We start from the raw sequence: 143,893 nt of genomic DNA, 5'->3' as shown, positions 1-143,893 counted from the left end.
TTCGTCCACTACTACTAGGTCAGCTGCTCCCCATAGTGTTAATCAAGGGAACTGATTTTTGACCCAATCTGCTGTATGATTGTCCGGAATCGACAGCAAGCAAATTTAGGTTTGAACAGTCTCCAGCGGAGACTGCAACAAACCGGAAGTCTTTCCGTTTATAAACAAAGTTCTATCTAGGAAAACTAAAAGTAGAGTTCTCCTCTGGGTGAAGCTAGCATAAAAAATCAAGGAGTAAAAAAGGGATCAATAGGTATAAGAAGCTAGCACTGAAAAGTACTGTTTCATGCTTTAGGTAGTCTCTATGCTTCCGTTAGCAGAAATTATTTGCAACTTACTTGATGGTCTGCACGACGACGATAAGAAACCACCTTCCTCGTGAACCCCATATCTTTTGGGCCGACAACTCGATGAACACTTCGCAGTAATCCAACGTCGTTAGGACGATTTTGATCTGCCGTGCCAATGGACTAGTTTCCGACTGCTGGACAGCAACACCGTTTGACTTCTCGATGATTCGGTCATTGAAGAAAACTAGCAGATTGGACAAAGAGTACACCAGCTCCGAAACTGCCGGTGAATTGTTAATTTTTCCTGAAACAAAAATACACACGTTTTAGACTTTTGAATGAAAGTCGGATGCTATATCCGCTTACCGGCTATGAAGTAGGACAACCATTTGACGGTCATTTCCACATCCCCCAATGCGGAGGGATTGCTTGAAACCCACTTGACATATTTGCCGTACAAGTTGCGTAGTTCGATCCATGGCGTAACAGATTCCATTCTTGATTAGCACCAATCTCTCTAAACTATCTTACTCAATCCTGTGCTCATTGATTTCGGGACACCTTTTTTCAATCGATATCCAGTCACACTTCTTCGTAGAGATCAAAGGTTGAATGGCATTAATTGCTACTATTATGTATGATCGACGACGAATCGAAACATCCGAGCGACAAAAAGGTAAATAATGATGTCTAATGGCTGGCTGGAATTGTCACCGAAAAAGCAAAAGAAAGCAAAACACGAACCAACGTAGTGACAGATGAATGAAATTTTACTACTTTTACGCACTTTACCGTTTTGTCCCTTGGTAGGGTGCGTTAGATGTTGGAGTAAACGAGGGGTGAGTTGATGGCAATGAGCATCACTAATTGAAATAGTACACGGAGAACTTTGGAAATGCTAATTAGAATAACAATTATTACATATCTCACTTTTTTGGATATTAAGCATGTCAAAGCTTATTATTTTATACTTTAGCATGCATTTTCGAAAAATATAAATTTCAATGATTTTTTAGCTACCTTGTGTTATACCTTGGACTTGGTGATATTTTTAAAAGATTCTGTTGCAGGATAACACACGTTTTTAGAAAAAATAAAGTTTTTGCTAGTTTCTTGTGATTTTTCATAATGAAAACTGGTAGAACTTTCAGCTTTCGTGTTACTATGAAAGTTAACTGGGAAAACTTCATCGTCTGTAAGAAGAAGTCAAGGAAGGAGTGAAAAAGAGGACCAATTTCAGCTATTTGAAAGTAAGTTTCCACTCCATCCACCATGATGCCGAACAATTGAAATTATAGCTATCTTTTTCATCAAATTCCTTGATAGACCTTAGATTTCACCTGATGTGGACCGATACCAGTCAGCGATTCCAAAGGAAGGTTCCTCACAAGCGGAAAAATGTGAAATTATGGAGACCTGTTGGTTGTAGCCACTGGGAACGGCACCACAATCGAACAATCTAACAAGGTCATAATCTTCGCGTGTGGAACTTCATATTAGAACGCCGCGTTACAGGGAATGTGTAAAGTTGGATGTTCAGCAGAATATTTATAAAAATAAATGTCTTTTCATCTATTTGTTTCATTAACTTAATTTCGATTCTTCCTTTGTTCTGATTTGAGTCTGATAAGTAAACAAAACCGTAACGGGATCATAATCATTTAAGCGTCATTAAGCATTATGCATCTTAAACGCCGATTATACTTATGAAAGTATAAAGCAATTATATGCATTCCAAGGGGTGAATAGACCGAATATGGTTTTAGTATAACTTTTAAGCATTTTAGTATGAAATTATTTATCCGTGTATGTGTACTATTTAATGTAGTTTACACACTCAGAAACACGGATAGTCACAGAATGACTAAATTTTAGTAATTTATGACTATTTTCTATCTGCCTCTCTTTCATCCTGCCGGGAATTTTATTCCTATTTGTCAATTCGCCTGGGTTGAAGCATCGCTAAGCTTCAACCCAGTTGAAATGACAATTAGTGTAAAAATTCACAGCAGGATGAAAGAGAGGCAGATAGAAATGACTATTTTCATTGCATAAACTTTAGTAATTCTGTGAATATTTTTATTTCTGCACATTAAGCTGCAGAATTATGATGCACATTAAGCTGCAGAATTATGATTCTCACAGCACCATTTGTCCAATTTCAAAATGGAAAACCTGACTTAATCCACCGATGGTGAAACTGAACCCTTTTTACATTTCGTTACAGGTTTGTGGTAATTATTATTCATCATTCATTTGGAACCTTGTATCAGAATAACTAAACTTTAATAGTAGGGTTGTGATTATGTTCTGTCTGCCCTTTTCTAACAGTTTAATGGTTTGCGAGAAACTCCTGGAAACCAAGGGTGGAGGGCGGCTGTCAAATGGGAGTAAAATTGAAAAGCCGCCAACCAAAGTCCAGAACCAGTTTTAAGGCTTAACGCGGAAAAGTAAAAAATATATTTCGCAAAACTACAGGTAATCAATGCGCTTGAAAGATATTTTTGCAAGCAGTTATTTGTTACTTGCTACTGCAGTGCGCTGTTGGCAATTTAATCAGCAAATTTGACTTAATTCCCAAAATGGATGTTTTCTAGAAAATTGATTACGCCTTCACCATTGTTTGGTCGGAATTTTGTATGATTGTTTACTTTTTAGAACTAGCGACACGTTGGGGTAGCAGTAAAGAGCCGTCACTTCCACCCATGCTAGAAAATGTACGTGAAAAGGCGAATATCGAACTTTATCACTTTTCATACGCTTTTTATCATAGTTTGAGGGGGTCTATAAACCCATGTTACCATCCTATCAATAAACTTGTCTTGAATAGTATCGATGTACCAATAACTGCATACTTTATAACAAATATTCGTAAAAAATCGAAAGGTAAAACCAGCGGCATAAATTTTACATTATTTGGAAGCTTCATGTCTTGGTTTTGTAGAAAAAATTAAAAACATCGGAAACTCATGTATTTGTATTTATAAAATGAAGAAATGATGTCCAAAATGATTTTGCTAGTGATTTTTTTTTAAGATTTATGTGCAGATTTAAATTTAAAAAAAGAGGAATTTTGAAGATTCTTGGAAAAAATCGATTTTTATCTTTGTAGCTTATAATTCAATAGGGTCCTAAAGCCCTGTCCCAATTTTAGTATCCAACGCTAAGGTTTAGGACAGAAACATATGTTTACTCAATTTTTAAATGGTTTTCATTGGTTTAAGTACAAAATAACATTTTTTTATGATTTTTGAGATTTTGTCACACCCCTTGGTTTAAACTCAAATTTTGGGTATATTTTGTTTTCCGTGTCCCTTCCGATATGTCAGATAGGAACTACCCCAGTGTTAAAACTATAAGCCCTGTGGAATTTTTGTCGAAAAAGTGAATGTCAAACATGATCACAAGTGTCAAGGTTCATATTTGGAACCATTTTTAAAATTGAAGTTTAAAAATGTTATAGCCGTTATTTGAGCTGGAAAACTTGCTAAAGTAGTTGCAAGAACATGCTCTTTCGTATTATTAAATAAAAACAAGAATTCATTAAACATTTTAGGACCCAATTGCAATATGATTGTGAATGATGTCAGAGCTTCCAATCGATGAAAAAATTTTACGTTCGTTTTGTGAATGAGTTTTAGAGTCTCAAAATGTATGCAAAAGCGCAATTTTGTTAAAATAGACCATTTCCGTCAAACCTTACTCCCACTTTTTATATTTTTCTTCTATAGAAGATTGTTTTTAATGATTATTGACGCTTTTAGATTTTATTTATATGCAGTCCTGGTTTTCTTACATTTTTTTAAAAACATAAAATTCATCACATTTTGAGCTTAAAATCGTCGTGCGGCACAGTTGTTTCAACCCTATGGGCATACAGAGTGGAGATTTTTCCACAATGTTCTATAACACCCTTGCGTTGAATGTTTGTAGACATGATGAAATGTCAAATTCCAGCACACAACAAAACAAACTCGACATTGAAAAAATGAGCAGCAATTTTCGATTTATAACCTCAAACCGTTACCGAAATCATATAAGAACACCCCAAAACGGAATACGGACCGCTACCGGAATCATGAAAACACCCCAGTACGGAATCCTATACATCGCCTTCATTTCCTTGGCTGAAGCTGCTGTGGTGCTCCGCGATATTCCTCGACAAGGATCCTGTTCTCTTTCGGTTTTGCGATCGGCGAAAAATAGCCACGCAGATTTTACTGCGCTGCAGCATATTCTAATAATTCCTCGATAATCGATACCCATGTAAGGTGGACCTAATTCGAATATGGCAAATGAGGAGCTCCTGCAACCTCGGCACAGGAACTCCTCCAGTTTTTCAGTAGAGAGCGAATGATTTGCTTCCACGCAGTGGTATTTTCGTCGTCAGTTTTCATCTGATTACAAAACCGAGAGAACAGGACCCTTTTTGAGAACTATTCAACCGGAGAACCAGTAGCTTCATGCGAAGGATATGGAGGATCGTTATGATGGTTGTGGATGGTTCTCTTCCCCCTTCAAATTAGTTGAACTTCGGTGATGGCAAATGTTTTGGGGGAGTCTTGTAAAAAACAAATACGGGAAAATATGTATTCGCCATTCGCACGCAATTAAACTATGTTTCCTATATGGTGGAACCTGTAAATATAGATATTTTGACGACCAGCACCAAAGTGGTGTCCTGGGATGGATGTGGGAATTCCTGCCACCATACACTGATAAAAATCCACACGCTCGATCTGTGTGTTTAAAATTATGGATCGATTCATGAACGTCCATATCGATTTGCTATGATTTTCTTGCAAACTTCGTGTGTGTTACACATTAAATTCCTGTATTTTGCTTCATGGATTGATTCATCAACCGACAACAGGGATTCCATATTTTTTCCACATAAGTTCCCGAAGCTTTCTCTTCAGATTCGTATGTGTCAACCTATGGACGCATAGATCATCACTCCAACACGGATTCAGTGTGTTTTGTTCATGGTTATCTTGTGTCATAATCATCATGTTCAAGTTGGTCGATTCATTGATTTGCGCAATGAGATTGTTATGATGAAATCCATGAGCTATGCTATCGATTTCCATGTTCAAAGCTTCTAAATTGTTTGTGATCAACCCATGGGATGCATAATTAACTGAATTGCGGTTGGACCTCGTGTCGAACGACAGTCATCATCATGCTTCCAAAGAGAAGAAGCAAATTTTGAAGCTGAAAGTGTTAGATGAAAATTTGTGAATTCGATTTTTCTTTTATTAGTGGAGTTGACCGATGTACGAGAGTTCCACCTTTCTATAAGAAAACATTTATTATAATGCATAGTTTAGTAGAAAAATCGGATTCCACTAACAGATTTTCCTGGCTTTCAGTTTCGAAAAAATGGAATATGCTTATCCCTGGCTTCCCAAATTATGGATTTGCGGCGCTCCGCTTGTTGCTGGCTCACGGGTTTGAAAAAAAAATCTAGAGAGCTGGCGACAAGCCTCGGATCCATATATTGGGGAGCAAAAGTTTTTCTACCAAATTTCTTCTTTCAGTCCCTTGACATTTATGTTCTATCACACATGACTATCTAAAGCTACTACATTTCGAATTCAATAAGCAAATCAGTTGGTTTTCATGATTTAATATTTGGAAATTCATGTTTGTTTCACATGACAACCTAATGTTGATACACATCTTATTATACCGTGAAATCAATGATGAAATCCAAATGGCTACTACACTCAAATCATGTGGTTTTCCTCATTGCGCAAATCTATAAGTAAAACACACGACCTTGACGTGTAGATTTTTCTCAGTGTAGAAGTGGCACCAAAGGAGAAGATAGACCGTTTCACGCTTGACATAACCTCGAAACTTCGAATAAAACTAAAGTCAACGATTCCGGCAGTGAATGTCAACTCCATATAAAAGTGTAAACAATTCCTGCAGGAAATGTTAAAGAGCAGGACAGTCAATTGGCCATGATGAGAGAGCAACAGAGATAGCAAATTTTTCGTCACCATGCACCATGCCAAAACAGAACAAACGCATCCGAATCCGAAGAGCAACAAAGTGGAGACCGCGGAGAAACAGCTGATCAAAATTCACCACAACGTGGAGATAATATCATAGGGGAAAAAGGGGTTCCCAAAAACGTCGGAGAGATATAAATTGTAGGGGACCGTGGGGTAAACTACTGTGCCGCCAGTTTTTCATTGTTTTTCAATAGTTAGAGGCTACAAAACATATGGGTTCCTTGGGAAAGTTTGTCCAGTAAATTAATAGAAAGCTTATGAGCAAATAATATTTTTTTACGGAAATGGTCTATTGTAAATTGTGAGAACCAAAAATAGGGTTTATTCACAAGTTTCATAACGCTGAAAATGGCAATATTCGACACCCACCCACGCTTTTTAAATCACGACATCACGAAAACACCCACCCACCCCCTGCAGCGTTATGAAATTTTGTGAAAGGACCCATATGTTAATTTTGAAAACTGTCGATAATTCAATCTTAATGTTATATTGTGAAGCAAACTTATTATTTTGCTACTACCTTGGCTACAGATGAATGTAAAGTCCCAATTGAGTTGAGGACTCTTGTATGCTAGACGAGCGCTTTACCAACTAAGCTACCGAGCCACTTGGTGACCCAATAACTGAGTTGGTTACAAGTTTAGAATTCAAATCCCTACAGACCACGCGGACCCCTTTCATAACCCATATCCATCCATCTCACGTTAACTACACACGCAAGAAGAGCGAGTACGATTTATTTAGTGTTGAAACTGTTTGCCTATCGTACCTACATCGATAATTTAATCTTAATGTTATATTGTGAAGCAAACTTATTATTTTACTAGTACCTTGGCTACAGATGAATGTTAAGTTCCAATTGAGTGTAAAGCCAGGTGCATAAACACTAAACTTGGGCAATTAATTCACACTTCATTGGTGTTTTCGATGAAAAGCTCCTCCGTTATCAGAAACAAAATGAATTTGTATTTGCCCTAGACATGTGCACCGAAATATTTTTAAGTCGGCAGCGGCGTCACGCCGTTGACAATTTTCGGCGGCGGCAACGTACATCGGCTTGGAGAAAATTGAACATAAAAAGTCAAAATATAAATTATGAAACCGTATGCGTACAAGAACAATAAAAAAAAAAAAGTTTGAAATTCCGTTTCCCATATCTGCCTTACAATCTTATTTTGCTCTGCAAGAAAAATCCACAGGATGCGATTCTCTGAAAATGTCAATATACCATCGCAGTGATAATAAAAATCATAAACTGTTTCAGATTTAGCAAATTTGAATGTTCCTTGAAGAACGAAAAAAATCCAAGCCTACTTGAATTTTGACGTTACCTTTGAATTGCACGCATATTAGGGTAATGGTCGTATTTTTAACCCCCTAAGGAAGTGGTTTGGGTGGTTTGGCCCAATTAATTAATTTCACAGCGTAACCAAGTCAAAGAACATGTCAAAATGTAGATAAAAACTTCCTCTACGAGATAAAAAATGCTCACAGGGTCATGTGTAAACCAAAATACGTCGAAAATGATTGAATTGTGAAGCATTGTTTTTCGTTATTTTGGACACACCAATACCTTTTGGATCCTCAAGGTATATATTTTGGACCTCCGGCATATATTATCAATTGGCGAACAAGTCCACGATACTGGTTGTATAATATGCTTGGCCATAGTCTAATCAATCGATTGACAATAAAATATCGAAGAAGTTCTACGCTTCTAGTCCAGAAATAAGAAAAAAGTTTTTGTTTACATTTGAAAAAAAATCTGATAGCTTCAATTTATGGGTGTAACCTGTTGTAAAGGGTTGCATGAATACCGATTGAATTGAATTAATTTCAGATAAAATAAAGAGTTTTCTATGTACAAACGGTTGATGTAAGTGCGAAATACTCCTGTATTTCCATATGACCTGCGAATTGAGTTGAACTTTCGATTTAAACTGGGAAATTTGTAGAAAAATGGCCCAAGGGGTCCAATATATATTGGATACTCTATCTGCGCGTTACCGCCGCCGCTAGTTGTTGGTTTAAAATGAGCGTCGTAATATGATCAAAATAGAGGTCAGGAAGATTTTCGACCATGTTGGTAAGAATTCAAAGATTGGAAGTTTTTATGAAAAAAAAAGTTTCAACACTATGATGGTTTTACTTCGTATAATAGATAATATCCACGTTGATGTTACTAAGATACATTATCCAACCTGATTATTCAAACTTTTGTTAACAAAGTTGCAGAAAAATAATTTATTTCGGTCAAAATTTTGTTTGTGCTTTTGTAGAAGTTTACCAGACTTTACGCGTTTCTTTTTAAATTACCGTATCTGATATCCATATCTATAGAATCGTTCATAGTAGTCTACAATCAGTAATCACTGCTTCGGGTATTGTCGGTATTTTATTTTCTCGGAACAGAAATAATGTATAAATTTCTTTCATAATTGCTTGCAAAGCTATTTACATTACTCGGGCAAATTTCAACATCATGAAGAAAGCATGTCAAACACATGTAGTGTTTTAGTAGCAAGTTGATATCGTTATTTAATTGATACCGATTCATGATTATATTGTTTGGTATAATATTTTGTTTTTGTTGTTTTGTATTTTTTTCATAATGTAACAATTCTAGGCAGCGTCCATTTACTACGTACCGCAAAAAATGAAAAAAATTACCTCCCCGAAAAAAATCCGTGTAAGAACTCCTAATTTTTGAGGGTTTCTGATATTTTCAGCCGAACAAACTACTGTATCAAATCCTGATAAAATGTTTGGAAAATTGCTAGTAAAATATTTTTCTAGAGAAGTTTTCATGAATATTGTTGGTATGACATATTTTTGAAGAGAGGGCAGCAGCTCACTAACTTATGCATATATTCTTGACAAAAATCAAAGGAACATTGATTGTTTTAGGAGATTCCTGAAGTTTTCCCTGGAATATCTGTAAAATATATTTGAGGTATTCTTCCATGGATCCTTGCAAACATTATTGGAGAAATTTATTGAAATTTTTGTTTGGAAAATTCACTCAACAATCTCTGGCATTAATTCCTAGAAAGATACTTTTAAAGAATTTTAGAACCTGGAGAAATCAGCCAATGATTATGTAGACAAATCTTCGCAGGTATTTAGAGAAATCTCTAAGGAAATGATGAAAGAATTTTTTAAAAGAAATCTTTGAAAAAAATACATGAAGCTTTGTAGGAATTATTGTTAAAATATTCAACAAAATCCCGATTCAATCACTGAAGTAGTTCAAGAAAAATATTGAAAAATTCTGACAGGAAACTTATGCAGAAAATATCCAAAGATTACCTTTTAAGAACTTCTGGAGAAATCATCGCAGAAACCCCTGAAGAAGCTCCAGAACTATAACGAAATATATCGAATAATCCAGCGAATAATAATGCAGAGAGGTTTTGCTGAAGGATTTCTTGGAGTGACTATTGAACGATTTTTTGAGCAACTCCAGAAATAACCTATAGCAGGGTTCCTTAAGAAATAACATGGAGGAATGATTGAAGAACTTTTAGAGAAATATCTAGGGAAATCATTAGGGTCATTTTGAGGCTATATTTTTCTAATATACTTGGAAGGTGAATGAGATCTTTGAAGAAAGCCGCATCATAAGAACGATTTTGAAAAAGCGATAGAAAATGGCTAGAAACGGTAAATCTTGAAAGAATTTCTAAAAAAAATAACCATGAGAATTTCAAGTAGTAGGTGTTCAGTCCGCAGCGCAGCAAACTGAAGAAGAAGCACTTGCAACGGTAGCCCCGCCCAACATGGAAACGATCGTCATCGTACGCATTCGTTGCGTAATACGCAAATATAAATATAGTCTACCTGCTAGGGCGATCATCAATCATCTTCATCATCATCAGTTTACTTTCACCCCTTGAGGGTATCGGACGTTTTTCGAGAGCGCGGTTTAATATCGTAGTTAGTTCGCGGCTTGCAACCCAGTATGGGACGCAAGCGAAAGGTTCGGAACGGAAAGCCGGCCGACATCACGGCCAGCACACCGGAGCAGTCCAACACGAGGAAGAAGCGTCAAGTTGACGAAATCTCTCTTCAGGAGATAATCCTGTCGCGAAATCGGTACAGCACTGGAGGAACGGCTGTCAACGATAGCGACTTAGGCGACTTTGGCGACGTGCCGGATGAGCAGCAGCAACAACAACAGCAGTGCGATCCGCCTGGAAAAATCCCTCCGCTGATGGTAAAGTCCGTCGGCCTCAGCAAACTGCAAGCCACCATGAAGGCGCTCAACATCAGTGCGATGTACAAGCTATGTCGCATTGGAGTCAAAGTGATCCTCAACTGCAAGGAAGACTACCAAAAAGCCAAGGCTTACCTGGTGAGGAGCAAAGCCGAATTCTTCAGCTTCGACATGCCTTCGGAAAAACCATTCAAGGCTGTCATCCGTGGTCTCTGTGACATGGAACCAGAGGCCATCAAGATGGAATTGGAAAACCGCTACAAACTCAAGCCATTAGCGGTATTTCCAATGAATCGCCACGACAGGAAGAGAGTGTATCGAGATGCCCTGTACCTCGTGCACTTCAAGAAAGGAACAGTGACTCTTGGAGCTCTGAAGGCAGCTAGAGCAGTCAACGACGTCATCATCACCTGGGAGGCATACCGTGGAGCGAATCGAGACGTTACTCAGTGTATGCGCTGCCTGCATTTCGGTCACGGAGCAAGAAATTGCAATGTGACGCCGAGGTGTGGTGTCTGCACTCAGCAACACGAGACCAGGGACTGCCCCATCGAAGAGGTGGTTGACTACAAGTGTGCCAATTGTGGCGGTTACCATCGAGCGACCGATCGCACCTGTGAAAAACGAGCGGAATACAAGCGGATCCGAATGCAAGCTTCAAGCCAAAACCAGCCAAGACGCCGGATGAAGGAGGCGCCGAAATTCAGCGAGTAGAACTTTCCCCCAATCCCATCGCAAGCCGGGGGCAGGCCATCCGAACGTCAAGCAGGCACGGATACTCCTCCGCCGGGTTTGTCCTATCGGGATCGACTTTGCCAGCGTGGAACATCTATCTTCCAGCCTCAGCAGAGCAATGCAGTGCCGCACGACAACTCGGCTCCATTGCTCACGCCTGAGCAACTTCTGCCCATCTTCCACGATATGTGGCAGCAAATTCAACAGTTTCGCACCCGTGCGGACCAAATCCTCTGCTTGGGAGAATTCATCATCCACCATGGCTAATGGTCTGAAGGTACTGCTCTGGAACGCCCACTCCGTTAAACCCAAGGATGTGGAATTACTCGACCTCGCGGAGAGAGAAGAAGCGCAAGTAATCACCATCACCGAACCCCATCTGAAGCCCGGCGTCAACTTCTGCCTTCCGGGATACAACACAGTGCGGCTTGACAGAACGGCTACCAATGGAGGTGGAGTGGCCATTGCTGTTAAGCAGCCGATCAAATTCGAGATCCAGCCCGACTACAGGACATCGGTCATCGAGGCAGTTGGGGTAGAAATAGCTACTCCAGATGGACCCCTGCTGGTAATTGCCGCCTACTGCCCGCAGCAGTGCTATGAAGGATCAGGTAAGGCAAGGCAGTTCAAAAATGATCTTGTAAAGCTGACCAGACATCGCAAGAAGTTCATCGTGGCATGCGACCTAAATGCCAAACACGAGGCGTGGGGAAATCATCGCCGCAACAAGAACGGAAACCTTCTATTCGACGAGTCCCAACTGGGGTACTTCGTGGTGAACGCTCCGAAGGACCCGACATTCCTTTCGCCGGCCGGCATCCCAGCCTGCCTGGACTTCTTCCTGACCAACATGGAGGTCCCACTACCGACAACCATCAACGAACTGAGCTCCGACCACTTGCCTGTCCTGCTAAGGGTTGGTGGTGACGCTGAACGTGGGCAACGCCGAACGAGGAAGGACTACCACCGGGTGAACTGGGTGGTGATTCAACGAAAAGTCGATTCCAGAGTCGACGCAGAAGTACAACTGGACACCGTTGAAGACATCGACCTGGCGGTATAAAACCTGCAAGCGGCCATCGTAGCAGCCGAGAGCAAGTGCGTCCCACGAGTGCAAATCGTAAGTAGCCAACTACAGTTCGACCCTGAACTCCGCAGTATAATGCGAGCTAGGAATGTGTTTAGGAGGCAGTTCCAGCGTACTGGAGATTTGTCAAAAAAGTCTCAAGCAAATTACTTGACCAAAATTATTGCTTCGCGAGTTCAGGAAATGAGGAACGACAGGTTTGAGCGAGATATCAGGAGAATGGATCCGTTCTCAAGGCCGTTCTGGAAGGTAGCCAAGATCTTAAAATCAAAACCCCAACGGTTTCCCCCCCTCAAGTGTGATGAAAACTTACTGGTGTCTCCGTTAGAGAAGGCAAATGCCATTGCATCTAGCTTCAGCAAAAATCATCTGATAGGTAGCCATTTGGTTAGTCCAATGGAGCAAGCAGTCTCAGGTGCACTCCTCACTTTGAATAATACCCCCTGTTTCGTCCCTGACAACAAGAAAATCTCGGTCGAAGAAGTCTCTGCAGCCATCAAAGGTGCTAAAAATATGAAAGCCCCTGGCTTTGATACAATCTTTAACCTGGTTCTCAAAAACCTTAGTGTGTCCGCTCTGTCCCACATTACCAACATCTTCAACAGATGCCTAGATTTGAACTACTTCCCGACTTGTTGGAAGTTGGAAAAAGTGGTACCAATACTGAAACCAGGAAAAGATCCCACCAGTCCAAAGAGCTACAGGCCAATTAGTCTGCTGTCGGCTCTCAGTAAGCTGTTTGAAAAAGTGATTCTGAATCGAGTATTAGATCACGTAAACAACAACAACATCCTCCTACAGGAGCAGTTCGGCTTCCGTAAGGGTCACTCGACGTCTCATCAGCTGTATCGCGTAACCAATATCATTAACAAAAACAAATCCGTCGCTAAGTCCACCGTCATGGGTCTTCTCGATGTAGAGAAGGCCTTTGACAATGTGTGGCACGACGGGCTTGTTTACAAGCTCTACCGTTATAATTTCCCGAACTATCTAATCAAGATAATCCAACACTATCTGAAAGATCGACAGTTTCGAGTGGCCCTTAGTGGTGAACTTTCGGACAGCTTACAAATCCCAGCCGGAGTGCCGCAGGGTAGCCTACTCGGTCCAATACTCTATAGTATTTATACATCAGATGTGCCGCAACTTCCCGATGGATGTTACCTGTCTCTCTTTGCCGATGATACTGCCATTATGGTTAAGGGACGTAACACCACAACCACAGTCTGTTTGTCTGTTGATGTCATCCAATAAATAAAATAAATAAATAAATAAATTCTCGTTGTATATAGTCCTACAGGGTTACCCAATAATCGGACGACAATACAAGAATTTGTATATAGATTGAACACATATAACACACTATAAAACCTAATTTTGGATCATTCTTTTGAATTGCGTAAGATTCTCAAAGATGTCCACGTCGTTGTAGCTCTCGTTGTAGGTCCGGCATAAACGAGATAAAGGCGCAGATTTACCCAAGTTTGTTCTTGACCTGGGAACGCAGAAGAGATCCACGTGGCGAAGACCGTTTGTTGGAAAGCGATATTGGAGATCGTTGGTAAGGCTGCAGTGGATAGATCCATGCACTAGTCGGTGAAGCGTAGACAAGTCAAGAACGCGCCGTCGGTCACATAATGATGTCATCTGCAGACGGCTAATCCTAGTCTGATAAGGCTCGTATGGAAAATGAAATTTTCTGTATACAAAACGAGTGAACGTATGCTGCACTGCTTCAATACGTTCTACATACTGCAAATAGTATGGGTTCCATGATGGTGAACAGTATTCTAGAATTGGGCGTACGATACGGTTAAAAAGTGATATCATAGGATCAAGTTGGTTGAAGCTTCTGCATATCCTCATCACGAACCCAGACAACTTTGCCGCTTTTCGTACAACCATGTCAACGTGTGGACTAAAGCTCAAGCGTCTGTCAACTATTACACCCAGGTCACGTATCTCGGATACCTTTTCCAGTGGCACTCCATCAACAAAATACGTTGATTCATAGGGACGTTTCTGGCGCGATATGGTGATGTGTTTGCTCTTTCTCACATTGAGAGCGAGGCCATTAGAAGTACACCAGTGAGTGATGTCATCAATCGTCTGTTGCAGTCGCAACGTGTCGTCAACTGTCCTGATGCGTTTAGCAATTTTTACATCATCAGCAAACGCCCAGCACCAGTCTGCTATCTTAAATAGTAAGTCGTTAAAAAACAGTAAGTATAATAATGGTCCAAGAACCGATCCTTGACCGACGCCAGATGTGGCAAAAATTGGCCTAGATGACACACCATTCAGTTTAACTTGATACGCCCGATTTGAAAGGTATGTGCGCAGTATGTTGATAGTACCATCAGACAGTCCGTAGCCCTTGCACTTGACGAGTAACAGAGCGTGTGGGACTTTGTCAAACGCTTTAGACACGTCAAAGTAAACCGCATCCACCTGACCGCCGTCATCCAGCACATTGTTAAGGTGAAGATAAGTCGAAGCCAAAGTTCAAATTTTCAAGAGCACGGATCAAGAGAACCAAACACCCGTTTGAGCTGAAAATCTAATCGATTGGTCGCCACCAGCTAGTGACCAATCGATTAAGTTTTCAGCTTAAACGGATGTTTGGTTCTCCAGATCCGTGCTCTTGAAAATTTGAACTTTGGCTTCGATTCATCTTCACCTTAAACTTCTGAATCGTTTCCAAAAAAACTACAAGAATGCTTGAACTCTTTTCAACAGTATGCATCCCTGTGGAAAATAAAACTGAATGCAGCCAAAACCCAGGTGATAGTTTTCCCATACAATCGCTCCCCAAAGTTACTCCCTCCCGATGACTGCAAAATTGTTATGGATGGTGTTCCCATCGACTGGTCCACCGATGTCTTGTATCTGGGACTCACTATTGACCAGAAGCTTCTCTTCCGATCCCATGTAGAGAAAACAAAGACCAAATGCAACAAAATTGTAAAAGCACTCTATCCCTTGATAAATCGCAGATCAAAATTATGTCTCAAGAACAAAATAGCAATACTCAAACAGATTATATCACCAGTAATAGATTATGCTATGCCCGTCTGGCAATCAACTGCAACGTCCCATAGAAAAACACTACAAATTGTTCAAAATAAGGCTCTTAAAATGATATTAAATGTTCCATACCATACTAAGAATACTGAAGTGCATGATATTGCAGGTGTTCAAATGCTGGATCAAAAAATAATAGCCAATTTTGATAAATTCAAAGCAAAGTGTCAACAGTCAGAATATGCAATGATAAATACGCTGTTTCAGCAAAATTAAAAAATGCCATGAGCAGCATCACTTGAAATGTAAAATGTACAAAAATGTAAAACGAAATGAAATAAATAAACCTTTAATAATAATAGGGCGATCATCAGTTTTGTGACGCAATTCGGAGAGAGCAGACATCAGCAGCGAGAAGAAAGGCAAACGTGAAAAGAGGAGAAGTCGAGCCGAGACCGGCCGAAGAAAGTGTGTGGAAGAATGTAGTAAAGTGAATAAGTAAAATGAATTAGAAGAAGAAAGCTTGTGTGTGTGTCGTTTAGTTTTCGAGCCTAAATTTCCGTGGTACGCCAGTCGCCTGCGTTTCCACCACTGTCCTTGTCAGGACTAGTTGTTAGGAAAATATTCACTTCGTTTACTTGGAGCTCATCGCTGGTCCGTCGGTCGCTGCATGAAGGCAGTTCGCATTCACCGATTCCAATGGGGAATCGGTGCTGATCGTCGGACACGCTGTATGAAGGCAGCTTGAAAGCAAGCAGGTTACAGTCCACTGCAACACGTCGCAACAGTACACTGAAAGAATTCTCCATATCCTAGTAATGTGTGTCACACATGGATTTTTGCAATGTGTTCTTCCACGTGATGCATATGTGTGACATACATACCTTGTGTTAATTTTGCTTTCGTTGAAATTATGTGTGATTACAAATAAAATGTATGAGCAAAGTACATATAGTTTTAAAATGTCGTAAACATAAACTTCATTAGATTTTTTTTTTGGATTTTATGATGTATAACCTGTGATATTAATTAATTTTGTTGCTGAAATTATTAAAACTTTACTTCATATTCTCCATAAACCATAAAATAACGTTTATTCTCTTGTGTAAAAGTCGGTATAAATGATGAACACACATGGTGATTTATAGACTTAACAAAGTAAAATGTCAGCTCCCTGTTGGTTCCCGATACGATTCATCACAATACGCAACATCCGGATTCGTAATCATGCTCTCAGTGCTTTCAAGAAAACTTCGTTCCGAAACGGCGGGTGTCTGCAACATCCAGGGTTCGATGCAAGTTTTGATGATATATTTGTTCAGCAGGAATCTTGAACAGACCGAAATGCCAATGAATATCGCTGAGCTGTAAATGCAAAAAACTGATCAGTTAGGTAATTGATTTTTTTTCAACAAAGTATCGGCTTACCAGACTTTGAAACTTGTTTTCCGGATCGTTGCAGCTGAATTGACAAAATGGCTTCTTTGTTGCAATCTGCTGTTTCAAAATGGTTGATCTGCGCTCGAATCTGCGTCGGATCTCTTTTGTGGATGTTCATCAGTTGATTTTCCATATACGCGTTATGTGAGAATGTACATAGATTTTTGCTATGTGGTTTCACATATATTTTTGATTCACAATATCAAGGTTCATTCAATCTCATTTAAATGAATTTAATGTGTGAGATAGAAACTAATATTAATGTGTCGATACACATAACGAAAATTATTACAAATTTTGCAGTGTAGGTGTCTCAACGATCATTTTCGAAGAAACTAATAGAGAGAGATCCATTAAAAAATTCTGGAACAATCATTGAACGATTTTAAATGGATAAGGGTGAATTCCTGATAAGAATCGAAGAGAAATCCAAGGTAGAATTCTTGAAGAAAATCTATTGTATACCTGAACAATCTTTTGGATGCATCCCAGAAAAAAATAGTTGTTAGGATCCATGAAGAAACTCCTTGAGGAATCTGATGGTAACTTTCTGATAATTCCTAGAGTTGTATCTGGAGAATTCCCTTCCACATCCTCGAAAAAAATCAAGTATCCTTAATAAATAAAAAGATTCCATAAAATACTCTTGAAAGAATCACTTAAGAGGTCTCTAAAGGCTCATGGTGGATTAATTGAAGTTTATTTTGGATAAGAATCTTTATGGAGTAATTGCTGTAGGAGCTCTAGGATAATTGCATACAAGAAACCAAAGAGAATAATCATTGCATGATCATGAAGCAAAGAATAATTCATGGAGAGAAATCGAAAAAAATGCATGAAGCCTGGAAAACTCTTGAGTAATCACGCGATAAATACCTCAAAGAGTTAATTGTGGAATCCTCTAAAATCCTGAAGAAACTTCTTGAAGTCTTGGAAAAACGCTTTGAGGAATTCTTGAAAATATGTTTGTAGAAGTTCATGAAGAATCACTGGAGGAATCTATAAAATAACATATCAAAGAAATCCTCGAAAAGAACTTCTTGAAAAAAAGTCCTGGATATAAACTATGAGGAATTTTTGGAGAAACAATTTTTAGAAGGAAATGCCGAATGAATTTTCGGCAGTATCACCAGAATAACTTAAATAATATTCCACGTTGGAAGCTAGATGGACTTAATCATTTGAAAATGCAAAATCGGCGGCGTGATGTTGATCGGCGTATGGCGCGCCGCCGATGTATCAATCGGCGTCAGCGTAATGTGAAATAGATAGCGGCAACGCACAGGTCTAATTTGCCCAAGATCATATACGAATATGCCCTGAGTATTCTGATTCAGTTGGACGCATTTTTTTTTTAATAATATTTAATAGGGTGCAGAGCTACTTGGGCACTTCTATGAATCACTTTGGCATGGGGAGTTTTGCTCGACTGAATTGTCTGAAACCTTGCAATAAGAAGCACTTCGATACGTCGCACATTGTGGCCAAATATGAGCTCAATAGCTTTCAAGCACTGTCGAAGTGAATCAAAAGCGCCAATAATAGGATCCGGCTCCCTACCAGATAATGTTTGAATCTCAATCTTTGACCAAAATATTGTGACTCTTTACTTAAACCCGTGGACTGTTCAACAAGTTGCGCACCGGAGGCCCATGCGCCAAGTTGTGCACACTGAAAATCACGGGTAGTCACAGATTGACTAAATTTTAGTAATTTATGACTATTTTCTATCTGCCTCTCTTTCATCCAGCAGGGAAATTTATTCCTATTTGTCCAACCACCTTAGCGAAGCTTCAACCCAGTTGAAACGACAGTTAGTGTAAAAATTCACAGCCGAATGAAAGAAAGGCAGATAGAAAATAGTCATTAATGCATAAACTTTAGAAATTCTGTGGCTATTTTTATTTCTGAGTGCACGCTTTGTACTACTGTAACACATTTCAATTGGTCAGCCCCTCGTTCGCTTGCAAACGTCTCTTGTGTCGGTCGTCTGACAGTGAGAACAAACGGTACTTTTTCCCAGTCAATGAACGTAAACATGCAAGGCGCGACCTGAGAGAGACTCGCGAAGAGGAAAAATATCAACGTCATATGCAGCCCAGATTCCCCTCTCACGAAACGTCAAATGCAGCCCACCGTTTTTATGGCTGAAAAAGTGAAAAGTATTGTGTTTAAAGTAAACTGTTATTAAAAACTTCAGTCGGCGGAGCAGTTTTTTCCAAAGTTGCTGATAAGTCTAAGCAGAAGATTAATTATTTCTAATGTCTGCTACGTTTGCTGGCATGAAATTTCACTCAAACGGCTATTTATGCTTCGATGTGATGCAAACTCAATCATTTTTTGCTGGGAGGTTCATGTGAAGGTTTGAACAGCATGCGCATATTTGGTATAAACACAAAGTGGAATAAGAAAAAAAACTCAGCAATCACAGAAAAAGAAGACCGTCTTCGCGAGTCTCGTCTCAGGGCGCGACAACCGACTCATGAATGCGTGGCTCCCGCAGACGGTGTCGCAGACAGTAAACAAACCCCCTCTACAAGCACAAAGTGTGTTGCAACCAGTGTTGCCACAAGTACAGATTTATCTGGAAAGGTACAGATTTCTTGATAGTTTTTGGTACAGATTCTGTACGGTACAGATTACAGATTTTCACGAAAAAGTACAGAATGGTACAGATTTTTGGAATTGACATTTTTTGTAACAAGATGCGTGAAACTCGAAACTAATTTCCTCAAAACTATTATTGGAGGACACTTTTTTCATAGAATTTTATAATAATTATTTGAAAAGTGCAATTATTTAAATGAAAAATAAGTTAAATTTCCAAATTATGAAGAATTTGAACGAATTCTTTCAAAAATTTATATTGGGTATGGTACAGATTTTGGGTACAGATTTTTAATATCTCTGGTACAGATAGAAAAGATTTTTGAGCCCTCGGTACAGATAGAAATGTGGCAACACTGGTTGCAACGACGTGTCTGGCACTCTCGCACATGATTAGGAGCGCGTGAGCGGAGTGAGCGGTTGAAGAATGTATTGCTATCTCACTTTTTCCAACATGTCTCGACGGCATCCTTCCGCTTACTTCAACACTAACACAAACTAGCCCAGCCAGCTGAGCTGGCTGAGAGTCGAACCGAAAACGAACGGTTTCCCGCGAGTACCGTTGTGTTGGTGCTGCCGCTGCACAGTGGCGGAAAGCTGGACGAAATCTTTAAAATGGATATCAAAATTATCTCTAAAAATATTTTAATAAATCGTGTTCAAATACTTCAACTGATTAGCTTTATAATTTTTCAGCTCAATTTAACGAAAAATCTAATCGTCAAGAATATTTCAAAGTTGGAAGATGTAATGATAGTTCTTCATTTAGTATCGCCATTACTGCCGTTAATCGCAAGTCAGTCCCATCTGTAAAAAGTAAGCATAGGGAAAATTGACTGAGGACTTTTTCTCGGTCTCGCCAGAGGTCGGCCATTGACCTTTAAAAAAAATTCCGAACGCAGACCACAATAGGTATTTTTACGATGAACAACATTGTCGAAGACCGCATAGCAATCCGATGCTTGTGAAAAAAGTTATTAGTAGATGCTTAATAATATTCGGAAATTTTGCTCAAATTTGTTATTATTGTTATTCCTTTACGTGTTAATCAACGTCGCCTTGCCAATAGGTTTTCATTGAATAACTTTCTTCACAAGTGTCGGATTGATTCGCGGTCTTCGGCAATATTATTTATGGTAAAATTACCTATAGAGGTCTGCGTTCGGAATTTTTATAGAGGTCAATGGGCGACCTCTGGCGATTTTTCTTTGCAAAAGTAAGTTTTCCCATAGTAAATCCCTGGGAGGGAGAAACCGATACAAAATTTATGTATGTCATAGTGAGCCGAGATTCTGCTGTCACGAACTGTCACTGTGAGCCCAGATCTTGAAGAATGGACAAAGTTGATAAAAGCGCGTAATTGATCGAAACAAATTTTTGCTTTCCAACAAAGTTGACAACAGTCGGTTGAAAATCAATTCCTGCAACACCCAAAAGCAATGCCACGATAGTACCTTATAATTTGATCGAATATAAAGTAATGAAACACGCATCTTTTTACTGTTTTACAATCATCATTTAAATTAAATGCACATAAAACTATGGCCCTTTTTCCAAGTTTGTCCAGAAAGATCGAAGGTACACAATAAAAGAAAACTAGCGATTTTCCACAAGCCTGCCTTGATTGTCGTTGATGAGCGGGAGTTATCTTGCAATTTGGAAAAGTGTTGTATCGTATTTCATGTGTAGTATCGGTGCCTCCCTCCGAGGTAAATCCCATACAAACTTTGAACGGCTGGCGCTAAAATATAGTTTCACCGATCGAGCTGAAATTTTGCACAGTTGTTATGGGACCCAAATGCAATCCAAAAAGTGGACTGGAGCTAGAATTTAAATTTTGTCCCACGCTAATGGACATGTCCCTCGTGAGAATAAGCATCCACGGTATGCTCATATCTCAGTGGAAGTAATCGAAAAATTTGTGACAAAATCATTATTATTTGGTTGGTTTGCATACAAGAGGCTCAGCTACCGTAGTTCAGTAAAATGTAAAAAATTTGGGGTGGGTAATGTCTATTACATTACCGCGGGGTTGACGTAGAACTACGATGATTAATAATTTGATTTGTCATGTGTATGAATTTGTAAGTGTACTAGTTTTTGTTGTTATTGATCGGATGAAGTTTTCAGAAGTTAACTCTTTTTGGACTCATTTTGGTAGTCCTGAAAAGAACCATTTGTCGTTCTGTGGTTTCGAGAACCAGTGTATGGTGTTCCAGGAATAATGCCAGATGATTGAATTTGTTTGTTTGGTCGTTGCTTCCTTGTGTTGCTTGGTTGGGTGATCGATTTCTGGCTCCAGCTGTAGTTCGCCAAACTCCTCCAGTAGATTAGATGTTTGATAGCTCGGGTGCTTCGATCGTGATAATCGATTGAATCGGTCGAGTGCTTTGGTCTGTAGCAATATCCATTGCATGAGCATTCAGGCTCTGTACATTGATACTCATCAATATGCAGGCTGGGCCACTATGATCCAGTATTTCACGTCTCAAAGCGTCACTAATCGATGATTGCCTAAGCGCTGCAGCTCATTCCTCAAGTCAACCCTTGGAATTGCTGCCTTTGGCGTGATGGAACTGGGAAGAATTGGTAGAGTTTGTCAAAAATAGTCCTTGCAGTGAAGTAACCCGCGATAAACCAACATATACCAATTGCTGATCCTGGCTTTTGTCATAGTCGTACACGACCTCGGGGAAAGTTCCACCTTGCGACTTATGAACAGTTAAAGCACAGGCACTAACCATCGGGAACTGAATGCGTTTGCATTTGATTATGCCGCACAGTTTGAAAGTATAATAAAAATTCTCTATACAGGAGTGAAATTGGAATTTCAAAACCAAGAGCCTTACGTTGGCATGAAATATTTTGAACTCTTATAACTGTTTGCTGGTTTAACGAAATTCCTTGAATGGCACATCAATTGAAAGACAAGACATCAAAGGGTCATGTCGTTTACTTACTGAATCCCACATAACTGTTCAAATAGTTTAATAACTGTTTTAAAAGAGAACGTTGATTTCCAGCAAATTTATAAATAAGGGTGCTAGAGAAAATTTGACGTCATTTGCTTTCAATTCTCCGCTTCGATCGCATCTCAGCAGGCAACTCTTGCTCTGACCGAACCTCGCTGCTAGAAATCTGCTGAGCTGTCATTCTTCAAGCTGCCAATCCAGCATCTGGTCTGTGAAATCGCTCAAGATTTCTAGGTTGACCGATCCGCGCTTCTAGATTTCGCCTCGTGGTAAACTCGTGGTCACAGCATCCAAGCTCAATCGGCCCTTTTCAGGGCCAACATACGTTCATAAAAGGGTTTATTGGATGATATTTACTGATTTATCTATAATGATCTAAATATCGCGGTATACTACAATTTGGTTCACATAATTTACCCCACATAATTACATGAATTTGAGAATTTACCACTGCAGCGCCGTCGGACCGTAATAACATCATGTTACTCAGCATTGTATGGTATTGCTGTGTGCATTTGAAATGCAAATACCAAATGCGGGAACACCAAATGCGGTAAGATTTTCAACAAGGAAGGCGAAGTCAAAATTTGATTTTCTTTGCTAGGTTGGCGGTGATATGCATCATGATTGCTAAGTATCCTTTGGTTACTTGGTGTTACCGCATTTGAAGTTCAGTTAGACTGGATTTGCACGTCAAACGCAAACAGCAATATTTCAAACAGCATCGTTGATTTATCATATAATGGGGGAACACTTCCTAAATTCTCGAGTATTAAATTGGAAAATGTATTAAAATTGCGACAGATTTTAAATACTGTTCAATATACTGTTTCCTGACCAATTGTAATAAGTAACTATTGATCTGAAATTTTTCTACATGTTAGTCTATTGCGTTAATCTGAGAAATAGGCTACCGTCAAACGGGGCTTCTTTTGACATTATTTCCACATTCTTTAACTTTGAGGATTTGTAACTCTTAGAATTATGGATAGATGTTGATGATTTTTGCCTATATTTAAGTTGTATATGTACGTAACAAATGTGCAAAATATGAGGCAAATCCATCAAGAAATAACAAAAATGCTTGAATAGCGAAAAAAGCGTGTCCTTCAAGACAAAAAAGGGGCTACTTTGGACATTTTCACAATTTGCTAATGAAATGATTTTTTTGTATAACTTTCAAACTGATTCAATAAATTGTCGTCCACTGTGATGTTATGGAACGTTTTTCATTGATAAACTTAATGTAGAAAATTGCAAAGCTAGGTTCAATTATACATATATAACAAATTTCAACGAAACATGCCATTCACTATTCTCAGTTTGCAGTATGAAACTTAAATTTTCAACTTCCTCTTAAATGGAACTATCAGTTACGAATGCTCGATTTTCAAGTTGACATAAACGAACGACGTAACTACTAGATACTGCGATGATAAATGAGTTATGTACAAAAACTCTTTTTTTTTTCTATTCTTACTGTTATATGAACGATATGTTGAAGAATCACATTAATACCGGTTACTAATTTAATACCAGTAAGTAATTTACATTAAAAACGCAATCTATGAAATAAAGTTTAGCATGATCGTAAAGAAGTAAGTTTGCTTTTGTAATATGCTTTTAGCTTCTAAGCAGTTTAGAGCTGGCTTAAGAGTAGTTTAATGCCTAATTGAAGGATGCAACTGTTCTGTACTACAAATTCACGTAAATTATGACGAAAAATTGTTTTTTAGAGATTATGTTGTGAATTTGGCATTGGTACGTATTAAAATATATGCGTTTTATGTCTGTTCACTTTTACAAACATTTATTTTATTTTTTTTTTAAAGTTGTAAAATACACAAACCAAAACATTATAATAAAATGAAAGTCGTAAAAATAAGACCTTTGATCAATTATTTTAACAAAACAACAATTTTAAGCAAAACAAATCACAAGATTTTCATGAAACATGACGATTCGATAGTTTTGTGATGCTCCCAATAAGTTTCCAAGACATGGGTAAAATTCAAACAATGTTTGTATAGCCAATGTTTTATACCATGTGAATATTTATTCGGGCTTTTTTGAAATGTTTTCTTGTTTATCCTGTTATTGTTGATGTTGTTCCAAGAAAAAATTATGCCTAGTGGTAGAGCATATATTGGTTAATAAAAGTGCTGAAGACACAAAATAGCTCAGATTAATATTTACGCTGCTAATAAATACAAAAGGTGAGTGTCCAAAGTAGCCCCTGGAATCAAAAGTAGCCCCGTCCGACGGTATATGAAATTGATGTCTTGGCAAGGGATGTACAAGATGAGCATTATGTATTAATTTTCCAATTTCCGTACTCGAGAATTTAAGAAGCGGGGGCCGTGATGCTCGGGATGGATTGTCTTCCATGACGGGTCCTGGCTGGAAATATTCGTGGGGAGAAACTCGACCCTTTGCTGCAGGAATTTCATTAACAACTCTTTGGTAAAGCGGAAATTTCTGATAAAAGTGAACTTTTTCAAAACAATTCTTATTGATTGGAATATTTATCAACAACTCTTTGTTAAGTAAAATCATCCTTAATAACTCTTTGCTCCATCGCCAAACCAAACCATTTCATTGAATTCATCAAGTACAAGAATATGAATGGTAAGGAGAGGCAGATGGTGTATATTTTGCTAACGTTACTTTCCAACAGGTCGCCGGTTGGCGCTGACTACTAATCCGTCCACTGAATGTTTTTCAGTTGTTGCTTTCGCTCTCTGGTTCCGTTCGCTACTCGCACACTGCTGTGGCTTTCACGCGCTCTTCTTTGCTGCTCCGCTGCTTGATCCGTTCGTTATGCCGTTCGATTTGTGAATGAGCTGGGAACAGAACAACCAGTGGTTTTATTTGCTCGAGCTCTGTTCACCGATGGCGAGTGGTGGGGCTCTCGCTTGGTTGTTTCGTCACTTCGTTCGCTACTCGCACGCGATTGGTTATTGCTATCGCGCTATTTTCGTTGATGGTGTGATTCTTCGCTGAGAAATAAAAACTGCAACTCTTTTGATTTTTCATGCAAAATGACCAACTTTGATAAACTATATCTCAGTTATTTATGGACTGATTTGAATGAAATTTTAACAGAATATCAGACATAACTTAAATTTTAACATATGTTTTTGAGTGATTTTTCCAATCACACGTTGAAAAGCATTAACGGTTTGACTAAAGAGATTTTTTTTACGATTTTTTATGATTGACATAACTAAACATATTGAAGGAATAGCTTCATGGAATCTTCAGAAAAGTTGTAGATTTTGACGAGATGAATAAGTTTGTTGAAGACAGTTTTTGTGTAAGGCTATCAGATTTTAAGATAAAAAGTTTTGAATTTTTCGTCGAAAATTACAGTTTAGTCAAACCGTTATTACTTATAAACTTGTGATTGGAAAAATTTTCAAAAATATATGTTAAAATTCAAGTTACATCTGATGTTCTGTGAATGTTTCATTCGAAAATATTTCCATAAATAACTGAGATCTAACTTACCAAAGTTGGTCATTTTGTATGGAAAATCGAAAAAGTTGCAAATGCATGCGAATAAGTTGGGGCCTTCCTTAGCCGAGTGGTTAGAGTCCGCGGCTACAAAGCAAAGCCATGCTGAAGGTGTCTGGGTTCGATTCCGGGTCGGTCCAGGATCATTTCGTAATGGAAATTTTCTTGACTTCCCTGGGCATAGAGTATAATCGTACCTGCCACACGATATACGAATGCAAAAATGGAAACTTTGGCAAAGAAAGCTCTCAGTTAATAACTGTGGAAGTGTCATAAGAACACTAAGCTGAGAAGCAGGCTCTGTCCCAGTGAGGACGTTAATGCCAAGAAGAAGAAAAAGAAGAAGATGTGAATAAGTTCTCTGTTTATTCGACAAACAAGCTTAATATTTCATGGGTACACAACAGCAACAGAGTAGCGTACAAAGGGATTTAGTTGAAATCTGGAAACGTAGCTCAATCTTGAAATCTTGAGCGATTTCACAAACCAGATTCTGGATTAACAGCTCAGCAGGCTTCTAGCAGCGAGGTACTTCTCGCTAAGCAAGTTCGGAGGAGCTCTTACCAGCTCGAAAGCGGAAATGGAATGAAACTGAATCCAACGAAGGCAGCATGTTTTATAACCTTGGAATAGCAGATGATGCTCCTCCCTTTTGTGCTCTTCGCTTTCTGATCGACCAATCTGGGAAATGGGTATGTGCCAATAATGTGTTTTGCTTGGAATTATTTGAAAATTGTGGAGAATACTAATACGTGAGAAATTGGTCGAACATGAATAGACCATTTCCGTGAAAAAAATTTATTGGCTTATATGCTTCCTGTCAATTTACTGAACAAACTTTCCTGAGGAACCGATATGTTTTGGAGCCTTTAACTGTACGAAAACAATGAAAAACTTGCGGCACGTTAGTGCACCCCTCGGTCCCCTACAATTTGTTTCACCTCGAAAAAATGCAGACCCCTTTTTCCCCTATGGTGTTGCCACCACGTTGTGGTGAATTTACGATCAGCTGGCATGACCAGATGATTTTTGTTTATGTTTTCATTCATAATAATGGGCTCCGTTGCGGTTTCGCTCCCTCCTTCCTTCACGGCTCCTGAAGTCTCCGTAATCACCGCGGAAACCACCTTCACCGCTTCGGCCGGTTAGGACCGCACCCGGCGAACACTACACGGCTCTGTAACGCAAGGATTGTAGTCGACAGATGCCTGATCTCTCTGCTTTGTGCCGACGAGGATTGAAGGGATTGAATATGCCGGAAGATTCCCGCCTAGAGGCAGCAACATCCGCTCAAAATTTCCTTGCGCGGCTGTTGCTGCATCAAGGTGGAAATCTTCCGGATCAACAGCCAAGAGATAGATTAAGGTATTTGTCGGCATGAATAGTAAAAAAATAGCATCTAATAGAACTAGCGGTACCGTAACTGCTGGGTGGATGAGAGATTTGTTGTTAGGGGGTGGTTTTGAATTTTGAATCTGTGGAGGAAAATAAATTTTCCTAAAGGAAGACTTGAATCGGGTTGGAGTTGGAACTGTGATTCAGAACGGGTTGCGCCAGTTCCAACCTGGTTTAAAAACGTTTGTATGCGTAGTTTCGGTGGCGCTCCTGTTTGGGGCGCCCTGACCAGGATCACGGTCAGTTTGAGCGCGCACCTGATTTGACGTTTGCAAATGTAAACAAGCATCCCAATGCAGGGGTGGAATCGAAAAACCGTTGAAAAATCACCACGCTGATACCCATAGGGTTGAACAAACTGTGCCGCATCTCGAATTATCTTTCAAAATGTGGTGAGTATTCATGTTTTCAAAAATTTGTAAGAAAATCGGGAGTGCATATAAACAAAATCTGAAAGCGTTAATATTCATTAAAAATGATTGTCTTTCGAAGAAAAATACAAAAACTGGGGGTTAGATCTGACGGAAATGGTCTATTGTTGGAATGATTGGCATTCCCTAAATATTCAATACGAGCTATTGATAATTAATAGTTTTCTTAATTATGACGGTAAATTTCTGATCCATGGGTGCCAAAATTATTACAATTGTTCAATGCGAATGTATTTTCAAAAGCATTCTTAATATATCGCAATTTTGTCACATGGGATAATTTTCCTAATCAAAGTGTTCCCATTAAATATGGAACATAAACGGCGCTGTTGGAAAAGCCACTCTATTTTGCAATCGTTGTGAAATGTTGAGCACTCACCCCGACGGCACTGCAGCAGCGTCCGCGAGTACAATCTCAAATGGTTGAGTCATAAATTATTCACGACAAATGAAATTTTGTATGAGGCCGTGAAATTGATTTAGGAATACTAGAAGTTATAAATAAAGTCGGAAATATTTCTCTTTTAACTCTTTTCCACAAATTTGATGGCTCTGAAAAGAACCGATGGCTTTGTTAGCTTCGATGTTGTTACGGATAAATAACACTGCTCGGACCAGCAAACCTCAGGGGGCTTCTGGTATTTGCTCCTAACGGGATTGCTTCTTGACCACCAAAGATGATTTCATCACGAGTCGAAATTTTGAAGCGCGGGTCAACAGCTCCTCGGCCGATGAAATTTGCGGCGGCGATGACGATGGCTGGGTGAACGCAAACAAGCGGTGAACCACAAAGCGAGAATGACTCGCCCGACCGTGTTCACAGTTCGACCGCAATTTCTCCTGTGGACTGCTTCCTCTTCTTCTTCTAGGCGGCGGCAGCGGTGATGGCTTTATCTTCGGACGGCATCTTCTCTCGCTCGCTCGACAGTTGGATTTGAGCGAAGCAAGACAAACGGGGGCGTCCTTCGCTATCGATGTCTGTGCCTGAGAAGCACGCCCTGTCAGAACAAGCCGATCTGTCGCCTGCTGAGATGCGAGCCAATCGGAGAGTGAAAAGCAAATGACGTCAAATTTTCTCTAGCCACCCCTATTTATAGATTTGCTTGAAATCAACGTTCTCTTTTAAAACAGTTATTAAACTATTTGGACAGGTATGTGGGATTCAGTAAGTAAATGACATGAAGCTTTGATGTTTTGGCTTTCGATTGAGATGCTAATCAAGAAATTTCGTTAAGCCAGCGAAAAGTTATAAACGTTTAAAATATTTCATGCCAACGTAACGCTCTTGGTTTTGAAATTCCAATTTCACTCCTGTATAGAGAAGAGAGACGTACTTCTACGTCAAAATTATTACTGAACCTCAGAAATTTTCAATCAAATACCTGAAAGTTCGGTATTTTTTTAGTGCCAATCGCTAAACTTTAGGCTAAAAAAACATGTTTACTCATTTTTTTTAATGTTTATCGTTTGTTTAAATCCAAAAAACATTGTTTTATGTTTTTTTAGATTTTGTCATAACCCTTGGATTAAACTCAAATTTTGGGTGTATTTTGTTTTCCGTATCCCTTCCGAAATGTCAGATAGAAACATCCCCAGTGTTAAAACTAAAACCCCTGTGGTGTTTTTGTCGACTTAGCGAACGTCATGATCAAAAGTGTCAAGGTTCATTTATGGACCCAATTTTAAAATCAAGGTTTGAATATGATATAGCCGTTATTTGAGCGGGAAAAATGATAAAGTAGTTGCAGTAACATGCGCTTTCGTGTTGCTGAATAAAAACAAGATTTCATTAAATATTTTATGAATTTTAACCCGATTTATTAAGGCGAATTTTCATAAGTCGTTCTTATGTATTTTGATAGTCCATTTGCCTGAGATTTCTCGTCATCAAGCCTCTCTTACGCTAATAACTTCGCCAAATAAAAGAAATTTGTAATATTTCTTGGGTCAAATTTTCAGCCATTTTGGACCATCTTGGAGGTTTTGTCCGGCATTTGTATGGAAGCACGCCACTGTGCGCCGGTCCTCGTGACACCGATCGCGCGAGCAAGTGAGAGAGCGAGAGAAAGAGTGTGTGTGCCTTGTGTAAATACGCGGTCCGCGGGGATGTTTTCGCATAAAAATCGCTCCGACCGTTCCGCTCGCTGACAAGTCCGTTTCCGAGTGGTGATCAATCCAGTTCTGCTTCCCGAGCCGAGCAGAATCAAAGGAGTTTTTTTGGTTTTGGTTTAGTGGTGCCCCACTCCGTCCTCCGTCCGTGTGTTGTATCCAAGAAGGTAGGGTAAAGGGGAAGAGAGTGGTTCAAGATTATATTATTTTAGTTTTTTTTTTGTATAGAAGAAAATTCCGTGAGGTTGTATGCGAGTGATTTTTTTTTATTCCTTTCGTGATTACGCGGATTTGCTTCTAGTTCGTTGCATTTGTCTTCTATTTTGGACGTCGTCGTCGTCGTCGGTGTTCTTTTCCGTTTTTCTGAAATTCTTGACTCCGTTTCTTCATTCGAATTCAGTCAGTAGAGGTTTGATTCGGCAGTGAGACAGAGGCACAAAAGTAGTGTTGAAAAAGTGAGTTATTTTTTTGTTGGTTCATATCATTCTATCAAAAAGTGTGCTCTGTTCTGGAATCTCTTCCTCACAAAGAGGAATCGAAAGAAAAAAGGATTTGTATTTTTTGTGGAATTCATGAGATCTAGATTTATATCTGATTAGGATTATATGGTTAAAAGATTTGATAGTTTTAAATAAGTCAATTAAAATCTACTTTTTGGTGGAGCATATCGTCGTCTGAAGAAGAAAAAGACTTGTAAACCTGTATTCGTTTCGGAAATTCGCACGCGACTGTCATGGAATATATTACTCACCTTTGAATGGGGTTACAAAGTGTTTAGTTGTTTATCCTAATTTTGGTGTTCTTTGGTTTGTTATTCAATCATATTATATTTAACATAATAATTAAATCTTTTGAATCTTTGGTTATTTTGGCTTGTATTTGACCAACATTAACAAAATGAAATAAAGTTCATTCAATGGATCGGTATATCCAATATTGCATATCTGATTTTGTGCATTTTACGTAATGTATGTGGCATAATGTTAGAATATTTTGTATCAGTAGGTAGGAAATTCAGAACATTCGGTCCCTTCTATTACGTAGCGGTGTTAGAATTATCACCAATTCGTGGTTATCAGCTATGTCCCAATTTTAAAAGTAAAGAAAATAAATCAACACGTGATTACTACTGTGTAGCATAGAAAAGATCGTGGGGATCACATAAAAGTTACCTGTGAGGAAGTAATGAAATGTAGTTGAATTACCACACGCAACATCTTTTGACAAGTAGACTTAGAGATATGTCAAAATGGAAACCAAGAAACGAACATTCTATTTGTTTTTGGCCTAATGTTGGCTTGCAAAGACGTTACTCCAATTACTACAATGGCGTAGTTGGAAGAACAAAGGTAATGAAATTGCAAAATATCGAATAACAGAAATCCTATGAAATTGATTTATACAGCAGTCTCCTATGGACATGGGTGGAGATGAATATTGACAGTTTCTGATGGAAACAGGCAAAAACTCGTAAAAAAGGTTCTGATGGGCGAAGGCAGAGAACCAAGAACTGGATTCTGACGGAAATGGGCAGAAATTCAGGAACAAAATGAGCCACTGAAAGCGTATACTTTTAGCAGTGAGAGAACCTTTTAAAAACAATAAAAATAGGTACTAATTAACTTATTCCGTAAAATGCTACTGAAAAGAAAAATTTTAACCAAATTTGCAAAAAAAGGAAGAAATGTAAATTTGGCAAAGAAAGCTCTCAGTTTATAACTAAGCTAGTATAATAACTAGAACACTAAGCTGAGAAACAGGATCTGTCACAGTGGGGACGTAATACCAAAAAATAGAGAGAGCAACATTAATTATTCGAATCAGAATAGGTGTTTTTTTTAGTATCATTAGAAACATTAAATAAATTTCTTATATCTAGGTGTTCTGTATTAGACAACACTATCATCCTAATTTGGTAAAACAAATTTAAAATTTTATTTACATTTTATTAACAACATATTACTTATATTATTTTATTTGCCGTAGCAGTTTAGATTTTTTATAGGTGAGTTGATTTCACCTGCTTAAAAAGAGAAAAAAAAAAAACGCTTTCAATTTACTTAACCTAACTTAACCTAAACATATAACGCGTTAATCGTGGCAAAAGAAGATGGTAGCGATTTTTGCCTGAAATTATTATTTTATTTGACATTTGTTCCAATGTTTCAGCATTGGCTATTCTATGTAACTCATTAGTACTATACCAGGAAGGAAAATTCAGAATCATTTTCAAAATTTTATTTTGAATCCTCTGCAGAGCTTTCTTCCTGCCATTACAACAGCTAGTCCATATTGGTACAGCATACAACATGGCTGGCCTGAAAATTTGTTTGAAGATAAAAAGCTTGTTCTTAAGACAAAGTTTCGATTTTCTGTTAATAAGAGGATACATACATTTTACATATATATTTTATATTTGGCTTGAATGCCCTCAATGTGATTTTTCAAATTTTTATCTAACATGAGCCCTAGATACTTAACTTCATCTAACGAATTTATTGGAACCCCTCTCATCGTGACAACATGTCTACTTGAAGGTTTCAAATAAAGAGCTTTTGGTATATGTGGGAATATTATTAGTTGAGTTTTGGAAGCATTAGGATAAATCTTCCATTTTTGCAAGTATGAAGAAAAAATATCAAAACTTTTTTGCAATCGACTAAAGATGACACGCAGACTTCGTCCTTTGGCGGAGAGGCCTGTGTCATCAGCAAACAAGGATTTTTGACATCCCAGAGGTACTTAGGTAAGTCAGATGTGAAAATATTGTATAAAATTGGTCCCAAAATGATGCCTTGAGGAACACCAGCTCTTACAGGAAGTTTTTCAGACCTGGAGTTCTGATAACTATCCTGAAGTGTACGATTTGGAAGATAACTTTGAATTATTCTAACAATGTATGTTGGAAAATTAAAGTTTTTTAATTTTACGATCAAACCTTCATGCCAAACACAGTCAAATGCTTTTTTTCTATATCTAGAAGAGCCAGTAGGACAGCCTTTAGTTTTGTTGGAATGAGACAAATTTGTTACACGTAAAAGTTGATGACTATTTTTTATGGTGAATTAAGTAAAACGTTATTTAATTTTTTTTTGTAGAACTTGCCATATAATGTTCATAACATGATCGTGAGTACATTGAAATTGCCTTCTCACGTTTTAAATTCGGATCAAGAGTTTAATATCGTCGTTTATAATCGGTTATAACCGGTTTCGAATTTTACTTCACATTCTGGTATTTAATGCTCCTGGTTTCAACAATGGAATTTGTTAAAGTTTCAAGAGCAATTGCCACCGCAATTTGCGCATATGAACTTATCGGTATCTAGACGTCCTTAGCATGAGAAAAACCTCCGCAAATCATGCATTTAGCATCCATGCGGCAAAGTTTTGTAGCATTACCCCAGTTTTGGCACCGACGGCACTGAGTGGGGTTCTGAAAATTGCCTCCAGGTTTCTGGAATTGTCCCAAGTCACACGGACATCGAACATAGGTCGTGCTTTATCTAAAACTTTAATATTATTTAGGTTACTCATGTTATGGTGAACTAAATTCTACTCTTGAGAAAGCCCTTTGTGACGAATGCCAGATTGGGTTCTCCTTTTCATAATAATTACTTGGACTGGGGAAAATCCAAGTAAATCAATTTTTCCAATTTTGATCTCTTGTAGCAGTTTTTGTATAGGAATTAGTGAATACACTCATTCAAGAATTGTCGAAGGATTTTTTAATTGCTGGAATCACATTTGAAGATCCAACTCCAACATGAATGGTATTCTTTTACTTTTTCAACATTAAAAAATTTCTCCGTACAAAAAGTAGAACATAAAGAATTTTAAGATTTTTCCTAACCACGAACATCATTAGATAGAAAACACTTCGTAACCCTATTCGCAACCACCCACACCGCTACAACAAAAGTCCGTTTTCCGATTTATCATTACTGCACATCCCCCACGCAGCTGTGAGTGAAAATGTTCCACCTGAAGACGATCGCCAAGAGCGCCGCCCTCAAGCAGGAAGTGTCCACCCTGGTCAAGGCGGCCACCACTGCCGGAGCCCAGCAGGTGTCGCAGCAACAGCGCCCCTATTCCTCCCAGCACCAGATCCCGGAACGGCTAAAGGATGTCGGCAGCGCCGCCAGCCCCCGCTTCTTCGACATGGTCGAGTACTTCTTCCACCGGGCCTGCCAGATCTGCGAGGAAAAGATGGTCGAGGACATGAAGGGACGCATCTCGCTAGAGGAGAAGCGCAAGCGGGTCAAGGGCATCCTGATGCTGATGCAGCCTTGCGACCACATCATCGAGATCGCTTTCCCGCTGCGCAGAGATTCCGGCGACTACGAGATGATCACCGGTTACCGTGCCCAGCACTGCACCCACCGTACCCCGACCAAGGGAGGTAAGTGACCTATCTGCCCCAGACATACTGAATCCGAAATGATTTGAACTGTTTCCGTGACGCGGGTCGCACTTCACAAATCGACGCCGACCGGGTTGAGTGAGGACGATGGCCCTATTCTTAAAGCGAATGGGAAAATGTGACCAATTATGTAACCACACCGTGATGGGGGAAAATTGCGTTCTTTTTGTCGTACATACGACGGCGAAAGAGTGATTGCATGCATGTCTGCTCTGCTCGGGCAGAAGGTGAGGGAAGTTGTGATGTGACTTTCATTTGTTGCGTCAATCATCGGTTATTGGCGACAAATTGGTGATAAATTGTTTGATACTGATAAAGTTACTGGAAAAGAAATTTGCAGTCGAAATATGCAGTGTTAGAAAATAATACATCCTGTGTATGAGTTTTTGCGATTGTATTGCAGGTGCAATCATTTCTATGCTACGTTTGTGTTGAAAGTTCATTGCAACTAGAGCTTATTTCTAACGATTGCTGGGTATGAGGATAGTGGCAGTGGACAGTGAACACAATATTACTGTAAATGTGCAAACGTGCATACACAACTTTTGGTCTGCAAAACTCTTGTGCAAATATTTCTAGCTTTACCATGTTTCTAACAATGCTGCCACAGTAATCAAGTGTCTTGAACATTCAAAAGCGATTGATAAATCTTCACATTCTACCGTAAATGGCAACGATTTGATGCATTTCAAGTTTTCATTCCTCCTCTCGACACATCATAAACGGATCAATAAGAACCCTTCAACGCCGTTCAGAGATGGTCACGTTGAAAGTCCCAAACTAATTGCAATTGTTCGGTCGATTTCTACTAGTCGAATCACTGCAAATTGATTACTCAGCCATTAGATTCGAATCCACGGGTCAACCGGTTGAATTTCGAACGTTTGTAAGATGCCATACGGTAATATTTCAAGTAGGGGAAAGCACCAATTTTCGACCCATTCATACGATTTTGGACGACTTTGTATGAAAATCCGAAAATTGACACAGAATTCTTGTAGGTCGAAATTTAGTACTTTTCGCCTAGTATATTTGTTGTCTTTTAAGGGAGCACAGCACTAGGCAGCGGGTTATCAGGTAACATCCAGTGCAACCTTCGAACATTCATCCCTTTTATACTCGTTTAGTATTTATGCCCTGAAATCCTTTTCTTTTTTCATACTTCTTTTTCCAAGCATTTAATCAAAAAATAATTCAGGGATTCTGTAAGATTTTTCTCAAGTAGTACTACTCTAGTAATTTCGACAGCATCGCTTTTTAGGATTGTTCTAGAAAGTTGGCAGGAAAATTGAATTTCTTGAGGATTTTTTTTTCCTAATTTTTTTGGCGGATGACCTGATTTCTGCAAAAATTTCTCTAGGGAACTCCATCAAAATTTGTTCCAAAAATTTTAATCTTTGAAATTTTTTAAGAAATCTTTTGAAATATTCTTACAATAATTCTACTAGTGATTTCTGTAAATTTTATAAGATCCATTGTAAAATAGTTGACTTTTTTTCCACAATTTCTTCTGCGGGTTTTTACTAAGTGCAATACTTTGAATTCCCTGAAGGAAAATATTCAAATAACTTGAAATTTTCTGTGACCACTTTGATTGAAAGTCGTTCAAAATCCCATATACATATATCTGGCACCATCCGCTTGGCACAATTATTATCCATACATTTTGTGCCTTCGTTTCCCATATGGCCACGTCAAGTGACGTCATTTCACTGGCCGTGGCGAGAGAACCTGACCCTCCAATTGACAGCCCGCGCCCGTTGACCAGTTCATGCCAAGCCGTTCAAACAGAATTTTCCATCGAGAAAGCACCAATCAGTAGACCACTTCGGGGCATTTTGGAATTACCAGCTTCGTCTCTCTAACTGGTTTCAACCGGCTTTCGCAGCATTGGACCCGAATTGAAAACAAAAACAAATCGAAAACTGAAGCAGTGAAGTTGATCCGATGATGACTGAAATGCAGTTGGGCGTTTCGAGAGATGGCACCAGCGCACTCGGTATAGTGCCTGCTGCCTGGCGATAGAGTTTTGTCGCGAGACTTGATTATCAGAGGGTTGTTAATACGCATGCTCGTTCGACTGGTTTTTTGTGTTCTTCTTTTTCTCGTTGACATTTGGGTTTTTGATTATTTCAGCAATGACATCCCATCCATGCAGTTCTTTCGAAAAGAGACACAGCAACATGATTGCGTTCAAACGAACAAACATTAAGAAACTGAAATATAATGATTACAGACGAGTAATGATCATTGAAGAATATAAGTTGGGTTATGTTTCTGAAAATTTGGACATTGTATGAGCTAATTCTGACTTGCGATTACAATATTTCTTCCAACACAAAATGTTTGTCGAATGAATGTAACGGTTCAAACACCTGTGCGGTACCAATTGAAACGCATTTACTATTGGCCCACGTGACGATAGTAAAGCTCTCCAGTACAATGAACAATCATGTTTCGACCATCTCTTTTCAAATATCTCCCGCCCCTCACCGGCAGACCAGATAAGATAATCTGTATATCAGTGTTGAGTGAGGACCGTGCCATCCAAATCGTCATGATTTTCAGCCTTCAACTCAACGCATTAGCTTATGTACAGTATTGGACAAAACATTTGCAACTTTTTCGATTTTCCATACAAAATGACCAAATTTGGTAAGCTATATCTCAGCTATTTATGGACCGATTTGAATGAAATTTTGGCAGAACATCAGACATAACTTGAATTTTAACATATATTTTTGAGTGATTTTTCCAATCACAAGGTCAAAAGCAGTAACGGTTTGACTAAAGTGAAGTTTTTGACGATTTTTTATAAATGACATAACTAAACATTTTGAAGGAATAGCTTCATGGTATCTTCAGCAAAGTTGTAGCTGTTAACGAGATGAACAAGTTTGCTGAGATAAATTGTTTTGAATTTTTCGTCGAAAATTACACTTTAGTTAAACCGTTATAACTTATTAACTCGTGATTGGAAAAAATATACAAAAATATATGTTAAAATTCAAGTTATATCTGATGTTCTGTGAAAATTTCATTCAAATCGGTCCATAAACAACTGAAATCTAGCTTACCAAAGTTGGTCATTTTGTATGAAAAATCGAAAAAGTTGCAAATGTTTTGTCCAATACTGTATATGTGTCCAACTCATTTTACGCCTCCATTCCCGTGCCACTCGAAATAGCCCAAGAACCACAAGGTACGCCCGTGACTTGGTAACAGAAGCAGAGTTATCAAACAATTCGCACAGGAGGATAACGATGACCGACGACAGAGGGCCTGGCCTGGCCATGAGAGACGGTGTTATCGCGCAATTGTACTCGCAAGCAATAATCACTTATCACCTATCGCTATTACGTTACACAACTTTATGGATCCGCTCGAACAGCATCGTTTCAAATCCGAAACCATTTCAAATTTGCCAAATTAAACATTTGTGCTATCGATTAACACTGGATCGTTAGGGGTAGCAGTAACAAACATTCGATTGACATTTAGCACGGACATATAGATCACCTTTCCAATGACGTCAGTAGCATAGGTGATAGGGAAATTAAATGGATTTTGGTTGCTTTCCTTTCATAAATGTTATTATTCTGATAAGTGATACAGATGGGTCTAATTGGGTTGTTTGTTTATTTCGACAAAACGTTTTGATAGATGACGATTTGTAAGAAGTGAGAAGTTTGGCGCAGGCAAACCTGTTAGCGCAGATCCGGCTTTAGCCACATTATTACAGAGGGGTTCCGTTTTTGGCATGTTTTGCTTTTGTTATGATCTATGTTTGGTATCCCGAATTCTAGCTACAAAGTGGAAAGCATTTTCGGCAATATTTTTCAACACGATTAAAACTTGTGTTTCATTGTGAACATAATGTTTTTTAATTTATTGTTTGAACAGAATTTCACGGCCGATTCACGGCGATCATATCTTATAACCCTACCTTCATCGATAATCTGTCGAATCCCCTGAACTACCAGGGTTTCCATACAAACTAAGCTCATTCTACGGATTCCGGTTAATTTTCCGTAATCTCAACAGCAGAAAAGTTTTTTATATTAAAATATCGTGATTCAAAAAAAAAGTACAACGGTACAACTTTCGATGATTTTTTATTGAAAAATGTGGTAAAATAATCTGTAAGGACGAAATAAGGTGTAATTTAATTTTGGATCGCACAGACGCGTCTCAATTTACTACAATGGCATAGTTGGTAAAACCAAAATAGAAAATTTCTATCAAAAATGGGGTTTCTGGTAGACAACGACAGAAATCCCATAAATAACTAAAAACAGTAGTCTCCGACGGGCATGGGCGGAGATGAAACCTCGCGGAACATTACTAAAGGACCTATGTACAAATGAGAGATTCTCTCCTCTCTCGTTCTCTTTCGATTATAACAGTGGAATACTAAAGATTTTGGGAAGTTTTTCACTATAGATCGAAAGTCAATTTCCTTGACTAGCGTTTCATATAAAAAACGCAACAGAAGAGGTTAATGTGACTCAGTTATTAATGAAAGAGAAAGTAAACAATGAGAGCCTCTCAATGTTAGATAGGTCCTTTAGTAATGTTCCGCGAGAAACCACGATTTCTGATCAAAAAGTCAGAAATTCGTTGAAAGGAAGGGCTCTGATGGACAAAGACAGAGTACTGAAAACTGGATTCTGACGGAAATGGACAGAAATCCACAACAAAACTGGTCTCTTGCAAGACAGATTGTGGTTACAAGTAAAAATCAATATATATTTTTTTTGAGCGATTGAAGAAGATAGAACCAAGAAATGATTGAAATGACTGTAATGCTGAGAGAAAATAGTAGTAGTTTGAGTTTAATGGCCTGCAAGCTAATCGATATAAAATTATGTTGGCATGAAACTACTCAAACCACCTACGCTTCTAGCAGCGAAATAGAAGTTATAGAAGCAATCAGTGTGATTTTAGGCTACAGAAAGACAAACTAGGGCTACGTAGTGTGTGAAATCCAGTCACTTTTGGGTGTCAATACAGGCTATAACCTCGGACCAAATCGCCGAAACGATTTTGTGTGGCCATGTTTTTAAATGTATTGGCATGAAATCTGACATGACCCTCTATTTAGAAACTGTTAGAATAATGCCCAGGGTTTTTTTTTGAAAATCTCTACTCAGAATTACCCTTAGATTCTATCAAAATCTTACTTAGAGTTATATTGTAACCTTGCCCAGGATTTTTTTTCAAATTTACGCATTGAATTCGATGAAAATCCTGACTAGAATCCTATCGAAGGTTCTGTTAGAATTTATGAGAATATTAGCATATGATTCAGTGAAATTATGTTAATAAATTTAGCCTTTTGGCAATTGTTCAGGCAGCATTTATCGAATACTAAAGAAAGTCTACCTAGCCCGCTTTCCTGCCATTTTGAATTTCTCAGCTCAATAATAGCCATAAATAAACTCAAAATGATCTAAATTTTGCTTAAATTTCAAATTTAGATTTTGGAGAATTCAAAAATTAACTGTTTAAGAAGTTCTAAAGAAAATTTAACCAATTATCTAGCTAAAATATGAGCTTGAAATTGAATTAAATAACAATGCCTTAGTTGCTTCTAATTTCAAGTTGATAGAGTAACCAGCGGGCCGAATATGAGAAGAATTTTTAATGCCTACGCGAGCCGCACAAAATGAGGTCACGGGCCGTACGTTGGGCAGCCCTGATATAGCTATTCTGACCGTTGGACTTAATTCAGTTGGTCAACAAAAGATCTCGCATTAGCTATGTTTCCATTGCGTGTTCTTCTATAGACAAACACTGATATTCACATAAAAGTCAATGCTGACCTTTGCAAACAATATCGCTTGATAAAAAGCATAAATTCCAAATATGTAGACATTACGAAAATTTTATGGGAAGAAAATATCATTAATGCAAAACGAAACGAAGTGCTCAGAGGAGTACGAAATGTTTTGATTTCGCAAGACCAACCAAACAGAAGGCTGGTATTCAATGATAGTTTTACACTGCAAAATATTGTAATCAGCTTAAAAAAAAGCCATACGTGAAACATTTATGTAGATCAAATTCTCTGTGAATATTTTTGGTGTCCACAGTTAATGAAAAATTCAGGTGAGTACGTCAGAAACAAGGTGACTAGCGCACCGGCAGGGCTGGTAGCAAGTTACTTTTTAGTGACTTGGTCACTTTTTACGACCTGTAGGCGAATTCCGGCGCGTATTTTCTCCGAAGAAAAAAAAATTTTCTTTTTCCATGCTGGTGGATTATGGAAGAAAATTTCTTCTCTTCGAAGAAAATGTGCGCCGGAATTCACATGCTGGTCACTTAAAAGTCACCATTTCCAACAAAAAGTCACTAAAGTCACTTTTTTCAGATAAATGGTCACTAAAGTCACTATTTTTGTGATCTGATGAAATTTAAATTTATGGCTGGTTGATCTTTTAAAACTTCATCAACAAGAAATAGATATTTGCAATATATAGAGACAAATATATTGTGATTAGGAAATGGAAGTGTCAAGAAAAATAGAGAATTCTGGCTAGCTTTCTCATCAGGCATTTGAAAAATTTAACGATCATTGACACACAAGCCATAATTTCATCCCATTTAATTTTTCAATTTTAGATCGAATTCTGAATGTCCTCTCAAAATTTGAGCTTATTCGAATGAAAGCTGAGACTGCACAAGCCCTTCAAAGTTTGTATAGCGATACGAAACCGGTGCTTTTACCCTACTATGATGCCTGCAGAGCAGCCCAATTATTATGGCCGAGGATTTTCAACTTTCACAAAAATCAATAACTAGGGCAATTCGCCTATTGTTGAACGGCTAAAAAACGGCCTATTGTAAAACAGTCCATGTATTTCTTATGGTGTGTTCAACAATTAGCGAGCATTTTGATCGTTCAATATTTGGCGAATTACTCTTATTACTGAGGCGTCCGATTTGAAAACGGTTTTCGGCAAAGTTGTAGCTAATAAATGTAGCGTAGTTTGAACCTTCGAGTGCACATGGACAAACACTATGACCGATTGAATGAATTGCTTGCTTTTCCCATAATGAATCCCATACAAACTTTAGAGGGCTTGTGCAGTTTCAGTTTTAATCCAAAAGTGCTCAAAATTAGGGACAACACTCAGAATTTGATCTACATTCGAATGATCGGTGTATAGGAAAAACGATATTTTGAACCACTCTAATAAACTAGCTTACCCATCGTGGCTCCTTGACTTTCCTGAGCCAATGCTTTATATCAAAACAACATCTACGATGTCAAATTGCTGATGGAGGATTCTATCAAAAAACCTTTCTTAAACAACATTGAATTGTAACGACTGTTGTAGCGTTTCTTCTGTTCTGAAACAAGTAGGTGCGTTACAGACAGACAAATTGTATTTTTTTTGTGGCTTGTATTTTGTCTCCAAACAATTTGAATGGAATAAAAATGAAAATTTTTTAGACTCGTTCTTTTTAAAGAGCAGATTTTTGTCACTATACCCCTTTGCTTCTAACCCTCTCTTATGATACCATAAGGATGACGTAAGATCATCCTAATGATATTCCCGAAATCAATTATTGCGAAATAAAATCAGAAAAATGGTTCCAATTTTGCCACGGTTGCATTTTTGGCAACTGAAAATTTCGATTGTGCTTTTTAAAACGGAATCCCACTGTACCAGAATAAAGACGTCCATCATTTGTCCCATCTCCTTTTCCTAAAACAACTGGTCATTCTACAATTGAAGGACGTCGCCGACTGTTTAAGCCAAGTGGTAGGCGCGCGATAACAGCAATTGCTGATAGGTGATTGTAGCCTCTGCGTTTGCTGCTCTGGAACGGGACCTACTGGGGTGGTGACCAAACGAGGTCACCGCCAACAGAACCATTTTGGTACTGATGACGCGAAAGAAGAAACAAAACAAGTGAAGACGGTGCTTGAGCTGGAAATTAGAGCACCCTCGAAAATTGGTCACCTGATTAGGGAGGCGCACAGTTTCAAAGCGTGTTCCACACTGCCTACTGTCAAGGCATATTCAAAGCAAACAGATCGCGCACGATCGACCAAACAAACATACAAGATCGATCGATCGCCGTTACAGTGATCGACTTCCACGACTACAGTGCGCTACTCTGTTGCCGTTGACGGGGTGAATCAATGAATTAGCAACTGCGTTCCGAGGCAAGAGGTAGATGGTCTTCGTACAGCTTAAGTTGCCGCCCCGGTTGGTGTTTGTTTTGATCGTCAAGTGATGTGAGGGTATCCCACCCTAACATACGTACATGTATATGCCGAATCAACACACCGACCGGCATCAGGCAGACACTTGAACAGTGGGCCCGTATAAATAACTTGGGCAAACACAGATTGTCTCAGCCGGTGGTGTTTTCGGCAAAGCGAGCTTAGCGACGACCACTCGCTTGACTTGTGCGATACGTCGTACGCAGCGACAGGAGATATTTATAGTCGAGGAAGAAACATTCGATTCTTGGTGCGTTCGGCATGGTGTGATGGATGGATGGATCGCATCTAATGGTTTAAATTATCGAAAACATGTCGATGACTAAGCAAACACCGCCGAGCAAGGGTCTAATTGAATTAACTCATTTAGCGGATTTTTGTTTAAACGATCGACCATCGTTGCAAGAAAATCATCTGCAATCATTCGCCTATCGCCTATTTAAGCAATATTTTTGATACCAGAATAAAACCTGAAGCTACTGAACAATATCTAATCAAGATATTATTCCAAAATATGGTATATACACTCCCGTGCAAAAGTTTGGGTTCACCCCCTCAAAAACATACAAAAGTGTTCTGTCCATATCTCTGTGATTACACGTCCAATTGAAACTCTTTAAGCCGCATTCGAAAGGCAAAGAGTTATTCTTACTTCGTATGTATTTTTCAAAAAAACATTTTTTGAATTTTGTATACTAATTTTTTACTTAAAGTTATGACATTTTTCAAAAAACACACTGAAAAATCATATTTAATTTCCTCAGCATTGGGTCGACCAAAATTTTCAATCAAAGTGTCATTAGAATCGTAATCTTAATTTCTTTGAAGAGATCCCACGAAATGTTGGCGGAAAAATCTGGAAAGTATTCAAAATCAATGAAACAGTCAGTCAAGTCATCGTGCAAAAGTTTGGGTTCACCCCTCAGTATGATGCAAATCGTGCAAAAGTTTGGGTTCACCTGAGCCGCACGCACATCATTTTTGTCAATATCTCTGCCATTTTTCAACCGATTTTAATAGTTTAAAGCTTTATTGAGCGCAAATAATGGCGTGTACATGATTGGTTTGAGATTTCACAGATTTAAGTCAGTTTAGGTGAACCCAAACTTTTGCACGATACACCATACTGAGGGGTGAACCCAAACTTTTGCACGATGACTTGACTGACTGTTTCATTGATTTTGAATACTTTTCAGATTTTTCCGCCAAAATTTTGTGGCGTTTCTTCAAAGAATATAAGTTTACGATTCTAATGACACTTAGATTGAAAATTTTGGTCGACCCAATCCTGAGGAAAATAAATATGATTTTTCAGTGTGTTTTTTGAAAAAAGTCACAACTTTAAGTAAAAATTTAGTATACAAAGTTCAAATAATGTTTTTGGAAAAATACATACGAAGTAAGAATAACTCTTTGCCTTTCGAATGCGACTTAAAGAGTTTCAATTGGACGTGTAATCACAGAGATATGGACAGAACACTTTTGCATGTTTTTTAGGGGGTGAACCCAAACTTATGCACGGGAGTGTATGCTTAGATAGGCACAAGTTATTCGTTTCTTCTCGAGTGACGTTCTGCCCGGGAAAGTTAACGATCACACTTGCTCCGATATCGTTCTCCGTTTAACAACGGTTCTCTTACCAGAATGCAGACGGTTCAGTTTTGTCGATCCCCCAACTATAGATGATACTCGACAACATCCAGCGAGAACAAAAAACTCTCCATTTGAATGCATAAACAACTGGTCGGTGAGTCGCCGGCCACATCAGCTGACGAAACCGGTTTCACTTGGCGAATAATGGGCCGGACGAACCGCAATTCGATCGTTTTTATGACCGTCCGGTGGGTTGTTGTTTTGGCGAAATGTTACCTACTTCTTCGTTTAGAATTGGTGACGTGCCAATGAATTTTATTGATACTGAAGAATCGTTATCCAGCCGGATGTTAGCAAAATCAGCTCACTCGTGAAAATATTAAACATTCTAGAATTAAATTATATTTTTACGTATGGTAGTATCAACGCATGAATTTCCAGTGAGTCTCGTCATGTGCGTACACGATTTTTTTTCTGCCGATGTAAGTTTTACGACAATATAAAGCAAAGCTGTGCTACTTTTTAAAACATTAAAAAGGCCCACGTGAAATTGGAGAAAATATTAAGCTTAGCTTATTTTAAACTGGCTACACATATCTATGGTTGTTATTCCGTGATTGGCCGAAGTCAGTGAATATGCACAAAGAATCAAATAAGTTCGGCTGGGATTGGTTATAATCTTCTTGAATGTGCTTCATTCAGGGCCTCTTTTCATACAGGGTTAATAACGGCGACGGCCATGTTTACCTCTGCATCTCCACAAAGGTTACTGGAAGTGATTTGTTTCAATGGAGAGAGTTACAGAATTCACTTTGATAAATGATACAACAATGATTAATAATCATTTGTGGAATAAAAACATGCTAGTAAATATAGTATTTTTAGTAAATAAGAAACATAAAATCAAATGAAAAAAAGTAAAAGGTTGTTTTCGAGATACAACCGCCAAGTTGACGTTGGATAACGTTAGCTTCTTCCATTTCCTGGCCGTCACGAACTTATAAAAGATTTCTACTGACGAAAATCCAATCAATTTTCGTACTATTTGTTGCTTGTCAATTTTGACCTATTATGGACATTGTGTGTTATTATTTGGTTGGTTCGGTTAACACTTCAACACCGATAGAATCGGTGGATGGAAGAAGACGCATGAGCGGTAACCTGTGCGCGATCCACGCCAAGCGTGTCAGCATCATGCCGAAGGACATCCAGCTGGCTCGTCGTATCTGTAGAGAACGCGTATAAATTGAATTGCAGCACAATTTCAAACAAAACGGCCCTTTTCAGGGTCAATCAAAGCATACGACGTAAAAGAGTTACAACCAGAGACATTTCATCTATTACTATTAATTGATTAATTAATTTATTTATTTATCAATTATAACACTGTTCGACAAAAAAAGTCGATATGAATGCACAGAGACCGGACACCCCGGGCTTGAAAGTATAAAAATAAACAAAAATAATGGCGTTTTCAGAATGTTCGTGTCTGCCCCAGGGCATTTTTAAAATATACTTGAACTTTTTGCATTTTTTATTTAAAAATCTAATCTAATCAATAAACCGACACAGTGTTTTATATTCAGGACAGGGAAATTCATGTGCCATATAATGTTTTCAACTTAAAATACAATATGAAGAGTTGTAATAAGATTTGCAGGGAGCCCTCCCCCCTTTTTTGTACCCTCCCCATTTTTAAAGTATCGCAAATGATGGAATATTTGATATACAGGGGGTTGTCAAAATAACTGGGACAGGCAAAAATTGGGCCAAATTTGGAATGCTGTAACTTTGACAAAAATTGACCGATTTCAATTCTTTAAGAAGTAATGGACGGGTCAACTAATCTAGTTTTGAGGTGCATCCACGGAGATGAACTATGACCACCGGATACCGGTGATAATCCGGATTTCCGGAAGCATGTCTTATGCAGTAAAATTATGACGTGTTTTTAGCAAAGGTCTCGGCTAAAAAATCAAAATTTTACTACACATGAAGATAGAAGATCTAATTCTGAAGCGATTGGTGCGCCAAGTATTAATATTGGTCCAGAAACAACCAATATATGGCCATTTCCCCGGAATCGGTGCCGGTAGTGGATCCGAATTGGGATCAAACAATTTATTCACTCAAAATTTGTCGCGCAATATTGTTTTCTCCCTAGCTTATCATAAAATACCCTATTATAAGTTGAAAATGAGTCTTGTACAGATTTGGCCACTCATGGCGCCGCCCAGTGCCCCGGGGGAACCTTGCATAGGGGACATTTCGATTTTGACACCAAAGCATATCATGCGACGGCTCATTCTTCATGTCTTGTCGTAAATAGGGCAACTGTAGACTCAAAATGGATAGTTGACTACAGTGACTACTTCCGGGACCACCGGATGTCCCCGAGGGAACCTATAATTAGGGACAATTGAAATTGAACTCCAATACATATCGTGCGACAGTTCATTTTTCATGTCTCGTGCTAAATAGGGCTATTGTAGACCTAAAATGGATAATTGACTACAGTGGCCAATTTTGGGACTACAGTCTTCTCTGTGTGCGTATTTCGATTCGATCGACAATTTCTTACCAAATCAAAACATCAACAAAGCTGTTGCTGATTAGTTTTAGCTCTTTGTTTGACAAGTTGATACTCTGATCGCTCTAGCATGCACTTACATGTAAGTAGCGACGACGACAACGGCCTTATACAAAGTAAGTAAAGTTTGTAAGGATGCTTAAAATATATTCCCGAACCCGATTTCATCTTATAAACTCGTACCAATTAGCTCATACGGTTGAAATAATTAAATTTCTGTTAGATATCATGGATTTCCTTAGGAAATTGTCTACATTTAGGCGTTTTCATTGCAATTCTTGAAATTAACTATTTATTATTTCTTTAAATATTGCACTATCAAGTATTTAGCAAGCATATTCGGATTCAGGGAGCTCATATTCATTATGTAGAGTCGTTTCAAAAAATAACAATAATCGCATTGACAAGTGATCAATTTCCCCCGAAATGGAATTCCCGATTTTTTATTTAAGGGATGATTTTTAGCACTAAAAACACATTTGTCAGAAAATTTTAGCACATGAGCCAAAGAGGTTGACCGTCGTACTTGTTTTCCTGCATTCAGTTGTTTGGCACAAACATGAGAAAATTCACTCACTCACCCGAACGCCGCCGATAAAAAATGGCAGCTGAACCGTACTGGGTGGAGTGTAGCATGAAAGCGTCGAAACCGATTGTGTAAAAGTGAGAATCGGCAGGAACACGAAGAGAAGTGAATACCAATACACTTGTATCTGCGAGGCACGAGTGAACGCATTTAACATCCATTCGCCGAATGCATTGAACAGACTGAGTGGATTTCCACTCACTGAATCATTCCGTGGATCGCAGGTCAGTGAACGCTCATCAGCACTCAAACCCGAATGCCACTCGAACGGAATCAAAATGTAAATAATCATTCGGTATTGCATTCGGCTTTCAGAATCGGTAGCGACTCAACCAGCTGCCGCTTTTTGTTTCGCTTAGTGCTCGCCGAAGAAGCAGAATGGGCACTGGAAATTGAAACGTTCGGCTTAATTAAAGAAACGCCTTTCTCGCTCCCGACTGTGCGTGGAAGCGACTGAGGGAAACGCAAAAACTGAGTGAGTGTTTCCAATGTTGGGTTTGGCATTTTCAACATTATTGAAAACAGACAATAAAAACAGTGAAAAATGATCAATTCCACCCGAAATTACGGTACATGTAAACTTCAAACGTCAAAACCTTACAACAGCGAGAAAAATGTGCTCTTTTGTGGAAAATAAGATATGCCTCGATATTTACCCATTTATCAATAGTTTAGTCATGAAAATCAATAGTTTTCGTTATGGACCTACACTGATAGGCAAAATAAAGAGCCCATGGGCACCTTGCCAGTTTTTGAATTTTTCTCATTGATTTCGTTCAAATTAAAGTTAACACACATAAGTCTTTTTTGGTATTTTATTTTTGATATTCTTTTAAAGTTGCACTAACGAAATTTTGATAAAAAAAATAGTTTCACTCAAAGAAAAAGAAAATCAATTTGTATTGAAAAAAAGTAGTGACAAAAAAAGTGCCCACTTACTTCTTGGCTCCAGTAAAGATGAATTAAAGAAAAATAAAAAGCAATTTAATAGTTAATGTGTCCTCCTTTGGCCTTAAGGATTTGCTTAAGGCGCTTCGGCATGCTTTCCACCAGGTTTTGTAGGTGTTGTGGATCTAGTTCTTCCCAGGCGCGCTCCAAGGCTTCAAAGTAATTATTTTTGTTGGTAATATCAGTTTTGTCAACCCTGGCATCGAGAATCGCCCACAAATTCTCGATGCGGTTGAGGTCTGGGCTTTGTGGAGACCATTCCAGCGGTTTAATCCGACAAGACCGGAAGAAAGACTTGGTCTTCTTGGCAGTATGCTTCGGGTCGTTGTCCTGCTGAAATATGAATTTCTCTTCAAGGCACGTCTGGATCAGCGAAACCTCCAGATTTTTTCGCAAGATGTTGATGTAGGAATCTGTCGTCATTATCCCGTCGATTATCACGAGGTTGCCTACTCCACCGCATGAAAAACACCGCTAGATAGACCATCACATTTCCTCCTCCATATGCTTTGCCGTTCCTTGGATGTGGCGCTCCTGAAGCTCCTCACCCGATCTGCACCACACACGAGCCCGCCGCTTTCGGTTGAACAGCTCGAATTTTGACTCGTCCGTCCAGAGCACCGTTCCATCGTTTTCGAACCCCCCCCCCCCCCCTCTTTGTTACACTTTTTTGTATGAGTCCTTCGAAAATTTAGTAAGGCTTGGTTCGCTTGGTTCGGTCATCACTTCTGAAACTGGGTCATAAAATGTATCTCTATAAGACAAACAAGAGTTCATCAGAATTTTGTTGAATCAACCACGTGGATCTGTTATTTCAAGGATGAAAATGCCAGATCTGTACTGTAATCATGATAATGAGAAATATCATGATTACAGTATAGATCGGGCATTTTCATACTTAACAGATCCACGTGATTGATTCAACGAAATTCTGATGAACTCTTGTTTGTTTCACTTTTGGCAGCGTCCATTTATTACGTAACGCTAAAATTGGAAATTTTTGACCCACCTCCCCCCCCCCTCCGTAACGCTTTTTGTATGAAAAATTTAAAATTTTTGTATGAGTCGTAACGCTTGAGCTAACTCCCCCCCTCCCCCTAGAGCGTTACGTAATTTGTGGATACCGCTTTTCCGACATTTGTCAAAACAGAGATAACGTGAAACGCAGCTGAAACTATGTAGGTATTACAACATGTAAACTATGTTTTATATTTTGTAGTCTTATCATGATTGCGAGAAGACTCCTGCATTTCCTCTTTGCTGGGGTGTCAGGCAAGACCAAACGAACAATCAGTAACCGGCTTCGAGTACTTTGACTCCGATCCCCGTTCAGTGCCAACAATGTGCGGCGGAGTCTGATCGACAAGTGGTTATTATTGCCACTATTGATTTGTAATTAGTTAGACACCCGCTGCTGCTTACGGAACACTTTGCTGCCTTCTCCCATGCAGGATTGGAATGGAAACGCTCTAGTCAGCTAGATGTGCTCCACTGCAGTAGAGTAAAGCAGTACAAAGTGCTACTTTAAGGTGAACATAAATCGAAGCCACACCTCAAATCTTCAAATCATCTTCATGAGCACAAATCTAGAGAACTAGGCACTGGTTCAAGCTGAACCAGTCGAGGAACCAGTTTACGCCACTAGTGAATATTGGTCCACATTCCTTTAAATAGCTGCTGGTCGGATGATCTGACGTTGTAATTCCGAGTGGCTCGCCAACAGTGAAGGGGGTGTGTTCCGATTACGTCATCGGTCATCTATTAGCTTGCGTGTTCTTTCGATATTTGTGCCCATGTGCACTCGGACATCCGATTTCTCGGACTCCCAGGCCAATAGATAGTTTCCAATTATCATTTCGCGCATTCGGTCTGCACCTTTCGCCAATTGGTTCCGTTCCTGAACTGAATATGACATGTGGCTGAAGTCTTGTGACGTATGCAAAACTCACTACAAATCGCGTTGACATGGTCTACCGATCGTCATGCTTTTCTCTCCGCCGCCGTGTGGGTTAAAAATAATCATTCATCGGTTGGTGAATTGCACTGTTTCGTCTGCCTTTTTGTGGGTTTTTCTATCCGTATGTGTATCTGGTCGGTTTTGCTAAGAAGTCGTGCCAAATTTAGGTTTTGTTTTTCGGCGTGAGGCCTTGCATTTGCCCATGCCATTTCTGCAATATTCATAGATGACCATATGGGTTGTGCAGTGGAAGAACGTGGCACGAGCAGAATGAAATCGAAAGTTATATAACAGTGTGTTTTGTGCACTGCAAATTATACGTCACTGCTGGCCGCTAGACCAGGGGGGTTTATTGCTGTCGATGTTGTTGTAACTGTTATTAACTGATAACGCTGATAAGCGAAGTTATCTTCAAGTGTTGTGCTCGAGTTCCCAACAACCGTACGACACATGACTATTATTTGCACTGGCTAATTGATATGGAAGCACGCTCATTAATGCAGGGTTACTTTTTTCTTAAGATACCGGCAACATGATGTTTACTTGTTTCATTATGGAATGCCGGATTTGAAGGGAAAATTGTAGCTGAGAATGTTGAAATGAAAGTAATGATTTTCATTGAATGACATTTACCGTTAATATGTGGGCCTCCAGATGAAATATACAATTATTGATTTATTGTGCGGCGTTTCGATAAACTTCAAGGAATATCTCTAGAGCTTACATTGAGAAGCCTCTCTTCATTCTGTTATGAAGCTTCGTGGGATCATGAGTAGATAAACTCTTAGCATTCTGATAAGAATCCTTTCGGGATTCTGATGAGAATACGTCTCGCAATTCTAACGAGAATCTTTCTCTGGGTACTAAGAAAAATCCATCTTAGGTTTCGGAGAATAGATTCTGAGGAGTATCCTCTAGATCCTGATGAGAGTCCTCTTAGGAGTCTGAGACGAATTCTTTTATGACTCTAAAAAAAAATTCTAAGAAGGGCCTTCATAGGATTGTGCGAAGAATCCTCTCAGGATTCTGAGAAGAATCCTGTCAGGATTTTGAGAAGAATCCTGTCAGGATTCTGAGAAAAATCCTGTCAGGATTCTGAGAAAAATCCTCTAAGGACTCTGAGAAGAATCCTCTCAGGATTCTGAGAAGAATACTCTCAGGATTCTGAGAAAAATCCTGTCAGGATTCTGATAAGAATCCTCTCAGGTTTCTGAGAAGAATCTTCTCAGGATTCTGAGAAGAATCCTCTCAGGATTCTGAGAAGAATCCTCTCAGGATTCTGAGAAGAATCCTCTCAGGATTCTAAGAAGAATCCTCTCAGGATTCTGAGAAGAATCCTCTCAGGATTCTGAGAAGAATCCTCTCAGGATTCTGAGAAGAATGCTCTCAGGATTCTGAGAAGAATCCTTTCAGGATTCTGAGAAGAATGCTCTCAGGATTCTGAGAAGAATCCTTTCAGGATTCTGAGAAGAATCCTCTCAGGATTCTGAGAAGAATCCTCTCAGGATTCTGAGCAGAATCCTCTCAGGATTCTGAGAAGAATCCTCTCAGGATTCTGAGAAGAATCCTCTCATGATTCTGAGAAGAATCCTCTTAGGATTCTGAAAAGAATCCTCTCAGGATTCTGAGAAGAATCCTCTCAGGATTTTGAGAAGAATCCTCTCAGGATTCTGAGAAGATTCCTCTCTGGATTCTGAGAAGAATCCTCCCAGGATTCTGAGAAGAATCCTCCCAGGATTCAGAGAAGAATCCTCCCAGGATTCTGAGAAGAATCCTCCCAGGATTCTGAGAAGAATCCTCCCAGGATTCTGAGAAGAATTCTTCCAGGATTCTGAGAAGAATCCTCCCAGGATTCTGAGAAGAATCCTCCCAGGATTCTAAGAAGAGTCCTCTCAGGATTCTAAGAAGAGTCCTCTCAGGATTCTAAGAAGAGTCCATTCAGGGTTGGGAGGAGAGTCCTCCCAGAGTCGCCAGGAGACTCGTCTCGAGATTTTGTAGCGTATCCTTTAAGGATTCTGAGAATTCTCTCAGGATACTGACGACTGCTTACTCAAAAGACTCTTTCAGAAATACATTTGAGAATCCATCTAGAAATATCTCCAGTATGTCTCCCAGTGATTCGTATAGAAAATCTACAAGCGATCTTTCAAGGAATACTTAGTGGAATTCTACAATAATTTATTCAGAATTCTCCAGTCGTCCAACTTTGATACCTCCAATATTGTGCATACGTATTGTTGCTCAAACTCATTGTATTTGCATCGTGTGTTCCTGGTAATTCTTCCAGTAAACTTTCCAGGATATTCTACGATCTATGCAAATGTTCAGTGATTCTTCAAGCTATTTCCACAGCTGTTCATTTCAAAGCCCTTGAAGTGTTTTGGGAATTGCTGCAGAAATTTCTTTATCGACTATTTCGAGAAATCTTTCAAAAACCATTTCAAAAATTTGCCAGCAGCGTGATTATTCCAAGAGTAATTCCATAAGCATGTAAATTCGAGCAGGGTTTCTTAATGAGGTTCCTTCAGCCACTTTGAGTACACACATAACAATCCTATATCGGGGACCAAAGTCCGAAGTCCCTGCTCAGCAATTACCCAAACAATTATTTTACCCCATTCATTTATCAATCGATACATCAGCGAACGTTGGCAGACAATCGGTGCTGCTGCAAACTTGCACTGAATGAGTGTATGATACATTTTGAGCACTGAAGCATTGCCAAAAACGTGACCTAAACCGGTTGGTATCGGTTCTGTTCAAGTCGATTGATTTGCAGACGTCTGAGAACGTGACACGCTGTCTCACAACCCCCAATGCCGGATGCAGTTGCAAGCCTTTCACGAGCGAAACCCCAATAGGGGGTGTGGGGGATTCGTTTTGACGTCATTATCGAAAGTATTTCTAATGGGTACAGACAATTCGAATAGTTGCCATCGTCTCTCACCCACCAGGTCAATTCAATTAGGGGTTGGATTCAAGAAAGGAAACTAGTTCAATGCAATTAGGTTCGAGTATCAGTTGATTAATTCCGCATGTGTTTCCATCCCCCAACCCAGGTATCCGTTTCTCGCTCGATGTGTCGCGTGATGAGGTGAAAGCCTTGTCGGCTCTGATGACCTTCAAGTGTGCCTGCGTGGATGTGCCATTCGGTGGTGCCAAGGCCGGTGTGAAGATCGACCCCAAGCAGTATTCGGAGCATGAGCTGGAGAAAATCACCCGCCGCTTCGCCCTGGAACTGTCCAAAAAGGGCTTCATCGGACCGGGCATTGATGTGCCAGCTCCCGATATGGGAACCGGCGAACGTGAAATGTCCTGGATCGCCGATACCTACGCCAAGACCATCGGCCATTTGGACATCAATGCCCACGCTTGCGTTACCGGTAAGCCAATCAACCAGGGTGGTATTCACGGACGTGTCTCGGCCACCGGTCGCGGTGTCTTCCACGGATTGGACAACTTCATCAAGGAGGCTAACTACATGGCCATGATTGGAACCACCCCCGGCTGGGGCGGCAAAACCTTCATCGTGCAAGGTTTTGGTAATGTCGGTCTGCACTCGTGCCGTTATCTGTGCCGTGCCGGTGCCACCTGTATCGGTATCATTGAGCACGATGGATCTATCTTCAACCCACAGGGCATTGACCCCAAGGTGAGTAGGAGTGGATCGTTAGTTGAGCGTTAGTTCTAAAATTGGTCATTAATTCAATTCAATAGGCTCTGGAAGACTACAGAAATGAACATGGAACCATTGTTGGATTCCCTGGTGCTATGCCGTACGAAGGCGAGAACCTGATGTACGAACCATGCGATATCTTCATTCCAGCCGCCATCGAGCAGGTCATCACTAGTGAAAACGCCAACAAGATCAACGCCAAGGTAGGTCACCGTATTCGCTTCAAACAAACTGTGTTCCATCACTTCTCTCGCTTTTGTAGATCATCGCCGAAGCTGCCAACGGTCCAACCACCCCAGCTGCTGACAAGATCCTCATCGATCGCAACATCCTGGTTATTCCGGATCTGTACATCAACGCCGGTGGTGTGACCGTTTCGTTCTTCGAGTGGCTCAAGAATCTGAACCACGTCTCGTACGGTCGTCTGACGTTCAAGTACGAGCGCGAGTCCAACTACCACCTGCTCGGTAAGTCCCTCCCGCCGTGCTTTCCTAACGGCAGTTAAATAGCACGCTTCATATTATGCTTTTTTCTCTAATTTGGCTCACTTTCAGTTTCATCATCTTGAGTTGATGGGTAATACAGGGTGTTGTACTATATAGTGCTATTTTTAACAACACCACCACCATTGTTTGACTCGTTGGGTTATGGTCGTGGGCGGTGAAAGAACTTGCATTTACTCTCATCAATCATCATTTCTATTTTATCGACGCGTACGCTGTGTAATGGGGCTTTGGGTATTCGGTTTCAATCGCCCTCCTCGATGTAGCTCTCCAAATATGTTATTGTTTAGTCTATAAACCTAGCAGCGATGCTGCGCCAGCAATTATGATAGTGATTCTGGGTTTGAGTGTTAGTTATTAATGGATGATCGTTGCATCAATTGATACAACAATGCGTTTATCAATAAGTAAATTATTCCTTTGTAAAAACGTTGATTGGAGCCTGCATAGTTTTAATCAAATCTTTGGTTCCGGCTCAAATTTCTCTTTCTTGCATCAAGAGATTTGAACCTCGAATGAAGCAGATTATGCTGTTTCGCCTTCCTACGTGACGAAATATATTTTATCTTCTCATGTACAATTTTCTGCTGTCTGGCTGTATATTATTCCTTCGGCTTGGAATAACTGCCTTTCAAGGAATGTCTTTACGAAGCTTTCCAGAAATTGGTCCAGGGCTTTTTTGGAACTGAGATTTCAGTAGAATTTCTAAAAATTCTGCTGATAGGGAATGATCCTTTTTCATAGTTGTACCTACTGCCCATAACTGCATATTTGTAACATTCGATAAGAGTACTGCCGTGAATCGCAAGTCAGTCCCATCTGCATTTTCGTCAAAATTGAGTTGACTTCAGTTTTCAACATATCTTCCAATGCTTTTTCAGCTGCCCTATGTGGATTTGTTCGGAAAAAGTAGGAGAAACAGCAAGTCAAATTGTCTCATAATGAAAAGTAAGCGCGTATCAGTCCCACTACAGATTTCCGCACCGTGTAACAAAACAATGAACCGTGTTTTCATCATCTTTATATTTTTCTCAGAAATATATCGTAGTGCAAAGCAAATTGAGAAAGTTTCATTAAGATTTGAACATGTTCCAATCCACTGGAATTTTTTTGAATATTCGTATGGAAAACTTCCCCACAGCTGACTTGCGATTCACGGCAGAGTAGGCATTGAGTAAATGGAATACCAAGTGTGAATTATATGGCAGTATGGAAGAAAACTGAAATTTATAAAAATCATCATGAACTCAAAAGTGTGTAGGTATTTGAGGCTGAAATTTTGTTCAACCCATATTGCATACTGCTGATAGGAATTTCATTGCGACTACATTACGGGGCTCATGTGACTGTTATGCGGTTACAATTACCAATGTGACGTCCATGTAGAACCACCCAAGCAGCGGCGCTTGAAGCAAGCTATTGTGCACTGTAAAGCTAGGTATGCTGTTCCGCTCAAGAAAAGAAAAAAATTCTGCGCAAGAAATGGTCAAGAAATTTTCTACAGTGAGCTCCATTTGAACTCCATTTGACATTTCTTTTCAAATGCGCACTGAGATCAAAGAAAAATGCTTTTCGTGAGCATTTCTTGCAAGAAATTTCCCAGGCATCGAAATAGGCGATTACTTTTCTGTTGAAGTGCATACTTCCCATAATTGGAGGAAATGCCAATGCAGAACCCGTGGCTTCCGGGAATGAAAGCAAATCCAGCAATAGAGACACTCACGATGAGAAATAGAAGAATGCGATCGTCCGAGGAGGGAGCCCCTACTGGAGCTGGACCAGGACCGGAGGACAGAGCGAGTGGCAAGCGACTGTAAGAGTGGTAAGAGTATAATGTGCAAGAAGGGCCTTTCAGTCAACGGGCACAGCCCGTACCGCGAACGCAAAACGGAAACGGGAGCAGCAGAAATCACCAAGGCAATGCTGCACCTATCGATATTGCTGTGGCTGATAGACGTCAGTCATTCACGTTGGCAGGCGGCCGTCGGCAGCGGATCATGTGGACGAGGGAGATGAATGTACAGGTGATTCGTTGCTACTATGTCTGCATAAGGTGGGAGACGGACATGTCTGACAGGGATCAGGGATGCTGGAGATGTTCAACGAGCGATTCCCTCGCTTTGCGCACCAGCTTGACTTGAACAAGCTTTACACAAGGCAGCGAGCAATTATGTCTCATAATATGCTCTCCGCTGCAAAACTGGAGTACATATCAAGCTGGAAGTGCAGAGGGAAATAGGAGAGAAGAGGAAAAGATTGACTGATGCATCGATCGCGAGTCCTCCAGGACCGACAACGGATATACAGCGACATCAATTACGAGACGAACTAGCGATCCATATGGACACAGCAGTTTCGCAGTTTCGAGGGGCCAGACCTCGTGATTCGGCACTGGATACCAAAGCTGTGGTATTCCTACCGGCTGACGAGTGCAGTAAGCATCCTGCATCAGGATATTCCACCACTTTCCTTGGAAGCCGTAAAGAACCTTGAGGATCTGCAGTTTATCGTGTATTCAGCTGCACTGCCCATAAAAGCATAACTGTCCCATATGGATTTTCGAACCAACACCTTTTTTCGTCGCAACATCCATGTTTTAATATGTATTTTACTATGCACATAAAAATTTTGATTGAAAATGTTGTGGAAAAATATGAGGTTGGTGCAGTCCCATATTGAAAAATAAAGGCATAACAGTCTCTATATGAACTTTCAACCGAAATAGTAACTGCGAAACATGAATTTTGTTCAAGTTTATATTTTGTGATGATCAATAGAAGCAAAATGAGTTACATGTGAGGTTGTGCTGAATGAATATGGAAAGTAGAAATGTACTAGAAAGTCATGAATATTTGTATGAGAAGTCAAACTTCAAACTTTGAGTGGTATTTTCTCAATGCCTACTTTTTCAATATGGGACAGTTATGCCTTTATGGGCAGTGCAGTAGCTGTAGTTTTGACGTTGGGATTCCGCAAGGAGAAAATGGCACACGCCCCAATACACAGAAACTAGCATGGATGTGACGCCTTTAGAGGCGATCCGACACTGCGGTCAAAGGTTAGTCGATTGACACAGTACAAGAAAGGGAATCGATCAACGAGGCTAGTTCATCATGCTGCTGAAATTGCTAGGCCGGCAGAGCTCCGAGATCTCAGAGAAATCAACATGACTGAGATCCTCGAACACCAGTATTAGCGAAACGATTGAGACGTTGAAGAATGTTTGAAGCGAAAGTAACAAAACCGGATATTGAATAATAACAAGGTCGACTTTGGTGAGGGACTTTCGGAGATTGGCGACGTTACACAATTCTGGGTCAATTTATGGGAGAACCCCACCGAACACAACGGCGATGGCATTTTGTTAGCATAAGAGAGACAGTGTAATGGAAATGGAGCCATGACCGCGGAGCACATCGATCCTCCGTTTGTATTGTATGGTATGTGAGACAACTGACCCCTCTTCGACGGCATCAAGCCTCAAACGACCACAATTACGGTAAAATGAACATCGGCGCACACAAGGGACTACGGATAATGGAAATGGATAGGAGCCACATGATAAAACAACAGTATACTACAACGCAACCTGATATTTCTCTTGCTATCTACTTTACATTGGTACCGCATATAGAGAAGTATGCAAACGAATAGGATTATAAATAGATTCTGTATCAGTGTTAGGAGCGTACAGATAAACTATTATAATCGGAGCAATAGCGGTCGTGAACACAGAGTGCCTACCGAAAAAATCAACGGAATAATAAAAAACCGCTCTGGATATACGTGAGGCTACCTGGTATACCAGGAATTGGGCTGCAGCAGGACCTGATTTGGTGCACATTTTTTCTTTTTTTGAATAGAAAGCTCACAACGAAATGGTTCAATACGGTACTAGGAGACTCCACGCAGCTACCGGAATTCATTACCAAGGGTGTCACATCGTCGGTAATAGTGAGGAGGGGTGCAAGACCATTGCGACGCCAACAACTGATGACCGAGGAACAGAAAGCATGTCGCAGAAACACGCATGACTGCAAAGATCAAGTCATCGTAGATGCAGTCATTGTAGGACAAGCTACCCAAAAGCAAGGGAGCCTGAGTATGGCGTACATCGACTACAAAAAGGCATACGACTCAGTACAGCACTCGTACCTTCTCAAGGTCATCAGGCTGATGCAACACGCGATGGAAATGCGGAAACCATTCCTACACATTACCGACGGTACTGGTGTGTTACGGTCAAGGACTCTCAGCATCAGGAGGGGGATTTTTCAAGGCGATACCTTTAGTCCGCTGTGGTTTTGCCTGGCCATGAAACCCCTTAGTAAAGCACTCAACCAATGCAACTATGACTACCAATTGAAAAGTGAGGAAACGAGTACAAAAGTTACCCACACCTTCTATATGGACGACCTGAAGCTATTTGCGGAATCAGTGCAGAGGCTGCATCAGCTGTTGCAGCTAGTTACGACATTCAGTAACGACATCCGGATGGAGTTTTGATTATAATATGATGATAATCAGAATTGGCTGACATTTTGGTGACGAACTACAAATAATCTGAAATTTTGTGTATACTATTGAATTTCAATCATTTTTCAAAGAGTTTCAGAGGAGTGTTCAAAAACAAAAGTAGGGGAAAGTGGGGCAGTTTGGTCATCTTAAGGAAAAGTTCATGAAAGTGCTGAAAATATCATGGAAACTTCGGATTTTTGATTTCCAACAATTCTTAAGTCCATTAACTAGATCTGTATGATTTCCGTTAAAGTTCACGAAAAAATGGGGACATCCCCTAAACAGCCAAGAAATTGTATAATTTAATTTAAAAATGGTCAGTTGAGTTGTGGTAGATTAGTTTGTTTGGCAAAGTTGTTCACTTTCAGAAGCTATACCAACTTGCAGAACACACCAACCACTTTGAAACTTATGATTTTTTGATTGAATCGAAAAATCTCTCGGTTGCCTTTTTTTGTCTTTGAACAACCCCTCTGAAAGTCTGAAAGTCTTTGAAAAATGACTGAAATTTAATAAGAAATTTCAGCCAATTCAGACTATCGGAAGCTGAGATACAAAGCCCCAGACTTAAGCATTTTGTAAGGAAAACAGCATTTGATTACTTACTTTTGTCTCTGATTTTGCGTGTTTTACCGATGGTAGCTGAAAATCGTTATTTTCGAAGCCAAACTTCCAGGCAATAAGCGTTTTCTCTTGAGCCACTCAAAGTAATGCAATATGATGCTCATTTGATGCATGTATCTATATAAATAAAAATGGAATGGTGTTTGTATGTCACGAAATGGCTTACGAACGGGTCAGCGGATTTGGATGATTCTTTCTCCATTTTGTTCGTCAAGGGTTCCGACGTGTTTGTGTGTATAAAAGTTCCAGGATATTCACCGGGAAAGTCGGAAAAACGAGAGTGAAAGAAATTGTCATTTTGTATGGGACGACTCGTAGCGGTTTTCAACAGCCTACTTGATGGCAAGACGAAGTTTGCCGGGACCACTAGTAAAGCAATAATTATGCAATAATAGGGTTCCTATGTGGAGAAATGCTAATATAAAGCTGCATGCATTTTTTGAAGTGTTACAATTTTTTCATAGATCCTTGTCCAGCGATGGCGATCACCATCGATTCAAAAATGAATCGATATCGATCGCTATCGAAAATCACTTACCGGTTGACCGGATGAGACTGGGAAACTCAATTGACTCCCATGGCTTAAAGTTGTTTGTTTTTACATTGTTGCATCATGTTTTAGTTGTAAAGAGTGCTCACATAAGAGTTGCAGCTTTCCCAAAGTAACAACAATATAAGTTACCGTAAAATCGGGTGTAATTGATCAGGAGGGTGAAATTGATCATCGTATCACACGAATTTATTTATTCGCAATGGAGCACAAATATCAATGTGCGCTGCAGTAAATGAACGTTACTTGTCGCAACTATTATCGAATTGTGTGTTGTGAAGTTTTTTGCGTTAAAGGATGTTTATTACTATGAAAATAATGTAAAATTTCAAAATCATGCACGGTGCAGTATTGACAAACACCTATTCATAAGCAAGGATTTGAACATGGTATAAACCTGAAAGTTTGTGAGGATGCTTGAGATATATCCCTAAACCAGAATTCATCACCAAAACTCGTACCAATTAGCTCATATGGTTGAAATGATTGAATTTCTGTTGAATATCATTGAATTCCTTAGGAAATTGCATACATTTAGGCGTTTTCCGCGCTATTCTTGAAATTTAACTGTTTGTTATTTATATAAATATTGCATTGTTAAGAATTTGACAAGCATATTCGGATTCAGGGAGCTCCAATTTATCATATAGAGTTGTTTTGAAAACTAATAATAATGGGATTGACAAGTGATCAATTTCACCCCGAAATGAGATCCTCTGATTTTTTATTTAGAGATATTTGTTAACACTAAAATGACATTTGTTAGAAAATTTCAGTACATAAGTCGATGAGGCTCACCTTCGTACTTGTTTTCCTGCATTTAGTTGTTTGGCATTGTTAACATTATAGAAAACAGACAAGAAAAATCGTGAAAAATGATCAATTTCACCCGAAATTACGGTACCGACCTATAATCTATGAATATATACAATCTTACTCGCACACTGGTGTAATCACATTGCTTTGCTGGGATCATCTTAATTTTCGCCTCTTGTAAAATTTGTGAACGTTTTCCGGACTAGGCCCCACCCACATTTACTGAAACGAAAATGATCGCCCATGTTTAGAATAGAAACAAAACCTTGCCCACTACGGAAGCCCACACTTGCATTGTACAGAGTGACAATAGGCGTGTTTTCGTTCGGTAGAGCTCTTACTTCGGTTTCTGTTTACACTTTCTTTTTGTTTCTTCTCTTTCTCCCCACCATTACAGCCTCTATCCAGGAATCAATTGAAAGATATGTCAATGAGGACCGTAAAGTATCGCCCACTGCTTTTGACGACTACGCGTTGTTGTAGAACAAAGCGAAAATGCAAAACAAAAATACGACAAATCCCATGCATCAAGCCCCATTTCCCATTATGGTTTTCCTCCGCTAGACCCTCTATACATCCTTTCAATACTGTTTTGTTTTATGTTTCCTGTTTTTATGTTTTCTAAATAGTTTTAAAACATTTCTCTATCTTTTATGTTTTTATATTCGAATTGTCGATGAACGCGTTCACTGAATTATTGGACATTTGAGATAGAAAGAGTCCAATGAACCAATGAATAAAAATGAAAATCCATGAATCCTCTATAAGCCCGTAGAATTGGGTGAAGAAGGATGAACTTACTGTTAAGAAAAAGTAGATTTTCCATATAAAATCGACATTTTCTCAACGATAAGTTCATCTTTTTGCACAACTCTTCACAAAGGCTATGGACCAATACATGAGTTAATTTTTGACGTTTGAACGGTGTTGTGTTATTGACGTGGTCATGGTAACGGGTAAATTTGGCATCGCTCAAACATCAAATTAGTGAGCTGGTGCATTGTTCCATAGTGATATTTAATTTAGTCAACGTCTGTGTTAACATGTCCACTAGCTTATTTTTATTAGCGCAAGAAATGACGCTAAAGAGCGGTTCGTGTTTACATCTCAAATAGGCGTGAGCAAATTCGTGTTAAATGCATATGCGAGTGAAATCTGAATTCATAAGCATCGATATATTCATCACACGTGAAAGTGTGTATACATTGTAAAAATGTCCATTCACTTGTTCGTCCAGTCAATATTGGAAAGGAGCATTGATTCACTAGTCATGAAATAGGAAAACGATATCTTTAAATTGAGTCTGGGTTATTTGGCATAAAGGACATCTCAACGGTCAGTTCGCATAACGGACGTTTGGCATAATATATTTTTGGTCAAGAACAGGCATGTTTTGAAAGAACTGATGTAATTCTAGTTATCCCAAATAATCATTATGCCAAATGGCCATTATTCCAAATGACCTTATGCCAAATTGAGCTGGCCATAACATTATATGAGTCCATTCGCTTGTGGTAAATACATCAACGGTAATGAAATCAGATTTAAGTCACATATGTACGAGAACAAATGGGCGCTTAACACAAAGAATCCAACAGATGGAAATTCGATAGTTCTCAATACCGAACTCCGGTACTTATGTGTTTCATGGTCGAGTTTCCAACCGAGAAACAACCCCATGCCAATGTGAATCATGGAAGTGTCCAAGTTGTTATTAAACTATGTTTTTTTATCGACAAAATCAATTTTGAACGCGTTCATTCGTTAACAAGTAGAACGATGTATATTCGTTCATAAAACCAATTTGTTTTACTTTTCGTTTCCTTCTGTTTTTTTTCTCTACACTCCCCGAACGAAATTCACTCTTTTGCATTTTACATTTGTACGTAGTTTCGAGTTTTAACACGATTTACGCGAAGTATATAGAAGCAGCCGCAGCAGCATACATTTACTCCAAATGTGTGCGCGTGCATGCATGTCAATAATTCTGTGATATTAATAATCTTAGATAGAACTACTAAGTAGTGTACTTTAGCGAATCTTTTTAACCCTCTCACAAACACACACACACTCTTGTACTGCAAACTAACTTATTTATATTGGAAGTTTTGTAAACTAGAATAATTGGGCGATCCTAGGTTGAGAGTTTTTTTTCAAAATTGGGCAATCTACAAGCAATCGTTTCGTTTAGATCAGCGTATCACGTCTAAATAAATTTGTTTGATATGGTTATTTGGAACAAAAATCAAAACTTCAACCTTCAAAAAGATCCAGTTTTACATTATGGAAGGTGTGGTGGCGTTTTTCGTTGATAGATGTAAATTTATGCTAACCAAACAATGGCAATGACTTTTTCTGTAAATAAAGGTTGCGATGTACTCCTCAAATGTAAATGGAATCACAATCTGAATTGAACAATTCTTATCTAACAGTAGATTTATAAAGCATGATATGCGATGATCAAAAGTTCATAGTTTTCGTTTATCAAAACTGGAAACTTTTAAAACTGTCAATCTACCTATTTCATCTGTTTTTTATTTATTTGGGCCGAGATGTTCAACATTAAATGACAATTGGAGCATTCAAAAATAATATTATTAGAGCATCTTCAGCAACGTTACAAATCGTATGGCGAGTTTTATAATTTTTAAAACTTGTAATATGATTTGTAACTATGCCGAAAATGGCCTCAGAAGAAATGCAAGTATGATTCCATAGACATCCAAATAGTAAATCGCGCCTCTGTTATCTCTCATGTGCATGCTCATCGTCTTACGTTTTGTTCTACATCATCCATCGCGTGGTGAATGTGCCTCATCCCATCACATTCCGCAATCGATTGCTCTCAGAGTCATACACTAACTGGAAGTTGATCTTCCTCGCTCTTCTCTCTGTTTTCTCTTACACTTGAACCATCTAATTGCAGAATCTGTGCAAGCCTCGCTGGAGAGACGCTTCGGCAATGTGGGCGGCAAGATCCCTGTCACCCCGTCGGAGGCCTTCCAGAAGCGCATTTCTGGTGCCTCGGAGAAGGACATTGTCCACTCCGGTCTGGATTACACCATGGAGCGTTCCGCTCGTGCCATCATGAAGACCGCCATGAAGTACAACCTCGGTCTGGATCTGCGTTCCGCTGCCTACGTCAACTCGATTGAAAAGATCTTCCAAACCTACAGAGACGCCGGCCTTGCCTTTTAATAGAGCGGACGCATAGCGTTCCCAAATCCTCGCAGGCAAGGTACGAAGATTGTGGTAGTTCCCGGACAAATTCGGACTACATAGGCAAAGCAGGACTAGCAGAACACCTTAACAAACCCCTACCAACGCAAACCGAAAGCTGCCACAATCGGATATTTCAACGTTACTTAAACAAAAAAAGAAATCTATTCGCGAGTAAGCCTAAAGTATAACGTCTCAACATAAGTCAGTTACTAGCGGAACCACGATGATAGTTATAACCAAAACCGTAGGCAACCTATGCACGCTTTTGCAGCGTGTGACTCTATTTAAGATAGACTATATTTTCGTTAAAGTTTGTGCTAATTCCCAAACAATTCCCCCAAAAACCAAAAGTTTATCCTCACATTGTCGTGCGTCCTTTTCTACAATTACAATTCTAAATCGTTTCCCAGACTTCAACGTTGGTCTGTTCCCAACCTTCAGAATCTGACAAAAGTGAATCGTGTATGTTCCAAAGTTTTCCTTCTCGTTTTACACTTTTACACTCACACCGCTACCGGCTAGGCAGATAATATGTACTTATACCGAATATAATACTGATACCACTTTTGCAATTATTAGTGAATGTGTAACTTTCTGTTAAATGTCTCGCAAAAAAACATAAGTAAAACGAGATGCTCGAGAAGATGTGAAGATGATCTTGGTTCTCCGATTTCAAATGCTCTTGACTAAGCACTGCTCGGCTCGATGACGACAGTTTTAAAAACGGATCAGATATCGAAACCCTTGCAAAGTTCACAAACCGAACCGAAGATACAGTTCAATCATATACGAGGGAGTCGAGTAATTTGAAGCACTTTAAAATAAAGATTGTAAGTCAAAACTTATCAAAACGGAACGTGTTTGAATACGTAGAACTACGAAAAAGAAAAAGCTCAATTAGGTATTTGGTTAATCTTTGCGTATCTATCGAATGTATTTGGGGATTTCCAAATCTTCAATCAATTGTTATTAGAGTGGTGTGAATCCTTCAGAATATCTTCATCTTCTTCTTCTTTCTAGCATTACGTCCCAACTGGGACAGAGCCTGCTTCTCAGATTAGTGTTCTTATGAGCACTTCCAAAGTTATTAACTGAGAGCTTTCTTTGCCAATTGACCATTTTTGCATGTGTACATCGTGTGGCAGGTACGATTATACTCTATGCCCTGGGAAGTCGAGAAACTTTCCTTTACGAAAAGATCCTCGACCGGTGGGATTCGAACCCACAACCCTCAGCTTGGTCTTGTTGAATAGCTGCGCGTTTATCGCTACGGCTATCTGGGCCCCTAATCTTCATCTCTTTGGTGTTTATTACTTGTCATCGCTTCGCAATGTAGCAAAACAGCAAATTCGTCATATCCATTTTACGATCTTTGTTAGCAATGTGATGGATTTTACTAAAATCCATAACATTGCCTTGTTACGACCCGTGCCTTCGATTTTTCGTTAGACCCGTTAGTGAAAGCTAGCGGTGGTAATCCTTCTTGCACACCGTCTGGGGAAAAAAAAACTTCTTAGATGGTCTCTTCTTCTTTCGTTTATTCACTAAACATGGTTGCAACCACAAACAAAAGGAAGAGTGAATCTCTGAATTCACAACTTCCTTCCAAAAAAGTGGGGTTTGAAACTGTCACTAAACGTGGCAAAAATGGAAGAAAGGACGTTTTTCGGGAATGCAGGCTTGGAAAATTTAACGACCATTGACGCATGAGCCATAATTTCATCCCATTTATCCGCCTGCATTCATACAACACGCATAACATTTATCGTCCGTGGAAGATAATGAGCCATGAACGAAAACAAGACAGATACACACCACCTACTGCACAGTGGAGTTTTTTGCAAAAAAAAAAAGGCTTTAAATTCAATATCTCTGGATGCCGCTAAGATAGAATTAATCTTTTTACCGTAAAAGAAAGACTTTTTCATGGAAAAATCGGTAGTGAGGTAAGAACTCACGGCACGTTAATTTTTCGTACGGCTTTGGCCAACTAAAGGTCATTTTACCCTATTTTTATGGAATTGATGTATTCATAAATCAATATCTCTGGGATTATATCGATCTTTTTACCGTAAATTACCATATCATTAATTTAAAGATTTCTGATTAATGTATTTCCCTTATAGGCAAAATAGACAGGGTACCTGCATAAACCACGTGATGTTTTTTTCATTTACATACCAATACTCATACAAAAAATATACGTATGTATTGATTGTGTTCTTTGGTCAGAACCCATTTTTCACATACATGCCCACGGGATCAATGCACGTCCCCTTATAATTTTAAGAAATTGATATATAAGTTTTTATCGAATGAGAATTGCCAAAACGAGTGGAGTTTCAAAAAGAAAAAATACCTGAACATCGGATTCAAGCCATTCTTCATTACGCTTGAGGAACCGTTCTTCGGATGCATTCTTAGCCCATCTTCTATTGAATTGCTTGATCTATGAAGGTGCATCGACAGAAATACAACGATTTTCTAGCAAACTTGCTAAACTTTTCGGATTTTTCCGAACTTATTATACTGGTCTACCCAGGGATGGGAAATGTACTGTAGCAAACATTTACCACCTCGAAATTCACATTTTTCTACACGACCATCAAAATCCAAAGCAATCCATGACCGTTCAAAACAAAAAAATGTCACGGCTCTTCAAAACTGTAATCTTCTTCTTGGCAACGTTTTTTCAAACCCGAATGCGAAATGACTCGAGCACAGTGGTAACACGATTTTTCCGGTTTTCGGGGGTTTGCATTTTTGCTCGATAAAGGCAGCATGAAATTGAACTTTTTTATATGTATCGCAACGGAATGATTGTGCTCTTGCTGTTAGAGCTAATAGATTTCATTTAGTTGAAAACACAAGCGATATATTAGCGATTGAATTGTTTAACATTTTTTTCAATCATTCACCTCGAGATGGCTGCCCGAAAACGGTCGTAGGGGAGAGACAAAAACAGTCAAGCAGTGTGTGAACCGTTGGCAGCGCAACACCTGATAGTATTGATGCTGCTGCTGCTTTGTGTTTTGGATGACTGGCAGAATCCGATGAACTGTGGCAAATTGTGATCACAGTTCCCAAGCCTGCGTCTACCAAATACTGATTTAACACCATTTCCCAACTGTGGAGATTCAGTATTTGACCGGAGAAGGAATCACCCTTCACGTGATGCTCACACAACTTACCCAGACAAGTGACAGTTCGCAAATGCCAGAAAGAATATGGCTAATGCCACTTGCTGCCGCTTGCTGCGATCAATTATATTGCCACTTCCCAACACAGTGCAATCTATGCCTCACATTCTCCCTCTGCTCCAAAGAAATTAAAGTTAGTTTTCAATTAATGATAAACAAAAAAAAAATGTTACAAACAATGACAATCTGCTTTTTAGAACTGGTTATCCCTAATCACTGTACACTATGTAAACTTGTCTAGCGTTGCACATTTTTGGCATGCTGTAGCTTAATAACTCCGTGAATCGTCCTACGTAACTCATAAATGCCCTAATTATTTTTTTCATAGGCCATTATGTCGAATTTTTATTTTGTTCTGCAATTTTCTTAGATTTTTTTATATATTTATTTTTTTAAGCATCGAAATTTTACTTATCAAGATGTACTCCGCTTTGGATTAATAGCTCTATTTATTGCTCAATGTTCTGTCCTACAGGCTGGCTATACTTCCATGTTTACTGTTTTGTAATCTGTTTATTACGTGACGTAATGCATTTACAATCAAGTCGTCGAATTTTATTCAATGTGTAAAAATAATATTACAGACTTGTCTAGGAACCACGATATATAAAATCTCTAATACCGTCAGTGGGCAATAGTTTTTGCATAACAGAGTGTAATCGGCATGTAACAAAATAAAACAAACTACTACGATAGCTTATTTTGCTTCACATATTTTCAAATCATTACATATTTACATTACATTTCAATTTGACAGTTACACACAGTGACGCGAAATGATAATCTTTGTTTCATTTTCCTTTCCCGGATTTTGCCGGGATTCATCTTTCTCTATGGCGAGCAGAAACAACAATATTTTGTCAATACAGTATTTGCTCAAAGCAAATGTAAAATTCTGACATTTATTCAGTGCGATGTTTCCGAAGCTCATCTTTTTCCACGACACAAACCGAAATATTTGAAAATTATCATTTCTCGCTAGCGGAAATCAGAGCTCATTTTTACTTAAGGCAATACCAAGCTGTACTGTACAGAATCTGATATTTATTTATTTTTTGTTAACGGATACTTCCGGGACATGGTTTTATGTGACATTGAATTAACATCGTTATGGCACTTAGTTCCTTGTACTCTCATGATAGTCATTAACAATAAACATATAACAATTAGACCGCTATTGTCGCTGCAAACCTTGTGGCCAACATCTAGTATGCGAGATTTGGATGTGGTACTCAAAGTGTCAATTTTTTTCCAATTTAACCATAGTAACCTACTTTGGAAATCAACAAACAAAATTTGAAACAGTACCATCGCACACACGTTGCGTTTTCGCACAACAATTGGGTGAACCTTAAGGTGAAGGTTCATTGAGCACGTAAACATAATGTTGCCACCCACTCGAGCCACCCGCTAAAGCACCCTCTCGAGCCACCCAACAAGGCGGAGCACAATGTTATGTGCGTCGGCCAAAAATAAATTATCAGGTTTCATGTATACCTCCACCAACAAAATTATGTAGGTAGTGTAACTTGCACACGTTTCATACAAAGGTATTATTGTCGATATGAATTCATCAACAACTTCATAAAAACTCAAAATCACAATTTATTTCATTTGGTAGTGAAAACATGTTTTTTGACCAAAATTTTAAGCATTTTTCACACCATGCGTGTGTTGTTTACTATTTTTGGCAGTTTTCTCCTCTCTTCTCTCGCTTCTCACGGACGGAGAAAGTTGCCATCAGTATGCATTTGAATTCTACAGTCAATTGTACTGTATAATATCTAATATTCATTTTTGCTGTTAAATTGCGTCGTACATTGTTTTTCTCACGCATAAACATGTTTTGCAACACTTGTGACATTGTACACCTTTTGAGTATTATGAAATTGTAAAATACGTGGTTGTAGCAAGTGTATGAATATCCAAACCATTCTAATTGCAAACATAAAAACTGGCATCACTTCCAATCAGTGAGAGCGGCGCATCTGAATCATAAACAATGGTGGCTCAGTGAATTCGCGTTCCGGTGCTGTTTTCGAGCACAAATTGATTAATATAAGTGATTTATTGCTCCCAGGAGCATCGTGCGTGAATAATCAAAGTGTTTCAAGTATCGCATTAGATTTTTGAATTGCTACGGTGAGTAGAAATACAATTAAAAGTGAGTTTGAGAACGGGCACCGAAAAGCCAGCAAACAATATCTCGGCGCGTGAAGAAGAAGTGATTCGGAAGTGCGTGGTATTTTACAACACAAATAACAGCAATAACTACGTATTTGCATTCAAAAACTGATGATTTGTGAAAAACATATTATGGAATGCTTTCAGTTAAGAAACCACCGCTCTACAATAAGGTTAGTAACTTCAAATAATCATTTTTTGTGATCGCTCTCCAAAACACTATGTGAAGTGTGGGAGGAGGGAGCGGAAAGCGAAGGGGGAAATAAGGTGCCATATTAGAGGCCATTTTGGCCATTTTGGTCCCCATGAGTTCACTCGGTGTCCTTTATCAGCACCGAGCGAAGTGTCGGCCTTTACCGAATCTCCCGGCTTAAGGAACATCTTGTCCAACACTACTGGTATTGAGGCAATGACGGAACCGACGTTGGCTGCCTCTATGGCACTGCCGGCAATCACGAATTTAGGCTGAACAACTTCGGCGGGTGTGAGTCCACTATCATAATACAAAGCGATTGATCCGCACTCAATCACGGTGTTGATGCAAGACGTGTCCATTAATGTTAGACTGCAGAAGGAATCGGTTCTCGTGTGGTTTCCTTGTAGTTTTCACGTGCAACCAAGCGCTTCCAACATACAGATCAAAGTATTTAAAAAAATGTTCATTTGAACTTCTTGGATTTGATAGTTACACAGTTGTTTAATTAGGAGCTGCAGGGCACTCGGACGGTTCTTTCCCCAAACGTCCAACTTGGCAATCATTGATTTGTAATGATACTACGAATGTAACGGATACTTCGACATCTTGGGGGACTCCGGTCTCCTCTTTGCTGGTATTGGAAGGTACCGCAATTTAAGCAATTTAAGAGACCAGCTCCGGGAAGGAATCCTCTAACCAGATCTTCAGTGAAGGTTCTGACTTCGAATGCATGACCAGTTTTGTAAATTCGATCAAGTTTTACTTGAAGCAGTCATCTCATAAACGCGAGAGAGAAAACAAAAACAATCAGGTTGACACTTTGAGTACCAGTGGATCGTGTCTGGGGAAATTAAGGCTTCTGTGGTTGATTCATCTCCATTACAGTCAATGTATGGAGGTAACAGCGCCCCTAGCGTTCTAAATCTAATACTTCTATTTCATTAACCGACAGAATATATGAAAGTTCTATCCGATTAAACATCTAAGTAGGCATGGTAAAACGTCAACGCCTCACTCATCCAGTAACGTCAGACCAGAATGGGAAGTTTATCGTGGAACTTTCACTTGCTAGCAATGATTGTCTTCAATAAGTTACCATTGCTGGGGCTTGGCATCCCCCAGAACGAACAACATACTGCACGCTTCCGTACTGTCATTTGCATACAGTAAAACAACAGATTTGTACATTCTCGCTTTTCGTCAGCGGACATTGCCAGGGTTCCTCTTCTCCTCTTCTAGCAAACAACACACTGCGACTTTCTGACATTTGCGCTAAGCGAAACAACAGAATCGCCAATTTTTGCTTATCGTTAGCGGACATTACCAGAGCTCCTCATTCCTACTGGCAAACAACACGCTGCAAGCTATTTTTCTGATATTTGCATTGAGCAAATCAACAGAGTCTACAATTTGAGCTTCTCGTCAGTGGACATTGCCAGGGTTTCTCTTTCATCCTGACAAACAACACACTGTAAGCTTCCTTTCTGCCATTTGCTAGAAGCAAAACAGCAGAATCAAAAAATTTAGCTTCTCATCAGCGGACATTGCCAGGGCTCCTCGTCCCTCCTGGCAAACAACACACCGTAAGCTATTTTTCAGATATTTAGATTGAGCAAATCAACAGAATCGACAATCTTAGCTTCTCGTCAGTGGACATTGCCAGTGCTCTGACAAACAACACACTGTAAGCTATCGTTCTGACATTTGCTAGAGCAAAACAACAGAATCGACTGGATTTTTTTTTCATGCTGCTGTTTTCACCGTAACGTTCTTTATACCAACTCCTGCACTGTAGATTCTCCGCTCGGCTTCCACACAAGAACGCCAATATTCTTCTTTCCACGAACATCAATCAGCTGCAGATACTATCAGCTATCACTTTCATCGAGCACCAAGACGTACCTTCCAGATTCACTAGTATGGGCTTCTTTTTAAAAAAAATATTTCTTGCATGCACGCTGCAGGGTGATTCCTCCTGTAAAAAAATAATGCCAGGTAACTTTTCCGCAAAATAGCGAAAATCTGGCTGGATCGCCAATGTGGAGATTCAGTATTTGACCGGAGAATGAATCACCCTTCACGTGATGCTCACACAACTTACCTAGACAAGTGACAGTTCGCAAGTGCCAGAAAGAATATGGCTAATGCCACTTGCTGCCGCTTGCTGCGATCAATTATATTGCCACTTCCCAACACAGTGCAATCTATGCCTCACACCAACCGTCACAAAGTTTTTAAACGACAAAGCGGTCAGTTCTGACAGTTCGATTGTATAACATTTTTCGGTAATCCACTTCGCGGTGTACCATTTCGCGTTATGACGTTGCGCGGTTAATACCGTTTTGCAGTATGCCATTTTATGGTTAGTACCATTTTGCGGTGTACCGTTTCGCGGTTTATACCTGGATGTATGTTTCACATTAACAGTGTAATTCGAATGAACAACCTTTGTTCATAAGAAGAGAAAATCACTAAAAATGTTATCAGTGATGTTGCCAACAATTAATCGTGCAACTCGTACAAAAATCATTTGCTCAAAATAAGGCAAAATCACTATTGAAATGTTACTAGTCGCCAGTACTATTTAACAGTAAAAAGAGTACTATTTAACACTAAAAAGGGAAAAACATATGCATCGTATTACCAATGAATTCCAAAACTACATTGCATGGGACAAATTATGCTTAAATAAGGACAATTCATAATCGATATAGAAACAACTGCCTTTAAAAATAACCGGTGTGACAGTGCTAAATTGTGGGCTTCGTGGTCGTGTGGTTAGCGGCGTCAGTCGTTTAGGCGTATTGTGCCACGAAGCGTGGGTTCGATTCCCGCTCCAGTCGGTGGAAACATTTCGTCAAACGAAAAATTCATCACTGGGCTACAGGGTGTTCTGTGTTGTCCGTTGCCTAATGTTCGTGATTGATCAGTCTGTGCAGCCTTTGGCTGAAGACGGTGTAAATTGTCTAAATTGAAAGATTAAACTTTCGATGACAGGAGGCAAAATCTCGAATAAAAATGTTATCGTATATCACGATATTAAATGCTTTAGACACAGAAGAAAAATATGTTTTAAAGAAGACTCTTGATGACAATAATTATAAGAAAAGCAAGTTTTGAAAGAACAGCTTATGATCAAAAGAAGGAAAAATCTCTTATGAAAGCAAGTGAAATGCGAGCAAGTGTAATACAAATAATCGTTAAACCAGTATAACAACAGTAGCTGCTAAAAACTTGAATAAAGTAAAATTGTCAGTTAAAACATAGCTTAAATAGCTTATGTTTAAATAAGGAAAAAATACTTATCAAATTATTAAAAAAAAAACAGTTGGATCAGTAATTAGGCCAAAATAAATCCTACATATCAGCGTTGTAGCTATCTGATTAATTTGAAGTTCGAAATTTGACCAAATGGCATTCGGTCAAATTGTTGGACACCACTCAAAATACAGTCAACTCGCCTCGAACACCAAATAGAAGCAGCCTCTAGCCTAGGCTCATTGGTTCAAGTGAGGAAACAAAGAGTGCCGCCTATCGTGGTCAGTTCCGAATTTGGGGGATTGTGAACTCCATCAAGGGAATCAAGGTTTCCTTTCAAATCGCAAAGAAAGGGGACTGTCGCGTTTTTCCGGAAACTCTTAAAGATCACGAACTTCTTCTCAAACACTTGAAGAGAAGAAACACATTTTTTTTTTACTTATGACCTCTTATGACGACAAAAGAACGTTTGTTCAAAGTCGTCTAAAAGGCAGACATCATGTACACGCGCTTCATATCAAGAGCATGAGATCAGCTTGCCATGAGCACACAAAAATAATCGAGCGCTTGATTTTTCTCTTATAAGCAGGTGAAATCAACTCACCTGTCAAAATTCTGAACTGCTACGGCAAATGAAATGTAATATGTTGTTAACAAAATGTTAATAAAATCTTAGATTTGTTTTACCAAATTAGGATGATAGTGTTGCCTAATAACACAGAACACCTAGATATAAGAAATAATGAATGTAATGTTTGGAATAATACTAATAAAGAAATAAAAAGAAATAAAAAAAAAATCGAGCGCTTGAGCACGTGCTATGGTGAAACACATTTTTTTTAGTTATCATGTACTGCCCATAAAGGCATTTCTGTCAAAGTTTGAAGCTTGTTTATATAATAATAATTTTCTAGTGAATTTTTGAATGCCATAATCTTTTGAATCCACCCCACAGAATACTCATTTTGTTAATATTGATCAGTAAAAAACATAATCTTGAACATAATTCCAGTTTTCCAGTTGTTATTGAGCTCCAAAGATCATATTGAGACAGTTATTCCTCTATTTTACAATATGGGACTGTACGAACTTCATATTTTTCCACAACATTTTCAAAATTATTATTAACTAATTGCGAAAAAGCTCAAAAACTTGCTATGCAGTTTGAAAGCGCGCACAATTTTAATTTAGGACTTACTAGTCCAATAGAAAATCAAGTTATTCAGGACTTCGAAAACATTCTCAATCAAGAGAACGTTCTCGAAAATTCCTGGGAGACTGATTTGGAAGAAGTGAGAAAAATTATTAAAAAAAATCAAAAATGTGAAAGCTCCTGGCGATATGGAATTTTATTCTCATTAAGAAACTTCCAGAAAGTAACTTATCATTCTTAGTTGATATATTTAACAAATGTTTTAAGTTGGCATATTTTCCTGACAATAGAAAAATGCTAAGGTTGTACCAATTTAAAAACCAGACAAAAACCCTGCAAAAGCTTCTAGCTATCGTCCAATCAGTTTGCTATCCTCCATCAGGTAACTTTTGGAATTTACATGATGACATCCTACACTTTATCGCAGAATGGTTCATAGTCATGGATGCTTAGATTTATTTATTATTGTATCAAAAAGTCACGAAAAGAAAGTTTCGTATAGTTAAAGGAAAGCATGTCTAAAGGGTGAAACAATTTATTACTTCTATATTCGTATCTACATTTATGACAACATAACTGTGTAGCATTATGTTATTTTTTAGGCACATATTGTACACTTTTGAAGTACATTTCAACATATTTAAATTTATAAGGAAAATTGTAATTATCACTAACAATTTCGATATCATTTTGTTTATCTCTCGCATCTCTAACTTCTACTATGCTAGGCGTAAATTTCAGTACACTGATTTCCAAATTGCAAAATAGAGATCACATATCAATTACTGCTTCGTATGTAAGATTGACGTATTGAGCAATTAAGTTTTCAAAGGGTTTAGTTATTAAAAAGTACATTCAATTAGGCCTCGAGAAGTGATCTTGGGAAGTGATTCATTGCGATAAAATCCCTAACAATTTCTTCAAGACTTTCACGTGTGATTCTCGGGCGCCTCAGTTGATACCCGTAGCTTTTGAGTTTACTGTTGTCAAGATTCAAATGCTTGTATAGCAAAAGCTCTTGGTCCATATATGGCGTTAGCGGAGTATTCAATACACCGTCCTTTTGGCACAGCTCAGCCCACGGTCCGAGGTGTTTGTCGTTGACTTCCTCGATCGCTCCTGCCATGTCCACTTTGGTCATACTGGACATGACCATTCCCCAGTAGTCAGTCTTGATGCCAAATATATCCGCGAGCAAATCACTGATTGTTTCCTGAGTTGCTTCACTGTCGTCACAAACGTTGATAATTTCGCCGTTAGTTTGTTCATTTTGCATCAGTTCCCACACAGCGCAGCAAACGTCCTCCACGTGGACTACGTTCATCTTCATTGAACCCGTCCACAAGAGTTTCATTGTTTCGCCAAGGTATTTATAAATTCCGGATATGATCAACCGAGGTGCTGCAATAAAAGTATTGATTATAGATCGAGCTATGAGTTGAAATATGTAGACAAAACTCACTCAATCCTTTCCTATCTCCAACTCCATAACATATCGGCAATCGCAAAATCAAATACTTCAGCCCCTCCACTTTTGCTAGTTCCTGCTCGGTTTGAGCTTTATACTTTCCCACCATCGTCCATGGTTTCATTGGACAATCTTCCGCTTGTGGAATCTTCTCGCTGGAACTCATACTACCCGTGCTAAGTTCGACAAATCGCTTCGCACGATGTTTCAAGGTCTCATTGGCACAATTCAGTGTCAACTTTACGATACCATCTTGATACACTGGATCCGTTTGACCTGGCTTGGTTTCGGCTGCGCAGTTGATGACATAGTCCCATCCGGAACCGTCATCCGTCCGGAATGCATTCTGACATGAGGCAGCATTGATTAAATTGGCACTGCAGAACTCTACGCATGGACTGGCGAAAGCTGTGGTATGCCGTTGGTTTAGCCATGCCATCTGGGGAGGCGTCTTGTCCACCACTCTTATGGTTTCAGCAAGGTCATTCGTTACTAGGTAGTCGACCAAATGACGTCCAATGAAACCGCATCCTGTAATGGGTAAGTAAAGCATTAGAACATTTAAACCAATTCAAACTTTTGAAATTATGTTCAAGGGTGACTACACATTATTTATTTATTTCATTTTTCAATTCCCTACAAATTCATTTATTTGATTAACATCTTAACAGATAACACTGAATCAACAATTTATCGCCACATTATTCGGTTCGTGGCCGCATCTCTCAATCCTCTGTTCTGCCCCACGTTCGTCAAACCGATGGGCACTTGGTCCGCCCACCTAGCTCGCTGCGCTCCACGCCTTCTTGCCCCAACTGGATCCGAAGCAAACATTATCTTTACAGGGTTGCTGTCCGGAATTTTGCAACATGTATTTTTCCAGCTTTGGCCACCTTCCCCGAACAGAACAAAATAACTGCTGAATACCAAATTGAGGTATTCCACACCAGATAATTTCCAATACTTACAACCTGAATGAGATATGAATAAGCCCTGCTTAAGGTGTAAAATACCTCAGATAATACCTTCTGCATATTCTACAAATACCAAGCTGATAACTAGATCAGGTATTGTAATACCTAAATAATACATGATGGATTTTCATATAAAAGTGAAATTTTTCAATAGTAGCTCAATACTTCGAGCAGATCTCAATAGCTATCGAATACCAAAATGAAGTTTTTTTTAATTGTTTTAAACATTTTTTTCATATACCATTATAATACCAAAATGAGGTATTGACAACTGAACAATACCTAATTATGGTATGATACCAAAATATGGTATGCATAAGTTATTGCGAGTTATTCTTTGCTCCTCGGGTCTAGATACCGGGTTCGCCATAGAGTTGGGCGACCTCGTGGTTCATCCTTCGCCGCCACACACCGTTTTCCTACAAACTGCCAAAGATTGTTCTAAGTACCAAGACTCCAAGTGCTTGCAAGTCCTCCTCGAGCATAGTCCACGTTTCATGCCCGTAGAGGACTACCGGCTTTATGAGCATTTTGTACATGGTACATTTGGTACGGGCATGAATATTTTTTGACGCAGCTTCTTGTAGAGGCCATAATAGGCCCGACTTCCATGATGATGTTCCTCCGTATTTCACGGCTAACGTCATTGTCAGCCGTCAACAAGGATCCAAGGTAGACGAACTCGCTGCCTCGCGTTTCAGGCGGGTGTCTGTCACCTTTTCAAATGTTCGTCCTACAATGTCCATATCATCCTCGAAGCAAAAAAATGACTGAATCTCGTAAAAATCGTACCCCAGCTGTTGAACCCGGCTCCCCGCATAACACCTTCTAGCGCAATATTGAACAACAGGCACGAAAGTCCATCACTTTGTCGTAGTCCACGGCGGGATCCAAATGAACTGGCATGTTCGCCTGAAACCTTCACACAATTTTGCACACCCTCCATCGTCGCTTTTATCAGTCTCGTGAGCTTTGCGGGAAACTGTTCTCGTCCATGAATTTCCATAGCTCTACGTGGTTGATACTATCGTATGCTGCCTTGAAATCGATGAAAAGGTGATGCGTTGGGACCTGGTATTCACGGCATTTTTGGAGGATTTGCCGTACAGTAAAGATCTGGCCTGATAACTTCCCACGAATTCGTTAACTGCAGACTACAGATGACAGACGACGGAAGATGATCTAGACTGCAGTTAGAATGGTGAGCGCTTGAAAGTTTTCACAATCTAATTTGTCGCCTTTCTTGTAGATGGGGCATATTACCCCTTCCTTCCACTCCTCCGGTAGCTGTTCTGTTTCCCAGATTGTGCCTATCAGCCGGTGCAGACAAATGGCCAGCCTCCCCGGGCACATCTTTATGAGTTCAGCTCCGATACCATCCTTACCAGCAGCTTTATTGTTCTTAAGCTGGTGAATGGCATCCTTAACCTCCTCAAAGTGGGGGCTGGTTGGTTTCCATCGCCCGCAGTACTGGCGAAGGCATGTCATCCGTTGTCCCGTCCTTCATTGCTTGTGCTTTCATCGCCATTCAGGTGCTCGTTGAAGTGACAATGGAAGTGTTCCACCTTTCGATCACCTCACGCTCGTCCGTCAAAATGCTCCTATCCTTATCCCTGCACATATCGGCTCGCGGCACGAAGCCGTTGCGGGATGCATTGAGCTTCTGATAAAACTTACGTGTTTCTTGAGACCGGCTCTGCTGTTCCATCTTTTCGCACTCCATCTCCTCCAGGCGGCGTTTTTTCTCCCAAAAGAGGCGGGTCTGCTGTTGTCGTTTCCGCATATAACGTTCTACGTTCGGCTGGGTCCTTTGCTGCAGCATGACCGCCCGCGCTGCATTCGTCTCCTCCAGAATCTGCCTACATTCCTCGTCAAACCAATCGTTCCATCGACTCCGTCCCACGTACCCGACGTTGCTCTCAGCTGCATTGTTGATGGCTGCCTTCACTGTTCTCCAGCAGTCCTCAGAGTGGCTTCATCTAGCTCACCCTCTTCCGGTAATGCAGCCTCGAGGTGCTGCGCGTATTCCGCTCCGACATCCGGTTGCTTGAGCTGTTCTAGGTCATAACGGGGCGGCCGTCGATACCGTACGTTGTTAACGACGGAGAATTATGAGCGCAGTTTAACCATCACCAGATAGTGGTCAGAGTCGATGTTAGTGCCACGATAGGTCCTGACGTCGATAATGTCGGAGAAGTGCCGTCCATCGATCAAAACGTGGTCGATTTGCGATTCTGTCTGCTGAGGTGATCTCCAGGTGTACCGATACGGGAGGCAGTGCTGGAAGTGGGTGGGCGCTGAATTTTCCAATCGACGGTCTGAACTCCTCTTCCTGGCCAACCTGAGCGTTCAAATCACCTATGATGATCTTGACGTCGTGGCTTGGACAGCGGTCGTACTCGCGTTCGAACTGTGCGTAAAATGCGCCCTTGTCATTATCAGTGCTTCCGGAGTGTGGGCTATGCACGTTGATGATGCTGAAGTTGAAGAACCGGCCTTTGAGCCTCAACGTGCACATTCTTTCGTTGATCGGCCACCATTCGATCACGCGCCTTTGCATATCACCCATCACTATAAAAGCTGTTCCCAGCTCGTGTATATTGCCGCAGCTCTGGTAGATGGTATGATTACCTCTAAACGTTCGCACCATCGAACCTGTCCAGCACACTTCCTGCATCGCTACGATGCCGAATCCACGGATCTTCAGTACATCGGAGAGTATGCGTATGCTCCCGATGAAGTTGAGAGATTTACTGTTGTGGTTTTCGTCGATTGTCCCGGTTAGTATTCTCTCGTTGATTATTCGTTGCTTGATTTTTTTACGGCTGGCTTACAGGGCCTGACACCAACCTTCTAGATTTCCGAAGGACCATTCTTTAAATGTTCGGAGGACCATAGTGCGCAGTTTAGCTTAGAGTCCTTCTCTGACGCTCGGGCGATGATCAGTCGCTCCTAACATAGAGTACAGACGCTCCAGGTTTGCGGAAACAAAGAGCAAAGAAGCAAACCCCATTTCCAGTCAGCATACGACCAAAGTTCCCACCGGGGTTGGTTACTCGATCTTCCCTAAGGTTACTCGTACCCCGACCAGTACCGCGAGGAGGTAGGGATAGAAGTTGCTTGGCAGGAAGCTAAGGGCCCATTCACATATTTCATAACGCTGAAGGGAGTGGGTGGGTGTTCTCAAGATGTTACGGTTCATACACAATTCGGAAAATATTCTTACAAAATACTTTATGAGGGCGTGGGTGTGTGTTGAAAATTGTTATTTTTAGCGTTATGAAATTTGTGAATGAACCTTAAGGATCACACAGAGGGGTTTATTTCATTCCTTCAGATACGCGAGGTACCCCATACCCAGCCATTTACCAACCAAAAAATTCACTACAAACTCTTCCAGGAATTCGTCCAAAAAATCTCCGTTCAATTTTTCAAGAAATGCTTAGAGGAATTTGTATTCTATTCTATTGTAACTGCGTGCACAGCCAATATTGATAAGCGTCCTGGAATTACCGAAATTTCTCCCAGTATTTTCTTGTCAGCATTAATATTTGCAGCATATCCGTGATATGGTACAAATATTAAAATGGCCAGACCCACTGTGCAGACTTGGGTTTGGAGATAATTAAAATACTACACGGCTATCAAATTATCCATGTATGAATAACTTGATAAACGCAAATATTTAAATTTATAATTGAAGTAACTGGGATAACCGTACCAACCGTTTCATTTCAGAAAGATAAGTAAGATCGTTGGAAGTGGCGTTGCTAAGAATGTGTTGGTTCTCCTTTTCTTGGGTTGGGACTCAGATATTTCTCCCTTGTGCCCTGGGTCAAAAGCCTTGGCTTAAGCGCCTTTTCTCGCTCTCTGGAAAAACATAAAGATCCATGGCTGACAGTTGGTTTGAAACACGTCTGCTCGTGCGCGCGACTTGCTACGATCTCCAAGAAATGCTTAGAGGAATTTCTCCAAAAAATGTTCAAGGAAATCCAACGCTTCTATTTTCAGTAATTTCCACAAGGACTTTTCTGAAAGTTATTCCAGAGATTATCACAGGATTTCTTCCAGTGATTATTCCACCAATTATGTCTCCGATTTATCCAGTTGTTACTAGGTTTGCCGATTAGTCAGAAATTCCTTAAAAGACTGTTCATTTATAAAGTGGACACCTTGTACATTTTATATCTTTTTAATTCATCAATGAAATCGCAATCGGTTTTCTGTACTTCGTTCGACTAATATTGTACTATGTAGTGATAATAAAATACAGCCAGAAAAAAATCAAATTCACACGAATAAGGAACAACGTTTAGAACAGATTTTGAAAAACCTGTTATTTCTAAAATTGTTGAAATAAATTTCAGAAATTTTGGATAAATGTTTGACGATCCTGAAGACGCTTTTTTGTCCTTTTCAAATCTTGAAATAAATATATGAAATATCATTCCTATTAGGGGCCCAGATAGCCGAAGCGGTAAACGCGCAGCTATTCAGCTAGACCAAGCTGAGGGTCGTGGGTTCGAATCCCACCGGTCGAGGATCTTTTCGGGTTGGAAATTTTCTCGACTTCCCAGGGCATAAAGTATCATCGTACCTGCCACACGATATACGCATGCAAAAATGGTCATTGGCATAGTAAGCTCTCAGTTAATAACTGTGGAAGTGCTGACAAGAACACTAAGCTGAGAAGCAGGCTCTGTCCCAGTGGGGACGTAACGCCAGAAAGAAGAAGAAGAAGAAGATCATTCCTATTGCACTGCTACATAATGAAAATAGGTGATAATTATTCAAAAATTCAGGAGAACGTTTGCTGTTTTAGAAATTCTAAAATGTTAGTGGCGATAGAATTAACGTGAAAAAATGCTGCCTTATCCTAAAATTTACCTTCATCGATATTCATCGAAACATTTTTAAAGATTTTAAATTATTTGTTTTCGTCTCGCTTATAGTTTAAACTTTGAAAGAGATCTGTGACAATAAATTATTCAGATCTTTTTTATCTTTAAGAATGTTTTCAGTTGCTGATTTATGTTTTGAAATTAACAAAAGGTACAAAACAAAACTGAATGCATTACACAAATATTTTGGTTTTCACAATGGTCAAGTTTTACCTAATATGATTTTGAAATCGCATACTTGGAAGTATAAACAAAAAGAGATGTGGAATTAATAATTCTTCAAACGAATAGAAGTACTAAAATCCAGTAAAATGATTGTTCCACATATAGCGTTTACTACCGATAATGTAGTAAATTAAACTTTACTACATTTTATTCATACCGGTCAATATGCTTATGAAGACCTACCACTTTTTCGGATTGGCGATTTGTAGTCTTCCCCTGTTTTATTTTATATCTACATCATGTGAACTCATATGTAATCTCACATTGATGATTATAATAGTCATACCAAGTAAAGCAAAAATCGTATGGAATGTCAGTTTGAAGTTACATACTGGTTCAGATTCAATTGGAATTCTATAAGAAGCAAATTCAAGTCAGATGAAATTGATGACTTCATAAACGACTTCAATCAATTTAATTTTGCATCATATCCAATTCCAACAAAATATGGACATTTATACAATCTATATAAATAAAAATTGAATGGTGTTTGTATGTCACGAAATGGTATACGAACGGGTCAACGGATTAAAATGATTCTTTCTCCGTTTTGTTTCATCAAGAGTTCCGACGTGTTTGTGCATTACCGGAACTGTCATTTTGTATGGGACGATCCATTGCGTTTTTCAATAGCCTACTTGATGGCAAGACGAAGTTCGCCGGAACCACTTGTTTGAAATAAACATCCTTATATGATCTCTGGTTAAATGCGAAATGAATAGTCTTTAGCTGAGACGAGACTCGCGAAGACGGTCTTCTTTTTCTGTGATTGCTAAGTTTTTTTCTTATTCCACTTTGTGTTTATACCAATTATGCGCATGCTGTTCAAATCCTCACATGAACCTCTCAGCAAAAAATGATTGAGTTTGCATCACATCGAATCATAAATAGCCGTTTGAGTGAAATTTCATGCCAGCAAACGTAGCAGACATTAGAAATAATTAATCTTCTGCTTAGATTTATCAGCAACTTTGGAAAAAACTGCTCCACCGACTGAGGTTTTTAATAACAGTTTACTTTGAACACAATACTTTTCACATTTTCAGCCATAAAAACGGTGAGCTGCATTTGACGTTTCGTGAGAGGGGAATCTGGGCTGCATATGACGTTGATATTTTTCCTCTTCGCGAGTCTCTCTCAGGTCTTTAGGAGTTCTTCTAAGAAAATAGTTCCAGAGTTACTAAATTCTCTGTTTTTTCCTGGCATGTTATTCAAGGAATAGTTTCTATAGTTCTTCCAAACATTTATCAAGTAATTTCTTCAGCGGAATCTACCTGATTTCGTCAAAATTTGAGCTCTCGATTTGTGCACATTGAAGAATGGTAAGCTAATCCCAAGCCCCATTCATCAATTCCCTGTGCAACTTCGACTGTTTTGGTCAATCACGGAGTAGCAACTACGAATTGTACGGCCATCTATGCTCATGCTCATGCTCAATAATATAATCCAATATCATCACGGTCGAGCATGCTCTTTGGACGTATTTTCAGCACTATAGTGCAAGATGGCCACCACATAAATATTAAAGATCAAGAGATTAACGTTAAATTTCTGCAATCTTGTAGAGTTTGAAAAAATCAACTACGTGCACTCGTGTGTAAACAATAAATTACTCCTTCTCAAAACATGATATTATTAATTTTTCGTTTTTCCTTAACATACAAAATGGATACTAATACAGCTTCAGCATGATCAGTGAATAAATTGTCACCCAACACGCAGCAACAAAGACATTGTCACTTCCTATTCTTGTTGCAACAATTTTATTCCGCAACATGAGTTTGTCATCACCTGAACAGAATATGACAAAGATCGATCACCACGTGCACGGCGATTTACTGGGCTTCGCATTGCAATTTTCGAGAACTTTCTCCGTGTTGGTAAACATTGACACATTATCAAACAGCATCCATAAAACAAATTTGGTTTTGTGTTTAAAATTACTGATTAATCGCGAGTTGAAAAGGTTGCAACAATATTGCGCTCTGTGATTGTCCTGACAATTCTGCTTTTAATTGTGTCCTTATCCGCAACAGTTGTGACAAACGGTTGTGAGCGAGCTTGCTTTGTTGCTTGTTTTTCGTCTATTTCGATGATAATTTGATTCACTGAGCATGATTCATTGCCATTTTCATCGAAGTAGAACTAATTTGTCTATATTTTGGCAGTTCCAATGAACCATCCACGGTGTCAATGTAGCAACAGCGTTGGTCAAGAAGTAATTGGTCGATCATGTTTATGGTGAATGAATAATTCACATTTTTCCGGACTCGTCTACTGAAAACAAATGAATGACATTATTGTGCTTGTTGCGCGTCTCCGAAACGCCAAGAAGCGAAATGCTTGACGTCATACATAAAAATGCTAGTTCAAACGTGCCTGATTAAAAATCAACCATACCAACAAGAGATAAACATAAATGAACAGACGTTATCATGGGCGTAGTCAAGCTATCAAAGGGGGTGGGGGTGTTATTCGCAAGAACTAACGTTCTCACAAGATCATTAGTGAATACACTTCTTTTTTCTATTTTTTGCATGAAACGTATTACTTTGAAGGAGAAAAATCCTCATTTGGCATTCAAAAACTGCTAAGCAAATTTTCTAAGATGAGCTACAGAAAAAAAACCTTCAAGGAATTACTTCAGAATTTCTCATGGACATTCTCAAAAAGTATTTTTAGGATTCTCGTTGGAAGTAATTATCACAGAAATTTATCATTAGACTTCTGTAGAAATTCGTCCACTAATCTTCAGCAATTCCTTGAAAAAAACACCAAATTCATTGGATTTGAATACAGGTATAGCTTCGTGAATTAATTCAAACATTTCAGTAGAAATTCCTCCATACGTTACTCAATGAGTTCCTCTACTAATTTGTCGAATAATTCACAAATTCTTCAACTGAGGATTTCACCTATCAATCCTCCATGTCCAGGCTTTTTAGTAACAAATTCTTCAGAAAGTTACTGGAACCTCTTGATTTCTTCCACAAAATATACCCAGACGCTCAAATATCCCAGAATTTACGAATTCCTTCTAAAATTTGTAGAATTATCCACTTGTGATATTTTCAATAACATCTCTTTAGACTGGCGTATTACACGGTACAAGGTGTTTTTGATGACTTGTACAGAGCTGTGCGCCGAAATATTTTAAATAAGCAGCGGCGTCAAGGCGTATTTGCACCGGCGACGGCGGCGTCATCGGTGTCACGCGGTTTATTTGGCGGCGTCGTCGGCGGTGAACATCACCGTGGGGGAAAATTGAGTATGAAAATATTTGAACATATAAACGATGAAACTGTTTATGTATCTATATATGGTTTAAACAGAAACAAAGTTTGTAAATCCCACTTCCCATAACAAATTACAACTTTAAGGAATATCGTTGGAATTTTATTGTCTACGAACAGATTAAAAAATTCACAAAGTTCTATAATAACTAATTGCTAAATAAGTTGTATAGATCAAAAGTTTACGAAGGTAAAACGTTTTTGCGTAATTCTAGAAATATTTTATAAGTATTTATGTACTTCATCAAACATTGTTACATATCCATGGAGTGACTGGTCTTAAAATAATAAAGCAATTGAAATAGTTGTCCTGTAATTGCTTATCTGTAATAATAGCAGGAGGCCTTCCAAAGCCTAGTGGTAAAGTCCACGGGTACTAAGCAAAGCCATGTTGCAGGTGTCTGGGTTCGATTTCCGGTGGATCCAGGATCCCTTCTCTGACTTCCCTGGGAAAAAAGTATCATCGTACCTAGTACACGATATACGCATGCGAATATTGCAACTTTGGCTAAGAAAGATCTCAGTTAATAACTGTGGAAGTACTCTTCAAGCAGTAAATTTAGGAACAAGGTCTATCCCAGTGGGGATATAATACCAAGAGGAAGAAGAATTCCTGGTAGAGTACTTTTTGTAAGAATTCATAGAAGCATTTTTTAGGAATTTTCAAAGGAGATTTTATGGAAAGAACATTTGCAGATACTTGGATGTGTTTCCACTGAGGTTTTGTTATTGAAATATTGAAGACTGCCTTTAGGAAATTGAAAATGCTAGTTTGTGATTCTTCCTGACGTTTCGGTTCGTTTGGGACTTCTTTCAAAGGTACAATCACATGGTTCTGACATGTGGAATTACCGGTATGGATTTTCTGCCTAACGAGCGGTTCGGGATTCGGTGTCCCATATTTAGATTTTGCAACATAACTGTTTAAGATATTTCTAAAACCATACAGAAAAAAAAGAAAAATTTCTGGAAGAAGTCCAGACATTAGCTTTTGAGGTGTATCTGCTAAATTTTCTGCTAAAATCTGTTTAAATTTGTAAATGGAAAACCGAATTTAGTACTATACCATTTAATTCCAAAGATTTCTTTTAAAATAACTACTGGAAGAATATTTTGAAATACATCTAGAAAAATCCTTTCAGACATCTTTGACAAAACGATGTGAAATAATTCATTAACGATCCTATTTCTGCAGGAAACCTAACAACAGTTCAGAAGAAATTCTAGAAAAAAAAACTCCGTGAAGAACTCAGAGTAAAACAATTCTCTAAGACAAACCCAAGCAACCAAAAGTTTAAATAACAGGGCATGTTTCGGCTTAAGTAGTTCACTTTTTAAGTTATTAATCGAACTTCAATTCACATGAAGTTCATTTTGGTATGCTTAGGAAGAATCTTAGGCATAATTCCTTGTGAATACTTTAACAATTCCATGGAGGAATCACTGATAAAATATTTGTTTCAATCCGTGCAGAAACTTATGGAAAAATCGTTTGGGAATTTGCCGAAAATTTCAATAATTGTCTTTGGAGGATTTTCTTCCATATGAATTCCATGAATTCAAGTATCATAAATTCAGGTGATCTATGAAAGAACCTATTTGGGGAACTGAAAACAAAGCAATGGAAAATTCTTGGAGGAATCACCGAAAAGATCCCTGATGGAATCTCAGTATGGATTCTTTGAGGATTCCTTTTAGTTTTTCCTGGAGGAGCTCAAAGAGCGGTTTTCTATAATTAAACACGCTTCAACCATTATCGGTCATTCACGTCTGTCTAAAAGTGGTTATTAGATAATTGCATGCAGAAAATCTTAAAGATATTTATGAAGAAATCCTTGGAGAGTTTTGTAAGTATTGAAACTGATTTTCGTTTTAAAAATGCAAGGTATCATTTTTTGAAGTTTTAGAAAAAATGCGAGAAGAATAATCTATAAAAAAGATTCCAAAAAATGCATAAGTTCCGGGAAAAATGGAGCAAGCCTACGAGGAGTTCATCAAAGAATTTATAATGGAATACTTAGAAATCTTTGAATTCCCCAAGAAACGCTATAAGAAATTATTTTAAAAATATTCAAGCAATTCATGAATTAATCTTGGGAGGTATCGATAAAAAACATAGCGGAGAAATCCTTGATGTGATTTCCTGGAAAATGTTTCTAGATACACACTCGAAGGAATTTTTGGATGAAATGTTGGGATTACTTATGCATAAATTACTGGATAAAAACTTGAACAGTTTCTTGGAAAAAAACCTAAGATTTCCATATAAGGAAGCATTCAAATCTTTAGACAATTTCCTGAATAAACTCAAGAAAGTATCTTTGAAAGTATTTCTGAAATGATGCTCGATAAAATACGTAGTATTATTCCAAGAGGATATACTGGATGATTCCCTGGAGAATTTCTTGAAGAAACTCCTTGGCGCATTTATGTACAATTTTCTGTATGAAATCCTAAAGCAATGTCTTAATACTTCCAAGGTTTTTTTTTTCAAATGTTATCAAATTCTTACAGCTGAATATTTATCGGCGTGAAAAACCCAAAATCAGCAACGCGACTTTGATCGGCGTATGGCGCGCCGCCGATGCATCAATCGGCGTCGGCGTAATGCAACTGAATCGGCGGCGGCGGCGCACAGGTCTACTTGTAAGAGGTTGGCCTTAATATTTGATTTCAGGGGACATGGTTTTAGTTACTAACGGCATTTTCAATATTACAAATCATTGTTTACATGGGTAATCAATATTACCCCATATCAGCTAAATCAGAAAATAACTTTAAACATTTATTTAAACATACTTAAATCTTTTGAAAACCAAAATATAGTACATAGCTAGGAGTGGTGGGTGCCAGTACTTGTTTTAAAAATATGAAACTTGTAACATTTGTATTGTGAAATGAAAAATTTAAGAAAAACTAAAAAAAATGATCAATGTTACCCCGGATTACGGTATATAGTCACGAGCGGTGGGTACCAGTACTTATTTTAAAAATATAAAACTTGCAACATTTGCCAATTCAAGTCTAATTTTAATTAATATACAAAAGACTGATGAATATTACCCCGGATTGCGGTATGTAATTTTAAGTTGTTTTTCGTATCATGGCAGTTCTACCCCCTCCCATATGGCTACGTTCATAGACGTTATTATCGAAAAAATAAGCACCAAGTGACCTGGATCGAGCATTATCATTCCTAGCACATTGGCTCTCAATGTGCCAATTGAATGAGTCAGGCTGCGAAATCTTTAAGGAGAACAATGGTTTCTGAGTAGTAGTATACATAATATGTAATTAGAACTTGGATTATGAAGTATGAAAAGAATTATCTCCAATTTATCCATTGGTTATTCACAAGAATAGAGCTAAGTCGTTACATTAAAAATCTTTTAGCAGATCGATAATAGGACTATCTATATTTTATCTATTGAAACACCTATTCAAATCTAACTGTTAAAAACCACTTTGATTAGACTGACTAGACCATCCGTGAGTTGAAACAGTGCGGTACACGGGAAAAAAATCTGCGGTAAAAAATACTATTTTAGCTGACTACGCCCATTCTTGAAACTACCATGGAATTTCAGACCAATTTACTATGTTTACGGTACATCCTACCACATTACTGGTACATTTGACAGAAATAATTTACAACAATCTGATTTCAACTACAAACATGGTAAAATCAAGCACATTTCTGGTCTGCTGAAAATTGCCGGTGCGAGCGCTTAACTTAACCCCCTAAAATGGTAGTTTCTACCGCACAATTTTTTTGCGTGTATAGCACTGCAAAGCTAGGATGGATGATTTTTCTCGAAGGAGCAGCGAAGAAATTGGCTAATCTTGTGCAGTATTTAGCTCCAAAGTTTATCACTCGTGCAACAGTGCGGTACCATACATAGAATAAGTATTTGCTCCGTACGAGGGTATTGGTGTTGCTGTTCTGCTACTTGTTATTTTTCTCTGCTTTTCACTCGTAATCGGAACATGTTATTTTTCTGCATTCCTTCAAGTCAGCGACAACGGTGCCTGTACCCGAAGGATATCTACCATTAAATCAAATTATGTCAATTAAAGGGCTTCGACTCACGGTTTTCTTTCCACAGGACAGCCTTGAGAAACTTACCTCCTAGTACAAGCACCCGTGGTTTCGACATGATAGCGACTTTTTTCCCTTACGTGTTCCGACTTCAACCTACTCTTATACTATATAGCTTAGCAACTAAAATCGTGATAAAACCCGTTTATCAAACAAATCACAGATCGAACACAACGCACAATATAACACTTAAACAACAAAATCTTTTGTCTAAAATACTCTTAAAACTGATAGTGATGATGGCACACGGTAAAAGCAAACGAAAATTTTGAAATGAATCAAGCGCTAACTAAAAAGTAGACACTCTCTCCAGACGTGCGCTAAGTATGCGACTGATGTCTCGCAGTCTAGCCTCAAGTAGGTATTGCTTCTTTTGCTTTGCGTGCTTCCTTCGTCGTCTTGCTGTGGATGTGCATATATACGGCTGTTAAAAACCCACCACACAACACAATCCATTTATGTCAATTTGCCGGTTCGTTCCTGTTGTCAAATCATTGCCGGCATAAATCGAGCCGCTAAATAAGTCCGGACGAACAAGCGGCTGGAGGTTGCAATCGTCGTTGCTAGTCGACACAACCGTCGCACACTGATGTCAGGGCTCTAGATAATCGACAATAATTCGGCACGACGGCAGTCTAGAATTTATTCATTTGATTTTTTGATTCCTTATTGTCCAATCTTCATTTTTTTTATTTTCTATATATTTCAACCTTTGATACTTCCTTATTCATCCTTTTGTTGTAATACTATTTTACGTTCTCTGATATAAATCCTGATTTCTTGGATTAATAAATTTAGTTTCTTTACTTCTGTACTACTTCACATATTTTCTTATATGTTTCGTTATTTATTTGATTCTATGTTAATTTGTAAGAAACAAAATTTCTCTGTTTATTTGTTACTCTTTGTTTTTCTTTGTTTATGCTTGAGAAGTTTCTCGTTGTTTCTTTTTTTTTTTGTTTCTGGTATATACCAACATTTGGATGGCTGTAACTTTTGTTTTATCTTTGACTGCTTTCTATATTGTATCATTCCACCAAGGGACTGACTTTCGTACAGGTTTGGTAGAAGATTTCTTGGCACATTGTTTCGCTGCGATTATTATCATTTCAACAATGCGGGCATTCTGATCATCAATTGATTTATTGGAGAAAGCGTCATAAAAATTTACCATTAGTGAAAATTCTTCCCAATCAGCTGTTTTTATCCAGTGAGGTCGCTTTTCATCAACTGTACGAGTGTTGAGAGGCGTTATGAAAATAGGGTAATGGTTACTGTTACAGGTATCATCGAAAACATTATGAGAAAAGGGTGCTTAATGAAGCCGAGCAGATAGTAAGATCTATGCATGTTTCGTTACCGTTGAACGAATTTAAACGTGTTCTTTTGCCATCATTGAAGATATTAAGGTCGAAATTAGAAAGCAAACTTGCAATAAGTTTTCCCCAAGTTGAATTCAGCTTCGGAAAAGGGAATGGTGAGCATTAAAATCTACTAGCTGCTTGGGCACGTCGATTGTTTCAACTGGATAAGAATTAACACTACGGACTGCCACCTCACAGGTGATCAATAATTTATGGTGTGATGCGTTCCGTGCCTACACTCAAAAAAATCGAAACGTCAAGGCTACGTGAAAAATCACGTAGAACCTGGAAAATGAATTTTTCAAGAATTTACCTGACATACGTAACAATCATCGGAACATAGATCAAAATGAAATGAACTGTCAATAGGTGCTACTAAAATTCCCTATCACTACTACGTGATGATCTCGTACGTAGAGTCTCGTTCATTTTGACAGCTGAATGTTATGTTCATTCAGTATCCATCCTACTGTGTGTCGGACGGACCGAAAACCGTAAACGACATTTTAACCTATCAATCATCCAACTTGGTGAAAAAGTAAGTAAATGTTTAAATTGTTAACACTTGAAGTCTGCTAATATTGATTTTGTTTTGTTTTGATTTGTTTTTCGTCATAAATCTTAATCGTAATTCACAGAAGCTGCAGCCAGGATGTTTCCGATAGTGACTACCGGACTTACGTGTAAAGTTCAAAATGACACAAATCGAGCCTCCAATTTTGCATGAAATAACAACTATAGATTCATTCAATGGAGTTTTTAATAAGAACATCTCCCGCCCGCGTGCAAGAACCAGCTTCTCGGACCATCTAGACTATGGAAGCATTGCACCAAATGTGAGAATTAAAGATCATCAGTGCAATAAATAATGCAGTTAAGAAAATTATATCTGAGTTCAATTTACTTTGACTACCTTGAATTTGAAACAATTGATGAAAATCAACGAGAAACAACATGATGTGAACTATAATGTTTGATAAAATACACTGGAATGTCTCCTACTCTCCACTAATGCAATTTGTAGAACGTACGAAAAAAACACGTAACAACTACCGGACACACCAGTGAAATGGATGAAGCTCGTGACACAGACAAACAGACGTAACACTTAGAACAAATCTCGATCAAATTCATAGTCACGAGGACATGTACGCCCAATGCTAAAATAGGTGTATTTGGCCGACGCGCCAACAGATGGCGGTAGTGAGCAAACGTCAATCACGAACAAGAACAATGCGAGCGCTGCGGGTGGCGGATTGGCCACCCGAATCAACCGTTAAAAAGGTGGTCGATGCACAACGATGGGAGTGTGACGTCTGTTTGTCTGTGCTCGTGAGTTCATGCGTTCATTCATCGTCACCTATGATTCACGTAAGTGCTACGTAAAAAGTGCGATGGAAAAAAACTACGTATGTTTTCACGTAGGCTTGACGTGTGGATTATTTTGAGTGTAGGAATGAATGGTTAGGGGGGGGGTCTAAATAAAACCTAATCGCAAACGGAGCCTGTGGGGTACCAGGGCACCCTCCACAGTATTGTGCCCTTCCTGTGCTACCCGGAGCAATAGTGCAGATGACCTTGTGTTTCTCCGATAATCGGCTGCCCTTCTTCAGTCTCTATCCTGAGGCTTAATAAGGGTGGCATTATGAATATGTTATTATTAAATTTAAATTATCACCTTTATGGATTCGCATTATGCATTTTACACAGTGTATTCTGTGCTCTTTCGCCTTTGGCGACTTTCAATAGATACCGATCTGTTTTTTTTGTTGTTGTGGTCTTTTTCTTGCTGAGATTGCTAAAAGCTGATAATCCTGCCTAGTTTGGGAAGTGGATACGGTTAGGATAGCTCAAATCAATCTTCAGCATAAAAGAACAGCAACGATCAATCTTTGCAGACTCATGCAAAATGGTGCAGCCCAAGTGGCGCTAGTTCAAGAACCTTACTTTCGTAAGGGAAACTTCTATCTAGGTAACCTTATGGACCCAGTTTTCGCTGCTTTCAGTAAAAATGAAATGGCGAACTCGCGTGTCATGCCTCGTGCATGCGTGCTCGTTAATAAAGCAATCGTTGTTACACTCATTTCTGAGTTAACTACCAGAGATGTATGTGCTGTCACAATTGATGTTTCTGTTGGTGACCTCAATAGGAAATACGTCTATTGTTCGGTATACTTACCACATGATGAACCATCCCCTACGGATGATTTCAAACGAGTTGTCGTACACTGCGAAACAAAAGGCCTCCCGCTGATTGTGGGCAGTGATGCAAATGCGCATCACATCATCTGGGGAAGCTCAGATATCAGTTTGAGAGGCTCCAGTCTGATGGAATACTTAAGTAGTACAGATCTTGGATTAATCGCCCAACCTTCATGGTATCAGTTAGAGAAGAAGCGTTAGACATAACGCTCTGCTCGAACAGAATCAGACACGAATTGATGAATTGGCATGTATGTAATCATTTTTTGATCATCTTTGAACATTCAAATGTAACTGCGCATACTTTGCGTTTTAGGAATCCCCGGTCAACCAAATGGGAATTATACACTGAATTAATTGCAACCAAATTTCATGGATATTCTCCGTCCATTGAAAATCCAAGTGATTTGGATGATGCCGTTGATACTTTTGAAGAAGCATGTCCTCTGCGGTCTGTGAAGACTACAAGAGGGATCCCATTGTGGAATTCCGATCTGAATAGGCTCAGGAAAGTTTCCTGAGGAAACAATGTAGAAGGAGTTGGAACAGACGCCGTTCAGCTGGATTAAGTCTGCTTGCAAGGCTTACAAGAAGGCTCTTTGTTCTGCTGAACGATCCGGCCGGAAAAACCTTTGTACAAATGTTTCCAGTTTGAGTGAAGTTAGTCGGCTGAACGAAATCCTTGCAAAATCTAAGGATTTCTAAGTGAACGAAATTCGCTTACCTAATGGTAACTTTACTTCTTCTGACGAAAAAGTTTTGAAATGTTTATTCAATACACACTTCCCCGGATGTGTGGACTTAGCATCTACGGATGGACCAAATGTAGTTTTCATGTAGTTATTTATGTTTGTGTTAGTGCAAATTGAGGCTCAAAGGCCGGTTCTTCAACTTCAGCATAATAAACGTGCACAGCCCTCACTCTGGAAGCACTGATGATAATAATGACGCTTGTTACGCGTAGCTCGAACGCGAGTACGACAGCTACCCAAGCCACGACGTCACAGGAGATCTAAAAGTTCAGGTTGTCCAGGAGGAGGAATTCAGACCGACTATTAGAAAGTTCGCGGCTTACGACTAATTGATTTCGCCGTTTCCAAAAATATGGCCATTCGTAGCACTTACTTCCAGCACAGCCTTCTATACCGACACACCTGGAGATGACCACAGCAGACAGAATCACAAATCGACCACGTTCTAATTGATAGACGGCACTTCTCCGACAATATCGACGTCAGGACCTATCGTAGCGCTAACATCGACTCTATCGGTTTAAGCAACTGGATGTCGCAAATGCGTACGCGAGTTAAACGCTTTCGCTTCGGATTTTCTTTTTAAAAAAGTAATACAACTAGTTCGATCGACGACCTAACTCCAACTGGTTTTAATTGTATTCCAATCAATATATTACAGCTCTGATCTACTGCTTTGCCACTTGTTGTTGAGTCTATTCTGCTATCCGACTCGTTGTTTATTTTCGTTGTAACCGGCGTCTGTTGTTATTCATTACGGCTTCAGCCTGGTTCAATAGTTAACTCCTCCCGCCTTAGTGATGAGGTTCCATCTGAATCAATTCTGCTGGTGACAGGTTCCGAAAAATAGTTTGTTGATGTCCTGATTTAATTTCTTTTGAAATCTGTGGAAAGTTGTTGGTGATTGTTCTTGATGTAATTCCTTTTGAAATTTGAGGAAGGTTGTTAATGATGGTTCTCTTTCTGAAATAACAAAATAGAATTGTTGATGCAATGATGAACGGGGAGAATGATATTCCTCCGATTAAAGACCAATGAGGCCAATGCAGACTTATGGATGATAAACGAATTTTACCCAATTCTTTCCTGGTCTGTTGTTGTAGTTTATGGAGATGTTCCAAACTAATATTGAGAATTTCTTGGTGCATCTTAATCTCTATTCCATTCAAAGGTAATTGAATCGGTTTTCCTGGAAGTGTCTGGGTTCTTTTGTCGTACAGAACATTGTTTATGTTCACATGACAATTATTAAAATGGAGTAGGAAAGATCCGGAGAGAGTTCTGTTTGTTATTCCACAATTAGAGGTGAGGGTGAAATTCATCAATGAATTTATAAATAGATGTTGATCATCCAGATAGGTGATTTGCTTTGTAACTGGGTTTGTGGTAAAATTGCAAACTGCAGGATTTCCTTTCAGTAGTTGGGGTATACATTTCGAGTTATCCAAACGAGTTTCTCGACTTTCATAAATAGTTGGTTCAACTGAGTTGACCTGATAAATCTCGCTGTTGTGGATGAGATAGAACGGATTTGGTATGTGTATTTGCTTCTGGTCAAAAACAATCGGGATGAGTTGCACTTTGTTGAAATTCCTTGAAACTAATTTCGGTATTTTGATGATGAGAGCAATCTCTAAATCATTCGAGACTACTGATGTTGTGGCATATGAAATGGCTTCTATGGCTGAACGAGCTGTTATATTTTCTTTAGCTAAATCTGTGATTAATACATTTATTTCTGATTGGCTTAATATTTTTTCATTAACAATTCCTACTTTTGCTAAGGTTATGGTCTCAATTATTCGATACAATTTTTCTATAAGGTAGTTTAAATAAAACAATATTTTAATGCAATAAATTTCAATTGATTCTTTGTTAAAATGGCTGATAGCTATTTTTGTTTTAAGAAGAGCTTCTTTTAATTGTAAACTTAGTTCTCTATTAATTTTGATCTGGTCGTTATTATTTATAATTAAATTATTAATTGATGAATTAATTATTTTTAAATCATCAGCATCTGGACTTCCAGCTAGAAATTTCCAAGCTTTACCTAACATGTCCCATCGCTTGCTTCGTTTAATTGGATCTATGCTTTTAAAGGCTAAATCTATTCGTTGAATTTTTCAATTATTAAGTCAGAAAACTGGTTTTTACTAAAATTTCCAAATTGATCTTTAAGAGTTTTGGCTTGCGATCTTATTATGATGAGATTGAAATGATGTATGTAATATCTATAGTCAAGTTTTATTCTTGCCTCACCATGATGAAAAATGAGAACGGGCTGATTTCCTAAGTCTGTCAAGTCCATGAAAACGTCATGTTTTGGGATTATTGATTGTGAGGATTGTGAGAAGATGGCCAGTATCAGTCTGAAATATTAAAAATGAAAATAAGTTATATTTATTGTTTCCTTATCTTGATGTCATTTTTATGAATTCTACGTCCATCTTGAGTGGTGATAGTGCTTGTCTTAACTTTGTCAATTTGGACTTGTTTATATCTTGGTTTATGTTTGAGTCTTTGTCTGGTTTTTTCAAAGGCTGTTTGATTTTCAGTTATGTCTATGTGTTTTGTTTTTTTGTTATGATGTTTCAAATCATTATGTTGTTTTGCTAATAAATTCTGATAGACTTGTTCTGTCATTCGTGGTGTTCTGGGTGAAGGAAGAATAATTTCATGTGGCGTATATTTTGTAGAGGAATGTATTGAAGAGTTATATTTGTGTACAGAAAGGTTTATTAATTCAATTAAACCTTTATTAGGATTCTCAGCTTAAGTGATACGATATAATTCAAGTAGAGTAGAATGAAATCTCTCAACTTGACCATTCATCTCACTACGGCCGGTAGCTGTGATGTAAGTGGTAATATTATGTGTGTTATAGAAATTGACTAATTCTCCAGCCATGAAAGATTTTTCGCCATCCATCACAAGAACTTGTGGTGTGCGATATCTTAATAGGATTTCTTTAACAGCTGGTGTGACGTCAATTGATGCACGGGATTCTATGAATTTTATCTGAGCAAATTTTGAAAACTTGTCAATATAGGTCAGGAAATGCTGATTTTCTAAAAACATTACATCAATGTGTGCTATTTCAAAAGGTGCTCTTGGGATTGGGTTTTTTTGGATGGGGTATTTAATAGGATTCCTGTCATATTTGCATTCATTGCAAATTTGACAGTTCGTGACAAATGCATGAACTTTTTTACTTAATTTTGGAAAGAAATATTTTCGAAAATTTTTTAATTTATTTTCTTTTGCTCCTCGATGTGCTTGGTTGTGTTCGTTGCGAATAATATCCCATTGACGATCCTCTTCTGAAATGGCTTCAAGTATTTTTTGGGAAAAACGGATTTAAAAAAAAAAATTTCTGCCAAAGTGTTTTTTGTAAACCTCTTGTAGTTTACCCATTAAATTTTCAGTAGTAAACAATTCGTTAATCCTAGTATGATTGAAATGATTTTTAAGAACCTGTTAAAGACGATCTTCATTAGTATTTGGAATTGAAATTTCTATTCTTGTATAATTTGTGAAAGGATGGGTAACCGTTATATTTGCGTTGCCTTCTTTTAAAATTACCTGATATTTGAAAACATTGACGGGTGCTTCAGTTGACTCGATACAAAAATCATCACTACCTTCTGATGTATGTTGTGTGCCTGTCAGAGAACAAACTATTCTACTTAGGGCATCGGCAACTACATTAGCTTTTCCTGATTTGTATATGATTTCATAATCGTGCTCCTCTAAATATGCCTTCCAACGTTTAAGTTTTGCATTTGTATTTTTCGGTGATAAGGCGAAGGTCAATGGTTGGTGATCTGTAAGAATTTTGAATTTTGCTCCGTACAAATAATTCCTAAACACTTGTAGGGACCAAAATATAGCAAGCATCTCTTTTTCTGGTACAGAATATTTTTCTTCTACTGTGGATAATGTACGAGAAGCGAAATGTATTGGTTTATCTTTACCGATTTCACCTTGAGAAAGAACTGCTCCGATGGCAGAGTCGGATGCATCTGTAGTAAGGATGAATGGTTTATTATAATCGGGGTATATGAGTATTTCAGATGAAGTAAGTATCTCTCATTTTCTGAAAGTGATTTTTTTCTATTTGAGGAGGGATTTTTTTCCCCCCGAAGAAGGTTTGTAAGGGGTTTTGCAATTTTGGCGAAATCTTTTACAAATCTTCGATAATAACTCATCATTCCAAGAAATGAACGAAGTTCCTTCAAATTTTTTGGTTCAGGATATTTGTTGATAACTTCAATTTTTTTTGTGTTCGGCTTAATACCATCTTCGCTTATAACGTATCCCAAAAATTCAAGTTCTGAATGTAAAAATTCACATTTATCAAGTTGAATTTTAAGATTTGCTCCATTTAAAGTTTCCAATACAATTTTCAAATTTGTCAAATGTTCTTTTAATGTTTTTCCAAAAACGATGACATCATCCATGTACACATAACATATTTTACCAATATGATCTCTGAGTACATCATCAATAGCACGTTGAAAAATTGCTGGTGCATTTTTTAAACCAAATGGCATTCTGGTAAATTCATATTTGCCATTATTAATTGCAAAAGCTGTCTTTTCAATATCCTTTTCCCTCATTTTAATCTGGTGAAAACCAGAAGCTAAGTCAAGGGTTGTAAAATATGTTTGTCCTTTTAGTTGATCCAAAACGTATCCGATTTCTGGCATTGGATATTTATCAGGAATTGTTTTTTCATTTAATTTGCGGTAATCAATTACCATTCGGAATTTTTTTTCTCCTGATGCATCTGTTTTCTTTGGGATGACCCATACTGGGGCAGTCCACGCTGATCGTGAAGGACGAATTATACCGTCTTCCAAAAGCTTATTGATTTGTTTCCTAACTTCATCTGTATAGGCAGCTGGGTAAGGGTATACTTTCTGATGAACTGGAATATCATCAGTGGTATTAACAGCACATTCAACATTTGTTGTGCATGTTAATTTTCCATTGGGTTCGTGGAGTACTGCTTTTAAGCCAGGCCTGCCCAACGTACGGCCCGCGGGCCGCATCCGGCCCGCCAGTTCATTTTGTGCGGCCCGCGAGGAGCTTGAAGACCTTTCTCATATCTGACCCTTTTGCTGCTTTAGAAACTTCATGTTTGAACATTCCAAGGTTGATTATTAAAAGATAAAATTATTATATTTTGAGCTATTTTAAGATTAATATTAATATTAAGATTAATATTTTTTTATCTTTCAATATTTGTTTGATTTCTTGTATGATTGAAAATATTCCATTAAAAAATGCTTAATTTTATACAGATCTCGCCAATAACTTTCTTTTCTATCAAGTGGACAACATTTGTATCGGGTTCGAAAAGCACAATGAATTTATATCAAGTTCGGACAAATGTTGTTTGTAACAAGATAAAGGCCAGACACAATCTCACGGAATTGTACATTCCTGAGCATGAATGATTATCACAAACATTAGCTTATTAAATTTAATACAGGATTCTCAAAGAAATTTCACAAACAAATTAGACAGGATTTTCACAAAATGTTGAACAAGATTGTCACTATATCATATTAAGATTTCACAGACTGCTAGCCATGACTATTGCCAAATCCGGTAATTCTGCGGAAGGTCCTTACACAATCGTTAATGAATTTTTTACAGAATAGTGAGTAGCACAGACTTCTCCAGATTCCAACACAGGATTTTTTAATAAACTTAGAATTGGGTTCTGACGAAATTGACGGACAATTTTCATAGATTCCTACGCTGGAATAACGCAAATTTGGGACATGAGTCTAATAGAACTCTGAACAGGATATTTAAACAGTACTAGATGAGATTCCCACAGAAATTTCTGAGAAATTTTTTATAAAATCGTGGACCTTTTGAGAGGTTTGAGGCTGAATTTAAAAAAAAATCTTGTTCTTGTTGCACGGTTTTTGCCGAATCTTCGGTAAGATTATTACAGAAGCAAATATCAGTTTTGATGCTCCCCATAAGAAATTTGTTTAACTTTTATATTTAAAAAAAATGAAATTGCTGCATTAAGAAAAGTTTGGCCCGCCGCACAATATTATTTCTGAGATTTGGCCCGCGATTCAAAAAGGTTGGGCAGGCCTGTTTTAAGCTATCAAGAACGGATTTAAGTTCAGTTTGTTCTTCTTTGGAGAGATTATCTGTTCGAAAAATATTATGGGATGAATAGTTCGGTTTGGAATATATATGAAGTGGGATGACAAGTGCTTTATTATCATGGTATAATGAGATAGTTTTGTTGTTGAAATCAATTTGAGCATTTAATGCATTTAATATTTCAGTTCCAATAACACCATAGAAAAATGAATGAAATTTGTGTAACAAAAATTTAGACAAATAGTCAATTTTTAGATGAAAGAAATTGATATCAATTGCAGAGGTGGCATTAAATTTCCCATTAGCACTTGTGATATCTGAAGCATTGAAGTCGTATGGTTTGCTTTTTTTTATAAGACCAAGCAAGTTTTGGATTTATTAAATTCACATCTGCCCCTGTGTCAATTAGAAATGGAAATTCTCCATTTGTTGTTTTCAAGTTGATGTAAGGCAAGATAGGTTTCACCAACTTGGATTCCATTCTAAAAAATTTGTGGAACAAGCACCTTCTTCTTCTTCTGGTATGTTTTGAGGAGGATTTTCTGTCTGGATCTCTGCAGTGGAGGACGATGTGGAGGAGGTCTGTTGAAATTTATTGGTGGTCGATTACTATAATTGACCATTTGAGATCGAACGCTTTGGTCGACTTCCATGGGTATTGGTTTTTGTTGAGGTTTTGGCCATGGTCTAAGTGATGGTTGAAGAGAATGATTAGGATTTGGATTAGGTTTTGGCCATGGTCTGAGTGGTGGTTGTAATGAACGATTGGGATTAAAATGATTTAAATTTGAATTGAGATGTAATGGTGAATAAAATCGAGATGAGTTATAAATCTGTTGTTGTCTAGATGCAGGAATCGAAGGATAATTTGGAATATTTCTTGGTGGAAGTACTGGTTTGCTTTGATTGGGTGAAGAGTCTAAACCTCTTGGTTTTGGAATTGGATGATTAGAATATTCGTTTCTGAACGGGGCTGATCTCATGTCCATATTATAATAGTCAAAACAGAATTGATATGCTCTATTTAAAGTTTTCAAGTCCGCTGTTTTCATTAAAACATTTAAAGGATGCTCTGCTCCTCTTATTAATGAATCTAAAGCCTTTTTCCTAAAATAATCTATATGAGATGTTGCGTTTTGTTGCATATCTCTATCAATTTGAATTTGTACAATTGAAGCGGATAATAATTCGTCAACTCTACTGAAATATGAACTCAAAGTCTCATTTGAACTCTTTTTGATAGTGGTAAGTTCGTAATCAAGGGTTGCCTCATTTATTATTTTTCGTCTAATACTTCGAATTGAAATTCCATATTCGGCAGAATCAGTTGGGAGATCTTTAAATAAATCGAATATTCTTCCAACGTCAGTTATCCAATTAATTAAATCAGTCGGCTTTCCATCAAAAATGTTGAGTCCTTTTACAAAGTCCGACAACTTTCCTACACTTGCAAAATTATCAATTGCATGTTGCTGTGCTGCTGTGTATCCAGAGTCTTCTTCAAATGATGCAGAAGGGGGTGCCATTTTTATGAAATAATAAAAAATAAAGAATCACTAATTTTAAACAGATAATAAAATCTCGTAATCAGGGTCGTTGCTTATTTTTCACACACTGCACATTGGGGAATTCCGAGCCCAAAGGTGGAAAAAATTGATAACTTCCACAATAGAAAGATAAAAAATAAGTTTTATAGCTCATTCGAAAGAAAATTTTCTCAGGAATCGATTGGTGATGGTTTCATGAATGTGGGGCCACTCTGGGATAAGCTATGGTGCCCGTTTTGCCCCAATTCCTTGAAAATTTTAGATTTTCATGTTGTTTTGAGTAAAACTGTTTTATTGTGGAGATTATTTCCGATGAAATCCATCATTTCTAGTCCATTCAACAATGTTTCACAGAGAACGTTATAAAAAGATGGAAATTTAGGGGATTATGGGGCCAAATGTGAATGCAATGTTTTTGAAGAGAAATTCTTGTTTTAAATTTTTTCAACGTGTTTTTATGTTGAAATAAATTTTTAAATAGTCAAATAATCATGAATATAGCTTGCAGAAATAAGTTGTATTAAATTTTTTAGAATATGTATGATCATTATTTATGCTCTATGCAATATATTGTGAATAATTTACCTTCTTATATCACAAATTCCAAACATTTCCAAACGATGTGCGATAGTTTAGGTAAACCATATTGATCTAAATGATCGATTGCCGTTAGCCTCATTGATAGGAGATGGTGAGAGCATATAGTTTTTTGGCTATGTTTGCCCCAATTCCCCTAAAAACGATTTCTTTCATAATTAATTGAACAGATATCTCCGATTTAAATTTATTATGTACTAAATTGTTCATTCAGTAGTTGATACAGTATTGAAATCCTATAACATAGGAGATTATGGGGATCTTTTACACACAAATAAAAAAAAAAACAAATAAAAACACTCAAAAATGGATCCATTGAATAACCATCTGCAGTTTTTGCTCGTGCTCGGCAAGAATTTGAACCCAGGACTCTTGTATGCTAGACGAGTGCTTTACCAACTAAGCTACCGAACCCGTAAAGCGCTCGTCTAGCATACAAGAGTCCTGGGTTCAAATCCCAGCCGAGCTCGTGGATTTTTTTTTCATATTTTCACCCATAATTTGTCCATCTTTACCACGAGTAATGAGTCAATTAATTTCAATTTCTTCATGTTATGCATTTTAGAAGGCTCTTGAACATGCTTGAAATTCAGTCAAACAGATGTAACCATAATTACTGTTTACAATATTAACAAAGTAAGGTTCACCATGAGGAACATTGATGTCAACCAACAAGCAATCTGTTAACAGCTAATGTAGAGGCAACATAACAAACATAGTAACTATAAATTATACTAATGAAATGAATGATCGATTTTGGAAAAATCTAGAATTGAGCATTATTAACAACTGCATTGTCACTTTTATGATAACTTTTTCTGTAGTGTATGATGGCAATTGGAATATTGAATACCAAATATCCATAAAAAGACAAAATTATTTCCAGAATAATTTCTTGTAAAATGCAATTTGACTCTCACGAAATTGCTACAGTAATGATTGAATAACTAACCTGATCCTGAGTAATTTGTTGCAATCAGAAAAAAACGGCTGATGATTTCTTGATGGATTCATTTTTGATTTTTTTATTTGGTTAGTTTTTTGTTTATGTGTAAAAGATCCCCAAAATCTCCTATGTTTTAGGATTTAAATATTGTATCAGATACAGAATAAACAATTCAGTACACAATAAATTTGATTTAGGAAAAATAGTTGAATTAATTACGAAAGAAATCGTGTTTAAGGGAATTGGGGCAAAAATAACCAAAAAAACATATGCTCCCACCATCTCCTATCAATGAGGCTAACGGCAATCGATCATTTAGATCAATATCGTTTACCCAGACTATCGCACATCGTTTGGAAATGTTTGGAATTTGTGATATAAGAAGGTAAATTATTCACAATATATTGCATAGAGCATACATAATTATCATACATATTCTACAAATTTTACTACAACTTATTTCTGCAAGCTATATTCATGATTATTTGACTATTTTAAAATTTATTTCAATAAAAAAACACGTTGAAAAAATTTAAAACAAAAATTCCTCTTCAAAAATAATTTGTTGTACATTTGGCCCCATAATCCCCTAAATTTCCATCTTTTTATAACGTTCTCTGTGAAACATTGTTGATTGGACTAGAAATGATGGATTTCATGGGAAATAATCTCCACAATAAAATAGTTTTACTCAAAACAACATGAAAATCTAAAAATTTCAAGGAATTGGGGCAAAACGGGCACCATAGCTTATCCCAGAGTGAACCCACATTCATGAAACCATCACCAATCGATTCCTGAGAAAATTTCCTTTCCAATGAGCTATAAAACTTATTTTTTATCTTTCTATTGTAAAATTTATCAATTTTTTCCACCTTTGGGTTCGGAATTCCCCAATGTGCACTGGTTGGATTATGTTAAAACGTAAAACTGAATCTCTTAGTCAAATTCGTTAGCTGAGTCGTCTTTGATATTCCGATTTATTTCACTTAATTAAACACTGTTTCACTATTTTATTTATGCCAAGAAAATTGAACTTTTTGGGGAAATGAAATTTATTGATTTTAAAAAGAATGCTACACTATATTGCCTATGAGGACTTTTTTGGGGTTCACTACACTATTTTGCCTGAGAGGACTTTTTTGGGTTTCACTATATTATTTTGCCTATGAGGACTTTTTGGGTTTCACTGCACTATATACTACTTACATATAGGACCGTGTCCTGGGTACGGCCAGCATCTGTTCAAATCTGGTCTTTTTATTTGGCAGTACAACAAGTCCGGGGGAGAGGTGGCTGATATTTTGGGTTTATCCGGTTTGCTCCGCTGCTATGTTGCTGCTTCACTACTGAGGACCCTCGTATCGATTGGGATTAATTTCCACGGTGACCTTCCTTCTCGCTTCGTGAAGTGTTTGGCTTTTTGGACCAGTTTTGTGAATTTTTACACTGTTTAGAGTTTTGCACTTTTCGTCGTGCTTGGCTCTAGGGACCAAGTTTAAGAATTTTACACAATCACTTATACTGTTCCCGATAATTGCTGTATCTCGCCGGAGCCTCCAGTTAAACGCATTCGCTTCGGATTTTCTTTTTAAAAAAGTAATACAACTAGTTCGATCGACGACCTAACTCCAACTGGTTTTAATTGTATTCCAATCAATATATTACAGCTCTGATCTACTGCTTTGCCACTTGTTGTTGAGTCTATTCTGCTATCCGACTCGTTGTTTATTTTCGTTGTAACCGGCGTCTGTTGTTATTCATTACGGCTTCAGCCTGGTTCAATAGTTAACTCGCGTAGCACCTCTAGGCTGCGTTGCCAGAAGAGAGTGAGCTGGATGAAGCCCCTCTTGTGGACTGCTGGAGAACAGTAAAAGCAGCCATCCACAATGCAGCTGAGAGCAACGTCGGGTACGAGGGCAGAAGTCGACGGAACGATTGGTTCGTCGAGGAATGTAGGCAAATTATGGAGCAGAAGAATGTAGCGTGGGCGGTCATGCTGCAGCAAGGGAGTCGACAGACACGCCTCTTTAGGGAGAAAAAACGCCACCTGGAGGAGACGGAGTGCGAGGAGATGGAACAGCTCTGCCGGTCTCAAGAAACACGTAAGTTGTATCAAAAGCTCAACACATTCCGCAACGGCTTCATGCCGCGAGCCAAGATGTGCAGGGATAAGGATGGGAGCATCTTGACGGATTAGCGTAAGGTGATCAAAAGGTGGAATCAGCACTTCGACGAATTCCTGATTGGCACTAAGAGCCCAAGCAATGAAGGACGGGACAACGGAGGAAATGCCTTCGTCAGTACGGCGGGCGATGGAAACCAACCAGCCCCTACTTTGAGGGAGGATCCCAAGCAACCAATAGTTCGGATTATACTTAAGCAGTGAACTCCAGAGATCACTTTTGGCATAAATCAAGTTCCAATCAAACTTTTTCGCTAATTAAGGGAACACTACGGATATTAACGGAACTTGATTCTCGAAAGAGTAACTCGCGAACTTGTTAACAACTACAAAGTTCAGAACAAGTTTTAATTGTACTTCTTCTCTACTTGAAGTAAGATAACTAACTTAAACCAACTTTTTGTAAACTTTAAAGTTCGATTAGTTACTTAAAAAATGCGCTGATTAAGCCAAAACATGCCCTCTTAACCGAACTTTTGGTTGACGAACATACTCTGTGCCTTGGGAGCCGAGAAAATGTACATAATGAAAAGATCCTCGACCGGTGAAGGTCGAATCCAAGATCCTCAGATTGGTCTCATTGAATAGCTGCGCGTTTACATAATAAATACGCTGAAATAATTTTCACTAATTGTGTTGCATAAGGAATATCTTTGTAAAAAAAAACGTCAATTTGAAGTGTTTTGAAAAAAGATTTTATTTTATTCATTCGTAAGGTAATAGAAATAGATAATTTCTGTAATGCATTGTTTCAAGCATGCCAGTCAAACGAATAAATTGTTGTCTCTGAATCTGGCGGCATTGCCCTCATATTTTTGTTGTCCTGAACATCGTTTTCACTTTGTTTTCGTCGAATAGATATCGAATTTCATACTGTGGTCATGGTAGATTGGTTCTGCTTAGACCCAAAAAAGCGCTCCCATTCCAATCCCCGACCACAATAGGGAGTTGATTGCACATTTGTTTTTTTTTTCTATTGCGAGCAAACAGCATTGTTTTCCGATTCATTGCACTGGATTGGATTGATTGGTGCAAAGGTTTGGGATTGTTTTCTTGGGATTAACAACAAACCATGTTTTAGTTGTATATCAGCTTTGACAGCCACAATTCAACTGAAACAAGTTTTTATTTCGTGCCAATCTGTCGTCAGACACGCCAATACAAAAGAAAATGTTGACTATTCAGTATATAACTAGTGATGGGTAGTATTTTAAAATTCCGATGTTTGCTGTTATTTTAATGCTTTGTTAATCGATAGTAGGTGTGTACGTGTGCTCAACAACATTTCAATGACCTATGGATTACAAAAATGGAGAATTTTTAACAGAAAGACCTGTTTTTTTGGCGAGACTAAATCTATCAAATCGATAGACGAAGAGCGTTAATCAACGGTGGTTCGTTAAAAGGGAGGGTCATTCCGAATCAATAAAGTTTGTTCATATTAGTAACAACGGATGGTATAAAACAGTATGGGAGCAGCGCAATTCAATCGGGATGAACGGGATAATAAGTTTTCGACTCAACAACAGTATAGTGTATAGAAAAATTGGCTCCTAACCTAAGACTCTACGATAGTACTCTTCTTTTATCCGTCCATTTTACTTATGGTTTTGCATGTACAATTAAATTTGGGGAAAAATTAGCTAGACATTCACGACATACGATATAATCTCTAACAGTGGCAATAAGTTTGTTAAATATCTATTTGTTTTGCTCTCAACTGTTCACATACTCAAAAGCCCTATGACAAATAAAGGTTGGAAATTATTCTATAATTTAAATTTGCATTTAACGTAGCTTTCTCGCATGGATGACAATTACATATTTATGTCAGTGTATGTGTGTGTTTGTTTGTGTGAAAGTGTATAATATTAGTAGTAATTGATGATGCTTTTGATTTACTTTAGCTTGTTGTTTTTATTTCTGTTCCATTAAGTACTTACAGCGAGCGATACTCCAATATTGGGTTTGTTTTCGATCAACGTGCTTGTAGTGGTCCGTGACAGTTAGAAGAGCCGCATGCTATCATTTTTATGTTAAATATATTGCCTTAAGATTCGCATGTTAAAATAGTTAGCAATGCCTTTGAATTGCACACTTTTTACGGTACTTTTGGTTTATCTTGCATAGTGTTTCACTTCCGATGAATTGAACGTTAAAACAGAGAGGGAGAGGATATTACCAGTATAAAAAAATAAATAAATATATTACCGTAGATGAACAGTACGACAACCAAATGCACAGTAGTAATTATGTTTGTGTTTCACTATTGGGTTGCGTGATTGATTTTGAGGGAAAAAGTCACCTTTCTTTGAAAACAAGCGCACGTTTAGTTTTAAATCTTTCTCACACAAGACAGATCTTATTCCCTATGCCTTTTCTTTCGTGTTAATACATTTTCATATTATGATAATAAGGAAAAAAAATGATAGCAAACAACATAGAAACAACTAAAAAAATACAACGTTTGTGTTTTCCTGTTTTCATCAGATGCAACGTTCACATACACTCTTGCTTATTTTTTACTTAATAAATTAGATTTCTTTTTGCTAGAAAGTAAAAGTGTATTTTTATGTATATATCAGTATATGCTTATAATTATGTGTGTACGTGTGTGTGTGGATGTATGGGTTTCCCTTAGACGTCGACGACCATCTTTTTGTGGATATCGGTATTGCCGACCACGGAACAGAACTCGTCGAACGAGATTTTACCATCCTCGTCCTTGTCGGCGAACACAATCGTCTTGTCTACTATCTGCTGCAACTGGGTGTCTTTCAGGTTGTTTCCGACCATCATTTTTAGCACCTGTGAAAAAATATAATGCAAAATTAGTACGTATGCTTATTTAATACTATAAAACCCCCCTAAAAACATACAAAAGTGTTTTGTCCACATCTCTAAGATTACACGTCCAAATGATACTCTCTCGCATTTAAAAGACAATTAGTTATTCTTATTTCGTAGATCTTCTTCTTCTTCTTCTGTTTCTGTTCGGGATGAACCACTGCGACCAGTTTTCTTTGATCTTTTGTGGTATACCCGTGTCCTTTGTTTAGTGCATGTCGTTCTACTCCATTACTATTGAGAAATAATGAAGTAGTCGTTTTTATACAAATATCATTCTTTACCATTTTGCATAGAGCCTCTTTAGAAAAAGATACTGCTACCAACAGTTACTGCACACAAAAGATACTGCAGAAAACAGTTTGTCACCATTAAACTCTCAAAAGCGCGCCCCTTAATCAGGTTCGGCCACTAAGCTGGTTGAATGATACTGATTTTGACCATGCATCGGTACTCTAGCGTATCAAATTATTGCTTCTACTTATAAGATTCAAAGTCGTTTTTTGAAACTGTGAACAAGTTTCATCGCATGAGACATTTAGATTCCTTGAAACAGAAAGCTTATTTTAGAATTTAAGAGTTCGCTACTCCACCGATTCGGAATCGTTTCCCTCCTAGATATCGAATGATAAACTCTTGAACTCGGAAAGAAATTGTCTCATGAGTTGAAACCAACCTCAGTTGCTGATTGAGCCATTTTTCCACTTCGACCTCCTCATCATCTAGGACAAATAGGTGGGTCTTAGTGGCTTGTTACTCTCTTATACTCTTCCGACCCTATCTTATAAGTACTCACAAGAACAGATACAACAAGAGTACAATATGGTAGATCTTACCCCGTAACGCACCTCGTAAAGGTGATCTACCCGCGTTACGGGAATACTTCGTCCGTGTACTTCGTAGATATTTTTGCCATTTTTTTTTATTTTTTTATACTAAATAAGGGGAGAAACTTTAAAGTAGATGGAGTACCGTGTACCTTTTAATTCCGCTCCTAAATGCTTATCTTTGACAGATACGCGTATTTCGACTACCACTTGCAGTCTTCTTCAGTGTCAGTTACTCGTATCCACTGAAGAAATCGTCGCATCTCTCTACCTTAAATACTAACACCAGATAAGTACCTACACAATCAAACTACCTAGGAAAAATTTCGACAGGAGTATACCTGTCATGTCTTGGTCAGAATTGAAAAGGGGGATAATAATAATTATACAAATCCCTAACTATCTACCTATGTATTCAAGCTCGTTTATATTTCTTAGGTACAAACTTAAACAGCCTTGATTGTCCGTTTCCTTGATCCCTATTAAGAAGTAATGAAGGCTTTTGTTTGTAAATTTCTAAACTTTCAGCGACGTCTAGTTTCCAAGATGAAGATACGCTTCGTACGATGTCTATGTTATCGCTTGTCATTTGATGTCCATCCTGGAAAACATGTTCAGCCACTTTTGATTTAAAATCATACGCTAATCCCTTTTCTAATTCCTTGTCCGCTTTTTTTACCTCAGCAATATGTTCTTTGAATCTTATTTCTAGTGTTCGTTTTGTTTGTCCTATATAGATTTTATTACAATGGGGGCATGAAATTTTATATACTCCTGCTCTATTCAGTTTATTAATTTTATCCTTTGTTGATCCTAATCTAGATTTAAGCTGACTACTCCTACTGCTGAAAACCAAATCTACTCCATATTTTCGAAATTTCTTAGCCAAAGGCTGTGTAATCTTGGTATCAAAATTCACCGCTACTCTTTTTAAATCCTCTTTTTCGACAGTAAGTGTTGTCATACTTTTCCTATATTTATCCCTTGCCCTCTTATCTACTACTGCTTGTATTGTACTATTCCTATATCCGTTAAGCCTAGCCGTCTCAAAAATATAATCCAGTTCTTTTGATTTTCCAGTTTCACTTAAAGGAAGGGTTTGCATTCTATGTATCATATGATGAAAAGCCGCCATTTTATGCTGATAAGTGTGGTTGGAAGTACTCGGAATAACTCGCATAGTATTAGTTGGTTTCCGGTAAATTTCAAATTCAAAGTGAGACGATTCCCTAATAATTAGCAAATCCAAAAAAGGTAGTTTATTATGCTTTTCCTCTTCATGAGTAAATTTAATATCTTTGTGGATACTGTTAATTGCTTCTAAAATTTTTGGCAAATAATCCTTTTTGATAATGCTAAACACATCATCTACATATCTCCACCACCGCTGTGGTAACAAATCTTTCTTTTTCAAAATGCTTTCAAAATAATAATGCTTTAACATCAAAAGAAACCATAATTTCATCATCTTGAATATACCCAGAAGTTTGAAGTTGGCTTGCAAACTCCTGACCTGACAAAAAGGATTATGTGCCAAAAATTTTAGAAGCAATTAACAGTATCCACAAAGATATTAAATTTACTCATGAAGAGGAAAAGCATAATAAACTACCTTTTTTTTGATTTGCTAATTATTAGGGAATCGTCTCACTTTGAATTTGAAATTTACCGGAAACCAACTAATACTATGCGAGTTATTCCAAGTACTTCCAACCACACTTATCAGCATAAAATGGCGGCTTTTCATCATATGATACATAGAATGCAAACCCTTCCTTTAAGTGAAACTGGAAAATCAAAAGAACTGGATTATATTTTTGAGACGGCTAGGCTTAACGGATATAGGAATAGTACAATACAAGCAGTAGTAGATAAGAGGGCAAGGGATAAATATAGGAAAAGTATGACAACACTTACTGTCGAAAAAGAGGATTTAAAAAGAGTAGCGGTGAATTTTGATACCAAGATTACACAGCCTTTGGCTAAGAAATTTCGAAAATATGGAGTAGATTTGGTTTTCAGCAGTAGGAGTAGTCAGCTTAAATCTAGATTAGGATCAACAAAGGAAAAAATTAATAAACTGAATAGAGCAGGAGTATATAAAATTTCATGCCCCCATTGTAATAAAATCTATATAGGACAAACAAAACGAACACTAGAAATAAGATTCAAAGAACATATTGCTGAGGTAAAAAAAGCGGACAAGGAATTAGAAAAGGGATTAGCGTATGATTTTAAATCAAAAGTGGCTGAACATGTTTTCCAGGATGGACATCAAATGACAAGCGATAACATAGACATCGTACGAAGCGTATCTTCATCTTGGAAACTAGACGTCGCTGAAAGTTTAGAAATTTACAAACAAAAGCCTTCATTACTTCTTAATAGGGATCAAGGAAACGGACAATCAAGGCTGTTTAAGTTTGTACCTAAGAAATATAAACGAGCTTGAATACATAGGTAGATAGTTAGGGATTTGTATAATTATTATTATCCCCCTTTTCAATTCTGACCAAGACATGACAGGTATACTCCTGTCGAAATTTTTCCTAGGTAGTTTGATTGTGTAGGTACTTATCTGGTGTTAGTATTTAAGGTAGAGAGATGCGACGATTTCTTCAGTGGATACGAGTAACTGACACTGAAGAAGACTGCAAGTGGTAGTCGAAATACGCGTATCTGTCAAAGATAAGCATTTAGGAGCGGAATTAAAAGGTACACGGTACTCCATCTACTTTAAAGTTTCTCTATTTGAGATTCTGCTCAGAGGATTCGAACATTCATTAAAGAGCTAAGGGGTTTTTCTTAGCCGAAGGTGTCTGGGTTCGATTCCCGGTCGACCCAGGATGTTTTCGTAATGGAAATTTCCTTGACTTCCCTGGGCATAGAGTATAATCGTACTTGCCACACGACACATGAATGCAAAAATGGTAACTTTGGCAAAGAAAGCTCTCAGTGAATAACTGTGGAAGTGCTCATAAGAACACTAAGCTGAGAAGCAGGCTCTGTCCCAGTGAGGACGTTAATGTCCAGAAGAAGAAGAAGAGGTCTACTAAGTTTTTACTTAACGTAGTGACATTTTTCAAAAACCACTCTGAAAAAACATGGCTAACTTCCTCAGCATTGGATAGAAAAAAAATAAATCAATGTGTCATTAGAATCGTAATATAATATTCTCTAAAGAGCACTCTAGAATTTTTGAGAGAAACATCTTAAAACTTTAAAATCAATGAAACAGTCTTTCAAGTCATCGTGCAAAAGTTTGGGTTCACATATGAACATACTTAAAACACGAAAATTCTGTAAAATCTCAAACCAATCATGTACGCGGCATAATTTGTGTTTGAAAAGGCTATATAAACTATTAAAATCGGTTGAAAAATTGCAGAATTATTGACAAAAATGATTTATGTTCGGTTCAGGTGAACCCAATCTTATGCACGATGACTTAAACGGCTGTTTTAATAATTTTGAATAGTTTTTAGATTTTCCCAGGGCGTATTTGGCCGAAGGCGCCAGCATTCAGGGGACGCCAAAATACGTGACGCACATGGTGTAATCGAGATAAAAAAAACTTGAATATATATATGATAGATTGAAGAAAATTCGATCGATTTTAACAAAATAAGTTGGAACCATCCCAGAGGATGTCGAAGGAATAGTAAATTGTAAATTCCTGAGAAATTCTCGGACTTATCAATACAAAAATCATTGAAGAATTTCTAAAATAGTCCTTCATAAAAATGATGAATGCACAGTGCATGTGGTAAAAAACTATTTACAAAATCAGAATCTATAAAACACCTACAAAACTAATGTGTAGATTCTACCTTCAGGTAGTTGAAATATGAGGATTTCTCAACTGGTCGGCGTTAAGACAGAGTGGGCCAAGTACATATCTTGGAAAAATGGATTAATCTATCATTGCAAAATTACTTTATCTTCATTTTACTATGATCAGATTTGATGAATGTTGTAAACTATGGGAGATATGGGTCCAAATTAACTTAAGATGATCAATAAACATCGATAACAGTATGCAGTCAGAGTGGACTAAGTGCTTTTTACCATAACAACGAAAACGATCAATGCGCTGAGGATTTCAAGAAAATGCAAGACATGCCAAGTGATTTGTCAGATTTTTCGACACGGAAGGATAGTTCTTCCCATCCATCAATAGAAATTTATAAATATTACATAATTCGATGCATCTGATATTGATTTCTGGCCATTTACCATACTTGAATAGGTGATCAAAAATTGCAACAATTTCTTGTAGACGGAGTGAACCAAGTGTCTAAAAGCAAAGAACTGATTATTTATTGCATTTTTTTAAGTTGATATCAGAGTCCGATAGAAGTTTTTTGGTAGTTACATGGTGTAAGGTACCGTGGGGTAAGTGGATACAGAAAAATCAATAGTTAACTTCAATGTTATGCACAGCTAACGTGAATAATGTAATTCAAACTTTTTTATGTGGATAACAAATGAGGGACTATTGTACTTCAAATTGTCATTTATTTCGATTTTTCTGATGGTTATGTATTGAGAATGAGGGACTTTTAAATTTTCGCCAAATGATCCACCTGTCCAACCATGGTGGGGTAAGTGGATCACCATTAAAAAAAATCTGTTCTCGAAACAAATGTGGTGTAATTATGTATAAAAAGAATGATATTACTCTCGTTATTGTTGTAAGTGCTAGTAATACTTTAAAATTAAAAAGTATCTTTATTTAATCAAAACATAATAAAAAATATGTATATATTAGTTCACACTAATTCAAACAAAAAAAAAACATTATAACTAGAATAATTTGTGGAAAATTCATCCATTGATACACATAAGGTATACAGAAGTATTGTAGGATTATTCCTAACGATGTTTTCGAAAAACACTCGTAGTTTAAAAATATTAGTTACATTTACTTTTGAATAACAAACTGAAATCCTTCTATTCTATTTATGAATATATGTGTATCATCTGTCTAGAATAATTTATATGATCAAATAAGGTACGATACTATGCTTTCAATTGGAAAATAAGTATATTTTGCTCTTTTGCAACTCAGCTTAGATAAACCACGAAAAGTTTCGTGTGAATTTTGAAATTATTATTCGTTTATACATTTTTATACCAGAAAGGTTAAGAAAACTTTCAGATGGATTAATTCAAATTTTCTATGGTCAATTTGACAAATTCAAGCTGGGAATGGAAAAAATAAAGGAAAACAACATTTGCGGATATTAAAGCTTATTCAAATTCAGGTAAGCAGTCTGCCAATAAATGATAATAATACTAATAATAAACAATTTTCAAATTAATTATTTTTTGCAGCTAACAAGTTTGCTTGTATTAGTGTACGTGTAGTACAAGCTTTGTCACAGTTTCAGTGTGAGCGTAACAATATAACCTAAAAAGAGGCAATGATGTAAAAACATTTAACATATTCAAGTATTTATGCTTAATACTAGTGGTCCCGGCAAACCTACTTGATGGGCTGTTGAAAACGCTATGCAAGTCCCGTGTGGAAAATGTCAGATTTGTTTTCTCCCGTTTTCCACACTATTCCGAAGACTTCTTTAATTTTATTCTACGTACAAACACGTCGGAGCTCTGGACGAATTCAACAGTGAAAGAATCATGTAAGTCCAAACACTCGTTCTCAAGCCGTGACATACAAACATCATTCCATTTTTATTTATATAGATTGACGAATGATCCACTTACTTCACTGATACACTTCCCCCACTGTACCTTATCTATAGTATATCCTAGAACCCGCCTATTGGACCAGTATATTTTGGTCGGTACTCAAGATTTTCACTTAGTTTACTCTGATTGAACGCAATTTCGAATATTCCTGATCTCCAAAGCTCTAACCCAATAAAACTTTAGTTTCCTAGCTATCGTAGTATCACTGATTTCAAAATTAAAGATATGGATTCTTGAAATATTTACGATGCTGAGGTCAAAATATGTTGGCAATCTGTTTATCTTAAAGATATGAACCCGGGTTGACATGCAAACGTTAAACGATAGTTATTTTTCAAGAAATTGTTCAGTCAGTGTGAACCAAATCGCTAAACGATGTTCCTTAGTTCAAAGTGTACTAAGTGCACTTAGTCCATCAAAAAATCGCTCTATTAGAGCTTTGGTTTATGTTTTGTCATGATTATCACTTCACATTATACTGTTTGAAAGTAACATCAAGATGTGTGGAAATATTGATCAAAAATTTGCGTGAAATAAAAAAGTTGGGAAATGTTAGACTTTAAGCCCTTTTTGCTCAAAATATGAAAAAATGTCACTTGGTCCACTCTGACTTAACGCCGATCAACTGTTGATAGGATTTTCGCACAACTTCGACGGAAAATCGGGGGCAGACTTTTTGAATAACCTATCAAATAAAAGAATACAAGGCGGATTACAGATAGAATTCTAAGTACTGTTATTACAGAATAGTATTCTCACGGAACCTTGGACCAAATTTTCATAGAATATCAATGAAAAAATTGATTAAATCTTGAACACAGTTGTCTCATAATCACGAATAGGATTATCAGAGAATTGTATAACATTGAAATTAGAACATGGGTAAAAATTAATGAATTTGGGCATTATTTTTAACAAAAGTAATATTTTTCAAAACATCATTCGGAACTGACTGATAAACCTGTACACGGTGCTCCAATTACCGTTAGTATCAAACAAAATATACCATTCAAACGGCAGTCAGCAGTTGATTCCTGACGTTGTTCTGCACCTCTGGGCCGATTTTTGAAAAAATCCTTAGTCAGAATTTTGAGTTACGCCCTTTTGAAGTTTATATGATAGAAATCACACGAAATATGCCACATTAACTTTTTTAAACAAAGAGATTATAATAAAATTTTGTAGTTTTCACTTTTTATATGGTTTTAGGTATTAAAAAATACATTTTTCTAAAATTTTTCTCGACCGACATTTGAAAAGGGCCAATGCTATGTTTAGTTATTACTAATAAGCCAATACACGAATTATATCTACCAAATTGACGCCTGTTAGTAATTTTAGGAAATTGTCCACATTTGAATTTGTATGAAAAATTCTTGGACAGGATATGCAGATATGTCCTTTTGAAATGTATGGAAAGAATATGGAATATGGGATATGGTGGATTCTGCTCCATCTGTAAGCTAGGTTAGCTAGGTGCATACATAATCATTACACTTTTGCGGTTGTTCTTATTTCATTCAATTTAGCAAATTGCATAGAAGGAATGATTCAAATTGTATTCAAATGTAACGCAGAATTTTCCAATTTGAGACCCCCTTTCCTCCCCCATGTTACAGCTTTTGTATGGAAAATGTATGAACCGTAACACTAGCGACCCTCCTCGTTACGTAATATTTGAACGATTCCAAATTTACATGTACACATGTTGTCTATACTAACATTGAAAAAGGACCAAAGTATAATTGAAATATACACATTTCAATATAGCTGAACAATGACTGTATCAAAGTTGACCGAAACACTCGAACATCACTTATCTTTATCTATATTAAATATTCATACATACATACTTCTATTCTAATCTGTTCTATTCTATTCAATTATACTCTACTTAAATTTATTCTACTCTGTTCTTATACATATTTTTACAAATGGACACCGTAAAAAATAACAACTGCGCGCAAAAGATTTGAACGGTACTCTTTCGATATTTGTACGGCTTTTTAGCGCTCCCAGCTCTGTAAAAAATTGCCTTGCACAGATTCTGACTCCTAATGCGTGCTTCTCATATGATCCATAAAAATGAAGATTTGAATTATTATTTCACAGTAAATCCAAATAAGGGTTTCAACTTATATATGATAGTTTTTATTTATTTTAAGGAACTTAAGCATTTTGTATTGAATGCTTTTCATTTGAGCTGGATCCTCGTTTTAAAGGTAATTTGAACAAGTTTGTCGAGAGCTGGGAAGAGCAGAGTCTGACAAAATCTTCGAAATATCATATCACCATGTTTAATGTAAAAGACTTTTGCAATGCAACTGGTCGAGGACTAGGCTGACATAATGAGCTGACGTCGGAGTCTGTGCATAGCGCTGTTTCACAGACCTGTCAGCGCTATAAAGTCGAACGAACATCGAAAGTGTATCGTCCAATTCTTTTGCGCGCAGTTGTTGATTACAACATTGGCATTTGTAAAAATATGTATAAGAACAAGTAGGGTGGATCAGAATAGAATAAATTTAAGTAGACTAGAATTGAATAGAATAGAACAGATTAGAATAGAAAAGAATTATATAGAATTGAATAGAATATAGAATATAGAATTATGTAGATACAGATATGTTATGTTCGAATGTTGCGATCAACTTTGATGTTCAGCTATATTGATGTGTATATATTTCAATTATACTTTGGCCCTTTTATAATGTCAATCTAGACAATATGTGTACGTGTAAATTTTGTGCGACTTGCTAAATTGAATGAAAAAAGAACAACCGCAGAGGTGTAATGATTATGTATGCACCTAACCGTTGATTATAGATGAAACGGAATTCACCATGCAATATTCTTTCCATACACTTCAAAAGGGCGTATCTGCATATCCTGTCCAAGAATTATTCATTCATATTTGAATGCTTTGGACAATTTCCTAAAATCACTATCAGGCGTTAGATTGTTAGATATAATTGTTCGTGTATTAGTTGATAAGTAATAATAGCATTGGCCCTTTTCAAATGTCGGTCTAGAATTTTTTTTATGAAAATGTTTTTCAATATCTAAAACCAGATAAAAAAATCAAAACTACATTTTTTTTGTATAATCTCTTTGTTTAAACAAGTAAAAATGGCATATTTTAAGTGATTTCTATCATATAAACACAGACAAACAGACGTCACACTCTAAAAATCGGCCCAGAGGTGCAGAACAACGTTAAGAATCAACTGCTGACTGCCATTTGAATGGTATATTTTATTTGATAATAACGGTAATTGGAGCACCGTGCTGTATATTCACCAAAAGGTTGTGTTCGTTCATAATAATTCCTTACAAATTAGTGCAGAACTCTTCGTATAATTTCAAGAAACTTGGTCAGTTTGAAACTTTGCTATTTACTTCTATTCTGTTATTGCCATACTTCAATGAAGCTTCTACAGGATCTTCTTCTTCTTCTTAGCATTACGTCCTCACCGGGACAGAGCCTGCTTCTCAGCTTAGTGTTCTTATGAGCACTTCTACAGTTAACTGAGAGCTTTCTTTGATAAAGTTGCCATTTTTGCATTAAGTATATCGTGTGCCAGGTACGATTATACTTTATGTCCAAGGATATCAAGGAAACTTCCATTCCAGACACCTGAAGCTTGGCTTTGGTTTGTAGCCGCGGACCACTCGACCAAGGAAGGCCCCGAGGAGGCTTTTGATCTCTTTGAGCCTTCTTGAAAATTATTTTTTTATTTAATTTTTTCACAAATTCATTGCACTACTTCGATAAATATGTATTCTTTAAATTCTTGTACAAAGGCGAAAATATTCGACAAATTGTTGATTATTTGAGCAGTTGTCTAAAAAAATCATTGAACATACTCTACGGTACGGTTGTTCCGCGTTTTTAAGTCAACTAAATGTGACTAACCTTTACAGTACTGAGTGTCGACATCGAAGTTTCAAAATTTTGTATGTTCACCATCGTTCGATAGATTTGCATGTATTCAAAATTTTGGATTCGATGACAGTTTACGACCTAGGTGCGACTTAGTTGGGGTACCTGGGGTATGGCTAAATTTAAAATATAAGCAAATGCACAAAACCTCATCAATTTTTTTTTTTTTGGAAATCATTGTGAATTAATCTCTTTGACATTATGTATAACTTGTTTCAGTTTGGAGGCATACAAATGGAAATAATGGAAAATATTTAAAGAAAGGTCTCAGATTAATAAAGTGAAACTGCTCGTGAAATAGTTAGCTGAGAAACAGGTGGTTGATCGGACAGATGGAGCAAACTCGTACGCTCATAATAATTTTGAGCCAGTATTCGATGTGCATTGTATAATCCGTGGCTGAGAGAGTGGAGAGGAACGCTGGTTCTAGCCAAATACACATCTTTAATTTGACAGCTCTTGCTTACTGCGAAGCTCTGCTAACACATCATCATCTAAGATAAAGATAGGACAACTGGGAATAAAATTGAATCCAGTTTATGATCCAGTCGCTGATTGGTTGAATTTGATGTCTGCGAGTGTGTAGCTGCGTGTGGAAAGTTACCATCGGATGCGTTTGTTTTGGTTTTGCCCGTGTTGCCGGATTAATATATTGGGTCGTTATCTTTTTGCGGTTATGCATAAAAGTTCGTAGCAGACTGATGTAAACCTAACAAAGAAGTGAAACGAAATCAGATCGGAATGAATAAAAAAATTGAAACTGTATGTTGCAAAACTACAAGTAAAAGTAACATTTCCAGGAGAAGACGGCACAAGGCGAAGTGACAGAACTTTTGGCTTTGATAGATATGCCTTTTTCTTCTTCTTTTTGGCATTACGTCCTCACTAGGACAGAGCCTACTTCTCAGCTTAGTGTTCACCGAACACTTCCACAGTTATTAATTATGAGCTTTCTATGCCAAAGTTGCCATTTTCGCATTCGTATATCGTGTGGCAGATAAGATGATACTCTATGCTCAGGGAAGTCAAGTAAATTTCGATTACGAAAAGATCCTGAACCGACCGGGAATCGAAACCAGAACCCTTCAGCATGGCTTTGTTTTGTAGCCGTGGACTCTAACCACTTGGCTAAGGAAGGCTCTATAAATATTTCTAAAGTAAATATATGAAAAATTGAATCGATTGAAATTATTCGAAGTGAAAAACAAATTGAAAAAAACAAATTTTAGTGTCCGCGGCTACACAGCAAAGCCATGTTGAAGGTGTCTGGGTTCGATTCCCGGTCGGTCCAAGATCTTTTCGCAATGAAAATTTCCTTTCCCTGGGCATAAAGTATTATCGCAATAAAAGCTCTCAGTTAATAACTGTGGAACTGCTCATTGAACACTAAGCTGAGAAGCAGGCTCTGTCCCAGTGAGGATGTAATGCCAAGAAGAAGAATACACTATAATTCACCTAATCAATACAATTAAGAAATAAATAATAATTGGGAATATTTTTTTGTGAAATAGTGTACCGTCTTTCATACAAATGGCAACACTGTTTTTACGTAACACGCAAGGGTGGAAAATTCACAACTGGGCTCATGGATGAAAAGAAGAACAACTAAAAGAAGCCAGGTGTCCGATCTTATCTTAGGTTCAAATAACTGTTGTTTTGCGGAAAAAGAAATTTTTCGGAGAAAAAGATTTCGCCATCATCGATTGTTATTCCTCAAACGGTTATTTGTTTACAAACATTGAACTGTCAGTGGGAACCACTTCCCAATAGGCCTTTTCATGTGACAGGTCCGTCTATGCATTTGTTTACATCGGTGGAGGACCGGTGCTAACACGGGCCTGTCATTTTCATAGAAGAACTGTCAAAGTGCTTCCCGATCAGCTGATTTGAGACGTCATGTGAATAGGCCTATGGGAACCAAAGATGTTTGCTCGTTATTTTTCAATGGGGTTGTATAGGCGGTGTCAGGAGGCTGATTAGAACCAACTTGGAGGTGATGTTTTGGAGGATATTTGGCATTTTGGAGGTTAAAATCACCTCCAAACACTAGCGATTTTACGGTGGGATGTTGACGTTTGATCACGAATCATGATCTTGTGTTGATGAAGCAACCAGCCTCAGTTCACCCCAAAAGCAATAATGATCTAAGATAAGATCGGACACCTGGCTTCTTTTAGTTGTTCTTCTTTTCATCCATGAGCCCAGTTGTGAATTTTCCACCCTTGCGTGTTACGTAAAAACAGTGTTGCCATTTGTATGAAAGACGGTACACTATTTCACAAAAAAATATTCCCAATTATTATTTATTTCTTAATTGTATTGATTAGGTGAATTATAGTGTATTCTTCTTCTTGGCATTACATCCTCACTGGGACAGAGCCTGCTTCTCAGCTTAGTGTTCAATGAGCAGTTCCACAGTTATTAACTGAGAGCTTTTATTGCGATAATACTTTATGCCCAGGGAAAGGAAATTTTCATTGCGAAAAGATCTTGGACCGACCGGGAATCGAACCCAGACACCTTCAACATGGCTTTGCTGTGTAGCCGCGGACACTAAAATTTGTTTTTTTCAATTTGTTTTTCACTTCGAATAATTTCAATCGATTCAATTTTTCATATATTTACTTTAGAAATATTTATAGAGCCTTCCTTAGCCAAGTGGTTAGAGTCCACGGCTACAAAACAAAGCCATGCTGAAGGGTTCTGGTTTCGATTCCCGGTCGGTTCAGGATCTTTTCGTAATCGAAATTTACTTGACTTCCCTGAGCATAGAGTATCATCTTATCTGCCACACGATATACGAATGCGAAAATGGCAACTTTGGCATAGAAAGCTCATAATTAATAACTGTGGAAGTGTTCGGTGAACACTAAGCTGAGAAGTAGGCTCTGTCCTAGTGAGGACGTAATGCCAAAAAGAAGAAGAAAAAGGCATATCTATCAAAGCCAAAAGTTCTGTCACTTCGCCTTGTGCCGTCTTCTCCTGGAAATGTTACTTTTACTTGTAGTTTTGCAACATACAGTTTCAATTTTTTTATTCATTCCGATCTGATTTCGTTTCACTTCTTTGTTAGGTTTACATCAGTCTGCTACGAACTTTTATGCATAACCGCAAAAAGATAACGACCCAATATATTAATCCGGCAACACGGGCAAAACCAAAACAAACGCATCCGATGGTAACTTTCCACACGCAGCTACACACTCGCAGACATCAAATTCAACCAATCAGCGACTGGATCATAAACTGGATTCAATTTTATTCCCAGTTGTCCTATCTTTATCTTAGATTTGAACCTGGGTGCTGCGGACAGACTCGATATGCTTGTCAAACGGGAGCCTGATTGCCGGAGCCAAACATTTGAAATTGAGGTTATGTTTGTTTCGGATGAATGACTAATGAGAGTCAAGGAGTATTGCATTATATCTAAATTAAAACCCAAAAAAGTTTTTATTTACTTTTTCATATTTTATAAGTATAGTTGGAAAATCTATATTTTTTGCATTTATGATTCTCATATTGATTTGTCTTTATAATTTATGGTTATCACGTTCGACAGTATACAGCCATGCTGCCAACCGGCTGTCGAATTCTGATTTGCGTGTTTTTATCGAAACGAAATGCTACAAAGATTCATGTTCAGTGGTATCATTACTCCGAACAAAACAAGATGAAACTCTTATTCAATGTCTTCGTTTTTGTCTAGTTATTATCATAAAATTTGAGCCACTTTGAGCGGAGAATAAAATCCGTCGGTAAGCGATAGAAAATCACACGATCCTTCCTGTTGTTCCTTCGGCAACCTTTAACCGAGCATCGTATTGTAATCAACAAGTTAGTTATGAGTAAGAATAGAATAGATAGACAATAATCAACTTCCCGAAGAGTTTCATATGACCATATCCATATTTCACATGGAGTCAAATGAGTCTAAATGTAACCAAACTTTGAGAAAGTCATGGGTGTTTGAACATATTCAAGCTCTCCAGAGAGAGATCGGTGAGCAAAATTTTGAGAGCAGAGAACTTTGAATGACGTTTGAGGGATCAATGCGACAAACAAAATTCGTCACAAGAAACATGTTTCAAGATTTGCTTGAAAATAAAATGGGGTTCAGTTCGCAGTACCCAGGATGAAACTATCCCAGTATGGGTACTTGGATCCTGGGTGCTGCGGACAGACTCGATATGCTTGTCAAACGGGAGCCTGATTGCCGGAGCCAAACATTTGAAATTGAGGTTATGTTTGTTTCGGATGAATGACTAATGAGAGTCAAGGAGTATTGCATTATATCTAAATTAAAACCCAAAAAAGTTTTTATTTACTTTTTCATATTTTATAAGTATAGTTGGAAAATCTATATTTTTTGCATTTATGATTCTCATATTGATTTGTCTTTATAATTTATGGTTATCACGTTCGACAGTATACAGCCATGCTGCCAACCGGCTGTCGAATTCTGATTTGCGTGTTTTTATCGAAACGAAATGCTACAAAGATTCATGTTCAGTGGTATCATTACTCCGAACAAAACAAGATGAAACTCTTATTCAATGTCTTCGTTTTTGTCTAGTTATTATCATAAAATTTGAGCCACTTTGAGCGGAGAATAAAATCCGTCGGTAAGCGATAGAAAATCACACGATCCTTCCTGTTGTTCCTTCGGCAACCTTTAACCGAGCATCGTATTGTAATCAACAAGTTAGTTATGAGTAAGAATAGAATAGATAGACAATAATCAACTTCCCGAAGAGTTTCATATGACCATATCCATATTTCACATGGAGTCAAATGAGTCTAAATGTAACCAAACTTTGAGAAAGTCATGGGTGTTTGAACATATTCAAGCTCTCCAGAGAGAGATCGGTGAGCAAAATTTTGAGAGCAGAGAACTTTGAATGACGTTTGAGGGATCAATGCGACAAACAAAATTCGTCACAAGAAACATGTTTCAAGATTTGCTTGAAAATAAAATGGGGTTCAGTTCGCAGTACCCAGATTTGAACAAATAAACGGTTACAAACTATTGGATTGCAATACAGCAAGTCAATTTGGGTTGATGTGATTAGCTAGAAACACATCCAATGTACGTTATTGCTCTTGAGTTTGATGCTGACCACGAAAACATGGCTGCCTAGCACCGGGTTGGTTCTAATAACCTCCGTTATATGAAATATGGTGGCGCGTCGATGGTTGCAAGTTTATCGTTAAACAGTCAATTTCGCTAGGCAACGAAGAGCTGTCTGGAAATGCTCTTCCCCGAACTGAAAAATAGGAAAAAATGCTCTCCTCCGAACTGAGAAAGGGAGCTCTTTGGAGCACTGAGGTTGTCAGAACAAACTCTTCACAACTGTGGGAATGAAAATAAGCAAACACAAATGTATAAAATCTTCAAAATGTTATTTGATTTGTTATGCAATCGTCAGTAATATCTGAAAAAGGGTACGCTCGAACCCGTTTAGCAAAAGAGAATAAATAGTGCACAACTTTTAAGGATAAAAAAGTACGTGTACTCTGAAATAGTACGTCTAGTAACCTTCGCTCTAATGAAGTATGCCAAGGGGGCCATAGTCCATTTTAAGAAACGACAACACTGATGATTGCTGTTACTTTCACACGTTACGACACCGCCTTCTGTCAAAATTTCATTCATAAATTAAGCGTTCAGCTGTTCAAAAACGTCTCGTAAAATGGACTATAAAGCTACGGCTGTAATTATTATTATTGTCTTTATCCAGCTTTTTACGAGTGCTAATCAGGGATGCCAGGTTTTAAGTAGAGATGGTCGGATTTCACATTTTGCAAACCCGAACCCGAAAAAAAATTCGCTGTCCAAACCCGAACCCGACCCGAAACCCGAAAAACGAAAAACCCAAATAGAACCCAAGTTCAAAAATATTATAAATTCATCGTTTCTGATACATAGGGAAACTTTCAAGTTGTTACTCTGTTTGCAATTCTCACCAAACCCGACCCAAACCCGACTAAACCCGAACCCGACCCCTTCCCGATAATTCTGTAGCCTCTAAACCCGACCCGAACCCGAAAAATTTAAAGTTTTCAAACCCGAACCCGACCCGAACCCGTCGTTCGGGTCGGTTCGGGTCGGGTTTCGGGTTTGAAAACCCGAAACCCGACCATCTCTAGTTTTAAGACATGTCTTCCTTTGGAAGACATTTGAGCAGTATGGAAGACATTTGGAAAACGAAAGATTTTTGGAAGACATTTCAGAATTTGTGAAGGGAATACAATTTTAAATTGTAGCTTTTTTCAATTTTTAGATCTGAAATTAAAGAAACTTTTCTACAAGATTTTAGCAGCTCATCATAAATTTATAATAATCTCTCACCGAATTCAGCAATTGCTTGACAATACTTCAAAAATTATTTGAAAAAAATATTCTTAGTAAATTTCTATGATATTGTTTCTGGTTCGTTTAAGAATGCTCTGAAATATGTTTAAACAGAATTTGTGAAATATTGTAGATACTTTTGAATGAACCTAATTGCCAAAATCCGAGTAAAAATCCCTCAGAAATTCTTTAGGAAATTCCTAAGATTATCTCTGGATGAATTTTAAGATGTTCGTAAAGGACTTTTTTTATTATGTATTAATTGAATTTCTTAAAAATAGGATCATCAAGGTAGGTATTATCCGCATAAAAATTACCGGATAAACTCCCAATAGACTACCGGGTACCCCCGTTGATTTGATCACATTTAATCTGAACACTTTTTAATCTGTACCTCGCTAATATGGACATCGTTCAGATTAAAAATAGTTCAAACGTCATTTAGCTCACGGAATGACGAAAAGTGGAACGGAATACAGAATCAAAACAAAACAGCCAAAGGGGTAACCAAAAGTACGATTTTTCGTTGGTCGTAGGGTGACTAGAAGTTCAAATTAAAAATGACCCCCTATGGTTTGCATGAGGTACCGTTCAAATTAGTAGGGGTGCACGGTACACGTTTTTTTAGATACTTAGGAACGAACCCTAGAGTACACTGGTGATATGCACATGGAAAGCCCCAGAAAAACCCTGAACAATCAAAATATTAGGTAATATAAAAAGTGCTTCGCTGATTAAAATACACATGTCTTGGGCAATGCACAAAAACTTAACTATGCTGATAAAAGTATCTTCATATTATGAACATTTGAACATAAACATGTACATACATTTTAATAAAATATTTGGGTTGTGGTAAACTTTCATGTTCCAAAAATCTCTCTAAAAGAAATTTTCACAAAAAAATATTTAAAAAAATCTTTAAAAGCAAAAATAAACCCATTTTTTGGACAATTTTTAAGAGTTTCTTTACAATATAAAAACAATCTAACAAACAATCAATTTCTTCCAAAAATTTATGCTGAAAATCTTCCAACTTCTCACAAACTTTTCCAGCGATTTATGGAAGAACTTGCGTAGAGATTTCTGAAAAAAAAAATCCACCTAGAATTTGACAAGAATCTTTTAATCCTTTCCAGAGGCTTTCAGAATGCAAATAGGACAGAAAGCCACTAAAATAAAATCTCCCATACCATTTTTAGGAGTGAGGACATAAATTTGAGATTATAAAATTTATCAAGAAATATATGTTAAAATTACAAGGATTAAATTTTTTTAATGATTTCTCAGAAGACTTCTACTAGAAGCGTTTCCAGATTTTTTTTCAGAAGGTTTGTAAAAATTGCTCATATATTGGTAATCTTTTTTGCATTTGTTTTGGAGTTTTCTTTGAAGTACCCTTTTGGAACTTTATTAGTTATCGCAGGAATTTTTCAAGCTGTCTGTAGAAAAATGTGTGGTGAAATTCGTTGAGAATCTTCAGTTATTTCATGTTATTCCGGATGAAAACCAGGAAATGGGAAAATTTCAGTGACATTCCTAATGTACTTTCTCAGCTAACTCCTTTTGAAATCCGTGGAAGATATTTTGAAGGATTTCAAGAAGAAATTCATAAAAAAATAAAATAATTTTTAATTTATAACAATTATGCTCAATTTATTTCGCATAAATGAATATGAATAGGAAAAGTGCCCGCTGGATTTTCTGAGACAAATTTTATGAATTTGAAATAGTTTCAAGTTTCAAGGAGTTTTCAGCCATTTTAGCTTAAGGAGCACATTTTACAATACAATGCATGGGCGGATCACCTGATCTCCATCACCACTTCTTGTGACATCCGGATTTATTTATCGCTTAAATCGACCATAGAATTCCTACGAAAATCGTAAACCTATAATAGGTTATTATAGGTAATATTATTTTGAACTTTCAATTCTTGTCTAGAATGATCGCTTTTCTTTATTTTATTAAAAAAGTTCAAATTCGTGACATGAAAACGGAAGAATTGGTTTGGTTAGAAAATTATCCGACTTTTGTTTTAAGTTCGAACAACTGAGCGACTTTGTGTAGCGACACATATCTATTTGTAAGCCTTCATAATGTGTTTGAATAACCCCAAACTCAATACCCACGGAAATATTCATAACTTTGATAAAACTCGTGAAATATTCCTATTTTTGAATCATGGTGTTAAATTTTAGTTTATTATTTAAGTTACGTGCACCTCCGGTTTTTTTTCGTCGTGGTCTTGAGTATTCCGACAGAACTTTCACACCTTTAACGTTTTGAAACATAGTGTAGAGGAAAATTCATGTTCTTCAAACTAAGGGTTGTTTTTCAAATTAAATTCTAGAAAACCCTATTTTGCAGTTAAAACTGCCCCATATAAAACCTATGGGAAAAAATTTTCATGTATATTTAATTTTCCAACTACAAAAAATTGATTTGCGCCAATGAACGTTTTTGAAAAAATATCCAAGGCACATAAAGTTCGACACTAAGATTTTGACACCATGTGAATACGACTCGTAAAACTGAGTTCCGTCATCCTCCATAACGTCGAAAATATCATAAGATGAAGATGAATTAAAACTAGCTCTAAACTTTCAATAGCAGAAATCTAGAACACAAATTTGAAAGTTTTAGGAAGCCACACCTTCATCATAATTAAAAGCGTATTTTAAAACAAAAACATTGAGATATTCCAAGGCATTTATATAAATTTTCAATATGTATATGATTGTAATTGAGTTGGAATTGATTGACTTAAAATCGAATTCAGGTTGCATTCTGCTTTTATGGATCCTTTTTTGACGTAGTTGGCAACTTACTAGGTTTCAACAGACTACAGTTGCAATATCGAAATTCTGGCGGTAAGCATTTTAACGTAAGTTTTTATTTTTATTTTTAACTGAGCACCCTGAGAATTGAATCCTGGAACCGTTTCTGGCAGGACTCCTTTGGAATTTGGGCAAAATCAATCCAAGAGGCATTTAAAGGTATTTTTTGGAGTAATAATTTCATAAGACAAGTTTGAAGATGTGCCGCCCTCCATGCCCTTCATAGTAAGACTGTTTTATGAAAATTAAATTGATTTTATGACACGTTAGAATTCCCAATCCTCCTATCCCCTCATAACCCTTTACGTAATTAATAGACGACCCTTAATGTAATATCCTGGCATCTCAAATTAAATATTCGAAGTTGTTTACGACAACCTGTCGAATTCTTCGCTTTAATTTAAAACATTCGTACACATCATCCATGAAACAGGTGATGCTCACTGTACTGAAGAAATATATACACAGCTAGTTTCAGTTGACTGACTGACTTGCAATCAAAAACAAGGAAAACAAAAAAACAAATACAAGCCGCACTTTTTATATTTATAGAATCAGCATCTTAAACCGAACCGAACCAAATCACGTGCGCCTGATTCCTGAAGAAACTTTGCGAAAAACACAACGAACGGTACTGTTTTAGGAGCAGAAGCCGTGCATGTGTGATTTGCATAGTGCGAACATTACTCAGCCATCCTACACTGCCACCGACTTTGTACCCAGCGCCACGGTGTGTCTCAAACTGTAATTAACGAAAAAAAACGTCCCAGAATTTGGCACCTGTCGTTTAGTATTTAAGCATTTCTTTTTCTTGGTATTAACGTCCCCACTGGGATAGAGCCAGCTACTCAGCGTAGTGTTCTAAGAGCACTTCCACAGTTATTAACTGAGCTCAAAAGTTTTGTGCCAGTTAGGAAGGAATATTTACATGCTTGAAAATGTTGTCGAACAGTGCATTATTATCAAGTTGCGGATCGAACAATCATCAAGTTTGTATAAAGCATTCAAAACATGTGATATTAAATCATCTTCTCTGTAAATTTACAAACATTTATATGCTGCCCTTCAACGCCTACTTGTCCCATGTTCTGTAAACCTTATGGACCGCGGCACAAACATGCGTAGAACGGCAGTATGTTTACCATAATTTCGATTAAATTAAATTTAGAGCTCATTTAGCCTGTTTGCGGCAGCCATTAGCGCTTTTGAAAAGCTGGATATGCCTTTGTTATATTGATGGACATTATTTGCAAATAAAGTTGGATGGAGGATTGACACTTCGGCATCTTCACAGTTATTTTGACCATACTTTGTTGAAAACATAATAACAAGAGTACTTTGAAGTTTGAAGCACTTTGTGAATGTTAAATTAGCACAATAAATGTTTTCACCATCAATAAATGCAACATGCTTCAAAAATGTTCCATCAATAAAGGTTGAATCGAACTTTTTACGAGATGAGTCATTCCGATCAAATCATGATAACTTTCGATTCCCTAGTTGAAATGTTTTCAAATTCACGGAGAAGATGCTTGAATACTATATCTTTCAATTGGTAGGTGACAAATTCTTGTACCATATTTTCAATAATAACGGTTTTAGACACACCGTGGCACTAAATAGCAGCATCTGTCGCGACCGAACTAATTTTAGCGCACCCCACCGAGACCATTTGCTGATAGGTGCGCGTGCCGTCCCAGCCCAGGTTCTCCCCCACCAAAGCACCCAATCCACTCACCTGAAACAATTCCCCATTGGAGATGAAGCCGTCATTATCCATGTCGTATATTCGGAAGGCAAACTTCAGCTTCGACAGCTTATCGCCCTTGACACTGAACTGCGAGACACCCTGGATGAACTCCTTGAAGTCGACTTCGCCGTTTCCGTCCGCGTCGAAGATGTCTATGACGCGTTGCACCAGTGGATTCTGCTGCAGCTCCGGCAGGGACATGAACTCGTCGATGCTCAACGCGCCTGAGTTGTCCAAATCAAGCTTCTTGAAGCGCTTGCCCAAGCGACGGATCTCATCGGCGTCGACTGGAATAGTAACAAATAAAATTAAGCTATTGTGTGATACAAATTCAAGAAATGCTTGATTCATACAAATTTTACAATTAATAACTAGGTTCCTAATGAAACCTCAGAGGAAAAACTCATGAAATATTAAGTCAGGAGATCTTGACATCCATTAGGGGAATCAAGGTTTCCTTCCAAATCGCAAAAATAGGAGACTGTCGCATTTTGCCGGAAACTCTTAAAGATCACGAACTTCTTATCAAACATCTTGAAGAGAGTAAACACATTTTTTTTTCTTATGACGACAACACTGAACATTTGTTCAAAGTCGTCTTGAAATTCTCTCAAGTGACTATAAGTCACCCGAAGAGATCAAAAATGGAATAAATGATTTACTTGGATAGTCCACAGTCTAAGTAATCATTATGAAAAAAAAATTCTGGAATTCTTCGGAAAGGGCTTTCTCAAGAGTATTATTTAGTTCACTTTAACAAAAGTGATCTAAATAATATTAAAGGTTTAGAAAAAGCAAGCAAGACATAAATTCGATGCCCGTGTGACATGGGAAGATTTCCAGAAACCTGGATAAAATTTCCAGAACCCCACTCAGTGCCGTCGGTGCTTAAAACGTCCACATAGATGCTAAATGTATTATTTGCGGAGGTTTTCCTCACGCTTAGGACGTCTGTCCTTCGGAGGAAGATACCAAAAAGAATGTATGCGCAAATTTCGGGGGTAACTATAAGTCTATCTATTGGGTTTGCCATTTACGTAAACGAATCGTGGAGGCTCGTACTAGGAAGATGCACGTTTTTCATCCCCAGAATTCCCCTGGCAGAATCTCCAATAATGCCCATTAATCAGTTAACGATCGCTTGCTTAAGAATCATACTCATCAGGTAAATTATAATCATGTTCAATCACATGCTAGTTTCCTTCCGTCGAGTAGCCGTTCGAATCTTTTAATTTCTAATCGATTTACCCAAGGGAACTCCTATGCCGATATTGCAGCAGGCAGTTTCAGTTCCTCCCCTTCGATTTTTCTTCCTACGGATACTTTCTAATTGCTTCAAATCAAATGGAAAACCCCCTGCCGCTGGAAGCAATTCCTATTCTGTCTCTTCATTAACGGATAGTTCCAACAAAAAATCATTAGAAAATTGAACTACTTCTAGTAAATTGTCTCCCTCCGATTTTGATTTTTCAACTGAACAATTGAATCTATTGATTGATGCAATGTTCAAAGCCACCACAATGGCTGAAGCAGTCCAAGTTGGTGTAAAATTTACTAACAAAATTGTTATCGGATTACGTTTCACTGATGGGTCCAAATATTTTTTTTATATTTTAAATTAAAATGAAAGTGCATTTGAATAGTTTTTTAACAGCTAATAACATACATATAGCAGTTATTACTGAAACTTATTTGAAACCTGGATCCAAACCCAAAAGAGATCCAAATTATTTTGTTTATCGTAATGATCGACTTGATGGGGCCTGTGGAGGAGTTGCAATCATCATTCATAGGCGCATAAAACATCAACTGTTTTTGTCATTTGAAACTTTAGGTGTTTATGTTGAAACACAGTTTGATAAATATACTTTCATAGCTGCCTATTTGCCTTTTCAATGCTCTGGACAGCAAATTAACTTGCGAAAATTGACTCGCAATAAGTCAATTTTTTTTGTCATTGGTGACTTTAATGCAAAACATCGGTCATGAAATAATTCTCAAAGTAATTCCAACGGCAGAATTTTGTTTGATGAGTACTCTTCAGGATATTTCTCAATTCAATACCGTGATAGCCCTTGTGTTTTTCCTCTTCTAGAAATCCATCTACGATTGATTTGGTCTTAATAAATTCTAGCCATCTTCGTAGCCAACTAGCTACTCATACTGATTTTGATTCTGATAATACCCCTGTTACATTTCAAATATCCCATGAAGCGATTCTCAATACTATCAGCTCCACTTATAATTATTTACGAGCCGACTGGAATATATATGAAACATTTATTGACTCTAATCTTGATGTTAACATTTCTTTACAAACAAAACTTGATATTGACAATGCTCTTGAAACTTTATCAAATTTCATTGTTGAAACTAGGAGCATTGTAATTCCAAAATGTAAAATTAAATTTGAATCCGTGATTATAGACGATGATCTTGAACTCTTGATCCGTCTTAAAAACGTGAGGAGAAGGCAATTTCAACGCACTCGTGATCCTGCTATGAAAATTATATGGCAGGATTTGCAGAAAGAAATCAAGAAACGTTTTTCACAATTAAGAAACAAAAATTTTGAAAATAAAATTTCTCAATTGGACCCTGGCTCTAAGCCCTCTTGGAAATTATCTAAAATTTTGAAAAAAAAAACCTCAGAAGCCAATACAGGCATTGAAAGAGGAAAACAAATTATTACTAACTAATTGCGAAAAAGCTCAAAAACTTGCTATGCAGTTTGAAAGCACGCACAATTTTAATGTAGGACTCACTAATCCAATTGAAATTCAAGTTACTCAGGACTTCGAAAGCATTCTCAATCAAGAGAACGTTTTCGAAAATTCCTGGGAGACTGATTTGGAAGAAGTGAGAACTATTATTAAAAAAATTCAAAAATATGAAAGCTCCTGGCGATGATAGAATTTTCTACATCCTCATCAAGAAACTTCCAGAAAGTAGCTTATCATTCTTAGTTGATATATTTTCGGTTCGGATTCCGCCATGAACATTCGACCACTCATCAACTTTTACGTGTAACGAATTTGATTCGTTCCATCAAATCTGAAGGCTATTCTACTGGTCTTGCTCTTCTAGACATAGAAAAGGCATTTGATAGTGTTTGGTATGAAGTCTTGATTGTAAAATTTAAAAAACTTTAATTTTCCAACATACATTGTTAGAATAATTGAAAGTTATCTATCAAATCATACACTTCAGATTGATTATCAGAACTCCAGGTCTGAAAGACTTTCTGTAAGGTCTAGTGTTCCTCAATGCAGCATTTTGAGACCAATATTATACAATATTTTCTCATCTGACTTACCTGAGTTACCTCTTCTTCTTCTTTCTGGCGTTACGTCCTTACTGGGACAGAGCCTGCTTCTCAGCTTAGTGTTCTTATGAGCACTTCCACAGTTATTAACTGAGAGCTTACTATGCCAATGACCATTTTTGCATGCGTATATCGTGTGGCAGGTACGATGATACTTTATGCCCTGGGAAGTCGAGAAAATTTCCAACCCGAAAAGATCCTCGACCGGTGGGATTCAAACCCACGACCCTCAGCTTGGTCTACCTGAGTTACCTCAGGGATGTCAAAATTCCTTGTTTGCGGATGACACAGGCCTCTCCACCAAAGGACGATGTGTCATCTGTAATCGATTGTAAAAAAGTTTGGATATTTTTTCTTCATACTTGCAAAAATGGAAGATTTCTCCTAATGCTTCCAAAACACAACTAATAATATTCCCACATAAACCAAAAGCTCTTTATTTGAAACCTTCAAGTAGACATGTTGTCAAGATGAGAGGGGCTTCAAAAAATTGGTCAGATGAAGTTAAGTATCTAGGGCTCATGCTAGATAAGAATTTAACTTTCAAAAATCACATTAAGGGAATTCAAGCCAAATGTAACAAATATGTAAAATGTCTCTATCCCCTTATTAATAGAAAATCAAAACTTGTATTGAGAACAAGCTTTAGATATCCAAACAAATTTTCAGGCAAGCCATGTTGTATACTGTACCAATATGGACTAGCTGTTGTAATACCAGGAAAAAAGCTCTGCAGAGAATTCAAAATAAAATTTAGAAAATGATTCTGAAGCTTCCTCCCTGGTATAGTATCAATGAGTTACATATAATATCCAATGTTGAAACATTGGAACAAATGCCAAATAAAATAATTAAAAATTTCAGGCAAATATCGTTACAATCTTCTATTGCCATGATTAACGCGTTATATATTTAGGTTAATTTAAAACGTGTTTTTTTTTCTCTTATAAGCAGGTGCAATCAACTCACCTGTAAAAAATCTGAATGGCTACGGCAAATGAAATGTAATATGTTGTTAACAAAATGTTAATAAAATCTTAAATTTGTTTTATCAAATTAGGATGATAGTGCTGTCTAATGAAACAGCACACCTAGATATAAGAAATGAATGTAATGGGGAGGAATTTTTTCTGCATCTTCAGAAAAGTAAGCCTGGAATTATAGTTCCCTACATTTATCTTACCAAATGACATGGATTCTTAGAATCTCTTCATTTCTTATTTGTTTATAAATTAAATGTTTGTACAGCACCGTTTTAAGAAAAAAAAATCATTACTAAAATAGCTTATTCCTAATCAACTGTGAGTTGAGAATAAATTGTTTTCATATTCATCCAGATAACTTCCTTGACTTCTCTTTAAATGTCAAGTTCTGGAAAGGATTTCTTCAACCTTCAAGGATAATTTCTCCTAATGCTTCAAATCAATTTTTCTTCATCCAGCGAATGTACCCACTTCAACTCTTCAACGAGCGATTCCACAACATTATTCCAACTCCAACAAGGTTCAACCCCGAATGCCATCACCGCCGGGCCGTTTCCAATCATCTCGCGTCTAGACAACGTTCTGTCGCTTTATTGTCAGAACGTTGGAGCAATAAATTCTTCCTTGCACTCCTACAATCTTGCATGCTCAGACGCTTGTTCATATGATCTCGTTGCTTTCCCTGAAACATGGTTAGATGAAGGTAAGCTTTCCAAACAAATGTTTGGTAGTGACTATATCGTGTTCAGGCAGGATCGAAATTAATTCAAGAGTCGTAAAATTCGCGGGGAAGGTGTCCTATTAGCTCTACGCTCGACGCTAGCTTGTAAACAGCTTTACCCTCCAAATTGTACAATTGTGGAACAAATTTGGGTATCTGTTAACTTGACTAGGTTTACACTTGATAGTCTAACCTGGATTACTTCTAAATGCAACTCACCGACAAAATCATCATAATCGGCGACTTTAACTTGCCTGGAATATCGTGGACCCATGCTAGAACAAATTTTATGTTCCCCGACACATCTAAGTCAATATAGTTTAGCTAATTTATGTCAAATCAATGATGTTCCCAACAGTAATGGTCGTTGCTTGGATCTCTGTTACATCACCGAAGAGCTTCTGTCCAGCAACAGCATCAAATTATCGGCTGCCCCAGGTCCTCTCGTTAAAACCGGTTGCCATCATCCTCCATTGCACATTAGCTTCAGCGTGCCCCAGCCACTCAAGTACATCGACATCGCGGATTCCATGTACTACGATTTCAACAAAACAAACTTTATGTATATGAACACCTTTCTTCTTGGAATCGACTGGGAATCAATTCTGGCAGATAGTGAGATCAGTTCAGTAGTGAAAACTTTTTCCAACGTTTTGTTGTATGCTATCGATCGTTTTACACCAAAAAGTCAAAAACGGTCGAAGCCTTATCCTCCACGGTCCAATTCTCATCTAAAAAGGCTGAAATCTCTCAAAAGATGCCATCTTAAAAATTACTCCATGCACCAGACTGATTTCTTCAAGTTACAGTACAATGCATCAAATAGCATGTACAAAGACTTGAACGATCAACTTTTCTCCGATTATCAGCAACGCATGCAACTCGATCTGAAAAACAATCCTAAAAAGTTCTGGAGTTATATCAACGGCCAGCGCAAAGAAAGCGGTCTACCGTCTTCTATGAAACTTGGAAATGTCGAAACATCATCAATCGCTAGAATTTGTGATCTTTTCCATGAACATTTCTCAAGTGTGTTTAATGACGAGCTACTAAATGATGATGAAGTTTTGAGAGCTGAGCTAATCATGTACCTCACCACTCATCATACGGTCAGCACACTACAATCACAACCCAAATGGTGGAAACAGCATTGTGCAAGCTCAATAATCTTCGAGCCCCGGTCCAGATGCAATCCCATCCATCATCCTGAAAAGGTGCTCATCAAGGCTGTCTGCCCCACTATCATTCATTTTTAATTTGTCGTTAAAATGTGGAACGTTTCCCAGTCATTGTAAAGATTCATTCGTATTTCCCATTTACAAAAAAGGTTGTAAACATGACGTTTCTAATTATCGGGAAATTGCTGCCCTGTGTGCGGTCTCAAAATTGTTTGAACTGATAGTTTTGGAGTTCATTACACATAACTGTTCTCTTTATATCTCTGAGACCCAACACGGATTCATGCCGAAGAGGTCCACTACAACTAAGCTGTTGAGGGATTCCACGGAGGCATGCAAGTCGATTCTGATCGACAATTTCAAAAATATCTGAAACTTTGCACAGTTTTTCAGTTCCATCTAAATCGTCATTTTCCGATATCAAATCTTCAAGATGAGTCACGACTAACTTTTCAAAAGGGTGTATGTGAAAATGGTTCAAAAATATTCAAAAAGCCGCACAGCAAAAACGGTTCGTTCGATTGTTAGACAACTAAAGAAACAAAGTTAGACAACTAAATAAAGATTCCAAAAAAAAAATACACACAGTAAAAATAAATTTTGTTTTGCATTAAAAAACATCATTTTTGTCACAAAAACTCAAATATCTCAAAACCCTATCGGAATACCAACGTAATTTTATGAGGGAAAACGGTCCATTATATTAGCTATCTACCATAAAAATTTGGTGATGGTAAGCCAATAAACAAAAAAGTTATGACATTTCAAATATTTCACAAATTTGACACTTAGTGAATTTTTTTTTTCATTGTTAATTTTTTTTAGGACCGCAGTTTGTTGCTGAATTTTTTGTTAAGGGTACCACATGAGGTTAACAAGTTGTTTTCATGATATTTTATTTAATTATTCATAACTATTATAGCATCTATTAGAAAGTTAGACGCGATCCAGTGTTGTGATCTAAAGTCTTGATAGTGTCATATTTTTTATTGTACGTAACTGAAGAAAAATTCTCTCAATAGTGTTGAAACCTTTTGATAAAAGAAACCTATAAGAAATCTAATATTGAAGACAAAAACTACAAAAAAAAAGTTTTCTATACAGGTATACGACTAGTTTACCTGCAAAAAGTTTACCTCGTAGAGAACAAGGCGGGTCTATACCCAGGTGATCTAGTATACGTAAAGCAGGTCGGTTTTCTCGGCGCTGGTTTTCTCCACAAAGTTAAAATCTGATTACACCTGGGTATAGACCCGCCTTGGTAGAGAATAGACTTTGTTAATCATATTTGGGAGAAAGCGAGTAACTTCAACAACATCAAAAACATGATAGGTACATACCATGAACATGCTCACGAAAAAAGCTAAAAATATACTACCACTATGGTTATAAAAGATTTAATTGTAAAATTTTTCTTCAGTCAAGCAAACGACACCAAACTAGTCAGTAAAAACTTAAAAGTGATTTTGTTTATTAAAATGTAACGAGCAACATGAGTAGTCGCTTTCTCAACTGTTGCAGGACGTTTGCAGAAAAAAAGTGTTCGAAAGAGCTACGAAATCTCACCGAAAGCACCATAGATAAACTGAAAGCGGCTGGTTATGCTCCAATGTCTACATTGAATACAAATTTACGCATTTGTACGTCCTGCCGTTTAAACGTTGACAAACGGGCAATCTGTACATCATCGGTGGATCAGGTTGCAGGAAGTTCGAAAACAACAACAACTGAGAAATTACTAGATGCACCGACAACAACTGAGGAGTTACCAGAAGTACCAAGTGCAGATAGTCTTGCCACGGTACCATCAGCGACATCTGTTTCAACAAATCAATCAGAAGATGAGTGCATCCAGAAGGTCAACATCGAACGCTTCAACGAAGGGATAGCTGGAATAAAAGTGACTCCGATTAAATGGACGAAGATGGGTTACGTCAATTATCCCGAGAAAAAATACCGTGAAATCAACGAAGCTGTACGAAGAAACCTCTTCAAATTAGGACCTGAGGATGTGGAAAATACAGACTACGATGAGGTAATTATGAATATGAAGGAAAGGTTCTCGAATCTAGCCACGACAAGGAAAAAAAAATATTGATTTTGTCGATGCTGCCAAGCTCGTGGTCTATTCAAGACGCCATTGATGAGTTCAAAACCAATAGAAATACAGCAAAAGAGGCAAAACAATTCAAAAATAACTGTCTTGCAACCAAAAATGCTAGGTCGAGTACTTCATTAACAGATGAGACAAAAGAAAAAATAATTCAATATTTTGAAGACGATGAAGTAAGTAGAGCTATGCCTGGCCAAAAAGATTATGTATCTGTAAAAAAAGATGGAAAGCGTCAAGCAAACCAAAAACGATTAATGATGTCTACTTTGAAAGAAGCGTATACACGCTTCAAGGAAATTAACGAAAATATTAAGGTAGGTTTTTCCTCATTTGCAAGCCTTCGTCCAAGGCAATGCAAGCTTCTATCCAATTCAGGAACACATAATGTTTGTGTGTGCACAACACACGAAAATATTAACCTAATCTTACATAGTTTGAAAAGAATCAATTTATCAAAGGATATTAAAATGTTAACTGGTAGTCTTTTGTGTGAAAATACAACATCAAATTGCTATCTATTTTCGAGCCTATGTCAATTTAAATCAATTTAAAATGATGCAGAATGGCATTTCTTTGCTACGTCACATGGCAAAGGTCCTTGTGATGCTATTGGAGGAACCATAAAGCGCATGGCCACAAGAGCAAGTTTAGCCAAAGAACGTGGGCATCCAATTAAAATGCAAAAGAACTATTTGATTGGGCGAATCGCAGAAAAGAAGAAGATTTAACAAAATTATCATTTTGTTTTACTACTACTGAAGAGTACGAATTAACGGCATCAGAGCTCAGCGAGCAGTATAATAACGCGAAAACGATCCAAGGAATCCAAAAATTTCACTGTTTCACTCCATTGTCAGAAAATAAAATTAAAGCAAAACTATACTCGAACTGTACTGATAATGATGCAAAAGTGTTCGATATTGTAAAAAAATTGAATAACAATAAATAAATAAAATGTTTTCATGATCTCATAACGCATACCCAAATCCAAAACTTTTAAAGTTTATATATAACATTTAGAAACTCATCGATCATACTCTAAAAAAATATCCTGGTAAAAAAAAAATATTTTCGTGTAATCTGTTAATTCATTTTAATTTATACATATATACATATACATATAATATTTATACATATACATAATATTTATACATATAATATACATAATACTAATGAATACATGAAAACGACTTGTTTAATTCACGCAAGGCCCTTAACAATAAAAATAAATTGCGGTTCCCGTAATAATTTACACCGAAAAAAAAAAAATTTTTTTCTACTAAATGTGAAAATTGTGACATGCTTGAAATGTCATAACTTTTTTGTTTATTGGTTTACCATCACCAAATTTTTATGGTAGATAGCTAATATAATATATATAGCTAACCGTTTTCCCTCAAAAAATTACGTTGGTATTCCGATAGGGTTTTGAGATATTTGAGTTTTTGTGTCAAAAATTATGTTTTTTAATGCAAAAAAAAAATTTTTTACTGTGTGTATTTTTTTTTGGAATCTTTATTTAGTTGTTTAACTTTGTTTCTTTAGTTGTCTAACAATCGAACGAACCGTTTTTGCTGTGCAGCTTTTTGAATATTTTTGAACCATTTTCACACACACCCTTTTGAAAAGTTAGTCGTGACTCAACTTGAAGATTTGATATCGGAAAATGACGATTTAGATGGAACTGGAAAACTGTGCAAAGTTTCAGCTCAATAGAAAAAAAATGAATTAAAAAATTTACCAAATTTTGGTGCTGTTGCTCGGAATTACTCTGTTGTCATACATATCATTTGTTACTCGCTGCATCCAGGATCGACTTCAAGTAGATGCAATCTATATTGATCTCTCCGCTGCTTTCGACAAAATCAACCATAAAATAGCGGTCGCTAAACTCGAGAAGCTTGGATTCAGTGGCGTTTTTCTCTCATGGCTTCGGTCTTATCTCGTTGGTCGACAATGTCCGTTAAGATTAGAGACTGCATATCATCACCTTTCTTTGTGTCATCTGGCGTTCCTCAAGGTAGTCACTTAGGACCTTTCATCTTTCTTCTCTACATTAATGATGTTAATTTGTCCCTCGAATGTTGTAAATTGTCTTATGCCAATGATTTTAAGTTTTATAATGTTATAAAACCGACAACGATACCGCATTACCACAAAAACAACTAGATGTAGTTTGGTGCAAGAACAACAAAATGAATTTGAACGCACAAGCATTTCTTTTAACCGTATGCATACCATCACAGATTTCAATTATCACATAGGAGAAGTTACTCTGAACCGCGTGAAGTCGATAAATGATTTAGGAGTTATGGTAGATTATAAGTTGACATTTAATGATCATATTTAATATATTGTTTCGAAGGCATCTAAGAGTCTAGGTTTTATATTCCGCGTTGCCAAACACTTCTCTGATATTCACTGCCTCAAATCGCTTTACTGCTCTTTAGTACGCTCCGTTTTAGAGTATGCAGCAATTGTGTGGGTTCCTTTCTCTACACAAATTTTTGTGGTTTGCGCTACGGAATTTACATTGGAGAGATCCTTTGCATCTTCATAGCTACAGTGACAGATGTCAATTAATACATTTGAACCTGCTATCCACACGTGGAGACGTTTGCAAACTTCTTTTTGTATCGGTTTTGATTCAAATTAGAATTGATTGTTCAAATCTTTTAGAAAATTTAAATTTTGATATTCATATTCGAACTTTTCGCTCTCATCTTTTTTTCCACTTACCCACAAATCGGACCAATTATGGTTATCATGAACCTGTTTTGAAGCATCAGTTTGTCCAAATGTTAATAGTAGATAAAAAAAAGTTAAGTCATATGTATGTATCATTGAGAATTGTAATTTGTTGATACGAAAAAAGGGTAGGTTTTGTGCCTATTTGAGAGAGAGCATTAGTTGACAGCTCAACTCAAACCTGGTTTTCCCTACTCCGAAAAAATAAACAAAAATAAACAAAAACATTCTTTATTGGCATTTCAAGCTTTAGTTGAAAATATAACTGCATCGACTTATAATCCAAGTTCAACTTATGTTCCAATCTTTATTTGATCCACTATATATAAAGAATGCGAAATATCCACTTCATATAGAGAATGCGAAAACCTATATTGCGTTAATTTGCCAGTTTGGCGTCACTTCGCCTCCATTGAAACAGTTGGAATGGTTGAAAACTAGAGGAAGAATGATCATGTATTGTCTATACATCTAATCATGACCTCCTCTAACCCTAAATCAATGCATACTACAGCTACCTGTCCTAATAATTTGGAAAAAAAAACTTTAGGGTGAACATTTATTAAATTTTCACAAAATTTATAATTTATTCTAAGTGAACAAGTTTGGTGAACATCCAATGTAACAACCACTCCATGTCAGCGATATAGTGCTAGGACAGGGCTTGTAAGTCGTTCAATAGTTCTTTATTAGCACTTCTTCTTCTTCTTCTTTCTGGCGTTACGTCCCCACTGTGACAGAGCCTGCTTCTCAGCTTAGTGTTCTTATGAGCACTTCCACAGTTATTAACTGAGAGCTTACTATGCCAATAATGACCATTTTTGCATGCGTATATCGTGTGGCAGGTTCGAAGATACTCTATGCCCTGGGAAGTCGAGAAAATTTCCAACCCGAAAAGATCCTCAACCGGTGGGATTCGAACCCACGACCCTCAGCTTGGTCTTGTTGAATAGCTGCGCGTTTACCGCTACGGCTCTCTGGGCCCATCTTTATTAGCACTATATGGTCAATTTTGCGGAATATAGGACTACATTATGCTTATTGGTTACCAGCGATATTCTCTTCTAAATATTAACAACTCAAAAATATTTCAATTTGAAAACTGTCATTTTAACAACAACTTATTTCAGTAATTTCACACTTCAAGTTATTTATGACACGCAATTCAAATTTAGGTCAACAGGTTTGCTAGATTGTACACGTTAAAATTTGCAAATTTTGTATGAAATTAGCCTTTTTATATTCTTGTCAATACTATTTGTAAATTTTAATTTCACTAAAAACCATCAAACTAAGCCGAACTTCTCTGTGACTGTCTGTCCAGTTAGTGCCGAGTACAGGTCTGCAACAGTGTAAACAATTCTCCGCACTGTTCTGATATGGTGGGCATTTTTAGTCATATTGAAGCAAACGAACCACACAGGACACAACATATTTAGATGGAATACCGAACGCGCCGAACAAATGCTGCGCAGAAAAAATAGCATCCATCCATGCCAACCATGCAATGCAGTACGTACCCATAGGAAATTAGGAATTCGAGATAAGGAAAACAAACGTTCCCTTTCATCAGGTTAAGATTGGTTGGTAATATTTCTCGCGTAGCCAGCTCCGACTATCATTCCCTCATAGACTTAGATTGCTTTCCATCGTTTTCCCACAACAGAAATACGAAGCAGCTTTTTCATTGAGAGATAGAGAAAATCGATATTTTTGACAACCAAATGCACCGAAATTCAATGTGTTCTACTCATATGTCTGAAAATTTTCCAAAAATTATTTGATTTTCACCTAAGATAATCAAGATATCGAATCGCATGAAGGTGGATTTTAATCCTCGTACAAATAACACGATGAACAACATCTAATAGCACAAGAACCGTTTAAACAGCCGTTTACTGATGGTCTACTTACAATTTGAGCATAATTCCATGGGCAAGGACGTTTCATTTCCCTGAAAATCAATTAGAAAAATTGAATGTTACTCTATTGTCTCGTCATGCATCGTGTGCCCAAATATAGGACAATAGACGAGTATCGAGTATTGACCTAGTACGTGAGCTACTGAAGGCCTGCAGATCGAAGTCATTTGGTGGTGACATACTAATCGTGTGAGGAGCCAGTGCGAAAAAATTTCCTTCACTGTCTCCTCACACTCAGCTGAAGGCATTCTTCGCACAGAAACTCCTTATTTGTCTTACCATTTTGAGACTCTAGTTGTCTAGCTTCGAATCAACTCCAAAAAACACACCTCTGCACTACAAACAGTACGAAAATGCGAAATTTTCTTCACGATTTTCCAGAAAAAAAACACACAAACTGGACTAGATCTTTAGTTTTTCACTACACACTCGGGCTGTCTATATTTTTTGACTGATGGGCAAAAATCTGAAAATATATTATTCCCTTCTTTTCACTCTGTCAATCGACGTTTACCAATACAGCTATTTAGTTGCCTCGAAACCTCAGTTTGAGCTACTTTCATTCGTGCTTTGCTTTGCTGGTGGATATAGAGAACATCATTCTAATCGTCCAATGCATGTACGGGCCAGACAGTGCTGGTCTGTTGGGATGCGAGCTTGCGCAGTGCTATCGTCACGACAAGTCAGCCGCCGTAGATGTATTTTCGACTAAGGGAGCTAAATGAAAGACGAAGGTGCAAAACAGATTTTGAATGTACCGTTGATGAGAATCATGAAGAAATCATGATTTAAATATCAAAAAGTGTTAAAGTTTAATTTTTATACATAGATGACCCGATTTTGCCAACCTCAAAATGTAAAATAATATCATTGTTGTTTTTTTTCTATGTTATGCGTATTCAAAGTAAGTTGAACTGAAGTGTAATACATTTAGAGAAAAATCTATTACGATATACAGTTGAAACTAATATTAGTCAAATGTTCATACATACCAAGCCATAATTTCTACAAAGAATTTTGGTCAGTCTTTCCACATTATCCAATGTGTGAATCTGACAAAATTTCAGCGGGCTATGGACCGAATTTTCAACAGATTCTTCGTTATCACGAGAATTCAGGCTGAATTTTCATAGAATCGAATTAACAATTCTGATAAAATTATGAGTTTAATTCTCACAAAATCCCGAGCTGGTTTATCAATGAAATACAAAAATGGCAACTTCGGCTAGGCACTAAACTGAGAAGTAGGCTCTGTCCCGATATGATAGGGGTGCCAAGAAGAAGGAGATTATTGAGGATTTTCTTGAAATATAATTTAAAATCTGCAGTTGTTATAACATATCGCTTTTTGATCAACAAAATAAATTATATTGAAGGAGTAAACTGAAAATTCATTTAGAAAAAATCGGCAAAGTCTACAAGCATTTCTTAGTTTTGTTTAATACATCCGGGTAGATTCTGCAGATTATTTTCTGGCTATATGAAAGGAAATATATTGAAAAATTTTGTAACTTCGTGGCTACCAATCAGCTCTCCTGAAAATAACATTTAAAACATGGTCTATGCTTTTTAACAGAATTTAAAAAAATATTATTCAAAGCAGACATTCGAATTTTTAATACATAGTTTGCGGATTTTTAAGAACATCTTTTAAATAAGTCACTCTATGATTTTGGAAAGAATCTTTATTATAATGCATTTTTAGTAAAATGAAAAACTTGATCATGAAATAAAGGGCGCTTAAATAGTGGTTCGCCAAGGGCGCCAGGAGGCCACGCTACGGCTCTGCTCATACTGATACTTTTCCGAATCAACATTAACATTAGGGGCTGAGATTTATTGCTTTCAATTATTTTCT

General features: G+C 37.7%; 4 protein-coding genes and 1 long non-coding RNA gene across 9 annotated transcripts in view; 2 read left to right on the top strand and 3 right to left on the bottom strand.

Annotated features, from left to right (window-relative positions):
- The window catches only part of LOC5573373 (peroxisomal membrane protein PEX16), an 11,934-nt gene extending 10,859 nt beyond the window's left edge, over positions 1-1,075 (bottom strand). Inside the window, exons 1-2 of the mRNA XM_021857301.1 lie at positions 657-1,075; positions 339-594 (exon numbers count right to left, since the gene is read on the bottom strand). Of these exons, the coding sequence (XP_021712993.1) occupies positions 339-594; positions 657-786 (386 nt within the window). The 5' untranslated portion in view covers positions 787-1,075. The remainder of the gene's footprint in view (positions 1-338; positions 595-656) is intronic.
- Positions 1,076-29,858: 28,783 nt separating this feature from the next.
- Positions 29,859-64,943, top strand: LOC5573374 (glutamate dehydrogenase, mitochondrial). 4 transcript variants are annotated; one of them, XM_001660812.2, is made up of 7 exons: positions 29,859-30,015; positions 33,811-34,249; positions 53,243-53,835; positions 53,901-54,062; positions 54,122-54,326; positions 61,268-61,309; positions 63,797-64,943. In XM_001660812.2, exons 2-7 carry the CDS (start codon positions 33,823-33,825, stop codon positions 64,066-64,068), a joined length of 1,701 nt encoding a protein of 566 aa, XP_001660862.1. In that variant the 5' UTR covers positions 29,859-30,015; positions 33,811-33,822; the 3' UTR covers positions 64,069-64,943. The 4 variants fall into 4 exon arrangements, with proteins under 4 accessions (XP_001660862.1, XP_001660861.1, XP_021712991.1 ...); XM_021857299.1 differs by lacking the exon at positions 29,859-30,015 and adding an exon at positions 30,159-30,303; XM_001660811.2 differs by lacking the exon at positions 61,268-61,309.
- Positions 64,944-74,602: 9,659 nt separating this feature from the next.
- LOC5573375 lies at positions 74,603-89,422 on the bottom strand. Of its 2 annotated transcripts, none has more exons than XM_001660814.2 (3): positions 89,071-89,422; positions 75,546-76,082; positions 74,603-75,484 (listed from the first exon to the last, which is right to left on the bottom strand). In XM_001660814.2, exons 1-3 carry the CDS (start codon positions 89,099-89,101, stop codon positions 74,943-74,945), a joined length of 1,110 nt encoding a protein of 369 aa, XP_001660864.2. In that variant the 5' UTR covers positions 89,102-89,422; the 3' UTR covers positions 74,603-74,942. The 2 variants fall into 2 exon arrangements, with proteins under 2 accessions (XP_001660864.2, XP_021712990.1); XM_021857298.1 differs by lacking the exon at positions 89,071-89,422 and adding an exon at positions 88,867-88,966.
- Positions 89,423-90,646: 1,224 nt separating this feature from the next.
- On the top strand, positions 90,647-91,293 carry LOC110674593. The gene is made up of 2 exons (XR_002499020.1): positions 90,647-90,945; positions 91,046-91,293. It is a non-coding gene; the product is annotated as an uncharacterized LOC110674593 (long non-coding RNA).
- A 14,157-nt stretch (positions 91,294-105,450) lies between these two features.
- LOC5573370 (calcineurin subunit B type 2) lies at positions 105,451-142,652 on the bottom strand. The gene is made up of 4 exons (XM_001660815.2): positions 142,315-142,652; positions 142,028-142,067; positions 129,034-129,332; positions 105,451-107,579 (listed from the first exon to the last, which is right to left on the bottom strand). The coding sequence occupies exons 1-4, from the start codon at positions 142,315-142,317 to the stop codon at positions 107,409-107,411; spliced, it is 513 nt and encodes a 170-aa protein (XP_001660865.1). The 5' UTR covers positions 142,318-142,652; the 3' UTR covers positions 105,451-107,408.
- Between the last annotated feature and the right edge of the window lie 1,241 nt (positions 142,653-143,893).

This window comes from Aedes aegypti, chromosome 1 (genome assembly GCF_002204515.2).
Source record: "Aedes aegypti strain LVP_AGWG chromosome 1, AaegL5.0 Primary Assembly, whole genome shotgun sequence".
Classification (NCBI taxonomy): Eukaryota; Metazoa; Arthropoda; class Insecta; order Diptera; family Culicidae; genus Aedes; species Aedes aegypti.
Note: the sequence above shows the minus strand (reverse complement) of the source record. Positions and strands in the feature narration are given on the sequence as shown.

What these genes read in the sequence shown, in the direction of transcription:
- LOC5573375 (XM_001660814.2), bottom strand. Translation starts at nt 89,101, where the DNA reads ATGTCGAAACCACGGGTGCTTGTACTAGGAG. An exon ending in ACGGGTGCTTGTACTAGGAG is followed by an intron (nt 76,083 to 89,070) that starts GTAAGTTTCTCA and finishes TACCCATTACAG; the next exon opens with GATGCGGTTTCATTGGACGT. An exon ending in TGGAGATAGGAAAGGATTGA is followed by an intron (nt 75,485 to 75,545) that starts GTGAGTTTTGTC and finishes CTTTTATTGCAG; the next exon opens with CACCTCGGTTGATCATATCC.
- LOC5573374 (XM_001660812.2), top strand. Translation starts at nt 33,823, where the DNA reads ATGTTCCACCTGAAGACGATCGCCAAGAGCGCCGCCCTCAAGCAGGAA. An exon ending in CACAGGGCATTGACCCCAAG is followed by an intron (nt 53,836 to 53,900) that starts GTGAGTAGGAGT and finishes TCAATTCAATAG; the next exon opens with GCTCTGGAAGACTACAGAAA. An exon ending in AAGATATGTCAATGAGGACC is followed by an intron (nt 61,310 to 63,796) that starts GTAAAGTATCGC and finishes ATCTAATTGCAG; the next exon opens with AATCTGTGCAAGCCTCGCTG.
- LOC5573370 (XM_001660815.2), bottom strand. An exon ending in CATGGAATTATGCTCAAATT is followed by an intron (nt 129,333 to 142,027) that starts GTAAGTAGACCA and finishes TTACTATTCCAG; the next exon opens with TCGACGCCGATGAGATCCGT. An exon ending in CCAATGGGGAATTGTTTCAG is followed by an intron (nt 107,580 to 129,033) that starts GTGAGTGGATTG and finishes ATTTTTTCACAG; the next exon opens with GTGCTAAAAATGATGGTCGG.